At 42.6% G+C, this 144,179-nt stretch overlaps 4 protein-coding genes and 1 long non-coding RNA gene across 7 annotated transcripts; 2 read left to right on the top strand and 3 right to left on the bottom strand.

Annotated features, from left to right (window-relative positions):
- Positions 1-14,766: 14,766 nt before the first annotated feature.
- Positions 14,767-16,793, bottom strand: LOC117831318. The gene is made up of 3 exons (XR_004634971.1): positions 16,648-16,793; positions 15,261-15,331; positions 14,767-15,159 (listed from the first exon to the last, which is right to left on the bottom strand). It is a non-coding gene; the product is annotated as an uncharacterized LOC117831318 (long non-coding RNA).
- A 4,042-nt stretch (positions 16,794-20,835) lies between these two features.
- Positions 20,836-55,990, bottom strand: cwc27 (CWC27 spliceosome associated cyclophilin). The gene is made up of 14 exons (XM_034710377.1): positions 55,592-55,990; positions 55,193-55,289; positions 54,808-54,920; positions 54,443-54,586; positions 54,229-54,327; positions 54,039-54,142; positions 53,690-53,759; positions 50,677-50,756; positions 50,550-50,586; positions 50,292-50,461; positions 35,303-35,406; positions 25,851-25,960; positions 25,642-25,751; positions 20,836-21,363 (listed from the first exon to the last, which is right to left on the bottom strand). The coding sequence occupies exons 1-14, from the start codon at positions 55,631-55,633 to the stop codon at positions 21,201-21,203; spliced, it is 1,443 nt and encodes a 480-aa protein (XP_034566268.1). The 5' UTR covers positions 55,634-55,990; the 3' UTR covers positions 20,836-21,200.
- A 388-nt stretch (positions 55,991-56,378) lies between these two features.
- ppwd1 (peptidylprolyl isomerase domain and WD repeat containing 1) lies at positions 56,379-63,402 on the top strand. The gene is made up of 11 exons (XM_034710127.1): positions 56,379-56,561; positions 56,671-56,773; positions 57,097-57,200; positions 57,871-57,991; positions 58,699-59,146; positions 59,229-59,419; positions 61,677-61,869; positions 61,956-62,137; positions 62,228-62,309; positions 62,905-63,087; positions 63,177-63,402. Exons 1-11 carry the CDS (start codon positions 56,420-56,422, stop codon positions 63,318-63,320), a joined length of 1,893 nt encoding a protein of 630 aa, XP_034566018.1. The 5' UTR covers positions 56,379-56,419; the 3' UTR covers positions 63,321-63,402.
- Positions 63,403-64,981: 1,579 nt separating this feature from the next.
- trim23 (tripartite motif containing 23) lies at positions 64,982-79,331 on the bottom strand. 2 transcript variants are annotated; one of them, XM_034710151.1, is made up of 11 exons: positions 79,182-79,331; positions 77,521-77,683; positions 74,698-74,819; positions 74,328-74,606; positions 71,329-71,511; positions 71,029-71,244; positions 70,762-70,896; positions 70,548-70,677; positions 70,360-70,470; positions 68,638-68,762; positions 64,982-68,545 (listed from the first exon to the last, which is right to left on the bottom strand). In XM_034710151.1, exons 1-11 carry the CDS (start codon positions 79,275-79,277, stop codon positions 68,366-68,368), a joined length of 1,740 nt encoding a protein of 579 aa, XP_034566042.1. In that variant the 5' UTR covers positions 79,278-79,331; the 3' UTR covers positions 64,982-68,365. The 2 variants fall into 2 exon arrangements, with proteins under 2 accessions (XP_034566042.1, XP_034566043.1); XM_034710152.1 differs by lacking the exons at positions 74,698-74,819; positions 77,521-77,683; positions 79,182-79,331 and having other exon boundaries at positions 74,328-74,411; positions 74,483-74,590.
- A 1,405-nt stretch (positions 79,332-80,736) lies between these two features.
- Positions 80,737-88,360, top strand: mzt2b (mitotic spindle organizing protein 2B). 2 transcript variants are annotated; one of them, XM_034710426.1, is made up of 4 exons: positions 80,737-80,855; positions 81,078-81,266; positions 81,408-81,574; positions 87,856-88,360. In XM_034710426.1, exons 2-4 carry the CDS (start codon positions 81,091-81,093, stop codon positions 87,999-88,001), a joined length of 489 nt encoding a protein of 162 aa, XP_034566317.1. In that variant the 5' UTR covers positions 80,737-80,855; positions 81,078-81,090; the 3' UTR covers positions 88,002-88,360. The 2 variants fall into 2 exon arrangements, with proteins under 2 accessions (XP_034566317.1, XP_034566318.1); XM_034710427.1 differs by having other exon boundaries at positions 80,751-80,856; positions 81,089-81,266.
- The last annotated feature ends 55,819 nt before the right edge of the window (positions 88,361-144,179 follow it).

The raw sequence follows: 144,179 nt of genomic DNA on the forward strand, positions 1-144,179 counted from the left end.
CTGTCAACAACTGGTTAACTTGTAGAGCTCAGAAAATTTCAATTTAAGATTTCTTTAATATCATAAAGGGGGGCGTTCATGTGGTCTTCTCTTGTAAACATGAATCCATTTAAAGGCACCATTAGTCCATGTTTCAAACACACCATTAGAGTCCCTGTCAGGCTAGTTGTTTCCCTTGTGTCCAGTCTTTATGCTAAGCTAGGCTAACTGTCTAGTGGTATGTGGTGTTGATTTCCTCTTCTCATTCTCAGCAAGAAAGTGAATTTCAAAAATACATATTTCAAACCCTTCATGTTGCCAGACCAGGTTTACGTGCTCCAGTTAAAGTCTTCCCCCCTCGTCTTTCCTCTTATGATCTCTGTCCCTCACACACACAGACACACACACACACACACACACACACACACACACAGACACACACACACACACACCCTCATCAATGGTGCTTCCTCCTCCCTGTGTGACTTTACGTTGTATTTCCATGGAGAACTGTTTACCTCCTCTTTTCCTCCCGCCCCGCTCCGAGGGTCACGGCCTTCCCAGGCTTCTGGTGCTATGGAGTGGGTGCTTCCATTCATCCCTCTGCAGTGTGTTTAAAAGTGAGGCTGGATCCAAACATGATAAGATAATCTCCTCGTCAGTATCTCTGTTGGTTAAATGCTGGTCATGTTATTGTTTGTTTGTATCTGTTTATACCTCACACTGGGAAATGTCATTGTTAACCATGTATTGTTGTGGACACTCACCCGGTTGTTGCTCATCCCTCTACCCGAGGGACGTGAAAGGGAAACGAAACGTCTCCATCACTTCTCCCGGAGGTGCAGTCGGAGGCATCTGAGAGACAAACGAAGGAGTGTGCAAGAATCTCATCAAAGCTGTTAACAACTAATTTCTAATATTGCTGCTGCTACTTTTTTGTAGCCACCTTCAGTATGACAATGTGGAGCAAAGTTTTTACGGTTACCAAACCTTGAATGAGGCCGTCGGGGAGGGACAGTGGGTGCTGGGGAGCGTTTGAAAACCTTCAAAGCGCTCGGACTAACTGGTGTACTCGCTGTGGGAATCGGAGCCTCCAGAGAGAAGAAGTGAAATCAATCAAACTGGTACTCATTGCTGTGAACTCGGATGTTTGAATGTCACATTGCTTAAACCTGTACCTAAAGTGCGAGAGAGATGAAAAAGCATCATGTGATTATTTGCTTATATTTTATATTCAGTATTAATGTTGGTACACTGTTACTAATTTTTTTTTTTTCAAATGTAAATTATATGCTAATTTATTGCGTTGTCTCACTTGTACATTTATTTCACTGCATGCAAACTGAACTTTAGCATAGTGAAAAAAATGCAGTGATACAGCCCTTCACCAGCCCTTTTTTTAAAAAGTAGATACAATAAAAAGAGCAGCTTTTAAACAGATACATCATGCTGTGTCCATTCTTTCAAGATTTGTGATTCTGGAACAAGCGGCAAACTCCGGTCTCAAACGATGAAGCCAATGCGATGTGATATAAACTGCAATACATCGAAAATCCTCTTGAGGCTGGCTGCAGAAACACCGGAAACCACATAGACATGAATGGGAAAAAGACGATCTTTGCAGCATTAATAAACATGTTTACAGCCTGGTTCAAAAAACGGCTTGGCCCTACAACGCTAATCTCTCTAATGGCACACACTGTACGGGGGGTGAATTTTTTTCTAACGTGATGGTTAAGAAGATATTAAGATTATGAGTTTTGCCCAAATAAGGACATGACTGACGTGACTCCCGGTCGGGAACACACAGCCATTGGCTAAGAGACTCACTACGTCATACTCTGCCTAGTTGAGTTCCGCATTTCCAATATGGCTGCTGCCGTCGATTTGCTTCAAAACAGCTCTCAGGAACAGATGGGTCAATCAATCAATCAATCAATCTTTATTTGTATAGCGCCAAATCACAACAAACGTTATCTCAAGACGCTTTTACAAACATAGGAGGTCTAGACCACACTATGTCAAATTATGAACAGAGACCCAACACCAAGACAGGGTAAGACTCAGTCTGACCCCACCTTAATCCATCATGAGCATTGCACATCGCAGTATTTAGCTAGTTACAGTGGTGAGGAAAAACTTCCTTTTAACAGGCAGAAACCTCCAGCAGGACCAGACTCATGTTAGACAGCCATCATGCCTCGACTGAGTTGGGTCTGGAAAGACAGATAGAGGGGAGTAAAAGAGAGAGAAGTGATAGTGATGAGACGAGTCGTAGAAGCTGTTGCCGCTGGAGTCCAGCACGTCCGTATCAGCTGGAGTCCAGATCGTCCGCAGCAGGAGGACGTCTACGGCAGCTCAGAGGAATCTACGAGACAATGGAGCTCAGGGACTCCAGAAAGGTCTATGGTTAGTAACTTTAATGGGACAGGCAGAGTTAAAGTAAGTGATGAAGGGGTTGGGGGGAAGAAGGTGAGCTAGGATCCCAGTGTGTCATTGTGCCAGTTCCCCCGGCAGTCTAGGCCTATAGCAGCATGACAAAAGCTGGTCCAAGCCTGATCCAGCTTAACTATAAGCTTTATCAAAAAGGAAAGTTTTAAGTCTACTCTTAAAAGTAGAGAGGGTGTCTGCCTCCCGGACCCTGACTGGTAGATGATTCCAAAGGAGGGGGGCCTGATAACTGAAGGTTCTACCTCCCACACTACTTTTAGAGATTTTAGGTACAACTAGCAAGAGACTCACACTACGTCACACTCTGCCTAGTTGAGTTCTGCATTACCAATATGGCTGCTGCCGTCGCTTTGCTTCAAAACAGCTCTCAGGAACAGATGGGTGACGTCACGGATACTACGTCCATATTTTATACAGTCTATGTTCTGGAAGCTTAGAAATGTAGGAACTAAGCCCCTCCCACTAAATCAGGGCACCATGGAGGAGGGAGAGCGAGCTGCAAAGAGAAGTCACTTTTTATTTCACTACTTTAGTTTATTTAATTTTCCTTATTCTATCTTTTTCCTTTCTTTTCCTTTACTTTCTCTTTATTTATTTACCTCCTTATTTCTCTACTTCCTTATTTCTTTATGTATATATTTTGTTGCCTGGTCCACAGTATCCTGTAACCTCTTGAGTCCTCTGCCTCCCTCCTCCTCCTTCCACCACACATCAACAATGGACAGAAAAGGGTAAAAACACTCAAGAACAACCGTCCGTTACCAGAAGAGAAGTCACGTAAACATCATATGTTGCTGTGATTGGCTAGTTTCATGCTTGTTCTTTTTGCAGTTTTTTAAAAAGCGGCATGGGAGGATACTCAGACAGATCTATTCAAAGAAAAAAATTCAATAAGGAGGAGGCGTTTTTGCATTTATTGCACCTAAAGTCTCTAAAAGTAGTATGGGAGGTAGAGCCTTCAATTATCAGGCCCCTCTCCTTTGGAATCATCTACCAGTCAGAGTCCGGGAGGCAGACACCCTCTCTACTTTTAAGAGTAGGCTTCAAACTTTCCTTTTTGATAAAGCTTATAGTTAGAGCTGGATCAGGCTTGGAGCAGGTCTTAGTTATGCTGCTATAGGATCCTGTCTTTCCCTCTTTCTCCTCTCTCTTCCTGTCCCATTAAAGTTTCTAACCATAGACCTTTCTGGAGTCCCTGAGCTCCCTTGTCTCTTAGGTTCCTCCAGCTGCTACAACTCCTACTATCCGTCTCCCCACTATCATCTCTCTCTCTTCATCTCCCTCTATCCCTCTCTCCATCACAGTCTCAGCAGATGTGTGTCTAACATGAGTCTGGTCCTGCTGGAGGTTTCTGCCTGTTGAAGGAAGTTTGTCCTTGCCACTGTAACTTGCTAAATGCTGCAAAGTGCTCTGCTCATGGTGGATTAAGATGAGATCAGACTGAGTCCTGTCTGTAACATGGGACTGGATCTTATCCGGTCTTGGTGTTGGGTCTTTGTTAATAACAGAATATGGAGTACGGTCTAGATCTGCTCTGTTTTGAAAGAGTCTTCAGATAACATTTGTAGGGATTTGGCGCTATATAAAACTCCAGACTTTTCTCTAATGTGTTACTTTTGTTTGTCAGTAACGTTGGAATGCATCACGTTAGTATTTAATGGCAGTAATCTTGTAACATAAGTTATTTTTAATGCAACATATCGTGGGAGCGAGGATTGAGTTGACCCTGATCCTCCTTTATTCACAAGACCTGTGCCATCAGCTCCTCCAAAAGGAGTCCCACAGCCGTTCACCAGGCCTGAGAGAAAGATTCCTCCATCCTCCCGTTTTCCAGGAGGATCTGTGTTTTAGGTTCATTTTTTTCCACAGTTTGTCAAAACACATCAAAACACGTCTGCCCGACATTTGTAGTCATGTACACAGACATCCCTTTGAGAGGAGAAGCTCAACACACACACGGAGGATCAAATCAAAGAGTCGGTGCCAGGGTGGATGCTCCGTTCTCACAGGCTTTAGGAGATATATACTCTTGTCCTTTTCACTCCACTCTTGGAAAGCACCCACGGCATGAGAAAAGCTAATGGCATCACACCAGGATACCCGTTACCACCGCTGAAGACATCCATTCATTCGCTGCCTGAGTTTAGGGTGACCGATCGGAGAAGGAGGGCAACGTTTGTGAAAGCTTTTGTCCTTATCCACCTAACTCTCACACGCCAGCTGCATCATCATCATCCCAGAGTCAAACATAATAAACGTCAGCTATTCTAGGTTAGCGGCATCAAACGGCCGTCTGAGCTGTCCCAGGTTTGTTGCCATAGCTTTGGTATGGCACTCTCCTTCCTCTCATCCCGGCCTCAAGTGTCTGGATTCACTCTCTGGGAGCTGTGAGGTTTCCACTCTCCTTGGTAATTAATTCCAAATAAACAGTAACTAGCCCACTTGGCTGGGAAAGGCAGCAGTCTCCTTCTAATCCACGGTGTCCAATTACAGAGGGAGACAGATGGCCTGTTTGCTCTAATGTAACCAGTTTAGAATACCTGTAGGTCTGGCCCAGCTTCTGTCTCCCGTGTTGGCCCGTCTGCAGGACTCTGTGCTTACATTAGACCGAACCTGCAGAGCTGAGGGCGACCCGGAGCGGAGGAGGGAAGTGATAGAGTTCAGGAAGAGAGGGAGGAGAGAGTTTCTGCACATACAGGCCTGAGGAGGCGACGTGAGTACATGAAGGTGCTGTGAAGACCCAAACGCCTCACGTCACATCGACTTCAATTCATCTTTATTTATATATCACCAAACAGTGCCGGTCTAGACCGTACTCTAGATTGATCCAACATCAAGACCGGATAAGATCCAGTCCCATCTTACAGACTCAGGACTCAGTCTGATCTCATCTTAATCCACCATGAGCAGAGCACTTTGCAGCATTTAGCAAGTTACAGTGGCAAGGACAAACTTCCTTTAACAGGCAGAGATCCAGAGGAACCTATGTGTCACATTATGAGGTGATGACACACTGTATGTACAAGAGGTTAGCCTGATCCTGAATGTGAGTGCAGGCCGGCGGGGGGCAATGAGAGGCAGTTGTGCAAGCTGAATTCTCTGCACCTTGATCGCTGAGTCATGATAACAGTTGTGTGGAGCATGGGGAACAGAATCGTCCTCCTCTCCAGGATCCTGCACTTCAAATGGGATCCACTGACAGCGAGATGAGCCATTGTTGCTGCAGGAGGAAAACAAACGCCTGCTGAACAGCCATGAGGAATCAGGATCATGCTTAAAAAACATGTTGAAATTCTTCTGCATCCTAAATTCAAACTTCAAAGTTTCTTCAGACACATCGGAGTCTCTCAGGTGGTAACCATCCTCCTCCCTTCAGGGGTTCAACTCAGAGGACCTGTGGCATTACTCTCAGCTGTAGTCCTGCGCTCCAAACTTAAAAACAGAGCGTGTGTGTGTTTTCATTCTGCAGCTGGGAGGTGTGAGGATTAGCAAAGTGACAAACAACACAGCTCCCTGAGAGTTTATCCATCTTAATCAAAGTTGCTGTGGTACCGCGGCGTTGTTGATGAGTGCTCCGAGCGTTTCCGACACTCTTCCATCTGAAACAGCGCAGCAGGACAAACAGCTCCAGATGGTGTGAGTGGAGACAGTGCATGCACGGACCTGGGGGGTCTGACAGGCAGGAATGCCGGCCCTGGATGGGAAGGTCACGGCTCCGGCACCTGCTATCTACTGGGCTCTGTTTGGGCTCTGTACTGTTAAGCCCCGTTGCTCTTTCCCACAGCTGAGGCCCAGATTGAACCGCCACGGACAAGATCAAAGCCCTGAAGGGCACGGGCTGCACAGGAGAGGGCAACAGTCACCCCATCACAAAGACCAGGAGGATGTGTTTTTTCCTTCACACCTTCAAAGATGCGAAGAGAAATGCTTCAGCTGTGCACCGTGGCCTCCTTCAAAGCTGTTTTCTTTATGTGTCTGAAGCTCTGAACTTTTCCTATCGCCTGTGAACCAAACACACGTCAGAGCATTCAGACTCCAGACCCAAACTTTGTGCTTCTTAATAAGACAGCTTTCCTCATCATGCTCTCGTCAGCACCCGGTCAGAGAGAGACGCATGGACTGAATTTGAGTCCTCAAAGTCTCATCTGTAAAGACGAGTGCATGAAGACTCTCCTCTACAGACATGCACAATGATCAAGGTTATGGCTGTCACAATTTCAATATTTATGTAAAACCTGGAAAATGAAAGCTTAAGGAAAGGGTGGAGCAACATGCAACTATATCAGTTTTCAGCAGAGCCTCAGGAACACTTAAAAAGCCTCCACTCCAGGATCTCAGGCTGCACCCTGGAGGTCAGATATGTAGGATTCAACCTGTTAGGACAGGATCTGAATCTTGACAATGGCCTCTAAGACGCCACCCAAAAGATCAGGACGGTCTCATTTTGGGACAGAGGTTTTGGCAACCCTTAGAGAATGTCCACGTCTTCCATGGCGCCCTCTTGGCTCTATTTTTGGGGTTTCTTGCACCTCTGCTGTCCTGCGCTGGGTGAGTGTGTGCACAGTGAACTAAAGAAACTCTGATGCACTCTCTGACCTAAGGCCGTACTGGTGTTTGACCCTTCTGAGTGCAAAGGGTGGAATAGTTATGTCAGCTGTCCAGTGAAGAGGGTTTGTATCCTCCAGGGTCCAGGCTGAGAAGATCAAAAGAGTTCAGAGCCTGGAAACAGGTGCAGAGCTCATCCTCAGAGGGGACCAAACAAACACAATTATCAGTATCAGCACATGACTGTGTGACATCTACACTGTCACTCTAACTGGTTAACCATAACTCCTGTATCAAGGCGTTTAAACCATATCCTGTATAATAAATGGACGTAGTATCCGTGACGTCACCCGTCTGTTTCTGAAGAGCTGTTTTGAAGCCAATCGTCGGCGGGTGCCATATTGGAAATGCCGAACTCAACCTAACTTCTTTCAAGCTAGCGTGAGGTAAAGAGGCGGGCCTTTAGCCTTTTCGCTAACAGCTCCAGTGTTCCCGCCTGTCAATCAAGACAGCCACGCCCTTATTTGGGCAAAACTCGTAAGTTTAATATCTTCAGAAATAACGAGTTATTAATAGATTCCTCTCCCGTACAGTGAGTGCCGATAGAGAAATGAGCTCTTCAGACCTAAACTGTTTTTGAACCAGGCTGTAAACATGTTTATTTCTGCTGTATAGATCGTCTTCTTTGAATGGGTGTGTATGTGGTTTCCTGTGTTTCTGCAGCCAGCCTCTAGTGGACGCTCGAGGAACTGCGGTTTATAACACTTCTGCATGGGCTTCATATTTTGAGACTGGAGGTTGCCGCTTGGTTTAAAGTTTTTCATTTCAGCTCAAAATATTATCGGTCTCATGAAGTGCTAATGATTGGTATCGGTCGACCTCTGATATCTGAAGGTAATCGGCAGACGTTTGGAGAATATTCCCTTAAAGACAAAGACTTATGAAGACAGTTGAACATCTATCTCTCTGTCTAACATGAGTCTGGTCCTGCTGGAGGTTTCTGCCTGTTACAGGAAGTTTTTCCTCTCTGCTGTAACTAGCTAAATACTGCGAGGTGCAATGTTCATGGTGGATTAAGGTGGGGTCAGACTGAGTCTTACCCTGTCTTGGTGTTGGGTCTCTGTTCATAATTTGACATAGAGTGGTCTAGATCTGCTCTGTTTGTAAAAGCGTCTTGAGATAATGTCTGTTGTGATTTGATGCTATTCGAATAAAGATTGATTGATTGATTGATCTGGCGAGCTAATGGTCCAAATATTCATCTAATGAGCTACAGAAGAAGAAACCAGAGCTTCAATAAGAGCCGGTGTTGGATTAAACATCCTAGATGCAACATTTAGGAGGTCAAACTACTAAACACATAAGTTAGTGTTAGCCATAACAATGCTAGATGAGGGCGTATGATGGTTATGTGCTGGGTTTGCTGCCCCCTAGTGTCCACTTGTGTAATAATGAAGGTTTGAAGGAACTCGTTGACCGATCTGACGACCTCTCTCTCGTCCTACAAGAAGACGTGATAAAAACTGTTTCTTACACGAGTTTAAAGAAGAGTCCTCTGTCCTTTTTTGGCCGTGCTATTTTAATATCTGAAAGAAAAGGACGACTCCATCAATAAAGCTCGCCTCAAAACGGAACATTGTTCTCTTAAAGTACAACTGAGTGATGAATCTCAAGTCAATTAACAAAATTGCTTGCGAGCAGATCATTTTGTCTTTACAGCCACTTCTTCTTTGTAATGAGAGTGGCAAGAGATTACATTAAGGACAACTAATACACACTATAGAGCCGGATGACTTATCCGTCCATTAAACACATTGTTACCTCAGAACATAATTACACTTACAAGCTCCTAAAAGAATAGATCGTAAGAGGGTTCAGATTACAGCGCACCATCAAGACTGCTGTCACACGTTGGACGTGCCTCCTCTGGGTGTCCTCGGCGTGTTCGTGTTTTATACAGAGATTCACCTCTCTCTGTCAGGAGTGAAGGACATGTGAGCCATGAAACAGAGACAGAAGCAGCATTACAATGAACGCCTGCAGAGTAACGACCGTGAGCCTCGTAGCTTCCTGCGCTCTGACTGCAGCCCCCATTATCATTCGTCCTCATTAGCGTGCTGTCATTTATTAGTCGTAGGCACTCGGAGCAGGAGAGGCTGAATCACGATGTAATTCATTCCTGATGGATTTCATAATGTTCTCAGTAGATAGAGGATGTCCTTAAGTATGCCGTACGAGCTCCACCCGCCCAGATGATGACACGCACATACACACACACAATATCGTTCAGCCTCGTCCACGACCAAGAAGAGCTCTTGGCTTTCTTCCACTGGCCTAAGTGATTGGCTATTGATTCTTTATTCACTTAATCCATTTACCTGCTGGCTTTCCTGCTGACAGAGGATGGTGGAGGAACAAAGCTGCATCCTTTAAAGGTGACCCGGCTACCTGCTGAACCAGAACGGATAAGGAACCTGTAGAGGGGACGCCTCAGTTTGTTGAAACTCCTTTTAAAGTAAAGCTGGATTTCTAACATTTTCACACCCATTTCAAACTCAACATCTTCTATAAGGGCTTTTATTTTGAAGGTTTTTTGATCATGAGTCATCAAATTTCACAAAGTAACAGCTGATCAATCAATCAATTTTTACTAATATGGCGCCAAATCCCGACAAATGTTCTCCTCAGTCTCTTTCCAAACAGAGCAGGTCTAGACCGTACTCTATGTTCTATTATTAACAAAGACCCAACATCAAGACCGGATCAGATCCAGTCCCATCTTACAGACAGGACTCAGTCTGATTTCATCTTAATCCCCCATGAGCAGAGCACTTTGTTACAGTGGCAAGGACAAACTTCCTTTAACAGGCAGAAACCTCCAGCAGGACCAGACTCATGTTAGAGAGAGAGAGAGAGAGAGAGAGAGAGAGAGAGAGAGAGAGAGAGAGAGAGAGAGAGACAGCTGGAGTCTGGCACGTCCACAGCAGCAGAGATCCAGAGGAACCTACGAGACAAGGGAGCTCAGGGACTCCAGAAAGGTCTAAGAAAAGAAAAAAGAGAGGGAGACCAGAAGAAAGAAAAAGAGGAGAATAAATGGTGAAAGAATGACAGAAGGAAAGGACGGGATAAGAAAAGGAGAAATAAAGGATGAAGAAACATGGAGAGAACAAAGAAAGAAAGGAAGGAAGAAATGAAAAATGAATGAAAGAAAGAAGGAAGGAATGAAAGGATGAATAACAGACCCAAAAAATGAATCTACGGCAGAGATCCACAGGAACCTACGAGACAAGGGAGCTCAGGGACTCCAGAAAGGTCTATGGTTAGTAACTTTAATGGGACAGGAAGAGTTAGAGTGAGAGACAGGCAGAGAGAGGAGACGTAGTGTCAGTCTAGGCCTATAGCAGCATAACTAAGACCTGGTCCAAGCCTGATCCAGCTCTAACTATAAGCTTTATCAAAAAGGAAAGTTTGAATCCTACTCTTAAAAGTAGAGAGGGTGTCTGCCTCCCGGACCCTGACTGGTAGATGATTCCAAAGGAGAGGGGCCTGATAGCTGAAGGTTCTACCTCCCATACTACTTTTAGAGACTTTAGGTAATGATGGAGGAAGATACGTTCTTCTCTTTAGCAAGTTACAGTGGCAAGACAGAAACCTCCAGCAGGACCAGACTCATGTTAGACACACATCTGCTGAGACCGTGTTGGAGAGAGGGATAGAGGGAGATGAAGAGAGAGAGAGACTGAAGGCAGAGATATAGTACAACACTGGCCTGTTTTGTTATTTAACGCTGCATACTCTCTCATTTTGACCCTCTTGGTCTTTGTTATAGTCCTGGTCTCTGAGAAATAGCACTCATTCCTCCTGGTCTTGTCCAATAGCTGTGGTATTGTGAATTTCATGGGCAGGCCTCCCTTGGACCTCGTCTCTGGCAGGTTGTAGAGGAATGACTACGTTATTGTTACCCGAGGAAGCTCTCTGCATCACACAGGACTCCTGCTCTTCCTCTGACTGACACCTCTGCACCGGCATGTCATCCTCAAGGTGAGTCTGAGCAGCTCTGACTGTAATCCACAAACAGAGGAGCTCTGCCAGACAAAGACCACTTTGTGTTCCCCTGTTGTCTCTGTCTGTCTGAACAAGTTTTAAAGCTAATATCAGAAGCTCCTTAAAGTTGTTCAAAGAGAAATCTGATCAGTCACAGAAGCACATTTATCCACATGAAGCCAGATTCAGTTCAAATTAGGCGACAGATTAAATGATTTCGCAATACCTACAAGCCAACATGTCTGCATGCATATACATCGTAAATACATAATGAAGATATAAGTCTCCTGTCTGCACGGGGAGACACTGCCAGCTGGCTGAGACAGACCGTCCACAGCAAAAGCACGAGTTGTTCAGCCAAGAAGCTAAACCAAGTTGAACTTACTCCACAGAGTAGACACTGAGAGATGCTGCAGTGGGGGCAGAACGGTTTGATACTTTGGATCATGAACGCTGGATTCTTAATGCTTCACTTTTAACTGCAGTGACAGATTACAATCTCTGGGATCAGATAGAGTACATGCAGATAAAGGCAGAACTTGGAGGTAAGTGACAGGATGCTATACGTTCCTGTGAGAGGCAATGTTTGGTGTTGAGAGAGATCTGTTTTTTGTGTCTACGTTTCTATAGTCAATGTGTTAACTTCCACTGGATCCGCTCTATTGCGTTCCGGCTGCCTCTCTGATCCGGCAGGTCGGAGCTCTCCGGATCAGATACGCAAGCCTACTGTTGTTGCCGGATGCCGGAGCACGACGCATCAATCTCAACAGAGCAGATGAAGTGGGACAGGAAGTCAGGCACCAACCGTCATGATGAGCGGAGCCAGGCCTGGAGTCAACAGGTCAGAGGTTTTCAGAGGACCAGAAAGACAACATGGATGAGGAGAGGAGAAGAAGGAGGAAAACCTTGGTCACATGACCCCAGCTGAACGGCGGTCCTGCTTCGTGCTGCGTTCTAAAAATGCAACCGGTGTGGGTTGATGGACGGGAGACCACGAACCCAGACCATAGCGGATCTGATGGAAGTCTGATGAGGCGATAGCTGTGCCCCAATTCAGGGGTAGCATCCTTAGAAGAACCCAGCCTTTCTAGCCTAAACAAGACGGTCTGGTCTGCAGATTTCATGGTGATATTTTGTTAAAGTTTGGTAAATAATCGCTTGAAATATACTGAAAGTGCAGCTAATATGGACCTCTATAGACTTCTACCTCTAGTTAGAAACCTCTTGCAATATGTACCTTGGCATTTGAGTATTATTTTAGGATAGATTAAAAAAATCAGAACTGTATTTTATGACAAAAGTAGAGACAAAAGCCCAGCAGGCAGGGAGGACACCTTCTTCTCTGTCCTTGGATGTCTGCAAGGGACCATCCTAAACACCCCTGTGGCTGTCCAAAGCATCCTCGCTTTGACCTCCAAGACTCATCAAAACCATCCCAATGAATGCACGCCAACTTACCCAGCTTTCCTTTTCTGCACTTCCTGTCCATCACTCTGCAGGAGAAGAGGACACACGGCCACAAATCTCAGGCCCTTTCTGACACTCAACACTCAACCCTGTAAGGACAGAGTGAAATGCAAACATGAGTATGCTTCTGTGTGGTGAAGTTTAACAGAAGGGAGAGAGTAATCTGTGACACAAAAGAAGTGTTGAACTTCAAGAGAGGAGAGGGACTACCTCTACCTGGCTATATTTAGCCCCTCACCACAAGGGCAGAAGGAGATAGTGTTTGTAGAGTATCATGATAATGCTATTACCATCCCATCTCATCCCTGGATGTCACATGACCAGCGTCAAAGGGTGGGATTCCTGCATGGAGACACTGGGAAGCCTGGTGGTGCTACAGAGGAAGTACACCTTCTCTTTTTGCCCCCTGTGAATATAAAAAATGAATAATTAAGGAGCAAGTTATGTAAAAAGAGAACTTATAAGAGTCTATTTTATCTGTAGAGTTGAAGAGATGTGATGGTTTTTTACCTGACCTGCACCCAGAAGCACCCGGTGAGTCAGATCCCGGTCTCACCTGTTTTAGATTTGCAGCAGCTAAGCCCGAGCCAGGATCATAATGTAACATTAACTCACCTTCCTGTTCCAAATGAAAGTTTAAGCATAATTCCAGAAGTGCCGTTAAAAAGGTAGTGGGCTGACCAGATGCTGCTCCTGGTCTCACACGCGCTGCGGAGGATCGTTTACCCCCTTAACCCCCACCGTGAGGTAAAGTCTTCACTTTAAACTGTTTCTCTTCTTACGAGCTCTGACTGATTCAGAGGTGACCGGAGCACGAGACGGAGGGGACAGATGCTGCAGGTCGGCCTCAGCGTTAAAGGGATAGTTCAACATTTTGCTGCAAAGAGGAGCGGATGTAGACTTCATGACTTTGAAGAGGATTGACTGCATTTGGACTCATAAGATGGAGAGGAATCAGGACTTGCTATGTTCACCTGCAGACTCTGACTAGTCTAGGATCAGGATCAGGACTTAGTTCAATGTCGTCTACACAGAAAACAGCTGTGGCACTTACATTTTTTGCATTTGCACAAATAAAATGAGGGTTCAACACATTTAAACATGTGATTTTGGAAGTCTGCAGCCTCTCTGAGATCCTCTACTGTAGTCCAGATCTGATGAGTCTAGGTATAGAGGCTGATATAAGGGTTTTCTAAGACACTAACCTGAGAGAACTACATTTTTTAAAGCTGTAAATCATGCAATGCAACCACTGCATTTGGACTCATAAGAAGGAGAGGAATCAGGACTTGATATGTTCACCTGCAGACTCTGACTAGTCTAGGATTAGGATCAGGACTTAGTTCAATGTTGTCTACACAGAAAACAGCTGTGGCACTTACATTTTTTGCATTTGCACGAATAAAATGAGGGTTTTAAACATCCAAACGTGTGATTTTGAGAGTCTGCAGCCTCTCTGAGATCATCTACTGTAGTCCAGATCTGACGAGTCTACATATAGAGGCTGATATAAGGGTTCTCAAAGACACCAACCTGAGAGAACTACATTTTTTAAAGCTGTAAAGAATGCAATGCAACCACTGCATTTGGACTCATAAGAAGGAGAGGAATCAGGACTTGATATGTTCACCTGCAGACTCTGACTAGTCTGGGATCAGGATCAGGACTTAGTTCAATGTCGTCTACACAGAAAACAGCTGTGGCACTTCCTTTTTTTGCATTTGCACAAATAAAATGAGGGTTCAACACATTTAAACATGTGATTTTGAAAGTCTGCAGCCTCTCTGAGATCATCTACTGTAGTCCAGATCTGACGAGTCTAGGTACAGAGGCTGATATAAGGGTTCTCAAAGACACCAACCTGAGAGAACTACATTTTTTAAAGCTGTAAATCATGTAATGCAACCACTGCCTTTGGACTCATAAGATGGAGAGGAATCAGGACTTGATATGTTCACCTGCAGACTCTGACTAGTCTGGGATCAGGATCAGGACTTAGTTCAATGTCGTCTACACAGAAAACAGCTGTGACACTTACATTTTTTGCATTTGCATGAATAAAATGAGGGTTTAACACATTTAAACATGTGATTTTGAGAGTCTGCAGCCTCTCTGAGATCCTCTACTGTAGTCCAGATCTGATGAGTCTAGGTATAGAGGCTGATATAAGGGTTCTCAAAGACAACAACCTGAGAGAACTACATTTTTTAAAGCTGTAAATCATGTAATGCTACCACAAAGCCTTACTCCCTCTGATCTGCTAAAGGCTCAGAGACAAGAGGATGACTCAGCAGTTTATTCAGTTCCTTCTGTCTGCACTTTAATATCACTTTGATCTGTGTGTGTTATTTGTTCTGTTTATAATAATCACAAACAGCTGATGAATGTGTCTGGATTAAAGGATGAATAATGTGGTGGGAGAGGTTAATGCAGCAGCAGCAATGAATCACGACCCAATTACTCCCTAGTGCACCTTATTTCATCTCCACCGTGTTGTTGGAGTGAATGCAGAGGATGCAGGAAGTAAAATCAAGAGTCTTGGCACCCTGCAGGTGAGTGCTGAGTCGGACACTGTGTTCACTCTGCAGGTGGAAGTCCGTCTGCTTCGCTCAGCATAAAGGTGTAACTGAATCCACCTGTTCTCCGGTCGTGCACGAGCAGGTAGCAAGTTATCTGTAATGTGCATGCATGAACAGTGTCAGAGGTGAGAGGACTGAGAGCATTCTGGGAGCAGATGTTCAACCTCATGACATCAGGGCGGAAAAAACACCTACCTTGCATTTCCCACGTTTAAGCTGGTCCAGGTCTGTGTTGCTCCACATCTGGTGTGAGAGAGTTTGCATAACTGCATTTGAAATAATGAAGGATTTTTGGTTAAAAATAATAATTTCAAGCATGCTTTTAAACTTCCAGAGAATCTGTATGTGTATTTAAAAGTGTTCTGCTGCTTTTAAATTGTGTCCAAGATTCCTGTAATCATGAAAAACCTGCAAAAGTCATAGAATCTGATGATATTTGCTTTATGAAGACCTGTATCAATAATTATATATAGTATATAAACATAATACTGGTGTGTCAGCTGCACTGCTTCAATGAATGGATCAATGCAATACACTGTGTAATATCCCACCACTTAACATCCTTTATTCCCAGAGCTTTTGTACAAAGATAATTTCTAATTATTCTGCGCTTCTGTATATACTTTTTATTTTTTATTTATATTTATATCTTATTTTATTCCTTCTTCTATCAACACTTTGAATTTCTTACATACTGTTTATAAGAACTCTGTAATGACTGAATTTCTCTCCCCGGGATGATGTGATGATCACTGATGACATGGAGGAGGTAGAACTCATTGAGGTGGATGAGCAGTCGCAACAGAAAAGCTACAGCAGGGAAGCTTATGAGGAGGATGAAGAAAGTCCCAGAGGCGAAGTGCAATGTCAGACTCAGTAATTTTTAAAGCATTCTGGGATTTTTTATTGAGAAATAACTAATGATATTTCTGATTCTGATTCTGAGGGTTCATTTTATATCAAACAAAGCTCATCATAGATTTTAATGTATACACAGATGTTTTAGTGAATATATGTTCATTAAAATGTGTCCAAAACATAAATAAGTCATGGAAATGTATTTGCAAATGTGTATAAACCTTGTGTTTTAATGTTAAGTGAAGGTTAACAACACAAAGATCTGGGATCTTGCATCTGAGATGGCCCGCCACTTTAACCGTCATTATTTAATTGAATTTATCAGCAATAATCTTCACAATTAAAGCAACTATTCAGTTTATAATTTCAGACAGTAGTCAGAACAGCTCATCAAAGTTTCCCTGAGTCCAATGTGACGCCTTCAGACATCTTGTTTTTGAACTGTTGGTCTGATGAGACAATATTTAAGGATTAAAGGGTTCAAGGTTTTTTATTGTTGCATGAGGTGGAATGAAATTGAGTTTCTCAGGTCCCATTTAAAAGCCACAATATGAAGACACACACACAATAAAAAAAGACAAGCATTTAGACTGCATGAGCAGCATACATAAACAATAGTAAAAAGAATTGTGCGAATACGAGGAAAAATAGACTGATTAGTGGTTGTGAGAAGTGCAGACGAGTGTGCAAATGTGCGATGTATTGTATTGTTCTTATTACTCACCTTCTGTTGATCAGAAACAGAGATCAGCCGTACATTTCTACCTCTGAGAGCTGGACACACAACAATTAATGTGTTGTAAAATTATCTGAGCACAAGTTTTGTCTCCTAATAGAACATGCCCTGATTTAAACTGCCTCCAAAATCTAATTATAACAGCAGCAGCCTCAGCTGGGTTAACTCACTCTGCCTCGTTAACGAATGAAACCTGGAGTCTGTTTGACTCCGCTAATTAACTGAAGATCTTCCATCTTTAAGACTTTGTGCAACCCAAAATGAAAACTTATACTCTGATGCAAGGTGTAATGGTAATTTTGGTTCCTTTGCGTTCAACTGCTTGAGGCGTCCTATCTCCTGCTTTCTCACCAGGATACTGTGATGTCTAGACCTCTTAAACCTCCCGCCTGAATACACAACCCTGTCCTGGTGCAGATACCTGCAGCAGACGAAGGGTGTGAAGCATACATTTAGGCATATGTTTAGGTCTCCCTGTGCTCAGGGTCTTTCTTCATTCAGATCGCTCGTGTGCTGATTGACCTTTTCTTTGCAAAGAAAATGGCTCGCACTGCCTCAGGAAGGCAAAACACATCCTAAGAGATCCAACTCCTCCTGGACATGCACTCTTTGAGCCGCTACCCTCTGGCAGACGATTTAGGACATTAAAAGTAAAAACAAACAGACTAAAAAACTGTTTTTATTCAAGAGCCATTACTGCTCTCAACACTGCGTGAGTATGGGCTTTTTGAATGGTAACTTTTGTGCAATAATAAGAAACTGTGCAATAATAAGTCTCTGTGATTTGATTTGTATGTTGTGTGTGTATGACAGTGTTTTTTTACTCCAGTATTTATTACTTGTTATACCTTGTATTGTTGTTGTTTTTGTCACTTTTAAAGGTGACATATCACGCTCTTTTCATCAATATATATTGGTCTAAGAGGTCCCCAAAACATGTCTTTAAAGTTTATGCTCAAAAAAACACTTTGAAATCAAATTTTGGTCTGTCTGAAAAACCCTCTTCTTCAGTCCTCCTCAGAACAGTCTGTTTTCTCTCTGACCACGCCCCCTCAGGAAGTGGATGTGCCCTCGGCTCTCCAGCACGTTGATCTAATGTTTACATGTTGGCTGAATATACACGGCTGCTCAGAGATCACGTTACTTCAACCCTCTGAATCTGATCCAGAATCTGATCCTGACAGAGAGGCGCCTGCAGCAGGACCTTTCTGAACCATTGGTCACAGATTTAGTGTTTCTTGTTGTTTTATTTGTCAGTATGTCGACGTGTGTCTTGGTACACAGCTACAGCTACGACATGTAGCTATGCTAACTAGCGATAGCACTTATCCATGATAAATAAAAATCATCCACTAGATCTTCAAATCTGCAGACGTGGGGAGTAAAACCGACCTTTGTGTTTATTAAGACAGCCTACAACTAGCATGCCTCCCTCCTAAGCTCCTTGTTAGCACACATGTGTGCAGGGAATGAAAAACGGAGGAGGGATTCAGTATTATTTTATACAGTCTATGGGCTGAACAAGCTCCGAGCTCTGACTCCGTGACAGACCGGATATTGTTGTTACGTAACAAAAACACTGAAGTCTGAAACGGCTCGTTTCACACACATTTACAGAAAGGTGGAGAAATCAGAACAGGGGCAGAATGGATTTTTTTTCCTTCTGGGGGGTTTGTAGACATGTCAGGGAAACATATTTCAGGTAGAGAACCATTAAAAAGTCAATTTTGCATGATATGTCACCTTTAAATGGCACCTAATGAGGACTGCACCTTTCCAATTTCGTTGTACTTGTTGCAATGACAATAAAGGCATTCTATTAATAATAATAATAATACATTTTATTTAGAAGGGCCTTTCAAAACACTCAAGGTCGCTTTACAGACAGATTAAAACACAATAAATAAAACAACATGATAAAATCAATAAAAACAACAAGCAAAGTAACACCAAGTTAAAAATGAAGCAGTGGAAATGAAGCAGGGAATGCAGTTTGAAACAGATGGGTTTTGAGTTTTGATTTGAAGAGGGGTAGTGAGTCAGAGTTTCGGATGTCTGGTGGGAGTGAGTTCCAGAGTTGGGGAGCAGAGCGACTGAAAGCTCTGCTCCCCATGGTGCTGAGACGGGCAGGGGGCACAGAGAGGTGGAGGGAGGAGGAAGACCTGAGGGAGCGAGAGGGGGTGACGATGTGGAGGAGATCAGACAGATACGGGGGGGAGAGGTTGTGGACGGCCTTGAATGTGTAAAGGAGGATTTTTAAATTGATTCTGAGTTTGACCGGTAGCCAGTGGAGCTGCTGGAGGACGGGGGTGATGTGGTGAAAGGAGGGGGTTCTGGTGATGATGCGGGCTGCAGAGTTTTGGACCAGCTGAAGTTTATGGAGGGATTTGTGAGGGACACCGAAGAGGAGTGAATTACAATAATCAATACAGGAGGTGACGAGACTGTGGACCAGGTTAGCAGTGGTGTGAGGGGTGAGAGAGGGGGGGGGACGGTTGATGTTGCGGAGATGGAAATATGCAGACCGGGTTATGTTATTGATGTGAGAGTTGAAAGAAAGTGAGCTGTCGAGGATGGTCTATTCTATTCTAAATAAAACCTTGTCGGCCTGCAGAAGTCTCACTTTCATTCTTCACCAGTAGCAGGAAAAACTTCCACAACAAAGGATACGCTCTCCCAAACAGCACCGCCACCTTCAGCAGACAGAGGCCTCGTCCAGGCATCAACAGTGCTGATTCTACCTACCTTAACACTTGGCTCCTCATAGCAGGCACTTTGGATATTGATGGACAGTGAAAGCCAACATGTCAAAGTGTGTTTGTAAAGCTAGGTCTGCAGATAATGTCACCAGACACTGAACACCATGAGTTTGGTAAAGGTCATAGTTAAAGATTAAACAGGTGTCTCTTTTTTTTTTTTACTCTTGTCTGCATATATATTTCTGGTTTGTGTCATGTTTGTCACAAACTGTCAAATATTAATGCAATTTATTCTTGCAGCAAAAGAAAAGAAAGAAAAACCTTTTTCTTCTGTGCTTGTGACTGTGTGCATGTGACCATCACCATCCCTCTTAGAACTCTGGCCTATCTTTTATTGACAGCTAATATCATGTTCTGTAATAGAGGGCGTGCACACCTAGGTGGGCCAAAAAAAATAAAAAGAAAGTAAAAGAAAGATTACACAAAGATATACAAAGGGACAAAGAGAAGGAGAGAGAGACCTAACACACTTAGATGGAGAGGGACCATCTCACCATGACGCCAAAAAAACTCCGTGGGGTGATACTAATGATTAAGCAACCCTTAGTGTCCACAATCATTACTGAAGCTTGGGTCTCAGAGGGTTGCCGCCGTGCTGTGTTCTATTTGTGTAACAAGACCACCACTGGTGCAGATGAGACCACTTGGGTCAGATCAGCCGAGCGGTTCAGCCCGGCACCCGGGCCGCGAGAGCAGTCAGACCGAAGGACCCAACGCGCCACGGGAGACCCAGGCCAGGGGACAAGCCAAGGACCCAGACTGGAAGCAAACAGGTACCGCCGGAGCACCCAGGGCGACCCCCAGGTCACCCAGCAGGAGGAAAGGGGGGCGAGATCCCGCAGCCCCCCCAAGGAACACCCCCACAACACCGCCCCCACAGACCCCCAAGACAGAGCCAAAGGAGCCACCAGGGCCGAGGGGGCCCAGCACCAGGAGCAGACAGCCAGGCAGCCGGGCAGGACCAAGACCAGAGCCCGCCAACCGGTGCGCCGGAGCGGGGGATGGGCGGAGGCGGCAGGGCCAATCCCCCCCGCCCCCCCAGCCGGCCCGACCACTCCCCCCAGCCAAGCCCCCCACCCGCACCCCGCGACTGATGGAACAGGTGGCGGGGGCATGGAGGGACACCCCAATGGCTGCCGTAGTAACACCCCCCCCAGCTGTGCTCCACCCCACCCCCCAAAAAGGACCGCGAGGGAACCCCCGGGAAACCCGGCCCAGAGGGCGGCCGCAGACCAGGCCCCCGCAGGGGAGGGGACAGCAGGGGGGTGGAGGGTGACAGGGACACCAGCCACCCACCCAGCCCGATGGACCCCCAACGAGTAGGGCCGAGCCAAACACTAAGGCCCCGCCAAACCCAAACACCTAAACAGGTGTCTCTAATAAAGGTACGAACAGATCAGACTGCGTCACCACTGACTGCTTACAAATGCATTTTATTTTTCTGACAGAGTCTATCGCTCCCTGTGAAACATTTACAGAAGAATGGGATATAAAAGTTAACAGCATTACATGAAATCAAATCATGACCTCAATCATTACTGCGAGCAGAGTTTAAGACGTCCTGATGAGTAAGTCGGAGTCGTCTGGGCGCAGCTGTTAAAAGGAAAGCGTTTCCATCACAGATTACAGAGAGCGTATGGTCAGCATCAGCATCCAGATGTTCAGCACAGAGAGCGTTGGGTTTGAAGTGGTGGAAAGGAGGACATGCAGGGTGCTGCAGGACCAGTTTGTCTTTCACGTGTTACACGGCTTTGGCAGGACCCGACCTTTGACCCGGCGACCTCACCTCTTGGCCTTCTTCTCCTTCATGATCTTCTTGCTCTCCTCTCTCCTGCGTTTATTGACGGGGTTGCGTGGGTCGTAGATCTCGAAAGTGTCCTCGTCCTGCATGTTGGCATCCTTGACTTTTCTGGTTTGCTCATCAAACTGCAGAACATGGGCCATCCTAAATCAAGACAGAGAGAGGCGGAGAGAGTTCAAAGACGAGCGGCGAGGGGATCCACTAAATCACAGATCAGCTGGACTTCCACCAACAGGCTGGAACCTTTTAGTTTGAGCTGTTTGATCACAATATCAGAATTAAGAACCAGGGAGTACTTTTGTTTTAGAGGGAGTCCCTGGTACACATTCAGCAGTTCATCATGAAGATGATATTTGGCAACACAGTTAGAAAATCTTTAAACTTTATTGAGATAAAGAATCAAATCAGACAGACGATTAAAGTCAGAGGAGTTCAAAATCAAAAACGATGGAAACAAAATGTCAAAAGAAAAGTCATAAAAAATACTGATGTGATACTGATGCAGTTTGTCATGTGGACTGTGAAAGATGATAAAAAGTCAAATGTTTAAAGGTAAGAAAAATAGAGATGATGGGTTTATTAGCACAATTTGAATCTGAATTTTAATATCAGATGTGCCAAATTATTGCAATAAAGCCAATAAAGTGTGACAGCATAGCTATAAAAAATTAAGATAAAGATATTTGACACAAAGATTTAGTTTTTATGGAAGAGAAGTTTTTTAAAGCTCAATTTAGATGATGTGTCAGGTCAAACAGGGACTTTTTATTCCATTTTTTTTAACCTAAAGCCTATTTTTTATACAAATAATGCTAGCAGAAGTAATAATTACACTTTTATAAGATGTTTTGTTGTAATTTTATTGTAAGGATCATTTTCTTGTCGACTAGGAAGCAGCAGAAACAAGGTGTAACCTTTGACATAACCTCTATCAAGGGCCTGTGTCCACTCACAGCATTTCACGCTGGCAGCACCTGCTTGCTTTCCTTTTTCATCTTGAGTTATTTATCCATGTTTCCCCTTTATTAAATAGTCCAGCTGATGAGAGGAATGTAATGGGACAAAATGCAGCAAAGGGTTACTGCTTGGAGTTGAATCAGCGACAGCCTCTGTACACAGGGTGCAAGCTTTAACTGCTAAGCCAGCGCCCCAGCACCTATTTTCTATAACAAACCAATGCAGTTCAGTGTTTCAGCACGTAGCATCCCAAACACAAAATTTCCCTCAGTAGTAGCTGTTTCTGTCACTGCTCTCATGGCGGCACTTGTCAATGTCACTTCTCCCTCACCAACCAATCAAAATCAAGAAGGGGCGGGACTTCACACATCAACTTTTTTCAACAACAATGGTGGAGAAGAAACAAACCAGACTTGTTGGCTCAATGGTGCAATCACAGGACCTTGGCTAGGGATGTGCCCATTTAGTTCACCCTCCCTAGTTGGTTGAACTAATAATCGTTATTATTGTAGGCCTGAAAAGCCTGCGTCATATGTTGTGTTTAAACTGTAGCGCATTCACTTGCAACTAGCCGGGGCTGTAGCTCTTATTAATGGATACTACCATAATGCTTCAATGCTCTACAACCTGGATGCAATCAAGCACAGGTGAGACATAGCATCTTGAAGCGTAGCGTGGTTTAAGAGTGGCCAATCTGGTGGTCAAAGTCTCAACACACACATGCATAGGAGCTGAACTTTCACACACATTTATCAGAACCCGAAGCGAGCTTTGCATCCGATGAAGGTCAGTTTCATCCCTCCCGCTACCCAGAAGGATTTTCTGCATTCTGGTGTCCCATTTAGTCTGCTTCTTACTGTTATAATTAATGGTTTCTTTTACAATCCAGTGTTCACCACGAGGGTATCAATGAGAATAACATGAGCTCAAACTCAGCAGACACTAATGAAAAAGGTCTTTTCGTGCCAGCTTGTCATGCTTGATCTTCACCGTCCACAAAACACAGTTGTTTGCCAAACTGCTCCTTGAACTCTCCAGGAGGACTCAGGATGGTGGTGCTCACATGCTGCTCAGAGCTGCTACCAATATCTCAGTAATTAAAGCTCAGGAAGACTTCTTCCACACGTAGAGAATACCTCCTGTCTGATTCAGCGTCCATTTATCTTTAACCACGGACAACATGACTCCTAACTCTGACTGCTGGGAAATGTATGTTAAAAAGACAATCAACATAATATTAGAGGAAATGATGGGATAGACTGACACAATACTATATGACACAATACTATATGACACAACACCAAAAGATATGATACATTATGTGTGTAACGTTACAATTTGTCACAATATGATACGTTACAATACCATACAATACAATACGTTATGATATGTTGCATTACGATATGTTATGCTATGGCACAAAGTAATACGTTAGGATACGACTCGATTCATTACGATACCATACCGTACGTTAGGATGTGTTACAATGTTACAATATGATAAAGTACGATACATAACGATATGATACAATACTATATGATACTATACAAGAATATACGATACATTATGCGTTACGATACCTGGCGTTACAACATATTATGTAACGATCTATATGACATTTGGATATGTTAGGTCATGAAATAATACGTTATATGTTACGTTACGATGTTACATTACGATGTTACGTTATGACATGTTACGTTACGATATGTTACGTTACGATATGTTACGTTACGATATGTTACGTTACGATATGTTACGTTACAATATGTCAAGTTACGATATGTTACGTTACGATATGTTACGTTACGATATGTTACGTTACGATATGTTACGTTACAATATGTCAAGTTACGATATGTTACGTTACGATATGTTACGTTACGATATGTTACGTTACAATATGTCAAGTTACGATGTGTTACATTACGATGTGTTACATTACGATGTGTTACATTACGATGTGTTACGTAACGATATGTTACATTACGATGTATTACGTTATGATGTGTTACGTTATGATATGTTACATTACGATGTGTGACATTACGATGTGTTACGTTATGATATGTAAAATTACCATGTGTTACATTACGACGTGTGACATTACGATATGTAACGTTACAATATGTCAAGTTACGATCTGTTACATTACGATGTGTTACAATACGATGTGTGACATTATGATGTGTTACGTTATGATATGTTACATTACGATATGTAACGTTACAATATGTCAAGTTACGATCTGTTACATTACGATGCGTTACATTATGTGTTACATTACGATGTGTTACAATACGATGTGTGACATTATGATGTTACGTTATGATATGTTACATTACGATGTGTTATGTTATGTTACGATATGTTACGTTATGATATGTTACATTGCGATGTGTTATGTTACGATATGTAACGTAACGATATTTAACGTTACAATATTTAACGTTACAATATGTTACATTACGATGTTTTGTTACGTTAAGATATGTTACGTTATGATATGTTACATTACGATGTTACGTTACGATATGTAACGTAATGATATTTAACGATACGATATGTTACGTTACGATATGTTTCGTTACGATATGTTACGATATGTTGCATTAGGATGTTACATTACGATGTGTTACGTTAAGGTGTCACGTTACGATATGTTACGATACGATGTTACGATATGTTGCATTATGATGTTACATTATGATGTGTTACATTACGATGTGTTACGTTACGATGTTGCGTTATGATATGTTACGTTACAATATGTCAAGTTACGATATGTTACATTACGAGATGTTACATTACGATATGTTAATTTACGTTATGTTACGTTACGATGTCCTACATTACAATACGTCACAATATTTTACAATATGATACCATATGATGCGATACGATACATTAGGATTCGATACATTACCATGCCATACCAGAAGTTGAGATATGTTACGATATGCTATGTAATGTTACGTTTTGATACCGTGTGATACAAAACGATAAGTTCCGAAACATTATGTTACGATACATTACGTTCTGTCCTCTTACATCATAAAATGATACGTTACCATATCATATGTTACCCTATGGAGTGTTATACGATACAAAGGGTAAGAATACATTATGTCACAATGTGATAGGTTAAGATACAATAACATATGATGGGTTATGATACAATATATTACACTATGTTATAATGACATTAGTGCCACCTGGAGGAGTCCTAAGGTATTGACACAGTGAGTCAAATTGTAAGGTTAATCTTTTTAGACCAGTTTTGAATATAATATGTGATAATTGTAGCCGGAGTCAGGACAGACTTATATCGCTTAAATAAATGATCACTTATTGTTTAAAGCTTTGCCTTAAGAATCTGGTTAGAAAGTTAAAAAATAAGAAACCTGATGCGTCCCGCAACAAAAAACAGATGTATCAGGAATGAATGATAAAAGGTTCACTGACCATCCTTTGTCGTCATCCTCTGCCAGCTCCTCCTCCTCCTGCTCGTCCTGCGGGGCTTCAGTGATGGCTGACGACAGCTTGGACTTGAAATTATTGAGGAGCGCCAGAGTCTACCGAAAAACCACAGACATGATTAATACAGTTTAAAGTGTGAGCAGCAAAAATACTTATGATGGAGACATCGATTAGTGATTAATGAGATTCCTCACCTGTTCCTCTCTGCCTGATTTCTTCGTCTTCTTCTGCTTCCTCAGATCTTCGTACCTCTTCCGACCCTCCAGGTACTCAGCGACGGCCTCATTGGACGCCTTTTTCTCGACTGCAGATTAAAAGAGATTGAATGAAGTAGAGAAAAAACTACGTCTTTATATAAACCTTTTCAAAAGAATCAAAATTTCCAGGACAGTTTTTGTAATTGTGAAACTTTCCAGGAATTTCATGACCATGGGGACCTTGGCGTGTGTTTTTGGTGCAGTTTGTTTGTTTTTCTAGGATGATGGAAAAACTCCCGGCCAAATTTCTTGAAACTCTGTGGACAGGAGCAGCTGGGGCCAAAGTTTATTGAGTTTTGGAGCAGATATGGTCCCACTTATGATCAAGGCCTTGGCTGACTCCTGCGCCCCCTTTTCTATTTCTCTTCCTGTCTTTTTTTAAATCTCTTGTTTTGTCCGAAAAATAAGACATTCACGAAGACACAAAAATGCAACCTCCCACAGCTAAAATGCAGGAATAATAACCCGACTCAAAGACCGAAAACAAATTAGGACAAGTTAAAACTTTCCTGATGTTACAACAACATTAAGGGAGAAGAATTACCGCCCCTTCCCATGATGCTCTGGGGCATTTGACAGACAAAATAAACAGAACGTGATCAAAAAGAAAAGATAAAAGCGGGTGAAGCTTGTCAAGCCGTGACAGTTGCTGCCGTACATGATCAGAGAACATGATAATAAGAGAGGTGAAGAGATGAGGCAACTCAGGGCAGTCCTCTCATCTCACACTGACATGCTCTGCGTGAATCCATACTTCTGCCAACTCTCACTAAGATGTAGTGGAGGAGAGCCCCAACCTACTAACCTTTCACTTTATCTTTCTCAGAGATGACCTACATTCCGCCGGCTACCTTATACCCGAACCTTACGTAATTGATCGCTCCCGGGCGGGAAAGACCTCTTTAATCCTCCGCCACCAGCACATGTGCTCTTTGGTGAGAGTCGGCAAAAACAAAGAGTCTCAGAGTGATATAACTTAGCCATCAGTCATCGTTTAGAAATGTGTGTCATGCTCCTCAATGCTCATAACAAGATATTAATAAGACACACTTTTTGCAGTATTTTATGGTTTGAAATGCATGCACAGGAAACATATTTGTACTTTCTTTATTTTAATATATATATTTATCAGGCAGTGGATAAAGCTGGAATCAGGGAGAGTGAGCAGGGAGTGGCATGTGGTAAAAGGCCCGCAGGTTGGAATCAGACCTGGACCACCTGCTTTAGAACCGGCCCCTGTATATGGGGCATGTGATGTAACCACCGGGCCAAACCGGCGCCCTCTTTCTTCTGTCTTTGGCGTCTTACTGTGATGTAAGACTCCTGTTTTGAGAAATTAAAGCAGCAGATGATCATTGAACTAAAAGTAAATCACTGAAGTCAGTTTATTATAGTTACTGAAACTCCCAGCCTTCTTTGATCCAACTTTTTTTTATATTGTGTTTTTTTTTTTTGCTGTTTTCTGCTTCAAATCATCAAATCTGGCTGTTTTTGGACTGTTGGTCGTATAAAAATCACTCATAAAATCACAGAAACGTCTTTGTTTAACTCTTTGAAATGTGGATACATACACTGTTTGTGTAGTTTATTTATAAGGGACAATGCACATGACATAATACAACTTCTACAACTTGCAGAGTCAGTGACATCTTTTAAAACTCACTTTTATAGACGTGCTTTATGTGACTTCCCAGTTTTAACTGCTCTTCATTAGTTTTCATTATTTATTTTTATTTTTATTTATTTATTTAATTATTTTAATTTTCTTTATCTCCTTTTTAATTTATAATTTTAATGTTTTTAATCTATTTATTCTATTTTCTCTGACGTGACATTGTCTTCTTCTTTTTATTGTCCTTTAATACTTTTTTTAAAACCTCCTTAAGAATGATTTATTTTCCTAAAGTTTCATCAATTATTCTGTTTAAATTTGCTTTTATTCTTTTTAACATTTTGTGTTGAATTTTGTTATTTTGCATTATTAGAGTTTCTACACTCCTCTCCATCTGTTAAAGGTTTTGTTCTCTCATCCTCCTGCATCCTTCCATGCTTTTTTGGTCAAACCACTTTGTAAACAACTGTTTGTGAATGTGCTTTAAATATTAAATGTATTATTATATCATTATTATTATTATACCTGTTACAAAAAGCTGTAGTAGCTGATGTTTTGCAAGTATTGCTAGTTTCCACCTCCTGTCTGCAGTAAGACTTTTAGTGAATTATAAGTAAAAAGAAAGATGTTAAAAGTGCATATAATAAAATGCATTCTTAATTTTCCTGATGGCTCTGTGTTTTTGACTAAAGAGACATTTGAAATTTTGGGGATATTCACGTCACTTTTTTTTCACTGCTGCAGTAGTCACTGAAAAAGTCCCCTGAATGTAACTATGGGTGGAAGCAGCTTTAGAGGCTGTTTCCATCAAGATGCCTTTTTTCCCTGTGTAGTGTAGTCTAAAAGTGGAGTAAATCCAGTTTTCACACATGCATATGATTGATTTTGGCTTCTCTTTTTGACTCTAAGAAGAGGGGTGTGTCGTCCATACTTATATATAATAATTGATGTGAAGGTGCAGGTTTAAAGAGACCTACTTTAATAGTTTCATGGACACAAACAGTGTAAAACTGGACCCTACGGGACGCTGGTGCAACAAACAAGCAGGCATCATCTGCATGTGTCATCAGGAGCAAGCAGAGGCAGCTCCGTCAAAGTGCTGCTGGGAAACTTGGGGATGATTTTCCAGCATGTGGTCCTCCTCTGTCTGCAGTGTGTGTGAAGTTGGTGTCTACTGTAGTGATTGTGCTTCTGTAAATCTCCCTGCTCAGGCTGTGAAGTCACACGGCAGCAGACAGTGAGCACAGTCTGCTGGCTGCTGCTGGAGAGCTGGATTTTCCTCCACAAAATGTGACGTCACACACACTCAAACACACACACACACACACACACACACACACACACACACACACACACACACACACACACACACACACACACACACACACACGCCGCAGACCCCATAGTGGCCTCATCTTGCAGGCCGAGCTGTGCCACTCCTGGGTGGATGCGGTGACACGTTCAGGTGCACCAAATAAATGATGTAAGAAAGAAAACACGGACTGTCTGACACGGAGTCAGAGCTACTGTAAAGTTACGAGTTTATATGAATGTGTTTGAATTTATATTTCCCTTTATCACGAGCGGTGGAGTCTCAGGGGATTAAGTGTTGAGTTTGTGACCGAGTCTGCCTCATAAACATTAAATCACGGAGGAAATAAAACAACATGAAGCTGAGGAAAACATGTCAGAATGAGTTAACGCTCCGACACTCATCTGAAGTCATCCAGTCTGCGCTCGCTGCAGACCAAATGAGAAAAACACAGAAAATACAAGACTGAGTTTAAGGACTGGAAACATGGAGTCTGAAGGAACCAGGACTACAGTCACACCTACGCTCAACACGGAGGTGGATTTATGAAGAGACGCTTCTGCTGTGGGGGGAAACAAAAATAAAAAGAAGAAGTTGTAGAGTCCATTTGAAGACTAGACTAAGACTATTACACCGTGACTACTGCAGCGTCATCTTCAGCCTCCTGAGATCACCACCACAGCAGGTAGGCTTTGCACGAGAAAGAACGTGTGTGCACATTCGAGTCAGGTACATTTTGGGGTTAGATCTCCTGAAATTTTGCAGAGTGCATATCTGAAAACAGGTGAAGTGACACCTTAGGTCTTGTTTGTTCAATTAGTACAAAACTGAAACGCAGGAATGTTGAGTTTCAGTTTGACGTGAGGTAACTCCAGCAAAAACGTCTCGAATTGGAAAAGGCTGAATGTGTTTTTCCATCCAGCACACTCGCACAATTTCTGCAAGAAGTCTGGGTCAGCTGATGTGAAAGCACAGTGAGAGATTTCAGGAAATTCACCGTGTGAATTGAGCTTGAGTGCAGAGGAAAGACGTCTAAATCATGTGACAACGTGAACCTGGATGAGGGACTAGGGTGAATAAAGTCATATGATGGGGAAGAAGGAGACAAATCTGCATATGCATCCGTTTAGGTCTCTGCTGCTTCCATGTAGCTTTTGATTTCAAGTCCTGCAACCCAAGACTCGTCTTTCATCCCCCTCTTTTGACATGTAACACAGGACTTCCACCAGATCCGGCTCCGGTCCATCTCAACCCCCACCGGTTGCGTTTTTGGAACGCAGCATGGAGCAGGACAGCTGGAGTCATGTGACCGAGGTTTTCCCGCGGCAATCCCTGAATCAAGGATTCTCCTCCTCCTCCTCTCCTCATCCATGTTGTCTTTCTGGTCCTCTGAAAACCTCTGACCTGTTGACTCCAGGCCTGGCTCCGCTCATCATGACGTTGGTTTGTTGTTGTAGTTAAGTGAAATACGATCTGGTGATAACACAGAGTGTTTTATTCTGAAAATGAACCGGATGTTTGCATTTTGTTTTGGTGAAACCTGACTTCCTGTCCCGCTCCATCTGCTCTGTTGAGATTGATGCGTCGTGTTCCGGCATCCGGCAGAAATAGAAGTCGGAACGCAACAGTGAGGATCCAGTGGAAGTTAACACATTGACTAGAGAAGACACCTATCAGATCTGGTGCTGTGAGAGACGGACCAGACACAGATCTGGTGGAATTTGGCTGTTAATACGGAAGTGGAATATATCAATTCAAAGATCCACAAATCAATATCCTCTCAAACCCGTCCCTTTAAGGATGCACAAATCAATGCATCAGAGAACCAATGAATCTATACTTAAATTTAAAGACATGACTGGGTCTCATATGCATCGGATATCAGATCTGGAGGAGTCCGACCTGCCGGATCAGAGACGTAGCTGGAACGCAACAGTGAGGATCCAGTGGAAGTTAACACATTGACTAGAGAAGACACCTATCAGATCTGGTGCTGTGAGAGACGGACCAGACACAGATCTGGTGGAATTTGGCTGTTAATACGGAAGTGGAATATATCAATTCAAAGATCCAAAAATCAATATCCTCTCAAACCCTTCCCTTTAAGGATGCACCAATCGGGGCGCTGGTGGCCTAGCGGTCTAAGCGCCCCACATACAGAGGCCACAGTCCTCGTCGCAGGGGTCACCGGTTCGATTCCCGGTCAATCCACCATTTCCTGCATGTCTTCACCCTCTCTCTACTCCCCACATTTCCTGTCTCTCTTCAGCTGTCGTATCAAATAAAGGCAAAAAGGCCAAAAATATAACTTCAAAAAAAAAAAAAAAAAAAAGGATGCACCAATCAATACATCAGAGAACCAATAAATCTATACTTGGATTTAAAGACATGATTGGGTCTCATTTGCATCGGATATCAGATCTGGAGGAGTCCGACCTGCCGGATCAGAGACGTAGCTGCAACGCAACGGAGCAGATCCAGTGGAAGTTAACACATTGACTAGAATAGAAACCTATCAGATCCAGTGCTGGGACGGATCGGAGACGGACCTGACACGGATCTGGTGTAACTTGACCGTAAGACTTCAAGCTGTGAGGGACATCTGAACGAGCAACTTAGTAAAGTTCTGCTGGAAGGAAGGCTTCAGAGTGCGTCCACCTCAAGAACAAGACCACAACATGTTCCAGTTTAAGGTTTAGTCGTCTCTGATTAAAGAAAACTCTCACTTCTTCCCAATCTTCTGAGATTTCAGGGAAAGACATCTACGTGCCACACTTCTCACTTCATGCAGCGTGGACATGAAAACCTGCCCTGCTGCTGCAGGGCCAAACCTTTTTACTCTTGATTTATGACTCCAACAAGTGATCTCCCTCCCTCCTCTCCCCCCACAGTCACCTCTCCCGCTCTGCCTCCCGCTGCAGTCTGTGTCATGCTGGATGCTGACTGATGACGCCCTCAGGTCCTACACGAGGAGCCCACCTCACCCTCTCCAGCTGTTGTCACTAACTACCATCTTTGAGCGTGATGGCCTTTTCTAACTTACATTCCTCCCCTCTCCTGTCTCCTGTCACCCGGCCTCAGCAGAGCCACAAATCAAGGCGCTAATGTTGTAGCAACCGCGCGTTGTTGTGGACAGTGAACGCCTCTTTTATGGAATAAACGGCTCCTCTGCTCCGTTAAACAATCAGCGGCTGAGTGTGGAGGCATTACCGAGCGTCATCAATCACAAACGCATCAAGAATGATTTTGTCAGTTGAAGCTTCGAGGTCATCTTCAGCGATCCATCTTCGATTATGTAACGACGAAGACTTCTTTCAGAAGTGTCATGTCATAAATTACAGACTTTCTTAACAACTGTCAAACGGGGTATTGAGTGGACCAAAAACGGGTAAATCTTAGTCACAGGTACGTGAGATTTCTGGGAGATAAAACACAAGTTGATGGTTATCACATCATGAGCAGCCACATGGAAGACATCGCTTTAGCCTGGATTTATTGTGACAGGTATTTTATGCAAATTTACAAACACCTTTCAGGGTCTAGTTTCAATTTAAATCCAAAGAATGGAACCAAACAGAAACGCTGGTGTTGTTATCTAACACCAGTCTGGGGTTACGCTGCTTTTATTTGACCTCTGATAGTGCAGACATCTGCAACAAAATAGAGGCGAATGATGCAGTGTGGGATCTGTCTCAACCACTTGGAAACCAGACATGAAACCACAGTGAGAAGAAGACACTTTGAGCTACAGTACGTCTGGTCTGGTTCATTCTACCACACTTTAACAACTGAGGAATGGTATCACCAAAACTGGGAGCGCCAAATCCCAACAATCCTCAGACTGTTTCTAAACAGAGCAGGTCTAGACTGTACTCTATGTTCTATGACTAACAAAGACCCAACATCAAGACCGGATCAGATCCAGTCCCATCTTACAGACAGGACTCAGTCTGATCTCATCTTAATCCACCATGAGCAGAGCACTTTGCAGCATTTAGCAAGTTACAGTGGGAAGGACAAACTTCCTTTAACAGGCAGAAACCTCCAGCAGGACCAGACTCATGTTAGACACACATCTACTGAGACCCAGTTGGGATTGGAACGAGGGAACGAGGACAGATCTGGATTTGAGGACAGATTTCAGACCAAATCTGGAGGATCTAACACCAAAAACAGAGGCCACATTTCATGCTGAAGAGTTGTTTGATTTCAGCCTCTAAATTGTTAGTTTGTTTAAATTAGTAACTTTAATGGGACAGGAAGAGTTAAAGTGAGAGACAGGGAAAGACAGGATCCCAGTGTGTCAGTCTAAGCCTATAGCAGCATAACTAAGAACTGGTCCAAGCCTGATTCAGCTCTAACTATAAGCTTCATCAAAAAGGAAAGTTTGAAGCCTACTCTTAAAAGTAGAGAGGGTGTCTGCCTCCCGGACCCTGACTGGTAGATGATTCCAAAGGAGAGGGGCCTGATAGCTGAAGGCTCTACCTCCCATACTACTTTTAGAGACTTTAGGTACTGATGGAGGAAGATACGTTCCTCTCTTTAGCAAGTTACAGTGGCAAGGACAAACTTCCTTTAACAGGCAGAGACCTTAAGCAGGACGTGACTCATGTTAGACACACATCTGCTGAGACCCAGTTAGGGTTGGAACAAGGACAAATCTGGATTTGAGGACAGATTTCAGACCAAATCAAGAAGATCTAAAACCAAAGTCAAAGAGTTGTTTGATTTTAACCTCTTAATTGTTGTTTTTAATTTCTCTCTTTCTTTTAATTAGGATGATGGAATTTTCTTGCCTAATGTCTGGACTGTTCACACAAAACATTTCACATTTTGAAGATGCTGAGGCGCTAGTTTGGTTAAATCTTGTGCCCCGTGAACAGAGGTTGTAGTCCTTGAAGGATGGGGCTCAGACCTGCGACTCTACCTCATGTCATTCCCACTCTCTATCTCAGTTTCCTGCCCGATGCACGATCCTATCTCCTCCATGAAGGAATAAAAAAGCCCAAACAACAAAGAGACGCTCTTTCTTACTGTTATTTGACACTTAATGAACCAAACGCCTGACAAATGACCAACAATGAAAAACAACACTCACTCTCAGCTGTTACATAACAAGTAAAGATAACACTCCAACCTTCTTGATGTCCGCCCCCCCCGCTGAGCCTACGCTGACCACTTTGAGAAGTATGTGGGTGAAGTGAGACCAGAGGTTGACCTTCACAGAGGCCAGAGCAGACCCCCGCAGGATGATTTAAGCTTGTAGGGGATGACGGTGTCAATGTGAGACTTAATGTGTGCGTGCAGCTTCTCCAGGGGTGGGGGGACGGACGAGATAAAACGAGCCCTCGCCGCAGTGTTCTTCTGCAGGGTGAGCCGGGTTCTAAGATTTACAGCGTCTGAGCAGACATCCGTCTCCCCTGCAGCGGCCATTGGCCCATGACATCTAAGAATCTCATCTAATGGAATTAACTTTTGCTTCCAACACGGACACATAATGAGAAAAGAAACCTCCTGTCTGTGTGACGCTGAGACAGGAGGAGAAAACAAAAGGTCCCTGGCAGAGTTTGAATACTTTGAAAGATAATGGAGGAGTCACTCAGGTTAAACACTTGAGCTTATAGCTGGATCTATTAAGTGGAGGCTTCTTTCTGCTTGGTATGTTTATAGAAACAGCTTAACTCTATGCAGATATCACTAAGAGCAACAGATTCACTTAATCCTTTAGCACAATTAAGCGATTGTTTTAGGCTCCGGAATCTTGAATCAATCACAGTCTGGGTTTAAAAGCTGAGAGCGTCAGTGTTTGTGCAGACAACAACACAAAAGGCAATCATGGTCTTTATATTCTGGGTAAATATTGGCTGGTGGTAATCCCACAGTTCCACTGCAGGACCCCCGTGGGTGATTTTTATTTTCTTGCACAACAACATAATGCTAACCTCCGGCCTCAGAGGTTTCTGTAATCTTCAAAAAATGTGTTTCAGAATCAGCAAAAAAACATATCCAAAGATTGACGGCGTTATGACAGACTGCAGTGTGGTGAGGACCGGAGGAGATGTGGAGGCAGATTTATTTACTTTTTTTACAGACTCTCATCGGCCAAAAGCTGCAAAACCAGCAAACACAACAAGGTTTGATGTCCTTGCTCCACAATTTTCACCCACACAAATTTCTCTTAGCTCCAACACAAGTATGCAGAGCCTTTAGGGGGGCGGGGGGGAGAAATAAGCGTCTGCAACTAATTGTCAAAATCAGAGGGTTGCCTGTCCATTAGCAGAGAATGCAGCACGGATGGACCACCCTCTTCGAGACTTTGTTCACACTTAGAGCTCTGCGGTGAAAGAGTTCCTGTTAAGAGTCGTGTACAGTATATTATCAACCACCCATAAATCCACAGTGTAATGGGGAACAGTGATAAACATCCATCAGTAAAATGAAAGGGGATAAAATCTGCTCACATACCTTCCTTGACTTCTTCTACTGGAGGTTTTAAACTCTCCTCTTTCCTCTGTTTGATCGCCTGCAGGTCCTTCTTCAACTGCCGAGCCTCTTTACGCAATTCATCACTGAGAGGGAGACAGAAAAAATATTACACTTAATATATATAACATTTTAGAGAATAATACCAAGAGCAACAGGTTCAGGGATGAAAGTAGAAGTAAAGAGTTAAAGGAGACGATATGATTTCATGGTGCTCCAAAACAAACAACAACTGCTCTGAAACTCTTACTCTCATGGTTAATTATGTGAGTATAAACACCCCGTGCAAGTGTCAGGATGAAGAATGTACATTAAAAGCTTGTGTTACTCCAATAAACTTAATAGAGCCTCAGTCCAGTAATTGTTCCCTCCTCCAGGCTCCTGGAGAGCACCTGAAGACAGAATGTGTGGCTTGTTCTGAGTAATTTCAACTAAAGCAAGACTTTGTTTTACCCTGACAGTGGAGATCCAAAGTCTCTAATCCACAATCTCTAATCTGATCTCATCTTAATCCACCATGAGCAGAGCACTTTGCAGCATTTAGCAAGTTACAGTGGCAAGGACAAACTTCCTTTAACAGGCAGAAACCTCCAGCAGGACCAGACTCATGTTAGACACACATCTGCTGAGACCGTGTTGGAGAGAGGGATAGAGGGAGATGAAGAGAGAGAGAGAGATGATAGTGGGGAGACAGATAGTAGTAGTTGTAGCAGCTGGAGTCTGGCACGTCCACAGCAGCAGAGATCCAGAGGAACCTACGAGACAAGGGAGCTCAGGGACTCCAGAAAGGTCTAAGAAAAGAGAGAAGAGAGGGAGACCAGAAGAAAGAAAAAGAGGAGAAGAAATGGTGAAGGAAAGGATTGGATAAGAAAAGGAGACATAAAGGATGGAGAAACATCGACAGAACAAAGAGAGAAAGAAAGAAAGAAAGAAAGAAGGAATGAAAGAAAGAAGAAAAAAGAAAGAAGGGATGAAAGAGAGAAAGAAAGAAAGAAAGAAAGAAAGAAAGAAAGAAAGAAAGAAAGAAAGAAAGAAAGAAAGAAAGAAAGAAAGAAAGAAAGAAAGAAAGAAAGAAAGAAAGAAAGAAAGACCCAAAAAAGGAATCTACAGCAGAGATCCAGAGGAACCTACGGGACAAGGGAGCTCAGAGACTCCAGAAAGGTCTATGGTTAGTAACTTTAATGGGACAGGAAGAGTTAAAGTAAGAGACAGGCAGAGAGAGGAGAGAGAGGGAGAGACAGGATCCCAGTGTGTTAGTCTAAGCCTATAGCAGCATAACTAAGAGCTGGTCTAAGCCTGATCCAGCTCTAACTATAAGCTTTATCAAAAAGGAAAGTTTGAAGCCTACTCTTAAAAGTAGAGAGGGCGTCTGCCTCCCAGACCCTGACTGGTAGATGATTCCAAAGGAGAGGGGCCTGATAGATAAAGGCTCTACCTCCCATACTACTTTTAGAGACTCTAGGTATGGAGGAAGGTATGTATTTCTCTTTAGCAAGCTACAGCAGCAAGGCAGCTGGAGTCTGGCACTTCCACAGCAGTGACTCAGAGGAATCTACGAGACAAGGGAGCTCAGGGACGTCAGAGAGTTCTATGGTTAGTAACTTTAATGGGACAGGAGAGAGAGAGAGAGAGAGAGAGAGAGAGAGAGAGAGAGAGAGAGAGAGAGAGAGAGAGAGAGAGAGAGAGAGAGAGAGAGAGACAGGATATCCCAGTGTGTCAGTCTAAGCCTATAAGTTTAAAGTCATGGCAATAAAATTCAACAAAACTAGTCCCACAAATCCCCAAGTCACTGCAGAAGACCAACACCTCCAAGCTCAAGTTCCAAAATCTAAGCAAAGTCCAACAAGTCCCAAATCAGGATACCAAGTCCTAGGTTAAGTACCATGTAATTTAGAGTCAAGTACTAAGTCAAGCCCAACCAATTTAAATCAAGAGGAACAGGTCCCAACTCATCCCAAAGTTAACAGAACTAGTCCCACACCCCCCAAGTCACGGTACAAGACCAAAACCTTCAAGCTCAAGCTCCAAGTCAATACAGGTAAGTCTAAATTTAAGACTGACAGGTCCAACCTCAAGTCCAAATGATGTTCCCTGTACTTAATGTAATGACATCATCATATCATGTTCTTTTATGATTCTGTCAGATTGAAAGTCATCAGATTCATGTCTTTAGTTGAGCTCGAGTCTGTCTGACTTGAGTCCCGACCTTTAATAAGCATCAGCATGCTCTCTGGATGAACGCCACATGACATCATCACTAGCTGTGTGCAATAAATTACAGAAACAACCTGTGATACCTTAAACACACGTCTGTCAGGCTCTGTTAGTAACAGAAGTAATGAAAAACTTTATTCATCCTCTCCTCAAGTGGAACAACATTTCATATTACAGGCACTCTTCATGTCCAGCCACCCTTATAAAACTTTTAACTGGATGACAGGCAGGCCAAGGCACATCCTCGCTTCCTCGACTCAAGGTAGCGTCCCCTTTGGCAGGTGGCCTACAACCCATCTCATGCAAGGCTAAACGCTCGTCTGAACCCGGGCCAGCAATGCTCGTTATTGTTCCCTTTCATACGATTGAGTCTATTGCCAGTTTCAGAGCAGATATGTTATGTTAGGAAATGATAATATTTTTGTACTGCCTGACAGCTCTGTTTTTGTCCCATTCTACTGCAGAGCCACAAAGCACAGGTAAGCTGCTAGGTCTGGGCCCCTGGCCCAGAAACATGTGAGGCATCTCCAGACCAAACAATGGCTGCCTTTGTTTCTTACATCTGCTTCTCCTCTGCACTGACATACATTTCTATCCTCTTCTTTTGTGTTTATCTGGAGCTTTCACTCCTCTGTTTCTAAAGTTCCAGCTCTTATATTACCTTTGTTAAATTCTCTGACAAGATCCGAGGCTGAAGCCTTCAGGCGTTTTACAAATCCTCACTTTAAGTGCCTCTGTTAATATCAGGACCTGTGGCCCCTCTTGATGTCATGTCTCCTCCTTGTTAGCTTCCCTGCATCTCCTAAGGACACACATGAGGAATCAGTCAGACAGAGTTGTTGCTTCTCTGTTCTCAAAGGAAAAATGTTGCAGCTGAATCTCAGGCAGAGTTGCCAGCAGCAGCAGGGCTGGCTGGCAGAGTCAGAGTTGGCCTACGTGAAGAAGTCGCCTGCTCTGCTCAGTAAAGAAGCAATGACAACAAACCTTTTCTTCTGAGGCACACGTTTAATTTAAGGTCCGGTGATATCACTCGTTGAGTCAGGAAGCCTCACTGAGCTGATCTCTCTGTGAAACAACGCTCAGTCTCTTACCTTGAACTCAATCCAGCCTCTTCAGCAGCAGTTAGAGGTGAGTTTTCTTAGTCATATATTACACAGCGAGGAACTCTTTGGACTGAGTGATCATTTTCTACCTGCCATAACATGCCACCATTCAGAAAACAAGAGACGTATCCAAGGCAACAGCCAAACAATCAGCTCCACGGCGGCAGTGCCAATAAAGAGAAAGAGGCCAGAGAGGACAGGAAAAGCCCCAACAACACCTGTTCAGACACACCTTAGGGCTCAGCAAATTCCTCCCAGGACCCTCACATCACAACACTACAAATTATTTTGTTTTTACACACTTCAGGATAAAGTGTGGACCATATTTATGACTAGACTGAATAATTCACAGCTTGTTGAGAAATATTTGAGGAGTATATTTCAGGTTGTGATGGAAATCAGCAGCATGAGTAGGGATGCACAATATATATCAACTTACAAGAGTGTATTTTATCATTTGTTCTGTTGATACAATTTTATCCAATAGAAACAACCAATAAAAGCTGCTTTTATTTACGTATTAACAAGCCTACACATCCTGACACAGTAAGAGAAACTGCAACAAGCTAAGGAATGAGGAAAGATGGCGTCACCGGTGTGGATGTTTTTCACTTTTTTAGAGGAAAATAACAAGAATACAACTTGCAAATCATGTGCCGCAACTATTTTAAGGGGAGGAACGAAGTCCTTGAGTTTCATCACAACAAATCTCCTAAGTCACCTGAATAGTCGTCATCAAAACAAAGATGTATTGAAGGAATACAAAGCAGCAACAGCCTCAGCTAGCATAACAATCAAAAACCAGAGTGTCAATTCAAGAGGCGTTTGGGAACTGTAGAAATTTGAGAGACTTGATACAGATATCTATTCTAGCCAAGCAGCAACCTCTTGTCTTAATATATGAAGCCCATGTGGAAGTGCTAAAAACTGCAGTTCATGGAGCGTCCACTAGAGGCTGGCTGCAGAAACACCGGAAACCACATACACACCCATTCAAAGAAGACGATCTTTACAGCAGAAATAAACATGTTTACAGCCTGGTTCAAAAAATTGTTTAGGTCTGAAGAGCTAATTTTTCTATCAGCACACACTGTACGGGGGTGAATTTTTTTATATCTTGTTATTTACGAAGATACTACAATTACGAGTTTTGCCCAAATAAGGGCGTGGCTAACTAGATTGACAAGTGGGCACCCTGTAGCTGCATAAGGCCTGCCTCTTTACCTCACACTAGCTCAGAGGAAGTTAAGTTGTGTTCAGCATTTCCAATATGGCTCCCGCCGATGATTGGCTTCATAACAGGGCTTCAGGATGTCCAGATACTATGCCCATTTTTTATACAGTCTATGGTTTCAGCCTCAAATTGGTTGTGCCAGATATTTCCAAAGAGCTCAAATGATTAGTCAATAAAAGTATTAGCTGATAAAGGAGACACATGAAAAACCAAACTGACTTTAGGGCATCCAGTGTTTGATTTCTAACATATAAGATTCTACAGAAAACTGCCTTCTTTCTCAGTTTTTACAGGGACATAAATTCAAATGTCATCTGCATAACAATGGATCATACATGTGTGTGTGTTTATGGTGTGGTAAAAAGAACAACAGGGGACCAAAGATGGCGCCTTGGGGAACTCCACAGGTCGTCGGCTCCACAGTAGAGGACACATCACCACCAGTGAAAATAACTCAGTCTGAAAAGCAGTTTTTGAGCCAGTCTGAAGCAGCACTTCTGATGCCAATGATGGAGACATATCCATCAATCCCTCCATCCATCAATCTATCAACAGGATCACCGTGTACCAGCAGGAGAGGACATTCTGACGGTCATTTGAAAAACAGAAGGCCATGCAGAGAAAGAAATGTTGCCGTTTGTTGCCAGACAAACAGAACTAAATGGGTGAAGCTTTTTTGTGCTATTCCCTGTGGTCTGGGTCTACTTCGGGGTCTGCCAGCTACTGTCATTCTCTCAGAAAACTCAAAAACAGTGAAACCCAGAGAGCTGTGGATGATTAACTTTTCATAAAGAAAGCATATGAAGTGATTGGCAGCAGACCAAGAACTCTCTCATGATTCAGAACCTTGCATTTAATACTCCAGTGTCTGACAGGAGTCTGAGGCTGACACAGGAATTCAACAGCCTTAAAAATAGTACTGTGATGACTGTATGGTTCATCAAAAATTCAATCCGTTTCCAAAATGCACAAGCAGGCGTACTTGCCTTTTTTGGATTTCTCTGGATTCTCATTTTACAGCCGTAAAGTGACTTTAGGAAATGTAATTACCAGTGGAATCAAAATATTCAAAAGGTAAAATATCACCGCTGTGTGATTGAAAGTGAAAAGTCACACGTATATTCAAAAAGTTACATTTAATACCTTAGTCTTATTAAGTGTGAGTGCAAAACAAGGCTGCCGGCAGCAGCTCCTCCTGCTATGGTGGACTCACACCAGTCTAATGACTGAGCAAGTGATGTGGATGAATGTGCTAGAATAACAAGATGGCTGGGTGAACTCCCCTCAGGGGGCACTCCACGGTTTGGTCAAAAGCCAAGGAGAACTGTGAGCTGGAGTGGAGGAATCCAACCTCAACACAGGAATTTGCATGACTTAGCAGAGTGATCTAGCCAACACATTACCCACGCAGTGGACCAAGGTTCCTCTTTTAGGAGCGCTCAATCACTGACGGTATCCTTTGAAACTCTGTGATAGTTATGAAGGGGAAAGTTATGAATCCTGAGTGTTTTTTCTTGACATTTATATCAGTTAAATATCAGGTTGTGTTTTTTTCTTCTCTCCTGAAAGACAGAGAAAAAGTGCACACTGTCAGAAGTTGATGTTGATCTCAGTCCAACTGGAGTTCTGCTGTTTTTTTTTACCCCTTTCCAAAAAATCTTAACCCTCCTCGTCCGAGACATGCATCGCTGTCTGGAACTGTTTCCAGCCAGCAAGTGCCCCATATGGAGCAGGCATGCTACAGTGGGTCAGAGATGTGTAAACCTGGCAGTTCCAAAACATACACAGCGCGGCTGCCAAGAACTGGATTATCTCAAGCAGTTTTCTGCACAAAAGCAGAGCCGAATGCTTTCTTGATCTCTGCAACCTTTCCCTGCGAACGCGTTGGGTTATGACCGATGACAAGAGACAGGTGCAGCCAATTAATAGAGTGTGACGCAGCGTACGGGGGTAAGGCCACTGGGGCAGGATAATTAGTGTCTGATGTAGGTTACCCTGTCCATGAGGCTACACAGATGCTTTCTCCAGGTCTCGGGATGGGCGCCTTTAGTCGGTTAAATGATTAAATGTCATCGCCCTCACGAGTCAGCACCAGAACAACTAATCAGTCTAACAACACATTCAGCTTATTATCATCGTAGGCCTAATATGTCAGTCATATGTGCCTGTATTTAAGCTTCTGCCACTTAATAGGGCCTGTAACTCCAGTTAATTCTGCCATGATGCTCTAACGCTCTACCACCTGGATGTAAACATACACAGATGACAGATTACATCTTGTAGTGCTTGCATAAAACCGCTCAACATAAATCAAGTGTAACCAACACAGGCATGTGGACATTAACCCGTGAGGAGGACTGATTTTATGAGCTGTTTTGGACTGTTGTCTGAGCGTCTTCTTTACCTTTCTGTAGTCGATTGGTCGGAACTTTAATTTGAGTTAAGACAACTGGAAAATTAGTCCAATCTGGGGTTGCAAAAGTCTGGGAAGTTTCAAAGTTGGGAACTTTCCATGGGAATTTATGGGAATAAATGGGAATAAACTAGGAATTTACTAAATTGAAGGTTGGCTCTTAATAGAGAACTTAATTGTATTTGGGGAAAATATATTTGAGCATAATCCTGACTAAAACAACCAGATTTCATGCAAGTACATGAAACTCGGTCGAGGCATGATGGCTGTCTAACATGAGTCTGGTCCTGCTGGAGGTTTCTGCCTGTTAAAAGGAAGTTTTTCCTCACCACTGTAACTAGCTAAATACTGCGATGTGCAATGCTCATGATGGATTAAGGTGGGGTCAGACTGAGTCTTAGCCTGTCTTGGTGTTGGGTCTCTGTTCATAATTTGACATAGTGTGGTCTAGACCTCCTATGTTTGTAAAAGCATCTTGAGATAACGTTTGTTGTGATTTGGTGCTATACAAATAAAGATTGATTGATTGATTGATTGATTGATTGATTGAAACACAACCTCCAAGGCAGCATTATAGAGTAGTTAGTCTAATGACACACCGTAAAGGGACATCATGTGTGCGACGTGATAGCACCTTGATTTTAACGGCTCTGTTTAAGTCATTCCACCTGTATCATTAAAGCCCGATCCCACACACACTCTGCACTCTGAATATAAGTATGTGATAACAAGTGATAAAATATCAGGAAGTGCAGTTCTGTCATTATCTTCAGACGGCAGTAACTGGAAAGCGATTACCAGAGACAGCAGAGGGAGCCAGGCCCCGCTGGCAGACGCAGCTCACACTGTGTCCCACAGCCATATGGAAGCGTTTTGCTTCCCCAGTCATGCCCCGTCGGGTTTAACAAAAGTGGCGACTACCACATACACTGCTTTTGGGACTTCATTCAGTAGTGTCTTTTATGAAGCAACTCCCCCCTTAAAGAGGCCCACTTCAAACACAGCAACAGCAGACTTGATCAATAGTAGCATTAAAAGAAGCGTCAAACTGTGAGCTCCAGAGCTTCACAACAACATCAAACATCTCAGCAAACAGAGGCAAACTAAAGGATCTGCTTTGATGGATGTGACTCATGGTTCTAACCTCACAGGTACACTGAGAGCAGCAGTAATTGGTAAATTGCCCGTCAATGTGAACAAGTCCAAGCTTTCTGCAATCACGGAGTATCAGAGTGGATATCATGTGGCTGCAGTGAAGGATAGTTTCGCCCTGATGTAAAAGCTATTTCAGTTTCAGGGAGACTCCAGATTTCAAGGTACTCTGAGCAGCCTTGACTGGGAGGAAAAAAAACACAATAATGTTGTAAATTTTCCCCCAAATGAGGTCTGAGTGCTCCACAGAGAGCAGGACTCTCAGCAGACACATCCAATCCTTCACCTGGGAGGTTTGAAGCTTTATTCCAGTGTTTCAAATGTGAGGTTGACTTTCTCTGACATACTTCAGGATGTAAACGGAAAACTATGCATGAAGTGGGTCAGTGGTTCAGTTCAGCTGAGAGTGAGCATTAGAGGGTTAAACAGAATCCTTAAATGTGCTCGATCGAAGTTCTTCTGAATCCACATGGATTCATCAAACTGTTTGTGATGTTGTTTTATTTCCACTCTACTCTACTCTACTTGACTATAATGCACTCTACTCCACCCTTCTCCACTCTACTCCACTCCATCCTTCTCTCCTCCTCCTACTCTAATCCTCTCTACTCCACTCCACTCTATTCCAGTGTAGTCTATTTCACTCTAGTCAACTCCACCTTTCTCCACAGTACTCCACTCCACTAAACTCCACTCTACTCTTCTCCATCCTTCTCTACTCCACCCTTCTCAACTCCTCTCTTCTCCCCCCTTCGAACCATTCTCGACTCCCTTCCACTCTACTCCATCCCACTCTACTATACTGTACTCCACTCTACTCCACTCATTCTACTCTTCTCCACCTCTCTCAACTCCACTCTACTCCACTCTTCTCCCTTCCACTCTACTCTACTCCACTCCATCCTTCTTCACTCTACTCAACCCTTCTCTTCTCCCTTTCACTCTACTCTACCCTTTTCCACTCTGTTCGACCCTTCTCACATCCACTCTACTATACTCCACTCCACCCTTCCCCCCTCCCATCCACTCTACCCTACTCCACCCTCCCTCCTCCCTTCCACTCTACTCCACTCCACTCCATCCCACTCTACTCCACTCCACTCCATCCCACTCTACTCTACTCTACTCTTTACCAGCTTTCTCCATTCTACTCTACTCCACCTTCCTCCACTCTAGAACCCTCCACTCGACTCTACTCCATCCTTCTCCACTCTACCCTTCTCCACCCTACTACAACCTTATGAACCCTTCTCCACTCTACTCAACCCTTCTCCAATCTACAACACTCCACTCTACTCTACTCCACTCCTATTCTACTACTCTGAATACATCTCTTATTTCTCAGAAACACTCACACAGAGTTTATAAACATATTAGTCTGAATAAAGACGTTTCTTTCCCTTGAAAAACTTGGAAAAATATTGGGATCATCTTATATTTGGGGTCTACTCTTCTACATGCCAACATACGTTAAAGACTTTGCCGTGAGGTGCCTGATTTTCTTACTTTCACTCAAACGCCACACAGCACATTTAGGCTGCTGATCCACAGAGGAAACAGGAGTACCTCAAGTTCCCTCATCAGATGCACCAGGAAACACTTCTTCATTGATTTCAAAGAATGATAGGAAAAGGGTAAAAAGGTGACCCCCCTGTATTTAAACCTTATTGGACGGGTCAGCTGAAGGGAAACAGGAAACGTGGGGAAGAGAGTCGGGATGCACCAAACGGTCACAGCGGCAGCGAGCAAAGCAGCGAGGACTTTGTCTCTACATGAGGCTCTTTCTCTGCCGACTGAGCTAAACCAGCACCCCGTATAAACATGATGTTATCTCACTGCACAGCCTACCGAGCCTCTGTCGGTTAGTTTGTGTACGTTTGGTGTTTGAACTGGTTGATCCAGATCAAAATAACAGCTGTGAGACACAATAGCCGACCAAAAGGCAGCAGGAGAAGAGCAACTCTAGAGTTTTACAGGGTGGACATGACTGTTTGTCTTTTTACTACACGTCACATTTTAACCTACAGATCAAAACATCAAACTCAGTGTTTTCATCTCTCTGCCACTTAAAGCTCCAATGAGGAACTCTAAACATCTTTAGATGATCATTAAATATTAATCTGATGAGGATATTAAGACATTTTAATCAGTAACTAAACCAGGAAGCGTTCCCAAGGACTCCATCTGTGTTTCAACAGCTACCCACTGACACGTTCAGCTGGAGGTCGCCAGTTTACAGGGTCACTCTTCTGACTGTAACACCGGGTTCTTACGGAGACGCATTCACACTATCAGACTCAGAGAGGTTGAATGTTCAGGGGTTATTAAATCAATCGAATTAAATCAAGTGAGTGTGATCTTTTTATGGATGGCAGGTGAAATAAAAACACTGAAGGAACTCTACCAATCAGAAACATTCAGCATTGCAGGCCCCGCCCCCAAAGTTCCTGGATCTTTGGAGCGTACTCGATCAACTACCCAGGAACTAAATTTAGACCCTGGTTCCTGCTGTGAAAACACACGTACAGACTGTTTATTAAATTGGACACCATAAGTGTTCACCGACTGTGAAGCCCAAAAATGTAGAGCTCCCCCTGCTGGCTGTCTCTGGTACATGTCATAAGCCCCGCCTCCTTCATGCTAACTGATGGAACTTAAGTCAAACTGTTAAAATAAAAACAAATGAGGGATATTTTATGTTTTATTGATAAGTTTGATGCTTCTGAAAACATACTTTCATTGTAGAGCCTTTCCTGATTTTATATTCATTTTATTTTGTTTTATTTTAACCATATTAAGAAATATATTTAGATGAGTTTTATTCATTTAGAGTTCTTTCAGGGGAATTTTATGTCTTTTAAAATATGTTTTATTTCTTTATCCTGAATTGTGTGATTTTATGAACTGCCTGTTTTATTTTGCTGCCCATGTGAGGCACTTTGTTACTTGGTTTTTGAAAAGTAGTCTACAAATACAATTATTATTATTAAGTTTTGGTTAGCGAAATCAGTCCTGAGACTCTTCTAGTCAGCGCAACATGTCAGCGCTCATGGAGATGTCTATAACAGATAGACACTAAACTCTTTTAAACACATACACTACCAGTCAAAAGTTTGGAAACACCTTCTCATTCAAGGGTTTGTATTTATTTTAATTATTGTAAACACTGTAGATTAATACTGAAGACATCAAAACTATGGAAGAACATATATGGAATTATTTAATTCACAAAAAGTGTTAAACAAAGCAGAATATGTTTTATATTTTAGATTCTGTAAAGTAGCCCCCTTTTTCCTTCATGACAGCTTTGCACACTCTGGGTATTCTCTCAGTCCGCTTCATGAAGTGGTCTCCTGGAATGGTTTCTAATGAACATGAGCCTTGTCAAGAGTTCATTTGTAGAATGACTTGCCTTCTTAATGTGTTTGAGACCATCAGTTGTGTTGTTCAGAGGTAGGGTTAGTACACAATGAATAGCCCTATTTGACTACTGTTGTAATCCAGATTATGGCAAAACCAGATTATTTCCTAGTTTTGATGTCTTCAGTATTAATCTACAATGTTGGAACAATTAAAATACATGAAATGAGAAGGTGTGTCCAAACTTTTGACTGGTAGTGTACTACAAAAGGAGCACAGGGAAAAGAAAGCAGGCTGATTGCTGAGTGCTCACATTACTTTATCTCCAGCTACAAGCCCAAAATACACCAGATATCAGGCCCTGGTTTAAAAATACCAGATTTATTCTTGAAAAAACAAATGTCCCGCGTCAGTAAAGTCAATCAGACAGAAATGAAAACTGCTTTCAACATCCTCTCTCCTTTTTTCCCAGGTGACCAGACACCAGTTGGTGTTCCCTCCTTGCTCACAGAGCAGCTGAAAGCTCAGAGAAAAGCAACAGTGGGAGAGCAGAGCTCACCCTGCAACAATGCCCCCTTTGTCCTGGACTAACACTGTACCTACCGGCCTGCTCTTTGATGCCCTGCCAAGACAAACCACTGTGTTGGGTTACAGTTCTTGTAGCAAAACAATCTGCGCTTGTGTTTAATATACTACAGTCTGCCTGCATTGGGCTGGCTGTCAGTCAGGGCACACACACACACACACACACACACATACACACACATACACACACATAAAACAAACCGGGCGCCCTCTCTTTATCCCATTAGCACTAATGAGAGAGGGGTATGTTGATTATGTGTGTTGAGGGCTACCTGTTCAGAGATAACTAATAAGCATCAAAGAGAGATGAAAGATAAATCCCTCCCTGCTTTCTCCTCGGGGTCGTTTTCGTAGCGATGTGGTCTCACACACCACCACCTTCCACTCTCACCTTCACTTCACACACACTGTTGGCTCACACACACGCACTGTTTGGTTCTAGCACAGTAAGTAATTTGGTTGGAGTGCCAACATTCCTCTTTTATAATCGTAGGTCCACTGATGTTGGTCCAGAACGCTACAACTGGGATCTGTGAGTGTTTGTGTGTGAATGCAAATAAAAGCAGAGAGTGTGTGGAGACGGAGAGGAGGGTATATGGACGATATGACGAGCTGGAGCTGCGTTCAAGAGCATCGTGTTTATAACATCAGCCTCCAACAAGTTCTCACTTTAAAGGTGACATATCATGCAAAATGTTCTTTTTAATGGTTCTCTACCTGAAATATGTGTCCCTGTCTACAAACCCCCCGGGAATGAAAAAAATCCATTCTGCCCCTGTTCTGATTTCTCCACCTTTCTGTAAATGTGTGTGAAACCAGCCGTTTCAGACTTCTGTGTTTTTGTTACGTAACAACAATATCCGGTCTGTAACAGGAAGTCAGAGCTCGGAGCTTGTTCAGCCCATAGACTGTATAAAATAATACTGAATCCCCCCTCCGTTTTTCATTACCTGCACAAATGTGTGCTAACAAGGAGCTTAGGAGGGAGGCATGCTAGTTGTAGGCTGTCTTAATAAACACAAAGGTCGGTTTGACTCCCCACGTCTGCAGATTTGAAGATCTAGTGGATGATTTTTATTTATCATGGATAGGTGCTAGCGCTAGTTAGCATAGCCACATAGCTACATGTTCGTAGCTGTGTACCAAGACACACGTCGACATACTGACAAATAAAACAACAAGAAACACTAAATCTGTGACCAATCCTTCAGAAAGGTCCTGCTGCAGGCGCCTCTCCGTCAGGATCAGATTCTGGATCAGATTCAGAGGGTTGAAGTAACGTGATCTCTGAGCAGCCGTGTATATTCAGCCAACATGTAAACATTAGATCAACAGCTGGAGAGCCGAGGTCACGTCCACTTCCTGAGGGGGCGTGGTCAGAGAGAAAACAGAGTGTTCTGAGGAGGACTGAAGAAGAGGGTTTTTCAGGCAGACCAAAATCTGATTTCAAAGTGTTTATTTTGAGCATAAACTTTTAATACATGTTTTGGGGACCTCTTAGACCAATATATGTTGATGAAAAAAGCGGCTGTTGTAAGACAGCCTACAACTAGCATGCCTCCCTCCTAAGCTCCTTGTTAGCACACATGTGTGCAGGTAATGAAAAACGGGGAGGGATTCAGTATTATTTTATACAGTCTATGGGCTGAACAAGCTCTGAGCTCTGACTCCGTGACAGACCGGATATTGTTGTGACGTAACAAAAACACGGAAGTCTGAAACGGCTGGTTTCACACACATTTACAGAAAGGTGGAGAAATCAGAACAGGGGCAGAATGTATTTTTTTTTCATTCTCGGGGGGTTTGTAGACAGGGACACATATTTCAGGTAGAGAACCATTAAAAAGAACATTTTGCATGATATGTCACCTTTAAGATTTTCAACAGACAGTAAGTGGACATTAGGGGTAAACAAGCCTTATGGGCGCATTATGGGAAATGTAGGATCCAGTGTTGTTGAAATCAACTGCCAGGATATGAATGCCTCCTCTTTTTAATCATCCGCCTCTTCTGATCCCTCATTCATTCATTCATTCATTCATTCATTCATTCATTCATTTCACAAAGATGAATTGAGCATCACTCTGTAGGTTCATTAATGGCGCAAAACAGCAACACGATGCATTAACAGAAACCACATTCAGACACGTTCCTTGTAAAATACACAACCTCAGTTTTCATCAAGACAACAGATCAATGTTAGCGAGCTGTTTGTGCTGGACTGTCATGATACAGGTGTTTTGAATTACTTCAGAAACACATTCATTTCTGCATGCAGACTAATTTACTGATGCAGAGATGAGAGCATCCAAATACATCTTGCCTCCTTCTAATCTCTGCTAGAACTGCTTTTGTCGACACAACAGTTTAAGTTTGGATCTATTAAAAGCTGAATATGAATTAAAATAAACTGTAATAAGATGAGTTAACAGGGGATCTCTTAAACGTCAATCTTCAAGCAAAACTGCCAAACATGACTCTCTCTCAAATGTGAGAGTTCAGAGAGTTTCAGAGGAGTGAATCATCGGCCTGATAAAGAAAGGAAAGTGTGACTTTATTTAACTGATATCTGAGATTAAACTGACTTAGTGATTCATGTTTTAAACAAATAATGTCACAGTGATGTCAGGTTGATTACCTGATGTGTGTGTAAAAATGAAAGAGCCCAGCTCCTGCCTGTGTGGATCATCTTAAAGGGAGAGTTCCCTCACAAGTTCATTAAGTTTCCTCTGTGTAACACAGATCAACAGCGCCCCCACCAGGCTGTCACACTGCAGTACAAGTGGAATCACAACTACTCCTGAAGCCTCAAGACTCTGTATGTAACAAACCTTCAGTCTGTTGAACAATATTTATGTTTCTGTGTTTAAACCCGGCTCAAAGAGACGACGATGAAGCGTTCAGTCTCACCTCCGGCTGGGTTTCTTCCCTCTCTCCTCCTCAGAGGGATCCATCGCTGACCCTTTCTCTCTCTGCAGCTTCTTCCTGATGGCCTCCCTCATCCTCTCTTTCTTTTCAGGGTCTTCATCTGTATCACTGTCATCGTCATCAATATCATCACCGCTGACTTCATCATCAGACTGTAAGAACACAGGGAAATAAAAATTAAAGAATATCAACCGTTTAATGGAAAAGGATGAAACCTTCCCTCATCACAGTTCAGTTTACCTCCGCAGCGTCTCCTGGTGTTCCCTTCTTCTTTTTCCTTTGAGAGGAAGAAGAGACGTGGTCACAAACATGAACATGATTAAGTTTCTGTTGTGATAAATATAAACAAACTGGTGATTGTGCGTACTTATCGACAGCAGGGACAGAGCTCAGTCTGGGGTCGTCTTTCAGGAGGTCGTGGCTGCTTTTGCTTTTTCCCTTTAGTGTCTGAACAAACAAACAAACAAACAAACAAACAAACAAACAATGAGGAACTCTTTTCAACACCTCTATAACAGGGGTTCTCAAACTTTTTGGAGCCAGGGACCCCTTACAGGTGAGAAAATTGTCCAAGGACCCCCTCATGATTGTAACACAGATTAAGCACAGTAGTGATGTGTCATGATCAAAAGCTGCGGCTCTGAGAGTCGATGCTTTATAGTGAATCAGAAGAGCCGGCTCGCATCCAGAGAGAGCCGGCTCCCAGTTTGTTCCTTTCTCTGCTTAGCTCTCTCAGTGCTCAGCCCCAGCTCTGCTCACAGCAGAACTTTGTTTTGATTGGTCAGCATGGCGGCCATGCGGCCAATCACATGTGAGGATATAGGATACAGGTGATGGAGGGGAGGCTGTGTATCGTGGCTTCATCTGTTCCTCCTGAGAGGGTTAGGGTTAGGGTTCTTCTCAAAGACCGGGCAAACACTCACTGAGAGGAGAAACCGGATCAGCCCATCCAAGCTGAGGACATTAATAATGTTTGATCTAATTTGGTTCTGGTTCTGTTTGCTTGAGTTGGTTCTGGATCTGTTTGCTTGACTTGGTTCTGGTTCTGTTTGCTTGACTTGGTTCTGGTTCGGTTCTGGTTCGATTCTGGTTCTGTTTGCTTGAGTTTGGTTCTGGTTCTGGATCTGTTTGCTTGTGTTTGGTACGGTTCGGTTCTGGTCCGGTTCTGGTCCGGTTCTGGTCCGGTTCTGGTTCAGTTCTGGTCCGGTTCTGGTTCGGTTCTGGTTCGGTTCTGGTTCGGTTCTGGATCTGTTTGCTTGAGTTTGGTATGGTTTGGTTCCGGTTCTGGTCCGGTTCTGGTCCGGTTCTGGTTCGGTTCGGTTTTGGTTCGGTTCTGGTTCGGTTCTGGTTCGGTTCTGGTTCGGTTATGGCTCTGTTTGGATATGGTTCTGTTTGGTTCTGTTTGGTTCTGGTTCTGGTTCTGTTTGGTTAAATTTAGTTCTGGTTCTGTTTGATTCTGCTTGGTTCTGTTTGGTTAAATTTAGTTCTGGTTCTAACCCTAACCCTAATCCTAACCCTAACCCTAATCCTAACCCTAATCCTAACCCTAACCCTAACCCTAACCCTAATCCTAACCCTAACCCTAACCCAACCCTAACCCTAACCCTAACCCTAATCCTAACCCTAACCCTAACCCTAACCCTAACCCTAACCCTAATCCTAACCCTAACCCTAACCCTAACCCTAATCCTAACCCTAATCCTAACCCTAACCCTAACCCTAACCCTAATCCTAACCCTAACCCTAACCCAACCCTAACCCTAACCCTAACCCTAATCCTAACCCTAACCCTAACCCTAACCCTAATCCTAACCCTAACCCTAACCCTAACCCTAATCCTAACCCTAATCATAACCCTAACCCTAATCCTAACCCTAATCCTAACCCTAACCCCAACCCTAATCCTAACCCTAACCCTAACCCTAACCCTAACCCTAATCCTAATCCTAACCCTAATCCTAATCCTAACCCTAACCCTAACCCTAATCCTAACCCTAATCCTAACCCTAACCCTAACCCTAATCCTAACCCTAATCCTAACCCTAACCCTAATCCTAACCCTAATCCTAACCCTAACCCTAATCCTAACCCTAAACCTAACCCTAACCCTAACCCTAATCCTAACCCTAACCCTAACCCTAACCGTAACCCTAACCCTAACCCTAACCCTAATCCTAACCCTAACCCTAACCCTAATCCTAACCCTAACCCTAACCCTAATCCTAACCTTAACCCTAATCCTAACCCTAATCCTAACCCTAACCCTAATCCTAACCCTAATCCTAACCCTAACCCTAACCCTAATCCTAATCCTAACCTTAACCCTAATCCTAACCCTAATCCTAATCCTAACCCTAACCCTAACCCTAATCCTAACCCTAACCCTAACCCTAACCCTAATCCTAACCCTAATCCTAACCCTAACCCCAACCCTAATCCTAACCCTAACCCTAACCCTAATCCTAACCCTAACCCTAACCCTAATCCTAACCCTAATCCTAACCCTAACCCTAACCCTAACCCTAATCCTAACCCTAATCCTAACCCTAACCCTAATCCTAACCCTAACCCTAACCCTAATCCTAATCCTAACCCTAACCCTAACCCTAATCCTAACCCTAACCCTAACCCGAACCCTAATCCTAACCCTAATCCTAACCCTAACCCTAACCCTAACCGTAACCCTAACCCTAACCCTAACCCTAACCCTAATCCTAACCCTAACCCTAACCCTAATCCTAACCCTAATCCTAACCCTAACCCTAACCCTAACCGTAACCGTAACCCTAACCCTAATCCTAACCCTAACCCTAATCCTAACCCTAATCCTAACCCTAACCCTAACCCTAACCGTAACCGTAACCCTAACCCTAACCCTAACCCTAATCCTAACCCTAATCCTAACCCTAACCCTAACCCTAATCCTAACCCTAACCCTAATCCTAACCGTAACCCTAACCCTAACCCTAACCCTAATCCTAACCCTAATCCTAACCCTAACCCTAACCCTAATCCTAACCCTAACCCTAATCCTAACCCTAACCCTAATCCTAACCCTAACCCTAACCCTAATCCTAACCTTAACCCTAACCCTAACCCTAACCCTAATCCTAACCCTAACCCTAACCCTAACCCTAACCCTAATCCTAACCCTAATCCTAACCCTAACCCTAACCCTAACCCTAACCCTAGGGTCCCTAGACCAGCTAAAACAACCAGATGTTGTTGCTGATGCACACGTGTAAAACAGAGGTGATGATTTGCTGATTACTTCTTCTTTTTCTTCTGTTTCTGATGTTTTCTATATTGATATGTATTATGACAGTGTGTTTCCTGGCAGTCAGCAGCACACAGACTGGAGTCCTGTTATATTTGAGTACCTGGCTGACTTGAGTCGCCACCTCCTCCTCTTCTTCAGCTTCCTCTCCAAACGACAGCAGACTGAAGTTCCTACAAAAACCATCACAACAATCACAATGAAGCGTCAACAAAAACATTCTCAGCTCACACATTTAGGGATTTATCAGATAAATATAGAAACATGATGACACTGGAAATAGAGATGGAAAAAAAGAAGAATGTGCAGCCACAAACATGAAGAAGACGACTTTAGGATATAATTAGTGAATAGTGATTAGTGAAGTCAAATGGATACAGAAAATGATTTGAAGGCTGGACCAACATCTGACAGTGTTATGATCTGAAAGAAGGAGCACTATGATGACTCACTTTGTGGCTTTGGACTGTGACTTCTTTCCCTCCTCTTTGTCTTTGTCCTTCTTGGATTTCTTGACTTCTCGTGGTACGATGTCATCAAAAGGAGAATGAAGCACCTTAAAGAAACAAAACACAGTTAGGATTTACTCCACAGGAACCACAGACTCAGGAAAGTGAAACACAGTAGAAGAAGAAAGGATACCTCAGCTGTTTTAATCTTGTGGGGATTCAGAGGTCGTTCATCGCCGTCACATTCAACGTCTGCTAATCGGAGCATGTTATAAACCGTGTCTCCTGTCACCTGTTTCAGAAGAACATGCAGAAACACTTTGAGTTTAATTCATGATAAAAACATCAGGATGAAATGTGTCTGTGCACGCTGCAGACTTTTCATACAGACAGGTCTTTAGATGTACCTTTGCAAATATGGTGTGTTTATTGTTGAGCTCGTCTGCTCGACCCAGGGTGAAGAAAAACTGACTGCCGTTATCGTGTGGTCCGGCGTTCGCCATCGCAACCAAACCTCTCCGGTTGAAGCGCAGTCTGGAGTGAAACTCATCCTGATGGAGAAATAAAAGACACAAGAGGAGAGTTTTTAGAAGATCAGCTTTGGAGACATGTGGAATAAATTGTGTGCAAACTTCATCCTCATGTTTGAATCTGGCAGCTGATGCTGCTGTTCAGGTTTTCATATGTTTGGACCAGACACAAAGATATTAATAAATCAATGATTGCACAATACGATACATCTCTTATGTACTTAGTTGAGACACATTCTGACCTTGAATGGTCGCCCGTAGATGGACTCTCCACCTGTGCCTGTTCCGGTGGGATCTCCGCCCTGAACGATGAACTCAGACACCACCCGGTGGAACATGGTGCCATCATAGTAACCTGGAGGATGAAGAAATACTAGATTATATGACACTTTATGACTCTTTGCTTGATTACCAGTAATCTAGTAACAATTTGCATGTAGTTTTCAAGGGCATAGCTGTGTTGTTTGGTTGTCCTTACAAGAAAAATGAATCTGCAAATCTCCACACTCATGCACAATCACTCCTTCACCCTTCTTGGACTGTGACGAATATGACTGATATTTTGCAGGGATATATGTGGAGATTCTGCACAAACATTTATTCTTTTAACTGGTTGTGAATGTTTACCTTCCATGCACAGCTGCACAAAGTTCCTGCATGCTTTGGGAGCTTCTTTGGACCACAACTCAATATCAATGTCACCTCCTGAAGTTTTCAGCAGGACCTGAGAGATCATAAAGATTTAAAAGCAGTTTAAGAACATCTTGAATGTGCAAAATGTGAAAAAAAGGCTTTACACTGTGCACCACATTACATTAGACACAGAATATGTCAGCTGCAGGACAAGATATGCAGGTTAGTAGCTCCAGTAATCACAACAGAAATGACACTTTTTAAACAGTTGTCACATTCAAGTGCAAGGTATCACATTGCAGCATTTTAAAGCAGTTCAGCAACTCTTCCTGAGTGATTATCTCTTTAAAAATCAAAGTATATGAAGTTAAAAAAGCAGAAACTAGCACTCACCTTCCCATTTGTCGGCGGCTCCTGGATGTAAATATTACTCATTCTGCAGCTGAGGTTGTGTTTACCGTTTCAGAAAGAATATGTAGTTTTAACTTTATCAATTTAGCACCTAATGGTATGAAACAGTGTTTAATTTCTTCTAAATAAGCTAGCTAAATAAGGAAAATCAATACAGTATTCTGTCTACGACCATCTTGGCCATACATGTGAGCTTTTTGTTTACGTCCAAGTGCGTGGGGGAGTTTTTCATAAAATACATTAATTATATTATATTATTCAAGTGTTAACAGTCAAATTAGTTAATCAGATTATTAGTTACTACTGTAAGTATCATTTATTAACTTTAAATATAAACCAGTAAATGTGTTGGTGATGGAACAAGCCAAAACAACATTTAGGACTCCCCTAATTTGAGCTGGATTTGGTTTGACCCAAGTGTTTCAAGCTATTCGGTCCGCAGAAACAAATTATGGCAACGAAAAATGTAAACGAAAAATACTTGAAATAAAAATATGTGGGCATTAAAAATAATACTTTTAAGCATTCAGGTATACATATGAGTCAAGATTAATCGAACAAAAATAATAAATTCAAGCTGCTAAGTTTATAACGTTTAAATTGTCTTTTTTGTCACGAGGCGTGGAACTCTCTTCAAATGCATTTTAAAAATACAAAAACCTAAATAATATTTTTTATTATGAAAAATAAGTAATAATATAAAGTTGTTATTTTAAAATTAATTTGAAACAAAAAAAAAATTCAACAGACCTCCCCTCCGAATACCGGAAGTACCGTTATTCAGAACGGACCAGAAGAAGAACTGCAGCAATGGCGGAGTCTGAAAGTAATGTGGAACTTAAACGAAAAGCTGAAGATGTTCCAGAAGCTGAAGCCGGGAATGGAGAGGGAGAAGAGGAGGAGTGGGTCGGCCCCATGCCCAGCGAGGCCACACAGTCCAAGAAACGGAAAGGTTAGTTTCTCTTTAATAGTGTGAAAGCTGGGAGTTCTGATGAATCAATGCTAACCATGCTAACCAAACTCCCGCTAACTCCTGCATGTGTTTGTTTTGGATTCCTCAGTTCTGGAGTTTGAACGTGTTTACCTGGATAACCTGCCTTCAGCTGCCATGTATGAACGGAGCTACATGCACAGAGACGTGATCACACAGATAGTCTGCTCCAAGTAAGTTACAGTTATGTTGACAGTGTGTTTGAACTGACTTTAGTGTACATTACAAACTGATAAACATCAACATAAACAATCCTGGGATGATTCATGTATATCCTGGCATTATTTATTCCACATTAACCTGCTTAAAATGTCCAGAAAGTATAATAATAGTCCAACAAACCTCTGCCTGAAACATTCAAATACTGACTTCTGAATTACACAAGGCCACCTGATGATCAAGGTTTAGTTTTGATGTATTAGGCAATGACCTGCTCCTCTTTTTGCTGAGTGTTTTTCCTCATGAAAGTAAATATAAACTGTATTTATGTTTCCAGGACAGACTTCATCATCACAGCCAGCCAGGACGGCCACATCAAGTTCTGGAAGAAGAAAGAGGAGGAGGGGATCGAGTTCGTCAAACACTTTAGAAGTCATCTCGGTGTGTGTTTACTTTCTCCTTATCAATGTCATTTTTAATTTATCTGTTGATCACATTTAGAAATTACCACAGGACATTCCACAAGCTCAAGATGACACCCGGATGTAAAGATATTCAATCAATCAATCTTTAATTGTATCGCGCCAAATCACAACAAACGTTATCTGAAGACGCTTTGACAAACAGGAGGTCTAGACCGTACTCTCTGTTAAATTATTAACAAAGATCCAACATCAAGACAGGATAAGACTCAGTCTGACCCCACCTTAATCCACCGTGAGCATTGCACCTCGCAGTATTTAGCTAGTTACAGTGGCGAGGAAAAACTTCCTTTAACAGGCAGAAACCTCCAGCAGGACCAGACTCATGTTAGACACACATCTGCTGAGACCGAGTTGGGTCTGGAAAGAGGGATAGAGGATGAAGAGAGAGAGCGATGATAGTGATGTTGTTTCCTGTTATTGGAAGAAAGAATTCGGAGAGTTTTTACACAAAGCTGAACACACATATTTTTAAAATTTGTATTAAATGTTTGATTTGGTATCAATAAGTAGCTGCTAATCAATTCATGCATCAGAAAAGATGAGCTCTCTGTCTTCTCTGTTTTATTTCACTGCTTCATATTCTTGTCTAAGCTGATAGATACTGATGATGCTGACTGTCTCTGCAGGTGTGATCGAGAGCATTGCTGTCAGTGCTGAAGGTGCTCTCCTCTGCTCTGTTGGTGACGATCAGGCCATGAAAGTATTTGATGTAGTCAACTTTGACATGATCAACATGCTGAAGCTGGGGTGAGTCTGAGTGTTAAACTCATACATGTACACGTCTGCAGGGTTCCCACGCGTCCTGGAAAAACTGGAAAACAGTTGACCAGTTTTCCAGTCCTGGAAAACACCTGAAAAATGGGAGAAAAAGTAAAATGTCCTGGATAATTATTCCAACATGACTGTGTGTGATCTGACATGGTTAAAAAAACACATCCCCATTCAACATTTGTGGCCTTTTTTGTCATTCAGATCTATTTAGGTCATTAATGCCCTGATCCTCTGATCATTATTATTATTATTTATTTATTTCACTAAGGCAGCTTCCAGAGTCCTTTGTTGGCTCTTTTGTTTTTTCTTAGCTAATTTTATATTTTTTGAGAAAAGAGAAAAGCTGAGATGAGAGTTGCCCATCATTGTTACTTGGTTGCACTAATAAAGTGAAGTGCTGTACATCTGTGTTTGCATTATTCTATAATCAATTTGCCATCATTTTTAATCATGTAAGAGATGATTTCATGGATAGCCACAGACTACATGTCTTCAATGTAGACTTCCACTGAGAGGAACATATTAGACTATTTAGGAACTAAATTGGGAACTAAATTTAGACTGTCATACCAGCTTGATCATCACTGGAAATGTCCTTGAAATGTCCTGGAAAATGATCTCTGGAAAAGAGTGGGAACCCTGTGTCTGTTTTATTGATGCAATGTTGTCCATCTTCTCTGCAGCTTTCATCCAGGTCAGAGCGAGTGGATCTACAACCCAGGCGACGCCATCTCCACAGTGGCCTGTTCAGAAAAATCCACGGGGAAGATCTTCGTCTACGATGGAAGAGGAAGCAACCAGCCGCTCCACATCTTCACCAAGATGCACTCCTCCCCGCTCTCCCAAATCCGCCTCAATCCCAAATTCCGAGTCATCGTCTCTGCGGACAAAGCGGGGATGTTGGAGTACTGGACCGGCCTCCCTAATGAGTTCAAATTCCCCAAATACGTGAGCTGGGAATACAAAACAGACACAGACCTTTATGAATTTGCAAAACACAAAACCTATCCCACCAGTCTGGCGTTTTCTCCCGACGGGAAGAAGATGGCCACCATCGCGTCGGACAGGAAGGTCCGGATCTTCCGCTTCCTCACGGGGAAGCTGATGAGAGTGTTTGATGAGTCGTTAACTGTGAGTAAGCACACGTGGTTCAGTCTGGATCTTTACTGATGCTGCACACGCAGGTGTTCATATTTCCTCTTCTACCCTTCAGATGTTCACAGAGCTGCAGCAGATGAGGCAGCAGCTGCCTGACATGGAGTTCGGGAGACGGATGGCGGTGGAGAGAGAGCTGGAGAAGGTGGACGGGATCCGACTCACCAATATCATCTTTGATGAGACCGGACACTTTGTGCTGTACGGCACCATGCTGGGCATCAAGGTCATCAACGTGGAGACGAACAGGTACGTGAGGAGGAAGCTGAGGAGAGGAACTGGATCAGAGTTTACCCTGAGTGTTATCAAGTTATCAGAATCAGAAATACCTTCAGTCATTACAGTTGCTCTATACACAATAAGATATACAAACACAATGATAAGCTATGTAGAAAATAAATACATAGATGAAGTCCCCGGAGATCAGGAAGAGGGCCCTCTGGTGGTCTGTCTGGAGATCAGGAAGAGGGCACTCTGGTGGTCTGTCTGGAGATCAGGAAGAGGGCCCTCTGGTGGTCTGTCTGGAGATCAGGAAGAGGGCACTCTGGTGGTCTGTGTGGGGATCAGGAAGAGGGCCCTCTGATGGTCTGTCTGGAGATCAGGAAGAGGGCCCTCTGATGGTCTGTCTGGAGGTCAGGAAGAGGGCACTCTGGTGGTCTGTCTGGAGATCAAGAAGAGGGCACTCTGGTGGTCTGTCTGGGGATCAGGAAGAGGGCCCTCTGGTGGTCTGTCTGGAGATCAGGAAGAGGGCCCTCTGGTGGTCTGTCTGGGGATCAGGAAGAGGGCACTCTGGTGGTCTGTCTGGGGATCAGGAAGAGGGCACTCTGGTGGTCTGTGTGGGGATCAGGAAGACGGCACTCTGGTGGTCTGTCTCGGGATCAGGAAGAGGGCACTCTGGTGGTCTGTCTGGGGATCAGGAAGAGGGCACTCTGGTGGTCTGTCTGGGGATCAGGAAGAGGGCCCTCTGGTGGTCTGTGTGGGGATCAGGAAGAGGGCAGTCTGGTGGTCTGTCTGGGAATCAGGAAGAGGGCACTCTGGTGGTCTGTCTGGAGATCAGGAAGAGGGCACTCTGGTGGTCTGTCTGGAGATCAGGAAGAGGGCACTCTGGTGGTCTGCCTGGAGATCAAGAAGAGGGCACTCTGGTGGTCTGTCTGGGGATCAGGAAGAGGGCACTCTGGTGGTCTGTCTGGAGATCAGGAAGAGGGCACTCTGGTGGTCTGTCTGGAGATCAAGAAGAGGGCACTCTGGTGGTCTGTCTGGGGATCAGGAAGAGGGCACTCTGGTGGTCTGTCTGGAGATCAGGAAGAGGGCACTCTGGTGGTCTGTCTGGAGATCAAGAAGAGGGCACTCTGGTGGTCTGTCTGGGGATCAGGAAGAGGGCACTCTGGTGGTCTGTCTGGAGATCAGGAAGAGGGCACTCTGGTGGTCTGTCTGGGGATCAGGAAGAGGGCACTCTGGTGGTCTGTCTGGGGATCAGGAAGAGGGCACTCTGGTGGTCTGTCTGGGGATCAGGAAGAGGGCACTCCGGTGGTCTGTCTGGAGATCAGGAAGAGGGCCCTCTGGTGGTCTGTCTGGAGATCAGGAAGAGGGCACTCTGGTGGTCTGTCTGGAGTCTGGCTATGGCAGCGTTGAGAACGTTGGACGCCGTAGTCAGGCTGGCAGAGGGGGGATGTAAACAGCTACCAGTCTGACATGTGAGATCTCCCTGTGCAGATAATATGGTCGGAGGCCCACAGCGCTCTCGCTGCTATCCCGGTCTGCCCGGACAGTCTGGAAGCCGTCAATGGAGACGTTGTGGTCGGGAATATCCTGATGCAGCCACGTTTCCGTGAAGCACACCATGCTACATTCCTGAAACTCCACCTGACTCCTGGCTAGTCCTGTTAGCTCGTCCATCTTATTATCCAGAGATCTCAAATTGCCGATGATGAGAGAGGAGAGACACGGCTTCTATCTCCTCTCCATAAACCTCCGTCTCCTTATACCAGCTCTCCTCCCTCGTAGCTCTCTGCCTCCTCTGCCTCTGTGCGTCCTAAATCTCCAGAGTTCTGCAGGAACATCCAGCGGTTTGAGCCGTCCGGCTTCAGATCAACCAGCTGAGCATGATTAAAAACAAAAACAAAGCGGGGTTGCAAAAGTAATGCGAGTAAAAGTTAAAGTTGGTGATTTCATCGTGGAAAAAAAGTCCACGACTCTCACCGACGGAAGGCCACAAGAGGTCACAACTTCAACAAACTGTCAGAGAAAAATCAGACAGCGTTTGATGAAGGAAGAGAAGAAAAATCAGAATGAAGAGGAGTGACTGTAACAGTCTACATGCACGGTTGGCGCATGTGCACCTAAAGTTATCACACATAAAGAGCATGATGATAAAGATAGTTGATGTTTGTCACGGGCAGGGCATCCACAGAAAACCACCAAGCTTTACAAACATTACAAACTGTCGAGAAGAAGTTTTCATATTTCCAGAATTTTAAAGCAAATACTTCCTGATTCCGTTCCCCAGGTGTGTTCGTATCCTCGGCAAGTTGGAGAACATCCGTGTGGTGAAGCTGAGTCTGTTTCAGGGAGTCGCTAAGGCCATGCAGGTGGCGGCGCCTACAGTAGAGATGAAGGCCTCGGACAACCCTGCCTTAGAGAACTTGGAGCCGGACCCCACCATATTCTGCACCGCCTTCAAGAAGAACCGCTTCTACATGGTGAGATCCTGTTCATCATGTTGCATCAACCTGTTCCACCATCAATCTTGAGTTTGACTTTAATTCTTTACTGTTCCTGACTCCAGTTCTCAAAGAGAGAACCAGAGGACACGAAGAGCGCGGACTCGGACAGAGACATCTTCAACGAGAAACCCTCGAAGGAAGAAGTGATGGCCGCCACGCAGGCTGAGGGACCCAAGAGAGTGTCTGACAGCGCCATCATCCACACCACCATGGGAGACATCCACATCAAGCTGTTCCCCGTAGAGTGAGTCACACAGGGTTTACTCAGAAGGAGTCTCCTGTACGCTTCACAAGACGTGAACTGACATTTTCAAACTGTGCTCTGTCGTTCTAGGTGTCCCAAAACTGTGGAGAACTTCTGCGTCCACAGCAGGAACGGATACTACAACGGACACATCTTCCACAGAGTCATCAAGGTATTCTTTCTTACCTGATTTATGAGACAGATCAAAGAATCCAGGTATTTAACAAGCTCTCTGGGTGGATCTACCGGCATTGCCCTCTGAGTGGAGCCATTTCCATCTGTTTCCTTATTGCTGGTTGGAGCAAATTACTGGAACAGATCTTAAACTTTCTAGAACTTAAAGCTGCTGTGAGGAACTTTTGTTTTGTATCGATTCTGGCGCCCCCCTTGTGGACAAAGTGATACCTCTTATCTCTTGTCCTGTACATGCAAAAGTAGTGTTTTCAACAAAAGCCTCATCCTGTTGTCTTCAACAGTCAACTTTATCAGGCAATGTGATTCTTTTCCATGTCTCTGAAGCGAGATGTCCATCATCTGGTCTGACACCTACCCCCTCAGGGCGGTTTCAGGCATTAAAAATGACAACAGAGAAGGTGTCAGTGTTGCTGCTGATGGTCTTGTTTGCTATTGAAGGTCATAAAGAGGCATCAGTATCATTTTCAGACTGTTTCTCAGCCAGTTCAAAACTCCTCACAGGGCCTTTAAGTCGACCCGCAGTAAATCAAAGGAAGTCCCAGGTTTAATTCTTTGGTGTTTCTTGTGTGCAGGGTTTTATGATCCAGACCGGAGACCCCACAGGAACAGGGATGGGAGGTGAAAGCATCTGGGGAGGAGAGTTTGAGGACGAGTTCCACGCCACGCTGAGACATGACCGCCCGTACACACTCAGTATGGCAAACGGAGGCCCGGGAACCAATGGATCCCAGTTTTTCATCACTGTAGTACCGACTGTAAGTAGTTCAGGATCGTAGAATCCCCTCTCTTCTTAAAACCAGACATATTTGGATTGTAATCATGCATTCTCTTCCTTTGTCTTCAGCCCTGGCTGGATAACAAGCACACCGTGTTTGGAAGGTGTGCGAAGGGCATGGAGGCCGTCCAGAGGATCTCAAACGTCAAAGTGAACCCCAAAACAGACAAACCGTACGAAGACATCAGCATCATCAACATCACCATCAAGTGATCGTCCTTTTTATCGTGCCCTGTACAGCAATGTGTCTTTTTTTACCAGAATATGTTATTAAAGAATGATGAGTGAGACCAGAGCAAGAGTTCTTCATCAATCAGAAAACAGAAACAAAAACTGACTTGTTTATAACTGTGAACATGTGATTTAAAAGCATGAAAGTAAACAGCACAGGCCTGGTATGAATACATAAGCTACTAGTTATGTTTAAGTGTTGATTATCCTCAGCTCTATCTGTTTGGTACCTGTCAAGAAGGAGTTTCATAAAGTCAGATATCCACCCAGCACAGGAAGTATCTAATAAGTGAGGGTCAGATATTTATTCTCTCCTTGCAATCTTTTTATTTTGTATTTTTTAAGCACATTAGCACAGTTGTATTTTTTTAGACAATCTGTAACTATTAAAAATACACTGATCAGCTCTAACATAACCACCTACAGGGGAACTGAATAACATGAATAAAAAGGCAACGTAAGCATGTGAGCGACTTTGACTAGAGCCACCCTATGATGGTTCAGTGACTAGGTCAGAGAGTCTCCAAACCTCAGATTTTGTGAGGTCTTCCCAGTCTGCAGTGGTCTGTATCCACCAAAAGAGGTTCAGGGAGGGTTTGTAGGTTCACTGAATGACAAAAGTCTACAGAGAAGATTCACCCTGTCTGATATCAGCAGGTTGAGATCATACTGTGAAATAGGGCAAGTGGAAAAATATTAAATATATATTCTACAGAAGAGGATTAGGGAAGATTAAAGATTTTTTCTAAAGGTATGGTAAACAAAAAAAAGAAATGTAATATATAACTTAAGAAATGTCTGCCTTAAATGTCAGAATTTTTAGTTTTTTTGAGTTTTAAAAAATGCAATAAAATGTTTGAGTATTTTTTATTAGATTAATGTCAGAATTCTGATTTTAATCTCAGAATTTAAAAAATATTCAAAACATTTCTTTTGCTTGCTTGCCAAATACACTTTTTAGTGCCTAATCCTCCTCCGTACAATTCTGACTTTTTTTCTTAGAATAATAAAAAAGTTTGAATTCTTATTAATCTCAGAGTACAAAAAAAATTATGTCAGAATTGTTTTAGTTGTATTAAAAATAATGTTTAAGTTATCCAACCTCCATTTTTTTTAAATCTCCAGTGGCCTTAATCCTCCTTTAGTACAGGGGATCCCAATTGGGGGGTCTTGAGATGTCTTCCTGAATGTTTTTTTTAATGATCTAAAATTAGTACATTTTACCCATTATAGTAAAAATATCAACAAAAATAGTAACTAACCTTGAAATAAAACCTTGAAAATAGAAAATGTGATGAGTTTTCTGCCTTTCTTTGTTGCCAGATGACTCCTAAGTTTAGAGTTAGTGAACAGTTAATTATCTAAAGCATCAGTAGCGGTAGAAACACAGACACATGCTCATAAAGGTAGGGTCATTTTCTGCAGACCAGCTAAATGAAAACACATTAAATCACTGTGAGGGACAGTGGGGGTCAGAAGTCTTTGGCACCTATATTTTGGGGGTCGCTGGTTGAAAAGTTTGGGAACCCTTGCTTTAGTAGAACACCATCTAACATCCTCATGAAGGATTTTTCTATCTTGGGTTAACTTTACAAGATGGAATGACATTAAACTCAAAGAAAAAACTCCCTCAATAAGACAAATACGTTCAGTTAGTTTTATTTTATAGCATCACATTATGAATAATTTACAAAAGCCATCATCATCATCATCATCATCATCATCATCAAGTCGACTAGTAACAAAGGTTTGAACTCGCTTTGTGCTTCAATGTTTCAAAAGAACGAATGGAAATGTTTCACAAACGATGTGGAAAGGCTTTTTTTCACACGTGCTTCTTTTTAACTTTTATACATAGATACAAATAGTTAACATTACATAGCAATGAATAAAGATGAAATCAAAAGTCAAACGACGGTTCCTTAATAATTACAAGACGAGTGTGTCAGTGTTAGGTTTAATATTTCACTACGTTTCACATTATTACTGAAGGCTGTAGATTTCAGGGTGCACAGTCTCACGCACACCGCACACACACAGGACCTAGTAGATGTTTAAATAGTTTCACAAGACGACTTTGATCTGCGGTGAGATTAATACTCGGACTACTAAGAAAACAGCAGGTTAATTTGCTTCCAATAAAAACTCGTAGTGAGGCAGCAAACAAGTGCATTCCACAAATCCTGCGTGCGACAAACTCCACAAAACGGAGGCAGAATCGGTGCATAAAAAGACTGAAGTTCTCCCCGCAGCCTCGTATCAAAGTCCACGCTCATAAATAAGTTCAGTAAACGCTTCTGTGACAGAAAACACTACATTCAAAAACCAAAACAAACTAGACTGGTGCGCCATTTCAAGACCAGCTGTGGCATTAAATAGGATCATATTATACACAATAATAAAAAACACACACACAGAACTTAAAGACGACACTGAACAGCTATTGCTTACATTAGATGTCAAGGCAGAGTCCGGACATTACAGCGTCAGATTGAAGCCACAGAAATCAATCAAAGAGAGCATTTCTATCCGTCTGACTTACCTGCAGGGTCACTGAAGCGAGCATGAAGAGTAGATATTCACTGTGTTCTCTGGGTCTACAGGATTAAATGTACGTATATGACGCTATGATGACCGTTAAATCTACTCAGTTAGGGTTACAGGGAGCGTTTCAACGCGTCTTGACCTACGTTAGCGAAGAAGAAGAAGAAGAAGAAGAAGAAGGAGTCAGAAAACGAGGAGGACAGGAAAGAAAGCGACGTGTTAGAGAGTCAGCTGCCGAAAGACGTGAAGCAGGATGAGAGCGGAGGGGGTGTTAAACCTGAACCTTCTGGAGAAGTGTTCTGACATCTGATTGGCTGTTTGGATTAAATTCAAGAACAGGCTGTAATGAGAGTCAGTGTAATCTGGTTCACTTAGAGGGCTTGTTTCAGATTATTCTCCAACATCATCAAAAGAGGAGACGCCTTCAGAGAGGGGAGATCCTGCATGACATGGGAGCTTCTGCAGCCACTGCCTCCACTGGTTTGTTGTTTTCCTGTTATGCATTTTGCACATAACTGACCCTGAACCAAGCAGCAACATCCGGTCTAAAATGCATAAGTGTTAAAAACTGCAGTTCATCGAGTGTCCACCAGAGGGCTGGCTCCAGAAGTACCAGAGACCACATACACACCCATTCAAAAAAGTCGATCTTTACAGCAGAAATAAACATGTTTACAGCCTGGTTCAAAAAACAAGTGTAGTCTGGATAGCTCATTTCTTGATCGGCACACACTGTACGGGGGGTGAATTTTTTCATAACACCGTAACTTCAAAGATATTGAGATTACGAGTCTTCCAATGAGAGGCACAGCTGACTAGCTGTTGGCGAGGAGGCTCAAAGCCCGCCTCGTTATGTCACTCTAGCTCAATAGAAGTTATGTTGAGTTCAACATTTCCAATATGGCTGCCACCGCCGATTGGCCTCAAAACAGCGCTTCAGAAACAGACCGCCGTCTATGGTCGTGAGCCTTGTATTGAATGGAGGGAAAAGGAGGGATGTGCTGGCTCTCGCTGCCCATCTGTCTCAGGCTTTGGGGAACACGATGTGGTCGGCATCTAAACTTACCAGTAGAGGGCGCGTTGGGGTGTTTCTCCTCACAGGAGCTTTAAATCCTTATGTTTGTTGGAATATCTTGAAATAAGATTAATAGTTTGACTTGTCCGGTGGAGTGTAGTGAGATATTTGATTAAGAACTGGACAAATAAGCTCAGTAAGTTGGGTTTTTCTTTTTGCACTGCAAGTACAGAATCTAACTTAAACAATCCTGACACCAGTTTTGATCACTTCCTGTTTCAATGCTATTTTTGTTTTCGTCAAAACAGCTATTAACGTCATAATCGCTCAACAGCAGCAATATGGCTGCCTTCAACGATTAGCTTCAAAACAGCTCTTCAGAAACAAAAGGGTGACGTCACGGATACTACCTCCGTTATTTATACAGTCTATGATCTGAACCAAGCATCTAGAGAAACTAACTCAAATATATTAAAGTAAGGAACAGCAGGAGGAAGCAGAGGATCAGCAACTCCCATTCTGTGCAAGTTAGGCAGACTGTTTTTGTCACTGGAGTCCAGAAACGGTGTAACATTGGTGTCACAGTGTGATTGCACATCGGAGTACAGGGGTTGCAGAAGCTCAGGAGGCTCAGACGTGCATGCACACTGGGGTCTAAGCGCGAGCCCCATATACAGAGGCCATAGCCTTTGTTGCAAAGATTGCAGGTTCGCTTCCAGCCTTGACCATTTAATGCATGTCCTCCCACACTCTCCACATGTCCTGTCTCTCTTCAACTGTCCAATCAAATAAAGGGAAAAATGCACCAAAAAATGTAACTTTAAGACATGCATTAACACTGCGTCACCTTCTTCCCCCTAGTTCTGCCTCTGTTACTACCTCAGATGAAGGAACGACTTCATCCAGCGATCACACCTCCTGCATCCTTGTAATGGCAGCATGTGAGTGCCGAAAGAGAGCCACATAATCACTCTTATCACCAGGCCTCTACCTCTTGTCAGGGCCCTGCTCACCCTGTCCGGATTCTAATGTGCCCTAAATGTGTAGGGATCACTTTTGTTGTGTTTTTGGACACTTGATCCTGAAATAAGAACTCTGAGTGGACAAACTTTGATTACACTGAAACCATTACAGCCTGATCTGCAGCTCCTGACTGAAGCAGCTGGAGCGATTCCAAATCTTTTGTACCTTTCAGTCTTTAAGATTCAAAATGTGTCAAAAAAAGGATGAAATAAAAGGTGTCAGTTTGGAAACACCTCTAATTGCCCGTTATCTTGTGTGATGTTGTGTTTTGGCCGCCGAGGTTGGGTCTGCTCCGTCTTCAGATTCAGTAAAGCGAGAGATTGTATTTACATCTTTGTTTTCTTTGATGCGGTGCTGCACAAAGAAGGAAAGATGAGGAGAGAGGGCTTACAGCCTTTACAGTTTATGTTTGGGTTCAGTCGCTGAGGGGAGAGTCAGGAGACGTTTAGGCCACGTCCAGGACGCCGGCGGCCACCAGCTGTCTGGAGAGCCAATCCAGCCCCTCGTGGAGACCCATCCCACTGCGGGCGTCGCAGCCCTGAATGTGCCAGCTCCTCCCACAGCACAGCTTGTGTAGGCTCAGCAGCTCCGTCATCTCCTCCACAGAGACGGCTCCGGGGACATCCTGCAAACACGCAGACTGATGATCTACTCCGCCCCAGAAAGGACTTCAGATTAAGGAGAATTCAGAGACACTTAAGGGGTTAAATCTGGTACCTGTTTGTTCGCAAAGATGAGCAACAAAGCGTCTCTCAGCTCCTTCTCTGTCAGTAGTTTGGCGAGCTCGCTGTGGGACTCCATCAGTCGGTCTCTGTGGCAGCTGTCGATGACGAACACCACCGCTGCACACAGAAACAAAGAGTCAAGAGCTGCTTTAGTCTCTGCAACTTAAACTTAGAAAACATCCTAAAAAAAAAGGTAAAGGTTCTCAAATAATCCACGTCCCTTTGATGGTGAGTTTCCCTTGACTCCTTGAAGCTAACACATCTTGGTTTATTGGAGTTATAGCCTCTTTTATTCATCCGTGTTACACTAACCAAGACACACAAATCTTCCTCAGCATCAATCAATCAATCAATCAATCAATCAATCAATCAATCAATCAATCAACCAATCAATCAATCAATCAATCAATCAACCAACCAATCAATCAACCAACCAACCAACCAATCAACCAACCAACCAATCAATCAACCAACCAATCAATCAACCAACCAATCAACCAATCAATCAATCAATCAATCAACCAACCAATCAATCAATCAATCAAGAATGGAGTTGGGAGGGATGTGGAAGAGCAGATTTAAACCACACTTGCATGCAGATATCTGTTTTTCAACTTCAACTAGAGATAAAAGTTGTTAAATGACAGCTAATAGGATCCAGGATTGCAGTCCGGTGGATTAGGCTCCACCTCTTTTGCTTTCTACCGACTAAGGACTGTTCTTTTCTGTGCAACCAAAATCCCAGAAACACAAGTGGTCAATACCTCAGGACCTGGACCAGATCAAGAGTCAAGAATAATAGAAACAGTGTCCTGAGATCGACACAGATGACTCCTGATCAGGAGTTGTTTATTTTTCTTGCTCATCTTTTTCTGTTAAAGCCTCACCTGATTGGTCAAGACATGGTGGCGTCTTGACCAATCACGTGTCTACATTGAGCAGAACAGGGAGGGGAGGGGTTACAGACACACACAGCACAGTGAGCACACCAACAGGAAGAATAAAGCCAGTTAAGGGAACCTACTGTTAATGAAGGTGTTTAAACGCTTATGAATAATATACATACAATCAGAGATTGGACCTTTTTGTCTAATTGAGATGGGTCTTGTTTTTGTGCTTTATAATTCAGGAAAAATCTGAGGAGTCACTGAGGAGCCAAAAGAGCCGTCTCTCTAAAAAGAGCTGGAATTCCCATCCCAACAGATAACAGGGATTAAATGTAACTTTTAGAGGACCGAAGTTTGAGACACAAGAAGTTGATTTCAGTCAAATAACTTTTGCCTGAAGTCACAGCGTCTACATCAGCTTCTTCGTCCCTAAGCGGCCATGTTTACATTGTTGTGTAACTAATATGTTGACATAATTAACATACATATTAAAAGACTGATTTCATGTCTGTTTGAACACAGCTGCTATTGTGTTTGTCTTCTGTTACATAAGAGAGCTCAGCTGCACTCAGACCGGACCAGAAGCTCCAGTCTGATCAGGATCAGATCGACAGGGTTTCGCAGCCCTCCAGGCGTTTAGTGCAGACTGACACAGCAGATACATCTGATACTCAGACAACAGCAGGGAAATGTGCTGTGCTCACAGAGAGGGGGAGAAACGGGCTGTGATGTTCTCTGCAAGGGGAGATTTATAGTCCAGGACAGCGTGTTCTGAGTCAAGAGGATTTGAATACTTTTGCATGAGTCAGTCTGAGCGTCAGACTCACCTTGAGTGTTCAGGTAGTAGTGTTTCCAGAGAGGCCTCAGCTTATGTTTGCCGCCCACATCCCAGATGGTGAATTTCAAGTTCTTGTATTCGACCGTCTCCACGTTGAAACCTTTAAAGAGAGGAAACAGGTGAATAAAGGAGACGTTCGTGTTCTGAGGGAGCTGAATGTCCTGATCCAGTACGTACCGATGGTCGGGATCGGCTGCATGAACTCGTCTTGTTTCAGCTTGAAGAGGATGGTGGTCTTCCCGGCTCCATCCAGCCCCAGAGTGACGACACGGATCTCCATCTTTGGACCGATGTGGACTCGATTGTCCTAAAGGAAACATGAAACCATATTTTCTCCTGATCTGATGCAGAGTGAAGCTTTACAGCAGCTCTGAGAGGGAGCGGTGCGTACCTTAGTGAAGGTGACGGGGATGCCGGCGTCCAGCTGAATGTGATCCGCCAGCTCTGTGAACTGATGCTGCTGCTTCTGAAGAGTCTCCAGCAGACAGTTGATCTCCTGCTTGGCGAGGACGACTCTGCAGTCATCCTGCAACGACAGAAAAGTGATCCCTCCTCTTGATAACTGATAAATGATCATTAAACTTGCACAGTAGAGGTCTTGATGAAGCCGTCACACCCTCAGGAGGAGTAAGTTAATCAGATGCTTCATGTCTCGTACCTGTTGAAGCGTCTTCTCGCAGTGCAGGCAGGCCGTGGACACCTGAGACAGCAGGATGGTCATGTCCTCCTGCTGCTGCCTGAGCCAGATCAGCCTCTCCCTCACGTGAGCATCCACCACGCTCAGCGCCATCTCCTCCTGCCGACACAGAGTCTCGTGGAGGTCTGCGAAGTACGCACGGACACAGGAGCGAGCGCTCTCTGCCGTGCCAGGGACCTGATGAGAGACACGGTGAATAAAAACTCACGAAGGAAGAAAGAAGAGAAGTCGTTGTTTGAGAGGAGAAAGGTGAGATCTTACATGCTCAGTGTGTGCCATGCCGACTCCGTCCTCCACTATCTGCTCTCCGCCCTCGATCTGCTGCACGATGCCCACCAGCTTCCTGGAGTACTCGGACACCTCGTCTGTGAAGGTGCGGATGCAGTGCGCCATGTCCAAGATGGACGCACGGATCTGATTGGCTTCGGTCTCCAGAACAGCATGCTGGGAGGAGAGAGAAGAGAAGATCTTAATCATGATATAACTTAATTAAAGCTGATCTTTTAAATTTGACACACGTCAGAGAAAAGCTGCTCCTGTAGAGTCCTTAGACCAGCTGCTGGGAGACAAGCTGTGACTCCTCTGAACCTGATCCCTGTAGGCAAATTCACCCAACCAAAGTACGCTCACTCAAAGTGCCAGTTACAGGAATTTTGAAGTGTCTGAACTTGAAACAGCCGCCGACATCGCCCTGAAAAGTCACCACAGACCGCTGACAAAGACATCTCAGTGTACCGGAGCCGTTAAGTGAGTTATTGTGTTGTGTCTGATCTCATCTCATGATTTAAAACAACAGAAACTCTCAGCCTCAGAACAGCAGAGTGTGTGTCCTTGGAGTCTGGCTGCTTTGAAGACAGTCTCAGATCCTTCATCTTAAAAAAGGAAACTTCCTCTTCATTAGAGGATCCTTCTGTAACGTCGTCAAACACTCTGAATTACAATCTGAGCGTGTCAGTTATAAAAACAGGAGCTTTCAGTGGGCGTACTTTGATCCTTGTGCGACCTTTCAGAGAGTTTCATGCACGGTTAAGTCGAGCTCCACTTAAAGCTTGATTAGGGAATTAATTGGACTACTGTACTCGTCTCAACACGAGGTGAGAACGCCTTTCAGCATGTTACTATCAGACTAACAACGTCACAAACTAACACAAGATGAGCTTTACAGATCGGAGTACGACAGTCTGTCTTGTTTCTTCTTCTTCTTCTTCTTCTGGAGGAGGATTTTACATGGAGCCATTGCCACCAGAGCTTTTCTTTTTATCTGTAATTGATCCCACTGTATTAAATGTGTGTTCCTTCTGTGGCCTGTCTGAGAGCGCCTTTCATATTTTTACCGAGTGCAATAGACTCACTGGTTTTTAAAGGTGACATATCACGCTTTTTTCATCAACATATATTGGTCTAAGAGGTCCCCAAAACATGTTTTTAAAGTTTATGCTCAAAAAAACACTTTGAAATCAGATTCTGGTCTGCCTGAAAAGCCCTCTTCTTCAGTCCTCCTCAGAACACTCTGTTTTCCCTCTGACCACGCCCCCTCAGGAAGTGGATGTGCCTCGGCTCTCCAGCACATTGATCTAATGTTTACATGTTGGCTGAATATACACGGCTGCTCAGAGATCGCGTTACTTCAACCCTCTGAATCTGATCCAGAATCTGATCCTGACGGAGAGGCGCCTGCAGCAGGACCTTTCTGAAGGATTGGTCACAGATTTAGTGTTTCTTGTTGTTTTATTTGTCAGTATGTAGACGTGTGTCTTGGTACACAGCTACGAACATGTAGCTATGTGGCTATGCTAACTAGCGCTAGCACTTATCCATGACAAATAAAAATCATCCACTAGATCTTCAAATCTGCAGACGTGGGGAGTAAAACTGACCTATGTGTTTATTAAGACAGCCTACAACTAGCATGCCTCCCTCCTAAGCTCCTTGTTAGCACACATGTGTGCAGGTAATGAAAAACAGAGGAGGGATTCAGTATTATTTTATACAGTCTATGGGCTGAACAAGCTCCGAGCTCTGACTCCGTGACAGACCGGATATTGTTGTTACGTAACAAAAACACTGAAGTCTGAAACGGCTCGTTTCACACACATTTACAGAAAGGTGGAGAAATCAGAACAGGGGCAGAATGGATTCTTTTCATTCTCAGGGGGTTTGTAGACAGGGACACATATTTCAGGTAGAGAACCATTAAAAAGTCCATTTTGCATGATATGTCACCTGTAAAACTTTTTAAGTGGTGTTTCTAACCTTTTTGGTTTTGCTGTGGTTTCAGATACAGCAAAACATGTGAAGCCAAAGTGCCAAATTTTAATCTTTTTAATTGGAGAAGCAAAAATGGCGATCCATCTGACCCAGAGAGACAGGCTGCAGGTGGGGCCCAAGCTGGACGTGGTGGCCCTGTGGAAGCTGAACATTAAGGCCAGACTGAGGATGGAGTTCTGCTTCCACAGGGCCAAAGAGAACATGGGGGACTTCCTGCAGCTGTGGGGGGTTGATAATATTCTTTGTGAGGTGTCTGACCAAGAGGAACTGACTGCATTGATTGAATTTACTTGTTTGTCAGTAAGATTCTGTGTTAATATAGAAAGTTTGCCTGTTTCATTGTATTAGGTAAATAAAGGATTTTCTAAAATCTTCTTCTTAAGAGATTTCGTTTACTACCCGGCTCCCTTCTACGCTTATATACGCCCGGGTCTAAGCCCAGCATGCAAACTGCACAGCATGCACACAACGCCCCAATCTGGGTCTGATAGAGGTGGATCAATGCAGCAGGAAATCCATCCTCCACTGCATCATCCAGTTATATAAGTCTGACTTTGAGAAATTGAACTAAGTGTGATTCAGTCAGACTAACATGTTGACATGTGTTTTAAAAGTCCTGTTTTAGTCAGACTAACATAATAAATATATTCTAAAATGTTGTGTAAACATGTTGAGTAAAACTGTTTCACTGCTGCAGACTGAACCGACCTCCTGGAGCAACTTCAAAAACTCTTTGTGGGGTGCTGGTGGCCTAGTGGTCTAAGCGCCCCATGTATAGAGGCTATAATCCTCGTCGCAGAGGTCGCCGGCTCCACTCCCAGCCAGTTGACCATTTCCTGCATGTCTGTCCCCGCTCTCTACTCCCCACATTCCCTGTCTCTCTTCAGCTGTCCTGTCAATAAAGGTAAAAAAAGCCCAAAAATGTACCAAAAAAAACCCCAAACTTTGGAAACATCCTCAGCCTTGCAGCACTCGGGTTCTCGTGTTCCTACCTTGTGTCCTTGGTGCTTGCCGTACTCCTTGCACACGCAGCACATGAGAGGCCCGGACTGGCACGGCTCCTCCAGGCACACGAACTCAATGGCGTGGACCTGGTGCTGCAGGCAGAGGGTCTTCTCGTGAGGCTTGTCGGCCAGCGGCACCCGGCGGTGTTTGGCCAGCGTGCGGGTGGAGTGGGTGAGCTGGGAGCACTCGGCGCACAGGTGGGTGGCGCACACGGTGCAGTACATGGAGGCGGTGTGGCTCTCGTCCTCATCACAGCGGATTATACACTGATGGAGGAGAGGAGAAGAGAGAGGCGGTGAGTGAAAGGAAGTGAAGGAATACATCAGATCATAAAGAAGAACATCAGTGTCCTCTTACTTCTCCCATCCCCTTCAGGGCGTCCTCCGCCATCCCGGACTGGTTCGACGCTCCATTCTGGAGCCGCTCCAGGAGCTCCAGCAGGGCAAAGTTTTTCTTCAGACCCCAAACGCCAGAATCACCTACACATTGTTGGAATAAATGAACACTTCAGAACAAAAAGACGTCAAAAGAAGAGCTCCACCCTCATGAACTAAGATCTGAAGCAGCACTGAAGTAACAAAGTCTGGACAGTAACAGCTCCTACAGCGATCAGCAGCACAGAGAGTTACTGCTGGATGAATAAACCTTCAGCTGCACCACACATGTTCACATCAGAGCTCAAACAGTGTGAGCTTTTTAAGGAGGATTATCAATACAGCAGACATTGCTGTGAAATATTAAGATGGAGTGAAAAAGCATGTTACCACCTGAGCTGTGGGTTGATTATCTAATGATGTGACCGTGCAAAGACACTCAGAAGTCTGCCTCCTCAAAAAAATGAATCCATTAGAGATCATGTTAAACTTTTAGATCCTCAAAGTTACATCTACTGTCTGCCTCATGTGCTGCAGACAGTGCTGAGAGTGTTATAAACTAGCATGTTTGAGCACGCTCTGCAGGACAAACCACATGATGGCACAATTTCCAAACCAGTCTAAGTCAGAGTTACAGATATATTTGTCATACGCCCACGTCTGCAAACAAACAGATCTTTAATGCTCCAATGCATGAACTGGAAATCTGTTTAAAGGTTTCAAAACTTCCCTTTAAGTTTATATTAACACCTCCACGTTAAAGATGGAGAGAGACACTCAGATAAAACAAGAGGAAAAGGCTGAACTTGGATCAAATTAAATCTGAATATTGCTTTTACTTGTGCAAAACAAGATAGCAGATTGCAAAATAGTATGCATACTAACTCACTGCAACACATCAGACTCATGCCTCAGAATAAGACAGGATTAGAGAAGATTTGCTGACTACACCAAGGGAAATGCATTTGTTATAAGACATGTAAAAAAAAGCAATAAAGTGATGGAAAAAATGTAGAAAGGAAGCAGAATGAAACCTAGCTTTAGATCCTCCTGCATAACAAACAACCTTTATGTTTCATACAGGGGCTTTGAATCAGTTAAAGTCTGGAGGTCATGATTTCAGACATGACTCGAGTTTCTGGCGGGAATTCAGAGGAGGAAAAACCTGAAGGAGCCGGCGGCATGGTGGTGTGATCTGTGATGTGTGAAGTGTGATGTGTGAAGTGTGAGGTCTGGTTTGATGTCTTGCTGGTCTGACCTGATAATCCAGACTTTTACAGGTAGACACAGACATGCATCACTACTTTAAGGCTGCTATCAGAAAAAAGGCCCAGCAGAGGATGTAGTTCCTGCGTCAGCTCAGGAAGTTCAACCTGCCCCCAGGAGCTGCTGATCATGTTCTACACCTCCATCATCCAGTCTGTTCTGTGTACCTCCATCACTGTCTGGTTTGGCTCTGCAACCAAACTAGACAAACACAGACTGCAGCGGACTATAAGGACTGCAGAGAAAATCATCGGTGTCGACCTGCCCCCCATCCAGGACTTGTACCGGTCCCGGGCCAGGAAACGGGCAGGTAGCATCACCGCTGACCCCTCACACCCTGGACACAAATTCTTTAAACTCCTCCCCTCCGGCAGGCGCTACAGATCACTGTGCGCCAAAACAACCCGCCATAAGAACAGTTTCTTCCCCCAGGCTGTCACTCTGATGAACACTAAACCATAACAGTGTCATACCTGTTGGATCAATACTCTCTGTAAATATACAATGCAAAAATTCTCCAAGCAGAATTCCATATTTCTATTTTTTGTATTATTTAACTTCTATTTGTTTAATGTAAAAACTACCTCTGCTACTCACCACTGCACTTTTATCATATTATTTTAGCCTGTACATATTAGTCATGCCTATTTGTTGTTTCTTTGTATTTATAGCTGATGTTATTGTTATTATATTTTTTATTTTATTTTTTATTGTAGTTCTTATTCTTATTCCTATTCTTATACCTTGTACAAAGAGAGCACAGTTTACTAAAGTCAAATTCCTTGTGTGCTCAAGCATACTTGGCGAATAAAGCTGCTTCTGATTCTGATTCTATACCTTTGTCTCTGGTATAGGTTGTTTGATACTCCTGGTTTTTACTCAGGCTGCAAAATAAGGCACAAACACTGCAACAAACGCATCACAAAAATCTTAATTGATCGCAATACATAGATATTTATGTTGTGTTATCTTCTTCTGTGTGTACATTTGACCTGTTCGATGGATACCTGGGTGTTGTGACCATGCTCTGATGCAGTAAAATTAAACTTTAGCCAGCTGGAGGCTCACCTCAGATTAATCAGCGATCGTTTAGTTATGAAAACAAGTGCTTTTTGGATTCAGGAGAAACATGCTGCAAATAAAAACAGCGTGTTATCTTAGCTGAAGTGCACTCCTTGATATTTGTCTAATCACCACACTTCCTCTTGATATCACTGCAATGAACAAAGTCTCTGCACACTGGACTTTATTTCCATATCATGCATGCCTGGACTCAGATTTGCAGTGAAACGACTGAACTAAGAGAGGTAAACATAAGAGATAAAGTTTGTTTGTGTTGGCAGAAATTGCAAAAGTTTAATGTCTTGTATTTTTAAATCGCAGTATCAGTTTTATCCCTAATCCTGCAGCCCTAGTTCTTCCAGATTTCTCCAAAGCAACCAGATTTGAGACTGCATCAGGAGGAACGATGCCTAAAAATAGTGCTTTGAATAGTTATTTAGTCGTGTTACTGTATAAACAGATAACCCCCATGACTCACCCAGCTCAGTGACCTGTCTGTCGAAGGGGCAGCGGACCGCTCTGCCGTGCAGGGGCAACCTGGTTAGACAGTCGTGACACACCGTGTGACCGCACAGCAGGAGGCGAGGGACTTTGTCACCCTGGAGAGAGAAGACGTCCTCGCACACACCGCACTCCAGCACCTGGAATCAAACACAGGACGTTAATATGTGGATGTAAACCTGCATGTGTGTGTGAGTGCTGCAGAGAGAGAGAGAGAGAGAGAGAGAGAGAGAGAGAGAGAGAGAGAGAGAGAGAGAGAGAGAGAGAGAGAGAGCTGATGTTTACTTTACCCTCCTACTCAGATTTAAAGATTCAGCTGGAGTCTGTGTGTTTATAAAGAAACACATACATAGATCATACAGAACATACATCCCATCCTTGTCGTTCTCACACATGCTTTAGGGGGCGGCAGTAGCTCAGTCCATAGGGACTTGGGAACCGAAGGGTTGCCGGTTCGAGTCCCAGTATGGACGAAGTTTGGCAAGTGGACTGGTGGCTGGAGAGGTGCTGGTTCACTTGCCTGGGCACTGCCGAGAACCCCCAACTGCTCTGGGTGCGCTGGTTGACAGCAGCATCCTCACTCTGACATCTCTCCCTTCACTGCATGTGTGTGCATTGTATGTATATACCAAAAAAACTGTGTGTGTAGCAGGTCCAAAAATAGCATGAGTGAAAAAATTTAATTTCCCCCCTAGGGATTAATAAAGTACCTTTCTTTCGTCTTTCTTTCTTATAGTGTGTGTCTCATCACTTTATTTACATCTAGTTTCCCTTTTGAGAAGGTTAATACATCTTTTCAAGCCCTGTTTGATTCTGAGGCATGAGTCTAATGTGATGCAGTTTGCATGCATAGTGTTTTGCACAAGTAAAAGTGATATCCTGATTTATTTGTATCCATGTTTTATCTGAGTGTCCTTCTCTGACTTTGTGGATCTTGCACTCGGAGGTGTTAACACAAACTTAAAGGGCAGTTTTAAAGGGTGACACTTGTGTATTTGCCCCTTTCAACTACCCCAGATCATGTAGAAACTAAAACTAGCATCAGAACTAATAAATCAGAGCTAAAACTCAGCATTTGCATAAAAGAAAACACAAACAAAAAACTCATAAGTGTTATAATCTGAGTCTGAGTTGCAGTCACCTTGGCACACAACATTTCTGCAGATTTGTACCTATTGTACTTACATAAATCCTTTGTTAAAATCCCTCACAGCTAAATAAAGAGCAGGTTGTAACTTGCATGCAAACTGTGCACCGACTTTCTCAATCATGTGAGCTCTGGTATCACGCAGAGCAGCTGCAGCCTGCTTCCATGGCCCCACATCTCCTGCAGACGCCGACTAGCCCTGTTAGCACACTGCAGGCACTGTCTGACATCAGTGATGCTTTTAAATACATATAGGTTGTTTTTTCCTCAGGATCTTCTCCTGATATAACTTGTGCATGCATTTAAATAAGAATGTCGACAGGACTGTCTGTCTGGCATCCACTGCCAACGCCAACGCAGCAGCATTCCCTAAAATCAGGAGCCACGGAAGCTAACTAGCCTGCTGTCGACCCTCCTTTCAGACTAACCCCATAAAAACCAAACACCTGAGAATAACATCCAGTGAAGAGTTTCAATGACAACATCACAACCTTCACTGTGCTCCCACTGGCTCCTCTCCCGTGTCGGATACATGGCTCCATCGTCGCTACGGAGCCCTGCTTGTTTATTCCTGCAGCAGCGGCCATTCTGAACCACACGAAGAGTACAGAGCAGGAGCGAGAGGACAATCCCAACAGGACTTCCGGTTTGGCTCTTAGCGCATCATTAGCATAAAAAACTCCTCTTTCGTCCTTTTATGTTGATTTTCTTCATGAAAACAATAATTATAATGAAGAAGTCAATTTTCTTGAGCCAATTTGTCTTCCCTGATACGATTCTGATATGTGTAACAACACTTTTTATACTTTTAAGTATCACATGAGATATCACAGAGCGTGAGGAACACTGTCATGCCACTAACGCATGCGCACTGCTCAGGAGTAAGGTTTCTATTATAGCCAACTCAGAATGTGTTTTATTGGCCAGGTCAAGGTACTCAAACATGTTGTTTGACTCCGGTTTAACATTACTTTCCACGTAAAACACACTAAATATTGGACATCAATATTAAAAAAAATTGTATTGACTAAAACTAATATGTACAATAGTGATGTGATGAGGGGTGCAGACAATGCTGAAATAAACATTATTTAAAAATGTGTTAGAATAGAATAGAATGTAATTTATTCATCCCCCAAGGGGGAAATTCAGGTGTCTGGCAGATACAATGATAAAAATCACATAAAACAAGTAATTCAGGTGTCTGTCAGCTCATCTCTCATTGGTTAGAGAGTTATGAAGCCTAATGGCTGCAGGGATGAAGGATTTTCTGTATCTCTCAGTCCTGCAATGCAAAGAGATGAGCCGTCCACTGTCGCTGTTTCTCTGGTCCTCAAAGAAGTTGTAAAGTGGATGATCTGTGTAATTTAGAATGGCCTCTAGCTTCTTCTGTGTTATTATGTATCAGTTGGGTTGATTTAACCATAGGGATGATATTTTACAGTATTTACATTAAAATTGCGTGCATTAGTACATGTTAGATATGGGAATGATATGCACAGCTACATAATTAAGATGAAAACGAATAATGAAACAGTTTGAAAAATAAAATAGGTCCCAAAAACACACTTTACCATTTGTAAAGAAGCAAAATTAGAAATATATTAGAAAATCTTCATGAAAAGACAGATGGATGAATAGATGTGTATACTAGATAGTAAAACATTTTTAAGTATATAAACATGCAGATTTTTAACTAGATTTGTGGGAATTATATCTTGCAAGCAAAACTAGTATTTATAAAGTATTGTCAAGCATTACTGTGTTACTACTTTTCTGGCTTGAGTTGATCTTTTTCCCACCTCTCTTGTTGCCAACTGTAGTTGCTTAGAATGTCAAGATTTTACATAAATATTATCATATTTCATGGCTCAAGCATTAAAAGTTGCAATTCGAGTATTTTTTGTGTTTCCATGGTCTTTATATGTTTTGTTCATCTTTTAAATTCTTCTTTTAAATGCCTAATTCTAAGATGAAACCTGTTTGTGGAAAAAAAACAGGCACAAAGTTTGTTTAGAGACAGATTTTCTACAAGAAATGACATTAGCATTGACCACTAGTCCCACAGGACTACACGGTTTGTCGCATAGTGATGACGTAGTGTGGCGCGACAGGAACTGTTGTGGTTAGCTACACTCGAGCGTTAGCCTCTAGCTAAGTTAACGGTTGGTATTTCTCGTCTTTTTTCACTAAATTGATTTATTTTACACTAAATTCGAACATGTAGTTCATTTTTTAACCATTAAATATAGTAGAGGGAGACACAAGTCAAATACTTTAACTCCAGGCTGGTTGCTAGCTCGCTTTTGAAGCATTTAGCATCCTTATTTTAATATCCTGTATTTAACTGTCTCTTCCCCCCCCTCCTGAAAACCTCCTCTAACAGGACCCCCTTTAGAGATGTCTCAGCAGCCCCCTCAGACGGTCCCCTCAGCCCCGGACTCCCCTGCTCTGGTGGTCACCAGTAACGTGCAGAAATATGCCATCAAGAAGAAGAAAGTCCTGAGTGCTGAAGAGATGGAGCTGTTTGAGCTGACCCAGGCTGCAGGGATCACTGTGGACCAAGAGGTCTTCAAGTAAGTGTCATGCAATCAGTTAGAAATCAGTCTGTAGTAGCATGATATGATAAAACATCACAAGTCCTCAGCACAGTATTTGAGTGATGGACAGAGGAAGACCCTAATCTCACATTCTCCCACTGCCCCCTTGTCTTCCAGGATCATTGTGGATCTGTTGAAGATGAACGTGGCTCCTCAAGCAGTGTTTCAGACCCTGAAGGCGATGTGTGCAGGGCAGAGGGTTGCAGAGAGCTGTGGGGGCACAGAGTCTTCTTCAAATGCATCCCACACGACCAGCATTACAACAGCACCCACAGAGGCCAGAGGTCAGTGTCTGTCTGCAGGGGGACACAGATTAGTGTTACAGGTGTTCATATAGAAATAAGGGAGAGCATGAAGGTGAAGGGAATGTTATCATGGGTGGCATTGATGTTAAAAAAGGTGTCCCAGGTAGACACAGCAGCAGGACACTGAGTATTACACACCACACCTGGACTCTTGAACTGAAACATATCTGCAGCAGTGTGACAGTTTCAATTACAAATACAGTTCAAGGAATGAAATATGTCAAATTAGTTGAAGCATGTAAACACAGCAGCCCCTATAAATCTCCTAAAGTGGTGGGAGCCGGTGTGATATCTTTTCGTGGGCCCCTGGGGAAAACATTAATAGAAGAAGCAGCTATAAGATGAGATTCTAATGTTGGATTGAGGCAAAAACAGCTGAAGAACACCTCAGAAAAATGCTTTACACAAGTATTATACCTGACTGTATAAAAGTGTTTTGTATGGTGAATAAATAACACATTTCCTGTCCCCAGTGAAGATGAAAAGCAGCTGTAATCAGTCACAGATATACCTCTTCTGGCTAACGTTGCTATTCCTGTGAGAACAGGTTCAAAAGTGATTCATAGATATTGAATAGACGTCTGTTAAATCCAGATTTAGCAAGATTCATCACACATTCTCACACATCAACGGTGGTTTTCAGGTAACATTTTTAACTTATATTAAGGGTAAAATAATCGTATTACAGTGCATCACAGTCACAAAAGTACATAATTGATAGAACAGAGCTGGATTTGCAAAACTAGACTACATGACTGAGCTGTGAAGCCAAAAGACCTTCAATAAAGGTGCTGACATATTGTGCTGGTGCAGCCGAGGCATGTCACACCCTTTCTGTTAACCAAAACATGTATTTAACTTGCAGATAAGATGCAAAGCTCCCTCAGGTGGGTCCTATAGAAAGTTCAATGACCCTTTTGCTAGTGTTTGTAACGTTTCCTCTCACCGTTCCTCCTGTAGTCTGATAATCAGGTACAGAACGCTGCATGATCCTCATTGGTTAACAGAGCTGTCAATCAATCATCTAAAGTTCTGAGGGAAATGAACACTTGCACATAAATCTGTATTTTAAATGTGTAGTTTAACCCATGTTCTATTTGTTGACATGAAGGAGGCGGGGTTTTTGATGTATCCTGCAGCCAGCCAGCAGGGGGAGCTCTAAATCTTTTGGCTTCACAGTCAGTGAACACTCTTATTTTAAAGCCATAAAAGGCTGCATTTATGAGTTTTTTTGAAAAAGAAAACCTGTTGAATTGAGGTGATTGCTTTGACAGGATTTAAACTTCCCCTGGAATTTGCATTTGGGGAAATGCGGTCACAGTAATCATCCCCAGCCTCTGATTTCACCTTGTTTTTAACCAAACTTTCACGCTGAAGTCCCGATCAGTGCTCACCGTGTTATTCTGTCAGTAATGTAACCTGTAGGTCTCTGAAATGATCACTTAACCCCTCACACCTTCATGTGAACGCTCCTTTAAACCCCTCCTGCCGGTTGTGTCTACAAACTTTGGATCAAAGATTTAAGGATGGCAAAAAAAATGTTGAAAAGGTAGAGATAATTTAATAATTGGGCTATTGAAGATGTGTGTCTCGCATGTTTGGAACAAGGTTTGTGCTTGAGAGTGTGTGTGTGAGTGTGTGTGAACTCTTACAAAGTGAAAGTATAAAGAACTCAAGGTCTTTGGAGCCCTGACTCCCAGCGTTTTATGCAATAAGTGCCGAAAATGCCACAAAATTTGAGACTTTCTGACAGATGCTGTCTTTCAACCCGCTCGTATTATTCTTCTCTTTTCAAACATGTAAAAAAAACCATCACATTCTTCCTCTCAAGTCGAGGTTCTTCTTCTGCACTCTGCCCCACCACCTCCCTGCACACTTCACCTCATAGTATGGCTCCTCTGAATGGAGTTGAACTGAAGACCAAGGATACAGTAGCTAACGCTGACCTTCACTTTGTGCATGTCACGCTGCTTTCTAATCTCTCCTCTATGCTCCTTAAATTTGATCTTCTCTGCGCTTCTTTGTCTCCTGAAGAAGAGGACTCTTTGGTCTCTGGAAAGAGCCCTAAGCTCTCTGCAGCTCCCCCCGCAGCGTCTGGCTCCAGAGCCACACGGGTCAACACTAAGATTGTGGTCTACGGCCCTCAAGACTCTAGTCCTGCTCACGCTCAAGGTCCCCTTTGCTGCACCGTGTCCCAGAATCCATCCGTCTGTCTGTCTGCCTGCCTCTCTTGTAGTCTCAGTGTTTGTCTGTTTACTGTAAGGACCAGGGATGTGTCAGAACTACATGCTTTGCATTCCTCATCTCACAATAGTTGCAAAGTAGGAACTGTGTGTGTATTTATGCATGTGTGTGTGAGCATGCATGTGTGTGTGTGTGTCAAGTAGAAAGATGGATGTGGACACTTTGTCTGCACAGTGTTACTTTAGAAGAGGGTTTAAGTGTCTGAAAGTTAGGGTTGGAATGATAAGGAGCACAATGCTTCATGAGTTAAGAGGGATAAATATAATAAAAGAAGAAAGGCAAGGCAGCTTTATTTGTAAAGCACATTTCATACATGAGGGCTACTCAATGTGCATTACATTAAAACATTACAAGCATTGGAAACATTCAGACAAGCATAAAAGAGCACAACTAAAATGACAAATATAATAAAACATAGAAAAGAAAATAATAAAATTAAAATTTGCATTTAAAGTGAGTTAAAATAAGCTAAGATAGGAAGGCAGTGGTAAATAAAAAGGTCTTAGTCTTTGATTTAAAAGAGGTGAGAGTTGGAGCGGGCCTGCAGCTTTCAGGGAGTTTGTTCCAGATATAAGAGATAAGATAAAATGTTCCTTTATTCGTCCCACAAGGGGGACATTTAAAGTGTCACAGCAGCGAAGTAGATAGTAAACAAGAGCCTATAAATAGTAATTATTAAAAAAGTTATTAGCAATTAAAATTAAAGAAGTAAAATAAGCATCTCTTACAAGTCAAGTCAAACTTTATTTATATAGCACATTTTAAAACAACACCCATTGACCAAAGTGCTGTACTAGCTTAAAAACACAATCAATAAAAACAAATAGTTAAAAATAATAATAATAATAATTTAAAAGAGTAGCTATTTAAAAAACACAAGAAATAGTACAAGACAAAAAAAGCCACAATAAATAAAAGCAAGATAAAATGTTGGATGTATCGCTCAACAGGTTAGATTTACAAATATTTACAAAACCAGTGAGGCAGTGAAAAATGTGCACAGACTTGAAGCATAGGTTAAAAACAATGTACAGAACAGAGAAGATGGGTAGAAAAAAAGTATTGCACATGTAAGAAGAGAGGGATGAGTAATTATTGCGTGTAAATAAATAGATGGAGTAGAAGTCTGACCACTGCAGGAAGAAAAGACGTGAAGAAGTCAGATATGTGGTGCATAATGACTAAACGCTGCTTCACCATGTTTTGTTCTGACTCTCGGGACTGAAAGCAGACCAGTACCTGATGACCTCAGAGGTCCAGATGGTTCATACAGTAGCAGCAGATCAGCTCTCAGTGGTTTATAAACCATCAGCAGGATTTTAAAGTCTCTGACAGACAGGAAGCCAGTGTAGGGATCTAACTGGAGTGATGTGGTCTCCTTGTTAGGACTCGAGCAGCAGCATTCTGTATGAGCTGCAGTCGTCTGATGGACTTCTTAGGGAGTCCTGTAAAGACCCCGTTACAGTAGTCTAGTCTGCTAAAGATAAATGCATGGATGAGTTTTTCTGCATCCTGCTGAGACATGAGTCCTTTAATCCTTGATATATTCTTAAGGGTTGCAAAATACGGGGAATTTTCAAAGTTGGAAGCTTTCCATGGGAATAAACGGGAATAAACCAGGAATTTACTATGAATTGAAGGTTGGCTCTTAATAGGGAGCTTAAATATAGTTGGGGAAAATATCCATCCATATCTTCTTCCGCTTATCCGGGTCCGGGGCGTGGGGGAAAATATGTTTTAGCATAATCCTGACTAAAACAACCAGATTTCATGCAAGTACAGTTGAATATCTGTGCTATTCCTCCATCACATGCACATAGCACACTGCTTACTGCACTACCCCCTACACACACTGTGCATTCCTCCATCACATGCACAGGTGATTTTTATTTTGGATGGATGTCTGCTTATAACAAAACAAATATTTATGCTTGGATATGAAACCTTTCCATTAAATTACCCGCAATTCCCAGTTAATTCCCATAAATTTCCAATTTGGAAAATTTCCAAAATTCCCAGCTTAACTTCCTATGGAAATCTACCAGAAATTTTCCACCCCTTTGCAACCCTAATATTCTTAAGGTGATAGCAGGCTGACTTTGTAATTGTCTTAATGCGGCTGCTGAAATTAAGGTCTGAGTCTAAGACTACACCAAGGTTTCTGGCTTGGTTTGAACATTTCATCTGTGCAGATTGGAGCAGAGCAGTGACCTTTAACCTTTCTTCCTTTGCTCCGAAAACAATCATTTCAGTTTTTCTTTGTTTAACTGAAGAAAACTCTGGAAAGATGTGTATTTGCTTTGATTTCATTCCTAAAGTAATTTTTCGGGCATCAAAGTTCAGTTTTTTTGTCTTCAAGCAGAGAGCATAGACATCAAAACTGTTTGCTACTACAGAAATATTAAAATGAAATGTGAGAGTAACAGATTGATCTTCATTAAAAGCAGGAACACATTTCTAAAGTAGGATTTTTACTCAAATCTCTGTGAAAATGAAATTAAAACAGGACTGTAGGAGCAGATCACCTGAGAGTGTGTGTTAATGTGAACAAATCAAAGCTTCTACTTCTTGTGTAGGATCAGTTTAACATCCTCGCCTTGAGTCCTATGGAAATCTACCAGAAATTTTCAACCCCTTTGCAACCCTAATATTCTTAAGGTGATAGCAGGCTGACTTTGTAATTGTCTTAATGTGGCTGCTGAAATTAAGTTCTGAGTCTAAGACTGCACCAAGGTTTCTGGCTTGGTTTGAACATTTCATCTGTGCAGATTGAAGCAGAGCAGTGACCTTTAACCTTTCTTGCTTTGCTCCAAAAACAACCATTTCAGTTTTTCTTTGTTTAACTGAAGAAAACTCTGGAAAGATGTGTTTATATTTGCTTTGATTTCATTCCTAAAGTAATTTTTCAGGCATCAAAGTTCAGTTTTTTCATCTTCAAACAGAGAACACAGACATCAAAACTGTTCGCTACTACAGAAATATTAAAATAAAATGTGAGAGTAACAGATTGGTCTTCATTAAAAGCAGGAACACATTTCTAAAGTAGGATTTTTACTCAAATCTCTGTGAAAATGAAATTAAAACAGGACTGTAGGAGCAGATCACCCGAGAGTGTTTTAATGTGAACAAATCAAAGCTTCTACTTCTTGTGTAGGATCAGTTTAACATCCTCGCCTTGAGTCCTATGGAAATCTACCAGAAATTTTCAACCCCTTTGCAACCCTAATATTCTTAAGGTGATAGCAGGCTGACTTTGTAATTGTCTTAATGTGGTTGCTGAAATTAAGTTCTGAGTCTAAGACTACACCAAGGTTTCTGGCTTGGTTTGAACATTTCATCTGTGCAGATTGAAGCAGAGCGGTGACCTTTAACCTTTCTTCCTTTGCTCCAAAAACAATCATTTCAGTTTTTCTTTGTTTAACTGAAGAAAACTCTGGAAAGATGTGTTTATATTTGCTTTGATTTCATTCCCAAAAGTAATTTTTCAGGCATCAAAGTTGAGTTTTTTCATCTTCAAACAGAGAACACAGACATCAAAACTGTTCGCTACGACAGAAATATTAAAATAAAATGTGAGAGTAACAGATTGGTCTTCATTAAAAGCAGGAACACATTTTTAAAGCAGGAGTTTCAATAAATCTCTGTGAGAATAAAACGAAAACAGGACTGTAGGAGCAAATCACCTGAGAGTGTTTTAATGTGAACAAATCAAAGCTTCTACTTCTTGTGTAGGATCAGTTTAACATCCTCGCCTTGAGTCCATTCAGACTCAGAGCGATCATAGTTCATGGGAGCTTAAAGCACTTGCATCACTGAATTAGAATAACAAGAAGACAGGAAATGGAACCATCTTTTCTTATCTTTGTATCCTCATCTCGTCCTCGACATCGCTCCTTTTTTCCATCTCCATGCAAGTGCCTCATTGTCTGGAGTACGTTCAGCCCCCGGTCACGGTCACTCTCAGTGTTCCGTCCGCACCTTGACGCGTTCTTGTTTTTCTGGCTTTGTGTCGGCAGTGCGCAGTAAAGCCGGAGCGAGCCACAGCGAGAAGAGCAGAGAGGCTTCCAGTCAGCGGGTGCAGCGGCAGCCCAGCGCCACCAGGGGGCAGAAGACTAAAAGCTCAGGCAGCAGTAGTTCCTCCTCTCAGATAAACTCCACATAAAGTCAATGGGACTGTTTGTACATATGTTTTTGTTTACATCTAACTTATGTGTGGATTTTTTTAAGAGGTTGTTTACCTCGAATACAGAAGGAACATTTCCTCACTCTTAGAGGTGTTTTGTTTCTTTTTGTCTACGTTTCATACTGAGGAGCTTAAAAAGAGACAATCCTTGTAAAGTCATCACAGAACAATAAAGAACCTCCTGTAAGCCTCTTCATGTCCTGACAAGTGTTACTGAAACCATCTGTCTTGTCAGTGTGTAACATAAACAACAAATACTTAGTTTTTTTTTTTACTTGAATGTGAAAATGTCTGTTTAAAGTGCAACTTTTTATCAAATAAACTCAATATACCCGTTATCTTTGACTGTTTTTTTATTCCATGATTATTGTCAGGAACACTGCAGAAATCTCAAATCTTACCAAGCGGCGATATTGAATGTTTCTAGTTATTTTTGATGTCTGAAATTGCTGCAGCAGGTTTGGTATCAGGCAGAGTGATGGACCTGTAATGGTAAAATTGGTTCCTTTGTGGTCAACTGCCCGAGACGCCCCATCTCTTGACCCCTCATCAAGACACTAGGTCCCATTGTGTTTTAAATTGTGACGTCTTGACCCTGAAACCTCCTTGATGAATACACAATCCCATCCTGGTGCAGATACCTACAACAGAAAGGTGTGAAAGGGTGTGAAACACACCTTAGGGGGCGGTCCTCAGGTATAAATGTTCAAGCTTTCCCCATGTTCGAGGTCTTTCTTCATTCCAACCGCTCGGGTGTTGACTGACCTTTTTCTTGCAAAGAAAATAAAACCTTGTCGGCCGACAGAAGTCTCTATTTCATTATTCACCAGTAACGGGAAGTAACGGCAAGAACTTCCACAACAGACCGCAGACGACCAAAACAACATTTTTCTCATTTCTGAAGATTCTCATTGAGTGTTATATTTAACTGTTTTTTAAAGCTACACCACAGGACAAAATCATAGACTGTTTTAAACATAGCCGTAGTTTCTGAAGAGACGTTATGAAGCACAAATAGTAAGTATGATTTATTTATAGAGCACCTCTCAAGAACAGAGGTCACAAGGTGCTTTCCAACAAACAACACAAGAAAAACGTTAAAAGGCGAAACAGAGATTGCAATTAAATCCAAAAACATGACATAAAAACAGACAGATTAAACAAAGGCAAGTCTAAAGAGGTCTTCAACTGCTTTTTAAACCTGTCAACAGAGTCCACAGTCCTCAGTTCCAGAGGGAGGCTGTTCCAGAGTTTAGGACCAACAACCAGTCTCCTTTAGTTTTTAACCTGGACCTCAGAGTCCTTCTTGAGTTGAGTTTAAGGCTTCAGCAGCTCCCTGACCATCGAGAACTATGTACACAACAAGAACTTTAAACTGGATTCTACATTTAACTGGAAGCCAGTGCAAAGATATGAGGATTGGAGTGACATGAGATGTTTTAGATGATTTGGTCGACGGTGGTTTTTATGAGCATGTTTAATCCTCTTGTAAAAATGAAATGGGCATTTTAAGATGGGACCTAATGGGGTCACCTTTGCTTTTGGACCCAGCACCAAGGGGCCACTCGAGGAACTGCAGTTTTGCACACTTCCACATTAGAGAAATTAGATTCACTTCTTTGTCCACAGGGGGCGCCAAAGTTTGCACAAGCTTCCTCACAGGAGCTCTAAGATGAAATAAGTACTACAGTAGACTGGAGCCTGACCATCGAGAACTATGTACACAACAAGAACTTTAAACTGGAGTCTACATTTAACTGGAAGCCAGTGCAAAGATGTGAGGATTGGAGTGACATGAGACCTTTTAGATGATTTGGTCGACGGTGGTTTTTATGAGCATGTTTAATCCTGTTGTAAAAATGAAATGGGCATTTTAAGATGGGACCTAATGGGGTCACCTTTGCTTTTGGACCCAGCACCAAGTGGCCACTCGAGGAACTGCAGTTTTACACACTTCCACATTAAAACCTGCTGCTTGAATGAAATCAGCACAGAAATAAGATTCACTTCTTTGTCCACAGGGGGCGCCAAAGGATGCACAAACTTCCTCACAGGAGCTCTAAGATGAAATAAATACTACATCATGTTTGAAGAAACATATCAAGCATGGCGGCCATTTTTACTCATGACAGTCAATATAACCTCCCATCAGCAACGTTAAGTTTGGTGTATGATTTGGTGGAAATCTATGCAAGCCCTAAAAGGACATGGTTAAATACTTTTTGTTTTCTCAGTTTTCTTGAGATAACAAGTTAAAATTTCAGTTGTTTTCTGTCTTCTCTTATCATTCTCATTACCTCGAGAAAACAATGCTGGTTATGTGACAACTGGGTTGATTTTCAGATCGCCAGAAAATCCTCTTGTTATCACGAGATAGTGGGGCTTGTTTTCTCAAGATGACAGGATAAATGATCCTGTCATCACGAGAGAAATAAGTTGAGATCTCAAGAAAACAACTGAAATGAACTTGTTATCTTGAGGAAACTGAGAAAATAAAAAGTATTGAACCATGTCCTTTAAGGGCTTCCGTACATGTGTGAAGAGATTCATCCCTCTTGTTTTAGAAGCGTCTGTACTTTGTTAGAGTTTGACATCCTGAGCTCCTGCTCCCACACACCTGAAGCACAGACTTCTGGTTGAGCTCAGACTCCCCACCTTCAGCTGATGAATGTACCGACATCCTCCTTCTGGAGTCAAACTGTGCTCACACATCATTCTGCAGAGTGAACACCAAACATCAGAGGAAGCAACACAACACAACACACGTAGCTGCTGCTGCATGAAACTCACTGGAACCTTTTGAATGTGAGGCACCGAGAGGTCAGGGATATCTGTATTGTGGAACTTGTCTTTCTGAAAGAAGTAAAAGTTTGTCATTCTGGCGTTTTATGAAAACATTACTCGAGCTTTCACACTCCATACAACACAAAGTCTTCTTTCAAGACTGTACAACAGCAAGAGGAAAGAAAGCTGCCTTTTCTCCAGTCTGTACTGGTGGCAGCAGTTACCTTCGTGGGTCTGCGTGGCTGATGTCTGTTTCTTGTTGCGTGGCGTTTGAATGAGTCGAGCTGTGTCGTCTTTCTCTTGTTGAATCTTTGATAAAGCAGGAGGAACCTTGAAGAACACAGGTTGCTGTGTTGAGATACAACACAGAATGAAAGCATCTAACTCAAGAATCCTCACTTTTATTGTACTGTTCTGGTCTGATGGAGTTCTTCTCTAACTTATCACTGCAAAAACCCAAAACTAAGCAAGTGTTTCTGTAAACAAATCTCATCAGACTTAATCTAAGCCACATTTTCTTTGCACATACAGACTCAAAATTCTAATTTTAGGTCTGGAGTCCAGATCTTCTTATACTGGCACAAACTGGAGTTATTTATTAAAATGATTCTAATTGTTTTTATTGGTTGTTTGTTTTCTGATATGCCTTTTACATGGAATCTAGAGCACTTTTAAAGTAGTCTGCTTTCCCCCCTATAGGTGCATTTTGACCAAGAGTTCCGGGGGAACTAAAAGGTTCCTGTGCCCCCATTGTTGTCTGCATTTCAACCACGGGCTGAAGTCCTGGGTAGATTGTGCAAATTGTGCAAAAAGTTAATGCACTACATCACCAGACCAGTAGAGGGCAGTAAAACAAAGACGAATGCCATTCATCACAGATGACACCATAGAAGCAGACGGACAGGCAGGTATCATTATGAGCAACACAACAGTTAGCCTGTTAGCATGAAGAGACTCAGCTGGCGCTGTTTTAGATGGTGCTATATTTCATCACAGATGGATTCACTGAATCAACACGTGAGAGGAGATAAGCGTGAGTAGCAAAGACGTTTCAACACGGCTTTAAAATCCTTTTGAACTCAAAAAGCCGTGGCAGAGATCGGCAGGTGTTTTGGTTTAAACAGCGACCCTGTTAACTGGAGACTTTCAGCCGGATGCATCCCTCATATTCGTTTTTTGAAAAAACATTTTTGAAAAAAGTCTTGAAATTTTTTTTTTTTGAAATTCTTTTTTGAAAAAAAGTTTTGAAAAAAAGTTTTGAAAAAAAGTTTTGATTTTTTTTTTTGAAAAAAAAAAAAAAAAAAATTTTTGAAAAAAAATAATTTGATAAATATTTGACCAAAAATTAAGACAAAAAAAATTTGACAAAAAAGTTGACCCAAAGCCTGTCGAAAAAATAAATTTTCCTGAAATTTGAAATTGTGCTCCAAAATTAGATAAACATGAAAAAAGTGAAAATTGTGCGCCTGCGGTTAAAAACATGTAAAAAGCAATGAATGAATCAACACGTGAGAGGAGATAAGCGCGAGTAGCAAAGACGTTTCAACACGGCTTTAAAATCCTTTTGAACTCAAAAAGCCGTGGCAGAGATCGGCCGGTGTTTTGGTTTAAACAGCGACCCTGTTAACTGGAGACTCTCAGCCGGATGCATCCCTCATAAACGTGTTTAGACGATCATTAAATATCTGATGAGGATATTTTGAAATCTTAATAAAAACTAAACTAGTTTGCATTCCCAGGAACTCCCTCTGTGTTTCAACAGCTGTGTAAACTCCACAAACACTGACACGTTCAGCTGAAGGTCTCCAGTTTACAGGGTCACTTTTATAACCGCAACACCAGGAGGAGAGACGCATTCACGGTGGGCTGAGAGAAGACTACTGTTACAAGCTGCTAAATCAAGAGAATCACAGCTTCTTCTTTTGAAAAGTACACACACATACAAAAAAGATAGAACAAATAAAAACTAATGAAAGAAAGAGAAATCAAGTGAATCACAGATGGAAAAAACAATGACTGTGAATGGTTTTTGGAAAAATTTGAAAAAAAAAAATTGAAAAAAAAAAAATTGAAAAAATAAAAATTTGACAAAAGAAAATTTGAAAAAAAAAATTGACCAAAAAAATTTGAATTTTTTTTTTTTGACAAAAACATTTTTATTTAAAAAAATTTTTGATTTTTTTTTTTTTGAAAAATTAAAAATTTGAAAAAAAAAAAAAAAATTTTTTTTTGGCACAAACGAAATGAAAAAAAAAAATTGGCAAAAAAGTTGACCCGGAGAATCACAGCTTCTTCTTTTGAAAAGTACACACACATACAAACAAGATAGAACAAATAAAAACTAATGAAAGAAAGAGAAATCAAGGGAATCACAGATGTGTGTGAGGTTTTTGTGGACGGGGGGCGGAATAAAAACACTGCAGATAATCTACCAATCAGACACGTTCAGCATTGCAGGCCCTGCCCCCTGAAAGTCCCGGGACCTTTGAAAAGTACTACCCCCTACCCCTTACCTACAGGTACAAATACAGTAACCTGAACCTGAAACTTGGAAATTACTTACTTTGAGATCTTACATGCCAAAAATGAGGTCTGAATTCCTTGAAATTAATAAAAATAATTTTTCCAATGGGGCGAGAAATCTTAACTTATCAAGTTTCTTGATTCTAGAATTAGGTCTTAATTCTAGAAAGTTCAGAAGTAGATTTTTCTTACCCCAGTGGCAGAATTTTTAAGCACTTCAGGTCTGATTTTTGATGTCTAATATCTAAGAAAAATAAAATTTTCTAGATCTGTTACATAAATGTGGCTTATATGAAGTCAGATAAGGTGTTTTTGTACCAGAACACTTGCTTAGTTTGAGTTTTTGTAGTGTAGGTCCAATAATCATACTTAGTAAACGTGTGCTCCTGCTTTTGTTGTTGTGAGTCGCTCCTCGTCTGTCACAAGGTGGCAGTAGAAGCACACAGCAGTCCCACCCAGGAGGCCCATTTTTCAGCCTCTTTTCTGTGTGTATCTGCATATTATCATGAATGAAAGTGAGTCTGGAATAAATGCATATTTGAAACAAAGCATGCACTCATTCAGAAACCCTCCTATGGTATACCTGCAGGGAGGAGAAGAGAGCGGGGCTGTGTGTGAGGCGGGCTGCAGGGCTTTATGTAGCTGCAGGTCTTTTATGTGGCCGTTTGTCCTGTTTATGTGCTCCTGCCTCTCCTCTCTCCTCTCCTCTCTCCTCTCTGCGCTCTGCATTGATGGCAGCGTGCCTGTAATTGATGGCACCTTATTGCTGTGGTGTAGCAGGTTTAATGGGGCTTGACAGAGCAAGGGAAAGCAGCATGCAACCAGGGGAGGGAACTTAACCCTTTCACACACTCTCCATACGTCGTCCTCGCCCTGTTTTCCCTCCCCCTGCAGGGCATGCAAACACAAACGAGAATACAAACAGGCCGTCTATGATTAGCTCCAGTCCTACTGTTATCAGTGGTCATGCTAATGGCGGCTTGGTTCATGATCAAGGAAAGCTCAGACACCCCTCTGACTCCACTTCCCAAAATAAACACTCGCCAGCTGTTAGTGCTCGCTGCTGTTTTGCTTGGAGGGAACCTAAATGTGTTTGACAAAGCTAAACAGCTGGGAATTTATTCCTTCAAAACTTGCAGCCAGACTGCACTTCCTGATGTGACCTTCAGGGGCCACTGTGGGTCCAAGCTGCAAACTCCCACGTTGGCTTTTTCCATAGGCATCCACTCCTCCTGCGTTTTTTGGATGTGTTTATTTTGTTATGAGGGAATTTCATAGCAAGCGCAGACTCCTCCATTAAAAAGGCGGTGTTATCCTTCACTCATGTGGATGTGTGTGTGCGCATGTACACACTACACGCACCATTAATCAATAGAGACGATGAAATGATGCCATTGTGTGTGAGGCAAGGCACGGCGCGTTGAATAATGAGCGAGTCAAAGCTGTTGGCAAATCATTAATGCAAGGTGTGGGTCTAAACCAAGTTCTCACACTCTCTCCCTACAAGCTGTTCCCAGGTGACAAAAAACTGGGGAGAGACACTATTTTAGGAGCCGATATCACACCTCTCTTTCTCTTTTTTTTTAAAAACCCCCATCACTTCTATTCCCTGCTGAATGTGTGTCTCTGTGAGAGCACTCGGGTGGAGGAATATCATCCTGTTTTCTTTCTTTCTCTCTCTCGGGTATTATCCTCTCCTCTGAACTCTCGGTCCACATTTCTCTCTAAATTTATAGGCCACTTTCCCTCACTTGTTGTCCTCCCTCCTCTAACCTCTCTCCCTCTCCATCATCACACCCTCCCTCCCTCCTCCTCACCTCTCCTCCCCCTGCCATCACCCTCCTTGCCAGGGCTGGCTGCAGATTGGCTATTTCCTGCACGCGCTCAGTAGAGCCCTTATCAGAGGTAGAGTGCTGATTGTTGGTCTGTCTCTCAGGCTGACTGACAGTTGGGGCTGCGCTGCTGAAATGCCTGATTTGGTCAATGTTTGTCTGTGGGGCCTTATCTCCACACCTTATATTAACTGCCTTGACAGTATGTGCAGGCAGTCTCTCTCCATCTTGTTGCTCCCCCTCCTCCTCCACCTCCTCCTCCCCCCTCCCTCCATCCTCTGTCTCTATCTCCATTCACTCTCTGTACTCTCTGCTACGCTCCACAGTCTTTCAACCAGCAGCTAAACACTCCTCCTCCTCCTCGTCCTCCTCCTCCTCCTCCATCAGTCTTCCTCTTGTATCTGGATCAGCATCTTCAACACGTAAACATCAATTCATTTCTTATTTCTTCTTTCGTTCACAAACAGAAATACGGCTTAATTTCTGCAGGGTCAGTTAACCACCTCCCTCCTAAAAAAAGACAACATCTTCATTTCGCTGCTGGACGTTTAACGCCACACAAATACAACCTGTTTTTATTTTTATTTTTGAGGACCCATCTCTGAGATTTTCTGCTTCCACTTCAGTAAAAACACATTCTTGTTTGTCAAAGCGTTTCACCCGAAGCTATTGTTTCCAGAAACAATGCCCGGGTTACTCTGGATACTCCACAGAGGAGCAAATATTTAAAACTGGAACTACATCCCGCTGAAGAAATCATCCCAAGATTTTCTTTGTATCATTCAGAATAAAAAATATTTATTTTTCAAGGTTTAACAGCGTCTGCTCCACCAGGGCAAGCATTTCAGAGACTAAGGCCACAAGTCCTCCTCTGAGAAATGTGCAAAAATATTTTAATTAATAAGATGTGTGATTATTCTACATGTTAAAAGCTGTCTAAACTCCTGTTTTCTGCAGGCTTTATTCAATACTGGAAGCTACAGTATCTGCTCTGTGACCCGGTCCCCAGAGAGCGTCTTGAAATGGGTAAAAAGAGTTTCAGATATGCTGCAGGAGGGCCTGGGTTTGAGGGAGCTTGTAATAATAATAATAATAATAATAATAATACATTTTATTTATAACGCACTTTTCATTTCCAGAAATCTCATAGTGCTACAGGCACACAGTAAAAACAAACTTTTAAAAGCAGAACTTAAAATCAGTTAAAAGCCTCTTTAAAGAGGAAGGTCTTTAAATGTTTTTTAAAAGCATCCACAGTCTGTGGGGTTCTGAGGTGGCTGGGCAGGGAATTCCACAGACGTGGTGCAGCAGCACAAAAGGCCCGATCTCCCATGGTCCGGAGCTTGGTTCTGGGAGGGTGGAGGAGGTTCTGATGTGGAGTGCGTGAGTTCCGGGTTGGGGTTTGCTGGGTGAGGAGTTCTTTTAGGTAGAGTGGGGCATTTCCATAGATGCACTGATGGGTGATGAGTGCGATTTTGTAGTTGATTCTTGCGGTGACGGGAAGCCAGTGAAGTGTGCGGAGTACTGGGGTGATGTGTTGGTGTTTTCTGACTCTGAGTAGGATCCTGGCTGCGGTGTTCTGAATTAGTTGGAGTTTGTGGAGATTTTTGATGGGGGTCCCGATGAGGAGGGCATTGCAGTAATCGAGCCTGGAGGAGATGAAGGCGTGGCTTGTCTCTTTAAATGTTTCTAAAAGATGACTGAAAGCTCTTGAGGAAGATGCATCAGCTTGTAGATGCTTTGACTGATGAATTTTATTCTGAAATTCATGATATGTGGTCATCTTTTAGAATTCTGTGTTGTTTGTCTGTAACTTTGTTGAAACATGCTGCTGCTGATCTTGGCCAGGACACACTTGTAAAATAAATTCTTGATCTCAATGTGGTTTTCCTGGTTAAATAAAATTAAATAAATTAAATAAATAAAACAGGCCTTTAAGGGAACTTGTCCAGGAGTCATCAACTCAATGCAGCTGCTCAGATCCTAAACCACCTTTCATAATAAAACCACTTCCTCGTTCTACGTTCAGCCGTGCATCGTCCTTCTAAAATTGCAGACGCTGTCAGAGAGATTGCAAAAGAAAGCAGAGGAAGCATGGGTGAATTCCCCGAGAAAATTAAGGCCAAACAGACACAACCTTATAAAGAGCTTCTTCCTGAACCTGAAAGAAGCTGCAGGTAACCCCACCTTGAAGGCCGATTGGACCAATCAATGAAATCCATTGTACAAACTGTCATATTTGTGAAGACTACAATTTGAGCTGTTTGAGCTGTAACCTTCCACCTGTGTAATCCAAATCCAGTTTCCAGATGAGGGCTGCACCAACCTTTACACCTGCTCCCATGTGATCCTTGTCTTTCTTATATTTTTAGGAGGGTGTGAGTCAAAATCTGTGTTACAAAGATGGATATTTATAACATGCTGCAAACATTTCAGCAGGCGCTCCCACAAACTCTGAGTGATATCCTGAAAGTTGTGAAGGGAAAAAATGATGCAACAAATGTGGAAATCATGTCTGATTCATGATCTGATGTCTTAAATAATCAGAGGTAGTTCCTCCTCTTCCAAACTACATGTTGCTGGTCTTTCTCTGAGGTGATGTAATACTTGCACAAACGTCGTCATCTCCTCACACAAACCAGGACTCCATAAAGTTTATTTACCTCAAAGTATATCACCATTTTCTGTAAACACATGACTTGAGATGAAATGAGAGAGAGACACTGTTAGAAGTGGCGTCCCTAGAATGGTCCACGTCGTTTTGATGCTTCCTGAAACGCCATCTTCTGAGTAACATAATGCAACACCGTAAAACACCTCTCTCTGCTTTTCACTGATACTGGTATATCAAACACGCAGCTGACTTTTCAGAAGTCAAAAAATGTATTTTCCAACTCAACTCTCATATTTTGTATGCTCTCCATGTTTGCATCAAGCGGCAACCTCTGGCCTTAAAATATGAAGCCCATGTGGAAGTGTTACAAACTACAGTTCCTTGAGCGTCCACTAGAGGCTGGCTGCAGAAACACAGGAAACCACATACACACCCATTCAAAGAGACGATCTTTGAGGGGAGAATTTATTTATAACTCAGTGTTTTTGAAGATATTAATCTTACGAGTTTTGCCCAAATAAGGGCATAACTGACTTGATTGACAGGTGAGGACACTGTAGCTGTTAGCGAGGAGGCTAAAAGCCCGCCTCTTTACCTCACACTAGCTGGGACAAAGTTATGTTGAGTTCAGCATTTCCAATATGGCTGCCGCCGCCGATTAGCTTCCAAACAGCGCTTCAGAAACAGATGGGTGACGTCACGGATACTACATCAGGATTTAACACAAACTATGGTTTGCATGTTTGTTAAGGCCACGAAAAAATTACCAAGCAGTTCAACTTGGAGCTGAAGTCAGGGATACTCACTTTGACCTTTATTTGACCCTTCTCAAGTTGAAGGTTTTCTCTTACAGTCCATGCTTAACGAATCCTTTCCATGTCAGTCGTCCGAGTGTTTCCTTTTCAACGGTATAAGAAGACTTTGCATCCTGAAAGGCCAGCCTGTAGTCAACTGGTCCAGTCGTAATCAAATCTTGAGTTAATCCCTCATCTGTCTGTCTCTTGGTGCCTCAAGTGATCATCAGAAAAGAAACCTCTCAGAGGAATATGAAATATGAGGCTGATACCAAACTAACAAGATTGTGTAAGAGCATTAAAAGTTGCTCACTCCTCTGTAATCAGAGAAACATTTACCTGCTGTGAGCTTAATGTATGTAACTCTACTGAAGCGTGTTGATCCTTCCACACTGAGATCCAGGAAGTAAACCCTCTACCTGCTTTTACCGAGTCCCTGTATTGACAGACACTGACGAGGTAAACACGGCCTCTTAAGCGTTCCTTATTTATTCACTTTATTAGTGAGAAGCTGTTCATTCCGTCTGTTAATAGCAGCTGTGGGAACGAATAGAGTTCACACTCACTTGGACCCCTATTGTGTGGCAGGCTGTCAGGTTACACACTCGGCACAGTCGCACACACACACACACACGCGTACAAACACTGATACACAAAAAGTGTGACTTTGTGCACAGCTGCCTGCGAGTTGTGTCTCAGATTAATTGTTTAGCGACGCTCACAGTATTACTGTAGAAAGGTGCCTCTAAGCTGTGTCAACAGTCTACACTTGCTTTTATAAACATGTAAGGTGTGACACAGCTGTTTAACTCGATGACGCTACTTCAACGCTGACTTTTGTTTGAGCAGTCAGTCTTTTTTTTTTTTGCATCTCAATGAATATTCAACTTCTACAATTTAAAGGCACAGTGAGGAACTTTAAGTTTGGGGTCATTTTGGCACCAGAAGCAGCACTTCCTGTCTCTCGCGATCCTTACTCATAAATGTGTTTGATATACTGTGACAAAGAAATCAACCAATCTTTATTTGTACAGCACCAAATCCCAACAAGCGTTATCTGAAGACGCTTTTACAAACAGAGCAGGTCTAGACCACTCCATGTCAAATTATGAACAGAGACCCAACTTCAAGACAGGGTAAGACTCAGTCTGACCCCACCTTAATCCACCATGAGCATCGCACCTCGCAGTATTTAGCTAGTTACAGCGGTGAGGACAAACTTCCTTTAACAGGCAGAAACCTCCAGCAGGACCAGACTCATGTTAGACACACATCTGCTGAGACCGAGTTGGGTCTGGAAAGAAGGATAGAGGAGAATAAGAGAGAGAGGTGATAGTGCTGAGACGAGTAGTAGTAGTTGTATCAGCTGGAATCTGGAACGTCCACAGCAGGAGGACGTCTACGGCAGCTCAGAGGACCCTACGAGACAAGGGAGCTCAGGGACTCCAGGAAGGTCTATGGTTAGTAACTTTAATGGGACAGGGAGAGTTAAAGTAAGTGATGAGGGGGTTAGGGGGAAGGGGGTGAGCTAGGATCCCAGTGTGTCAGTGTGCCAGTTCCCCCGGCAGTCTAGGCCTATAGCAGCATGACAAAAGCTGGTCCAAGCCTGATCCAGCTCTAACTATAAGCTTTATCAAAAAGGAAAGTTTGAAGCCTACTCTAAAAGTAGAAGTAGCGCCTCTTCTTGCTTCCATTTTTATAGATATAAAAAAATAGAAGATTATTCTTCACCATGCATGATTTTTTAAAATAGTTAGAACTGAATTTCAAGAAGGAAGTCGACGTTTGCTGAGATCAAAACAAGGTAATAACAATAATAATACAAAATATTACATTATAACTACATAAAGGGAATATAAATAAATACAATATTTTAAAAAAGTAAGTAAAAAATGAATAAAATAATAATAATACATTTTAAATTATAACTACATAAAGTAAAAAAAATTGAATATTTCAGAAAAAGAAGCAAAAATAATAAAAATAATAATAACAATACATTTTAAATTATAACTACATAAAGTTGAAATAAATAAATAAAAACAATATTTTAAAAAAAGAAGTAAAACAATAATAATAACAATACATTTTGAATTATAACAACATAAAGTCAAAATAGATACATAATACAATATTTAAAAAAAAGAAGTAAAAAAAATAAAAATAATAATAATACATTTTAAATTATAACTACATAAAGTAAAAATAAATAAATAATTTAAAAAGGGAAATAAATAATAATAATACTATTTAACAATAGATAATACATATTATATTATAACTACATAAAGTAATAATATATAAAAATAAAATAATAAAAATGGGATAATTAAGTACAGAAATATAACACACATGTCTTCTAGCAGCTTTTCAAACTAGTTGGATATATATCATGTAATCTGTACATCCTAAAAATAGAGCCTTATGTCATCAGAATCTTTAACCCTGTAAAGATGTTTATGACTTTACTCCCCGCTTCATGAAGTCTATTTGCAGCATATTGTGACTCCATAAAGAATAAGTGTGCAAGCTGCTGAAAGAAGAGGGAGAGGTAACAATCACTTTGCTGTGAATTATGAGCTGCTAATTGTGGACTAAAGAATAAACAAGGAAGAAAAGACGAGTTTAATCATTTCCCAATTAAGACGCTTCCAAAGGTGTTCTGTGTGCATGTGTACGTTACTGCGCTCCAAATTCCCTTTAATTAAAGCAGAGCCAGAGGTTGCTATAGTCTATCTTTGTCTCACTTGTGTTTCATGAATTTTCTATTCCGCCTGTTTCGACTGTGAAGATTTTAATTGCCTTTAATTATGCGGTTTTAATTAATACATCTTCGCTTTGCAGTTTCGGAACTTTCCAACCTGCTGAGATCGAGTTGTTTTCTTGCTTCTTCTTTTGTCGTACTTTTGTTTGCTTGTGGGATTCAATGGAACAAACAGCTATTAAAAGGTATTGTATGATAAGTTTTTAATATATTACCTTTTTTTTTATTGTTTGATCTGAGAAAGGTTTACTCATTGTTCTTTAACCTTGTGTCTGTGTTTGTGTGTTAGTCCTTTTATACATTGTCTCCCTGCGTGCACAGCTGCAGCAGTCGCACAGGACAGCTTTCCCTCGAGGTATCAGTCATGTCTTCATGTCATGTCACATCACTACCTTGACTCCAGTGTTTTGCATGTGTAAAGGTAGATTACGTACATTTCTTGCCCCATGCTTCCTGTGCGTGCATGTCGTCCATGCACCCCAACACTCTGCTGTGCTGCCTGCCCATTGTGTTGCCTCCAAACACACTGGTTTGTTGGAATAATGCCAACAACTACCCCCCATTGTACCCGGCTCTGAAAAGAATAAAGAGCGCTCTCTCAGACACATTCACCTGTCTGTCAGAGCACACGGCAGAGGCCCATACGATTACCCTATAACATGATGAATATTTACATACACCGCTGATCCCGTTAAGGTTAACGCCGTTTTCATTCGGCTCCTTTTGTGCCTCACTGATCTGAATGTGTCCACGCCGTTGCACCTGAATTTAGAAGTTTGCAATTAATTTGAGGCTTGACAGTTTATTAATGAGAGCTGGAGCATCCTGGTGTTCTAGAATAAAGGCAGAGGTATGAAGAATAGGGGCTGCAGTTTTGGAAGTTTTGATGTTGGCGCTTCCCTTTGATTTCTACATTTTTTGAGTGCCATGGATGGAGGTGATAGGAATTCATCTTTTCTGTTGAACATTTAAAATTCCTGATAAGGACAACAATTTTTCTAAGTTTTTAGAGAATTCAATCCAAACATTTCAGGTAAAACTTTGAGCCAGAAACCTAAACCCTCTGAGACAGTTATTGATCTCAGACCACAGGACACTTTCCCTGTGTTCCCACTTTTATTCTTTTCCATGTTAGCACAGTGTGCACTGCAGCTGCTGTATGAAGTATGTACTTTATGAGCAGCGTGCATACAGTCAGGACATACCTCTTCAAACATTGTGGTTGCAGTTTCTGCTTTTGAAATTGGGGGAAATGCTCCTTTAAAGAATTTTTACCTGGTTTGGTTCATTCAACCTCTTTGTTGAATCTATATCAAGCATGTCTGTATGAACATCAACATACAGAATCTGGACTCTGGAAAAGAAGGGAAGAAGTGTTCAAGCTTGTTTTCCAGGTAGTATTGACGAATCCAGTGCCATAAGTGGTGAAAATGGAGTGGCAATACTCCTTTAATTCACCTGTTGGTGGCAATTAGAATTACATTCTGTGCCAAAAGATCCAGGTACACCAAGAGGTTAAATTCAGGAGTAGTGATACTGGACACTGGAGTGTACAGATCCACTAAAAGCACAGGATAAATCACATAGCAGCAGTCTTTGGTGTATGCAGGAAAAGCATCTGTATGGAGAGCAAAAGCAGGCGGAGCATGGCCCACAATAACAACAACCCAGCTCCCAATGTCATCTCACGACAGTTTTTCCATCTTAATCAACAGATGTCTGCATATAAGTTTAATGTTCTTCCAGATTCAAACTCTCAACTTGGTGTGCTGGTGGCCTAGTGGTCTAAGCGTCCCATGTATAGAGGCTATAATCCTCCTTGCAGAGGTCGCCGGTTAGATTCCCGGACGGTCGACCATTCACTGCATGTCTTCCCCCACTCTCTACTCCCCACATTTCCTGTCTCTCTTCAGCTGTTCTATCAAATAAAGGCAAAAATGCCCAAAAATGTATCTTAAAAAAAAAAAAAGACTCTCAACTTGACTCGACACAAATCTTTTTGACACAGTGACACAAACCAAACGTTAACTTTGACTGAATATAAGATTTAATATCTACCTGAAATGCATCAGAAATGATCGATCTGATGTCCGTTCAACAAACAAGCATTTTAAAGTTGTTTTCTTCTCCCCTTGGGGACACATCTGACAAATCCTGCGTTTTTACCTTTCACAGATCTGCATCTTTTTGTTGTTTCGACCAGCTTAAGACCTGTTATTTGCAAGAAAATCACAAGAAAATCTGTCTCCTTTTTTGCACTCATACTGCTGAGAAAAGCCAGAGTAAATGCTACTGTGTTATTTACTATTTTACAGTGAAACTGAGACCTACAAGGAACAGATTAATTGAAGCTACTCATGAGGATGTAACCACAAAATGACAGCGTTTTTGCTGCAGATGTAACTTTAGCACAGAGATTAAAGTCTTGGATGGAAGTTGTTTAATGCTAACCACTAGCTACACATGGACTACGCCTGGTTTATTGTGTTGACTCTACATTGTAGCTGCACTATTGGTTGCGCTCCATACTTGTGCGTTGGAGTGTTTGGGTCACTCTGTAATACTACGTACCGTACCTTTCCATGTACACAAATAAAATCATGCCCAGGACATATTGGGTATTTACATTCAGCCATGTATTTTAGCCAGTTCGGCTTACAGAATTTCACTATGATAACAGTGTAGAGAATATAGTAAAATGTCAAATGAAATAAATAAATAAACTCAAAAGAAACAAAACATTCCAACTTCTGTAGCTATGAACTAGGGTTTCTTTTCCACAATTGACATCTCAGATAAAATCTGACCTAGTTGGTTTTATGTACTCCATCCAGTTTTCCCAAATTATTTTAAATTTATCCGCCTCCAGTCTCAAAGAAAAGGTTAATTTTTCCATCACATATATATTGTGTATTACCTCCACCCAGTCCTCAACCTTGGGTGCTTCATTCGTCCTCCATTTTCAAGTAATTGCTTTTTTGCTTGCAATCAGCATTATTCTATAAATATATCTATCCCCAAATCTTGTAAAATTGTTGTCCAATTTCCCCAAGTATAATACCTCAAATGTATGTGGAAGGTTTACCTTCAGTATTTTATCCATACACTTCTTAAGCTCCTGCCAGTAGCTACCAATGGAGGGACAACCCCAGAACACGTGGAAATAGTCGGCTTTATCAACTCCACATAATCTCTAACACTTTGTGTCATGATACTTTGTTTGCGCTGGTGTTCTAAAGAATCTTGTGATGCTCTTCCACCCGTGTTCTCTCCATGATAGGGAGCAAGTTGTTCTCCACTGCTGTTCATTTATCTCTTCCCATTCATCCCCTGATATGACAAGGTTTGCCTCCCTCTCCCACCTATTTTTTATATATAAAGTGTCATTTCCCTTTATATTAAATAGATATTTCATATATAACTTTTATGATTCCTAAGTCTCAGTATGTAGGAGCCACTGGCCCTGAAGTATTCAGACAACATCAAATGTGGCCCTCTTTGAAAAAAGTTTGGACACCACTGGTCTATGGTGTAGATACAGAATACTTGCAGGAAATATGATGCTAGAGGACCAATCAGAAGGCTTAGAGCAAATTTTGAGGGGTGCATGTGAGGCAGGCTTCTGTGACCGGTCTACGGTCGACCCAGGAGTTTGATTCAGGCTTTGTGGAGAAGTGTCTACCTGCTCCCAGTGATGGTAGACGATGATTGCTAATGAGTTCAGAGATTAGCTGGAAGTTAGTTGGAGGCAGATTTTCCAATATGGTGACCACCATCTTTGCGCTTCATGACGCTTCTTTAGAAATTGTGTTTTAGGGTGCATGCATGAGTATGAGGGGAGCTAGATGATTGCGTAAGACGTGCAGAATATCGTGCAGCTCAGATTAATATGATGATACTGAACATGTTAAAAATGTAGCTTTTCCAGACTTCCTCTAGAAATGAAAACCCAGATATCTCTCCTCCTCCTTCTTCGTCCCCTCAGCTCTCACGCTGCTCCTTTCCTCTCTCCTCGTCTTCCTCTGACTTTATTTTTCACAAACCTCCTTCCCTCCTGTCTCATGCAGCCCGCTAGCAGCCCTCATATTCTGTCTCACTCCCTCTATCTCTGCCCCCCCCTCTCCCTCCCTCCCTCCCTCCTCTCTCTATACACTACCCCCCTCCTCCCTCCTCTCCCCTCCTCACCCTCCCACTCCCTCTCTCCCTCTCGCTTTTCCCCTGGCAGGCTGGTGATTGACACTTACAAATTACCCGGCGGCAGTGGCATTGTGTGTGACCCCTCTCTCTCATCTCCAGCCCGCCGCCGTTTTGTCATCTAATTACTGTGAATCCCCGGCCTGCTCCCCACTGCTGCATTTTTAATATGCCTCCCTACCCCCTCCCCTCCTCCTCCTCTCTCTCCTTCTCTCTCTTCCTCTCTCTCTCTCACACACACACACACACACAATCCCCCTCTCCTCCATTCACCTGCAGCCTACTTTACCTGCTTCTCTGTCCAATACTTGGAGTGCAACCATCGTCTCTGTATCCCTTCCTGTGCACCCCTCCGAGTGTTTTCTCTCCACCGCCTCCATTATCACAACATCACCTCTCCTGCCTCCTCTCCCCGCTCTCCTCCTCTCTGTGGAGTGTCACTCCATCCCACACACACGCAGCGGTCCGTGTCAGCGTCTCTGTTTGCGTTTCAGTTTTTCAGGAGTATCATTAAAGTGTTTGGTAAACATGTTGTTCTGTTTACATGATCAATACGTGCTAATGAATTCTTCCAAAGCTGCCACGTGACAACAGGTTCTGATATTCTACCTTCCTGCCCGGCGTGTTTAAGACTGATCTTCTTTCACTGAGTTATTGTAAATGTTTCCTACTTTAAATATCCAAAGAGGCAGATTTATTTTTGGAAGACATTTATTTATTGGGATAAACCCCTCGAGATGTACCATCTCGTTTTAGAGGGGGTCCCAGACAGACAATCACAAATAGAAAACAGTGCAATACAAAATATACAACAAAACATGAATCCTTCAGAAGAGAAGAAACAAACAAAGCAAACAAACAAAAACACACAAAAAAAACACGAACAGTCAGACAATAGACCAACAACAACAACAACAACAACAACAAAACAAAACAGGGGTTGGTACAACCTTAAACAAGGTACAATCGACAAGGGAAGAATAGAATACAATTCAATAAACTAAACTAAAGGAGCATTGGTGAAACAAACAAAGAAAAAATTGTAACAATAATCGTCATAAAAAATAAATGAAGAAAAAATAAAAGAGAATAAAAAATAAATAAAGGAAATAGAGGAACAGTGAGAGCTTTGCTGAAAACATAGACAGTTTGGATCATGCAAAATGGACTTTTTAATGGTTTTCTACCTGAAATATGTGTCCCTGTCTACAAACCCCCCGAGAATGAAAAAAATCCATTCTGCCCCTGTTCTGATTTCTCCACCTTTCTGTAAATGTGTGTGAAACGAGCCGTTTCAGACTTCAGTGTTTTTGTCACGTCACAACAATATCCGGTCTGTAACAGGAAGTCAGAGCTCAGAGCTTGTTCAGCCCATAGACTGTATAAAATACAACTCAACCCCTCCTCCGTTTTTCATTACCTGCACACATGTGTGCTAACAAGGAGCTTAGGAGGGAGGCATGCTAGTTGTAGGCTGTCTTAATAAACACAAAGGTCGGTTTTACTCCCCACGTCTGCAGATTTGAAGATCTAGTGGATGATTTTTATTTATCATGGATAAGTGCTAGCGCTAGTTAGCATAGCCACATAACTACATGTCGTAGCTGTAGCTGTGTACAAAGACACACGACTACATACTGACAAATAAAACAACAAGAAACACAGAATCTGTGACCAATGGTTCAGAAAGGTCCCGCTGCCTTTCTGGCAGAGGTCGGTTTTACTCCCCACGTCTGCAGATTTGAAGATCTAGTGGATGATTTTTATTTGTCATGGAAAAGTGCTAGCGCTAATTAGCATAGCCACATAGCTACATGTTGGTAGCTGTGTACCAAGACACACGTCGACATGCTGACAAATAAAACAACAAGAAACACTAAATCTGTGACCAATGGTTCAGAAAGGTCCTGCTGCAGGCGCCTCTCCGTCAGGATCAGATTCTGGATCAGATTCAGAGGGTTGAAGTAACGCGGGTCTGTGAGCAGCCGTGTATATTCAGCCAACATGTAAACATTAGATCAACGTGCTGGACAGCCGAGGCACATCCACTTCCTGAGGGGGCGTGGTCAGAGAGAAAACAGACTGTTCTGAGGAGGACTGAAGAAGAGGATTTTTCAGGCAGACCAAAATCTGATTTCAAAGTGTTTTTTTGAGCATAAACTTTAAAGACATGTTTTGGGGACCTCTTAGACCAATATATGTTGATGAAAAAAGCGTGATATGTCACCTTTAAATAGAAGTCTTCTGTTATTTTGAAACAAAAACAATCCTCATATTATTCCATAAGACTATCATTGTGAATTCTTACTACAACACAAACAGAGCCTTACTCTCTAAAACCAGAATAGAAGATGACTACATGACCGTGCAACAAATCACAACCTTGGCTCCAACTCTGCAAACTCTCCAAAAGAAGCAGAAGATCAGAAGAACTTTAACCTTAGTTGTGTTTCAATAAATTAGAGGAGATCAATGTGATCTGTGAGACAAACACTGACCCTGACACGATTTCACACAGATTCATTTCATTTAATTTATCTTATTCATAAAGAGACCATGTCCAAAATTAAACATATTTTACCATCTGATGCATTGTACCAGAGTTAGCTTAAAGCTACTGACTTTAATGAATATAAAGCATTGTATATTTGAAACACTACCAACGCAGCCAAGGATATCAAAATGCCAGCTCTGATTTTGTCCTCCCAAAAATGAATTTATGAACTACAAAACAACCACAAGCCCAAACCTAAGACTTTTATTTTGAAAGGTTATTATCCCTTTGTCTTGTTTAAGCCCACAAATATCATGGCTGTCCATGTTTTCTCTGTTGAAACCACTCACAGGACCCTTTAGATAAGTTAGACAAATGTGAAAAACGCAGAAAATCAAACTTGTTATGAAAAAAACAATGACGGACGAAGGTTTTGGAGTCAGTCAGGCGAGATAAACAGACTCTGCGTGCGAAGGCCTTCACCCTACTCCCTGCTTTAGCACAAAATATACAAGAAGACGAACCCTCAATCCAACACTTAATTTCTAAACAGTGTATGAGAGCAATATTTAATTCTGCAGACAAAGCAAACCTCAGCAGAGACACAACATCAGAAGCAAAGTAACAGGGAGATGTTTATGGAGGACGAAGCAACTGAGGCCTACAGATTTTGATTTATATAAATGCTGTGTGCAAACATTCTCCTTTTTCAACCTCAAATCTTTCCATTCATCCAGTTTGTCCTGACCGTTAGATACCCAGAGTGTTTCCTGCTGCATCCTCACATTGACTCATCCTGACTCTTGCAGGACTTTTAGGAGGCAGGCAGGAAAAATTGCAGCTTAAGTTGGGGTTAAAATTCTGTCTGTTTGTGTTCACACATGCAGCCCAATCCAAAAAATTCTGGAAGTTTTCAGGAGTTTTGTGCATGAGTGAATTCAGATCCACAGTGTATTTGCACACAATTAAAAAAAAGGAGTACTGTAATTAGAAAACAAAACTAAAGAGGACTAATTAATTTAAATCAAGAGTCATTTGATTAATGAAACAAAACAAAACCCTTACTTTAAGGACTATTCTTCTTCTGCAAAACAAACACTTTCAACAACTTTAAAAACTGATTTTGATTACATGTTCGTAAACAAACCAACCTGCTCACAAACAAGACCTCTAGACTTAATCCAAAGGGTCCATTAGGTAGACCAGCAAGTGCCGTATTCGGTAACCCCCCCTTTCAATTAAATGTTGTAAAAGAAAGTAAAGACAGTTTGATACGTCTGCAAAATAAATGTTGCAAAAAAAGATAAAATAATGGATCAGAAAGACAAAACTGATCCAGACAAGGCTTGAACCTGCAGGCCTAAAGCAACAAACTCTAAGTTGCAAGGTATGATCTCTATCAGACCAGCTAATTGGCTTCTTCATCTTTGCAGCTTGGAAATGGAGGCATTAGCAGGTGAGCTAATCAGTAACATCTTAATAAGTAGAGAGTTAGAAAGTAAAAAAAAAAAAAAGGCAGCGACAAATAAATGTCTGCAAGAAAAAGAATATAGCCGGACTAGAAGAGAAGAACAGGCCAAGATGGGACTTGAACCCAGGACTAGAGGTGCAAACTGATGGTAACAAGCTTCATGGTTTCGAGGTGAGCTAAACTAAGTGCAGGTATTTTCTCACATCTAAACCTTATATACAGTTTCTACTTTCTGTCACTGTGTGTGTGTGCTCCTGTGTGTGTTATCCATGGCTCAGCTGCCCACAGCCAGACTGAGCTCCCCCGCCGATCCCCATCTTCCAGCTAGAAGTCAGCAGAGCATGGCAGACTGCTGCTACAGCACAGCTCCAGAGGAAGGAGAGAGGGAAGAAGAAGAGGGGAAGGACAGAGTGATCTGAAGGAGGTATAAACAAACAATAAGAGAGGAACAGGATTCAATTTGAGTGTTTATTCTGTCTTTGGCTGCTTAATTCTGCGGCGAGAAAGTTTAATTCTGCATACAGATGACGGCATAATGCCTCGGAGGGGAACAGACGTGCAGGCTGCCAGGCCAGGTCGGGCCAGGCAGGGGCAGACCGGCCCCTCCACCTTCTGATGTAGCTCCAGGGCGTGGTAGGATTTAGCATGGCCTCATTACCTTGTCATGAGTTTGGAGAAATATGGGCCTCCTGAGAGAGGCTCAGGGACGTGGACTGATGGAAAGAGAAAAGGAACAGGAGCTGACAGCGGAGAGAACACATACACACAAGAAAAGGAGGGAGGAGGTGGGATGAATGAGAAAAAAAAAGGAGGGAGGAAAAAAAGAGAGGTGAGAGAAGGAGGGTAATTGAGAGAGAAAGGGAGAAGAGATGTTGGCAGAGCCGGTGAAACAGAGAGAATACAGGGAGGGCTGGAGTATGGCGGGGAGTGGCGAAACTAATGGTCCTGCCTGAAGAGATAGCAGTCAATCAATCATGTTTAAACAAAAGCAGCAGGCCCAGGAGAATATTTAAGAAGTGCTTATTTAATTAAAAGTCCCTTTGCTCATATTTATGGGCCATCCTTCCTTCAAATATTAACCTTCCAGGTCCTGAGAGGCCTGGGACGACTCAGTCTGCTCTGTGGGCTGCTGGACGACCAGGACGGGCTGCAGAGTGGAGCACAGGAGGTACAGGATGTGTGCCGTTCACAGCGACGCCTACGAGTGAGCCAATCTAAACTTTCCTCATCCAACCTCCCTCCCCGAGCATGAGCATCAATTACTTTGAAGTGGTGTGTTCAGGAGATGACGGTAAGGAGGGGAAGTCAAGGAGGCTGAACAAACCTGCTAACGAAGGATGGAGTGTCCAGGATTTCCAAAAAGGATGTCAAACTTTGATTCATCAGACCTCAAGACAGTTTTCCACTTCACCTCAGTCCATCTTAAATGGGCTCAGGTCCAAAGAAATCACATGCAGTGACTTCCACTACAGAGTCATGTCTGTTTTTAATGCAGTGACTTCCACTACAGAGTCACGTCTGTTTTTAATGCAGAGACTTCCACTACAGAGTCATGTCTGTTTTTAATGCAGTGACTTCCACTACAGAGTCACGTCTGTTTTTAATGCAGTGACTTCCACTACAGAGTCATGTCTGTGTTTAATGCAGTGACTTCCACTACAGAGTCATGTCTGTGTTTAATGCAGTGACTTCCACTACAGAGTCATGTCTGTTTTTAATGCAGTGACTTCCACTACAGAGTCATGTCTGTTTTTAATGCAGTGACTTCCACTACAGAGTCATGTCTGTTTTTTAATGCAGTGACTTCCACTACAGAGTCATGTCTGTTTTTAATGCAGTGACTTCCACTACAGAGTCATGTCTGTGTTTAATGCAGAGTTCCACTACAGAGTCATATCTGTTTAATGCAGTGACTTCCACTACAGAGTCATGTCTGTGTTTAATGCAGTGACTTCCACTACAGAGTCACGTCTGTTTTTAATGCAGTGACTTCCACTACAGAGTCATGTCTGTTTAATGCAGTGACTTCCACTACAGAGTCATGTCTTTGTTTAATGCAGTGACTTCCACTACAGAGTCATGTGTGTTTTTAATGCAGTGACTTCCACTACAGAGTCATGTCTGTTTAATGCAGTGACTTCCACTACAGAGTCATGTCTGTTTTTAATGCAGTGACTTCCACTACAGAGTCATGTCTGTTTTTAATGCAGTGACTTCCACTACAGAGTCATGTGTTTTTAATGCAGTGACTTCCACTACAGAGTCATGTCTGTTTAATGCAGTGACTTCCACTACAGAGTCATGTCTGTGTTTAATGCAGTGACTTCCACTACAGAGTCATGTCTGTGTTTAATGCAGTGACTTCCACTACAGAGTCATGTCTGTTTTTAATGCAGTGACTTCCACTACAGAGTCATGTCTGTGTTTAATGCAGTGACTTCCACTACAGAGTCATGTCTGTTTATAATGCAGTGACTTCCACTACAGAGTCATGTCTGTTTTTAATGCAGTGACTTCCACTACAGAGTCATGTCTGTGTTTAATGCAGTGACTTCCACTACAGAGTCATGTCTGTGTTTAATGCAGTGACTTCCACTACAGAGTCATGTCTGTTTTTAATGCAGTGACTTCCACTACAGAGTCATGTCTGTGTTTAATGCAGTGACTTCCACTACAGAGTCATGTCTGTTTAATGCAGTGACTTCCACTACAGAGTCATGTCTGTTTATAATGCAGTGACTTCCACTACAGAGTCATGTCTGTTTTTAATGCAGTGACTTCCACTACAGAGTCATGTCTGTGTTTAATGCAGTGACTTCCACTACAGAGTCATGTCTGTGTTTAATGCAGTGACTTCCACTACAGAGTCATGTCTGTGTTTAATGCAGTGACTTCCACTACAGAGTCATGTCTGTGTTTAATGCAGTGACTTCCACTACAGAGTCATGTCTGTTTTTAATGCAGTGACTTCCACTACAGAGTCATGTCTGTGTTTAATGCAGAGTTCCACTACAGAGTCATGTCTGTTTAATGCAGTGACTTCCACTACAGAGTCATGTCTGTTTTTAATGCAGTGACTTCCACTACAGAGTCATGTCTGTGTTTAATGCAGTGACTTCCACTACAGAGTCATGTGTGTTTATAATGCAGTGACTTCCACTACAGAGTCATGTCTGTTTATAATGCAGTGACTTCCACTACAGAGTCATGTGTGTTTTTAATGCAGTGACTTCCACTACAGAGTCATGTCTGTTTAATGCAGTGACTTCCACTACAGAGTCATGTCTGTTTTTAATGCAGTGACTTCCACTACAGAGTCATGTCTGTGTTTAATGCAGTGACTTCCACTACAGAGTCATGTGTGTTTATAATGCAGTGACTTCCACTACAGAGTCATGTCTGTTTATAATGCAGTGACTTCCACTACAGAGTCATGTCTGTGTTTAATGCAGTGACTTCCACTACAGAGTCATGTCTGTTTATAATGCAGTGACTTCCACTACAGAGTCATGTCTGTGTTTAATGCAGTGACTTCCACTACAGAGTCATGTCTGTTTTTAATGCAGTGACTTCCACTACAGAGTCATGTCTGTTTTTAATGCAGTGACTTCCACTACAGAGTCATGTCTGTTTTTAATGCAGTGACTTCCACTACAGAGTCATGTCTCTAACTTCAACTAACCCTCCTCCTTTTTTCTTTTAAGTGTTTTTTAACCTTACACAACTTTTTCTAAGTTTTTTAACTTTTTTGAAACTGAAATTTTTCATAAAGCAATAACATTTCTCATTTTCAAGTTTTGATTAGTTTCCTTTGCTCTGTTTTTGTTTGAATGTGAAGTTTTAGTGATTTTCAAACCATCAAAATCTGCTTTAATCAACATTTTACACAGCGTTTTTGGTACTTTGAGTTATGTTATAAGAGCAAACATATTTAGCCCCTGACCTTCCTTTCTGGTTTTACAGGAAATGGCTGATACATATGACGAAACACACGAATACTCACTTCATTGCGAAGGTGTAAATGAACATTACATCCTTAATCCTTCACAGATACTACATGTGACATGCACAGTGTTGTATCCGTCGTCTCTTTCACGTTCTCACCTGTGGCTCCTCCTTTGGTTCACACATCCAGGTGCTCGCCCTCCTCCTGCAAGCCTCCGTCTTCCCTCCTTCAGCTGATGTTTGGAGCTGCCATCATCAGGGCGGAGGGACGGGATCCTTTCACTCTGTGTTCTCACACATTCACACTCATCTTCAGACTGCGGGGACTATCAACACTTCACAGTGTTCTCAGTTTCTAATGAGAATGAGATCACAGGTAATGTTCACTTAAGACCTTCAAAAACACTCCACTTCACATAACTGTTTTATGAACCGGTGCTCACTTTGTGGAAGCACCGCACTATGTTCAAGCACCCACCGGGGGAGAGTGTGTTCATTACGTTTGGTGATACTTAAACATAATGCCTGCATTACTTTGGCTCATACCTACATTTTAAGCATTTTTCTGCCTTGCACCTGTTTGATGCACTTTTCACTCTGAAATGTTAAACATTTTATCTACAGAGAGAAACTGAGCACAGAAATAGGTATAGTTTTTCTCTCTTCTAATATGTGTATTCAGTATAAGAGAGGCAAATATGTGAAAGTGCAGAGGGAGATGATGTTCTTGTTTTTTACTTTGCACAGCTATAATCGTTTGGAATCATTGAAACAAGGATTGAAACAAGTTTAGTTCTTCACTCTGCAGTTCTCCTCAGGTATCTGTTCAGACTTTCAGCTCATTGTTTTGGTTTGAGGCTCATAACTTCAAGTCAAGAGGAACTTCTCAATGAAAACATTCAGATCAATTGCTCTACCTGCAGAGGTAGATATGACTACTGCCAGGCACAACTGTATGATTTTATGAATGTTGCAGTGGAAACTGAACTCACTGCATGAGTGAAGTGTGTACGATGACAGAGCTTTGACAGTTCTCCTTTTAACACTCCCATATATAGAAGTAGAAGTCAGAGGATACTACTTCAATAATAATCATGAAGTAAATCCTCACCTTTCTGATGTGTTGACACAAACTGGAAATGTAGAAGCTTCTTAAAAGAAGAATTTATGGAAGAGCTGATGTGAATTTCATGCAGCATGTCACCATGTTGCTGTCAGATGCTGTCTGCCATCTTTTGCAGGTGCAATCAGGAAAGAAAGTCCTGAAGTTTGATGTAAGAGTGTACAATTGGATGACCAAAATATCTGTCATGCCAGAAATTCATCAGATGAATGTGATTGGCTCTCGGCCCTCCTGCACACTGCACGTTCCATGATTCAAAATAAGTCCTGTGACTCAAAAATCAGGTCAGAATCAGCCTCATGTTGCCCGGCTTAACCCCCTGATTCCTCTGCACTAATACACACTGCAATCTGTCTGCTTTTATTGCATCCAATGGCGTCTGTAGCACCCCAGTAGAAGAAGAATTTTGGACGCCTGGCCCTCAAATGTAGCTGTTTTGGCTGTTTATTGGATGTGATTTGTTTTACTTTGTTGGGCTGTAACCCTCAGATACAGTTGAGAGTTAAAAGTGAATGAAGAGAATCACAACATGTGTGGCTGTATTGCAAAAACATATTCATCAATTATTACTTCTTATCCATGCAATCGAATATTTTGGAGTCTGTACCTGGTGTTTTATTTTGAAATTGACTGGGAGCTCTATTCCAGTCTCCTGTGCTGTTCAGCATGACGTGGGCCTCTGTCAAAAACAGACTTGTGTCATACTTTTAGCGAGGCGTGCAGTGACATCAAAGTGTTCCTGATCTGAGAGGAGCAGGGTTTCACTCCCAGTGTATTATTGGAGTGACATTAAATTGAATCTTGAAGTAAAAGGCACACAGACAAAGTAATGGTATAGCTGGTAAACACAGAGAAGCATTTAGCAGCTAGCAGGGCAAAACTTTTGTCTCAGGAGCTGGTGGAGACCAAAAACAAAGCTAAAAGAGTGAAAACTGAGCTCCAAGTCTTCAGAAATCTGGTCCTGTTGCTGATTATAATAAATAAAGAGAGGTGAGCGACTGTTGGCCTCCTCTTTAGATGACTTTGTTCTAACAGAATCTAACAGAGTGATGTTTCCTTCACAGTGGACCAACATTTCACAGCTGGAGTTTTCTCGCTGCGTGCCGCTTCACGAGTGTTTGGATTTGGATGTGAGCAGCAGCTGCTGGGAGGTCATGAGACGCGTGGGATACATGGAAGTACCTGAAGGTATCCTCCTCATCCTTTCTATCCTCTCCTTCTTCTCTGTCTTTAGGCTTCATACTCATCTTCCTCTTGCTCTTTTTGTGTTGTTCTTCTTTTCCTCCATCTTCTTTGTTTTGTTCTTGTTCTTCTCCTCTTCCACGTCTTTTTTCTTCATCTTCATTTTCTTTATACTCATCTTTTCTTCTCTTGTTTTTCTCCTTCTCCTTCTGTAATTTACTCGTCTTTGACTTCTGCCTTTTTTTCCTCTTCTTCTTTTTCCCCTTCATCTCCTCTTTATCGTCCTTGTCTTTCTTCATCCTCTGCCTCTTCTTTTTTCCTTATCTTCATTTTCTTTATACTCATCTTTTTTCTTTCCCCCCATCTTTTCTTTCCTCTTGTTTTTCTTCTTCTCATAGTTCTGTAATTTACCCTTCTTTGACTTCTGCCTTTTTTCCTCTTCTTCTTTTTCTCTTTCATCTCCTCTTTATCTTCCTTGTCTTTCTTCGTCCTCTGCCTCTTGTACTTATCTCTTTCTTCTGCCCCATCTTCTCTTTCTTCTTCTTCCTCTTATCTTATTTCTTCTTCTACTCCTCCTTTGTCGCTTTTTTTTGATCATCTTTTATTTCTTTGTGTGTGTCCTCTTTTTCTCTCTGCCTTATTCATCTTCATCCTCAACTTGTCACCCTTCTCTTTCAATTCCTTATTCTCTGCATGTCTTCTCTTGTTCCTCTTCTTGTTCACTCTGGCTTTCTTCTTCTTCTTCTTCTTCTTCTTCTTCTTCTTCTTCTTCTTCTTCTTCTCTACAATCTCAGAATAACTCAGTTTTTAGAAGAACAAATGTTTAATGGCGTACCACCTTCGTTTGAAGATCCCTAAACACACTTGCAAGAAAAGAACAGGAGCTTTAAAAGAGTGAAAACCTAAAACCTTCTCTTCGATGTTGCCATTTGGTTTCTTGGTTAAATGATCACAGTTGCAAACTCCATTTCCGTCTATGTGTAGTTTGCATGGCGTTAAAGAAAGAGAGGGGGAATCTAAGAGGATGATGTTACAAAGATGCATGTAGAGGTTAAAATGCAAAGAGAAAAGGAGACTGAGCACTGACAGGTAAAGAGAGAGAGAGAGTAAAGAGCAGACGTTTCAGTATGTGTGTGTGTTTGTGTTGAAGTGAGAGACGGACAGACATGAAACAGACAGAGGAAAAAGAGAGAGAGGGAAAGCACTGCAGGATAGCGTGAAGACAATAATGCAAACTGACACATTAGAAATGAGATGCCGGTTACCTTGGAAACAGGCCCTGGGCTAGGGGCTACCGGGATGGGGTGAGGACGGGTGAGGGTGAGCGAGCGCGGGTGAGAAGAGTGCCGAGATGGCAAGTAAATGATGTTTGATTAGAAGCATTTGAAACGGAGCAGAGAGAGGCGCGTGTCGCAGGAGGACGTGTGAAGACGTGAAGACTCTGAACGGGCTCTGATGTTCACCTGGTGGAGCTCGACGGCTCCTCTCAGGTCACAGAGAAACAAACAACCTGTGCTTTAATGTGTTACAACGAACACATGAGAATTACAGCAACAAAGTAAACATGCTAATGCTTTATTTTGCTTCCCCTGCCTCCTTTTTCAAACATCAGGATCTGACTATAGACTGTAGAAATAATGGACGTAGTATCCGTGACGTCACCCATCTATTTCTGAGCGCTGTTTTGAAGCCAATCATCACTCAGCCTAACTTAGTGTGAGGTAAAGAGGCGGGGTTTAAGCCTCCTAGCTAACAGCTACAGGATGCCCGCCTGTCAATCAAGTCAGCCATGCCCTTATTTGGACAAACTTGTAAGTTTAATATCTTCAAAAACAAAGAGTTATAATAAAATTCACCCCCGTACAGTGTGTGCTGATAGAGAAATGAGCTATTCAGATCTGTTTTTGAACCAGATTGTAAACATGTTTATTTCTGCTGTAAAGATCGTCTTCTTTGAATGGGTGTGGATATGGTTTCCTGTGTTTCTGCAGCCAGCCTCTAGTGGACGCTCGATGAACTGCAGTTTTTAGCACTTCCACACAGGCTTCATATTTTAAAACTGGAGGCTACTGCCTGATTTTTGTTAACAAAAACCAACAATGCAACTAAATATGTGCAGATCAAAGTCAGCAAAGACATAAGAGGTAACACTTTGTCCACAGGGGGCGCCAAAATCAACACAGGATGAAAGTTACTCACAGGAGCTTTAAATAAAACAACACAGCACCCGAACAGAACTGCAGCGGGACATGCATGACTGCTTATAATGCAAACTTACAAAGGAACAAGTTTTTAACTACTCCAGCTGTGTGCAGCAGCATTAACCAGCATGTCAAAGCAGCTTAATGCTGTTAAATTAACGTGGTTTTACATAGACATAGGGATGAAATTTGATATGACCTGCACTCAGCTGGTAAATCCTGACACATTAGCAGCCATTAAACCAATTAATGGCACAGTATTGAATGATTTCAGGGATTGTAGCACAGGCTATACCTTTAAAACAATCTGTATTTGTCACATCCTCCATCTGAAACACCACAAACACCCTTAAATCTTTCTCAGTTTGATAACTTTACAGATGTTCATGTAATTCCACTTCACTTGTTTGCTTTCTTTAAAGACTTTAAGCTGACACTGAATGAGGTTATGTGGTGTTTGAATCATGCATCCATGACCCACTTTTTATGTCTTTGTAATAAAACATTCAGCGGTGTGTCTGGTGGTGTCAGTCAGCTTTAAAGACAGGTAGCGTTCACCTTTCAGTGGTTATAGTTTTGGCTTTTGCCGCCGATAAAGTCCCGCTCTGACTTTTCAACTTCCATGAAAACACCAATTAATATTAAAAAGACTGAATCCCTCACTGTTTCCTGATCTCTGCCTCTTCACCGGGCTTTCTTTAAAGATGTAAATCTATTCACAGGATTTTTGTTGGAGTGTTTGGATAAGCTCCCCTCAAACTTTTATTTGCTCAGAGGTAATCTTTTGGTCGGTGGTCCTGACTCTTCTCACGGCGGCTTCATGTGTCATGAACCTGCTGCTGTTTGGTGCCAGAGATACATTCGTGTCTCTAAGAACTCACATTTCACTTCATTGAAACTCCTTGGTCAACTTTAAGTCCTGATTTTGCCTGAAGGCAGCAAACACGGCAGAGAAAAGAGACAGAAGATTTCCCGTTAGCTCAGTTCCTGTTTGAGAAAACGAAATGTACTCGCTGCTGATTTCAGTCGGCTTGAGTTGCATAAAGATTGAGACTGCAGCATCACTGTGGTGCTTCAAAAGCAGCCCATAGTGTCTGAATTAAAAACATCTGGAGTCAAACTACAGATCACATGAGCAGCATGGTGTGGATGTATGAAATCTAACATAATTGCATCACAGGTGGAATGAATCTGCTCCGGTCTGACACCTACCCCCTTGTGGTGGTTCCAGGCATAGACATATAAAGAGTAGACGCCGCTTCAACCGCTACTACCTGTTGGCGCTGGGGCCGCCATCTTGGTCCCGTCACCCGCTCCACTCAGTGCAATCTGTTTGGCAGGCGCAATTAAGTGTCAGCGCATTTAATAAATCAGAACTCACTGAATACTAAACTGATTTTCATGCAGGGTTTTTTTTTTCTGCAAACGTCATACATGTAGGTATGACACAGGACACATGGTTCAAACGTCATACATGTAGGTATGATACAGGACACATGGTTCAAATGTCATACATGTAGGTATGATACAGGACACATGGTTCAAACGTCATACATGTAGGTATGATACAGGACACATGGTTCAAACGTCATACATGTAGGTATGATACAGGACACATGGTTCAAACGTCATACATGTAGGTATGATACAGGACACATGGTTCAAACGACATACATGTAGGTATGATACAGGACACATGGTTCAAACGTCATACATGTAGGTATGATACAGGACACATGGTTCAAACGTCATACATGTAGGTATGATACAGGACACATGGTTCAAACGTCATACATGTAGGTCTGATACAGGACACATGGTTCAAACATCATACATGTAGGTATGATACAGGACTCATGGTTCAAATGTCATACATGTAGGTCTGATACAGGACACATGGTTCAAACGTCATACATGTAGGTATGATACAGGACTCATGGTTCAAATGTCATACATGTAGGTCTGATACAGGACACATGGTTCAAACATCATACATGTAGGTCTGATACAGGACACATGGTTCGGCATATTTTAAATATTCATAGTGGGCTTAACAGTAATAGAATATTCTGATATGTCATATATGTGATCATGTATGATGGGTATTTTGCCTCACAGTGCTCTGGCATCTTGAAGTCTCTGCTGCTTCAGTTTACATTTACAGGTAGGATCATGGGTAGGATGACCGGACCAAAATGGCAGCCAATGCGGCGCCTACTCTTTATATGTCTACGGTTCCAGGTGTTACACATTACAGTATAGAAGCTGTCAGGTTAGTTGCTGATGGAGTTGTTTCTCTTTAGCATCCATTTCAATCTATTAAACAACCAGTTAAAAACTCCTCACTGGAGCTTTAATGTAGCACCAACACTGATGCACAGCCTGCACCAACAGTTGTGTTAAATACGTCCCAGCAGGTAGCAGGTATGCTGCTCTGTAAAATAAGTAAGCAGTGTGTGAACATTTTGCATGATTGCACTGTTACACTCTCAGTAATTATGCAGCAGTCCAGGAGGGGGACATCATTACACACCTGGTCCTTTTACAGCGCTGATAGCATGTTAGCATTGTGTTGTTTACTTCACAATAAAGGCTTTAACAACAGGGGAACAAAAGACGGACAACACAAAAGGCTGACATACAGCTGGATGACAAGTTTGCAATGCATTACTGAATTTAAATCAACTTGTTTTGGGATTTCCATCAGGAGAAAATGCAGATTGAAGGTGACTGCACTCATTTTTTGTAGTGCACATATAACACCGATGGATCTAATCTTCATTAGCTCTATTTGAAACCTTTAAAATCACAATCAAAGAGCAGTTAAGGAGACCGACAGTAGCTTCAATTAAAACCTGCAAATACAGCACTAAAGAAATAAATTAAAAGCACACCAAGAAATACCAGAATCTAAATTTATAACATCACATTTAGCATAAATTTAAAAGTAAATATTATCCTAATCATGTGTACAAAGTTTGTAATGAATTGTGTGTTGCCACAAGCACACAGCACCCCCCCAACACACACACACATACACACACTGTAGCACACACATGCACACAAACACATGGACACACACGCACACACGCACGCAGGCAGCAGAATTGAATGCGATAGGGAAGTGAAAAATGATTAACCCGGGGTCAGCTCTCAGCCTCAATCTCGGCAGCGCTCAAAGAACATCCTCGCCTGATTTACACTCGTCATGTTCCACAGCACACATTTGCATATATTTATTAAATTCACCACGCGTTGGAGAATAAAATATAACAGGGTGGAGGGGGAAGGAGTGGAGGAGGGGGAGCGAGGGAGGGAGGGAGGGGGTTATTTAAAGGAGGCGTGTTTCTGATAGATTTGCCTTTCATTCATATTCATTTTCTCTCTGGCTCTCTGTGTTTTGTTCATTAGCATGGAGGTCAGTGAAGGCATCAGATGGGACTGCTTAACGCTTTGGGGAAAACATTGCTATTGGTCAGCCTATTGAGTTGACCTTGTTATCATTGTGACAGGCTGTTTTATTTATCAGTTAGTTAGATAAGCCAGCGTGCAGGATGGTGATAGTCCACCACATGAAAATGAGCCATGATAGTGAATCTTCAGTGACAAAACACAACGCAGCGGGTGTTTTCACACGTGCTCACTAAACTCTGTTATCTTGTATACGCCAAAAACAAACAGAAAAGAAGATGTGAGTTTCATTTGAAGGTGCTGTGAGGAGCTTTTAACAGATTTTGCTCACTCAGTGTTGGTGAGGACCAAGTAAGATGATATTGCTAGAATGGTGAGTGAGGCCTTCTTCAATTCCAATGTGCAGAAAGGTGGGTGCTTGCAAGACGTGTGTGTGGTCTGAATCAAACAATGAAGCAGAAATCAAACATTTGTCTTAGTTAGCTTGCTGCTCTCTGATAAATAGACGTTCATACAATCACAGCAAAGAGAATTGAGGGTAAGAACTTATCAGTTGTGAGTGTACCAACCAAGCAGCAACCTCCGGTCTAAAAATATGACGCCAATGTGGAAGTGCTAAAACTGCAGTTCATCAAGTGTCCACTTGAGGCTGGCTCTGGAAGTACCGGAAACCACATACACACCAATTCAAAGAAGACGATCTTTACAGCAGAAATGAACATGTTTACAGCCTGGTACAAAAGACGAGTGTAGTCTGGATAGCTCATTTCTGGATCGGCACACACTGTACGGGGGGTGAATTTTATTCTAATGCAGCAATTTCTAAGATATTAAGATTATGATTTTTCCAATGAGAGGCACAGCTGACTTGACTGACAGGCGGGAACACTGTAGCTGCTGGCGAGGAGGCTCAAACCCCGCCTCTTTACATCACACTCGCTCGACAGAAGTTACGTTGAGTTCAACATTTCCAATATGGCTGCTGCCGCCGATTGGCCTCAAAATAGAGCTTCAGAAACAGATGGGCGACGCCATGGATACTACGTCCATTCTTTATACAGTCTGTGAAGCCCACAGCCCTATATTGCCACATTCTGCTGCTGATTGAATTTGAAATTACTTTTTCATTCATTCATTCATTTACTATAAAGGGCTTCCAAAAAATCTTGTGGGAGGATAGGGCTTAAATTGAAGGGAAATGTAGGAACACAAGACCTCATTTTGAGGTAGTGGCTTCCCAGCCAATCAGTAGCGTAGTGGCTTCCCAGCCAATCAGGCCGACGTAGCGGGGCCTCCACTCGACCAATCAGGACAGAGGGTTGGGGAGTAGCTCTGATTGGTCCGTGATAACGGGAATGAGGGGAATAATAACATTGCTTGATACAAAGACTTTGGAAAACACAGAGATTTCGCCATAACCTCAAATTACTTCACTTACAGATGAGTGCAGATGGGTATTATGACCTTTCCTCCAAACCCAGCAGAAAAAAAGTCCATTTTTTTACACCATTCCTACCAACAGCAGCTTTAAGCTAGATTTTGTCTGAATTTATGGCAAGTTTTAAAATAAATATGATCTCTAAGGGTCTATAAAGAGGTAACATGTCTAGCTAAAGTTCAAACATCATCAACACTTCATCACATACACCACACACTGGAACACTGGTGTGTAAAATGTCATTGCTAGCATCAGTATGTGAATATTCTGAGCTTAAATGGCAAACAAAAGAAGGATTAAATACTATAAATAAAATAAATGCTAGCATGATAACATCTTTGTGATGGTTTTTAGTCTGCTTATGCTAAGCTAAAACCATGACAAAGATGTGTACAGTGAACATAGTTAACATTGAGCAATTCAAACACAACAATTACTCTGTTATTGTCTTTGTATATGTTATTAAATGATTAATATTATTTCATATCAGCATTGTTTTTATAGGAGTCCTAGTGTGTTGTGGTGTAGATACACACAGCTCCTCACTCTTGTTTTTTGTTGTTGTTGTTAATGGATAAGCAGTTAGCTTAAATGGTTAAAATTAAAAACACAATGAGTTATCGCGCTGATAAACAGGCTAATTGAGTTAAAATTAGGTTTTCCAGGCTTGTTAAAAACACTCCAACACGAGATGATAATGACAGAGTAGAGAAAGGTTTACTCTACACCCACTGCCTCCACAAACACAGTAATTAGTTCAAGTTCTCCCTTTTCATCACAATTTGAAGATTTCCGTTGTGTTCACTTCTGACTTACACGGCTAACACTCATAAAAACACGCTGATTAATCCGACTAATCTCCCAGAGTTCACTGGAAAAGTTGAAAACCATCTTTAAACCCACACCCCCTCATGCTCTCTATCCCATCCCCCCTCCCTCCCTCCATCCCTCCCTCTCACACCAGCTGATGTGAGCAGCCATGGCAGGTGAGATCAATAGGGCTGAAACCTGTCCAGAGCTTTAATCCATCTGTGGTGAGCTGGGAGAAGAGACAGGGCAAGGAAGCCATCAGTCACACGCAGACCTCAGCCCCTCGCCACCTCCGCCTGCTAAATGGACATCTGGAGGAAAATGTCAATCAGTAAAAGTAGCTTTTCTACGGCCAGATGTGTCTTTGTGTTGAGACGCTTAGTCTAACTGGAGGGTAATGTCGCTTCTCTGTGACCAAACTGAATTTACCTGCAAAAACTAAAACATACATTTGACAACATTGCAATGACCCCTGTAGTCTATCTAAGCCTGGCACACACTAAAAGGTTTTTAGAATCTAAGCTGATTTTAAAAATGTAAGAGAGCCCACAGATTCTCTAAACCGGCAACCAGAGTCCTGACCCATAGGAAAATAAATTTAGAGAGGAGATCTCAAAAGTGTTTCATTTCTGTCTCCTAGACAACAATGAGATCTGTTTGAAAGCAAAATGAGACTATAGCTTTATGTGCCCTGTTTCTCATTCTTGCCTCCAGAAAAAAAGTTGTAAAAAGTCTCAGCTTAGTCTTAGTCTTAGTCAGACTCAGTTTTTGTGTCTCAAGTTGAGCTCAGATGGAGCAAAGAAAGAGCCTGAGCTCATCTTTTCAGGAACATTTATAGTGCCCTGCAAAATTAAGATTTCAATGTAATTGTCCACAAACTTACAATTCTCATGAAAACATTTGAACCACTTCAAGATCAGATATTTAGATGTCAAATAATCTCTTCTTTGACTTCACAGTCTGGTCATTCCTTTACAAGTCTGTTTGGAGCAAAACAACTTCACAAAGATTTAGTGGATTTGAGAGAAATTGCAAAAGATAGAGATTTCATATCTCCAGGTATGACAGACCATTTATTTAAAATATGGGCCGCAAAAGAGCCGACCAGATTTATCCAGATTATTACAATTAAAGGGGTGGATTCTTTTGGGAGCTGGTGGCCTAGCGGTCTAAGCGCCCCACATACAGAGGCTACAGTCCTCGTCACAGGGGTCGCCGGTTCGATTCCCGGCTGGTTGACCATTTCCTGCATGTTTTCCCCCGCTCACTACTCCCCACATTTCCTGTCTCTAATCAGCTGTCCTGTCAAATAAAGGAAAAAAGGCCAAAAATATATTTTAAAAAAAGAAGACAATTAGCCATTAATGAGATCTCTCATTTAAGTCTCAAATAAGACTCATGTCATGGTCTCAACTATTCCTCCTAGTGAATTTTTTTTGGAGAAACTAATGAGAACAATTTGAAACTTGAATGAGGCTGAAGTGAGAATCTCAATTTTGTCTCCAGATACTTAGAAGAGAAAGCCTTCAGCAGTAAAATTTTCCTCTGGGGACTCTCAAAACTGAAAATGTCATAAAATCAAACATGACTTTTAGAGTAAACAAACATGGCTGACTTCAGAAGCTAACCAATGCTAGTTGCTTAGCTTTCCCGTACATTCATTAAGGTAGCAATTTCTGTTCAACTCCTCTCCTTGTCAGTTTTGTTTTTTGTTTTTAAGATATATTTTTCAGGCTTTGACACACTTGGAAAGAGAGAGGAGGAAAGTGCTAGTGGAAGGGGGGGAATGACATGCAGAAAAAGAGCCTGCAACCTTTCTTTATTTCTTTATTTATTAGCATCCCCATTAGCTTCCACATCGTGGTTGCTAGTCTTCCTGGGGTCCACCGAACAAAACAAAAACAAGAAAAACAATTATTTAAAATTACACATTATCCATAAAACAAAGATGCAATAGCAGCCAATTATAAAAATCAAGAATGAAAATGAAGAATAAACTAAGTATTTTGCAGATTATCAGTTCCTTAAGAGAAACCTTCGTCTCCTCCTTCTTCTCGCCTCAGAGACGTAAGATTTTCAGACGCATCTCTCGACTTACATTTTCTTTTTCAGTCTCTGTCTCTCCAACATGAATGGATACAAAACCTTTGCTCATATTTCCTGTTGTCATGCTGTTTGTGTGCAAGCATCAGCATCTTCTTTACATGCATGGAAACATGCAAGGTGAATGTTGTCCCGAGCATGAGTGAAAGAATGTAGAGGAATAAAGGACAATAGTGTTTTTATTTATACTAATATGCACTGACATCCCACAGACGAAGACACAAGACATTCTCTTACATCAGTTCATGTCAGTAACTGGAAATAAACAATCTTTGCTTCTTAATTAATCATCCAAATGTGAATATATAAAGTGGATACTGGTTGTGTTTTGTATGCTGAGGGCAGCGAGGCCTTGCACACCTCTGTATCTCTCCTCTCTCTGTGACAGTCGCCGGTGTCTGCAGCCCCTCCCTCTGCATGCTGACACACACCTGCTCTCTCTCTCTCCCTCTCCGTCTCATCTCCTGAGCAACAAGCCTCGGCTGCGTCGCCTGCTCCGTTGTCATCTCCGGTCAAAGGGGACGTGTTGTTTGACTCAAGCTGACGGGCTTGAACATTTCAGCTGGGTTGAAATCCGGTCGCCGTACATTATCCTCGCTCGCTTCTTCATTTTCCACTTGACACCTTTCTTAAAAGTTATTCATGAATTCCCTCACACTCCCTCTATTCTCTCTTCTTCTGTCTTTCCTGCACAGCTGATTTCTTTCTTCTCAGAGAAGTTGTCTCAGAAAGTGAAGACTTTAATTTGTGTTTCGTTTCTTGCACCGACGTGAAGATTAAGAAGGCAATCATTCTGTTCCCGTACTGTTGGAAACATCTCTGCAGGCGAACCGTCCAATCGAACAGAATAAAAGTTGAGGTGTCATGAGGAGACGCAGGACAGCATAGTTACTGTCTTTGCAGTGACAAATAAAATCCTGCAACAAAAAGATAATTCAACAAAAACGCTCTTCATCTTCTCCTGGCAGGATGTTTCAGTTGCTGTATTCATATTTGAAACTCTGCAGGCTTCACACAACAATAAGTTCCCTCTGTGGAAAAATCTCTGCAGGTTCCCCAAACTGATGCAACATCACAGACCTGAATATAACAGACTCTGACTCACACATGTATTATATTTGATAAGAGGTGTGTTCTTCTTAATCTCGCCCGGTGTCCAAGTGAGATGAAGGTGTGCCAAGACAGCCGGGCGACTAAATGAACAAAAGAAGGTTTGGCAAAATCCCTGAGCTGTTGGCGACCGGCTGCATGTTTGGGTTCATGAAATCAGTGCTCTTGGCGTCACATGTGGACACAGAGCAGCGACTTAACCCATCTATGGAGCAGAGGAGGTGAGGACTTAACAGCAAGTACCGACAGATGATGACTTTGAGATGGATAGGTAGGTGGGTAACCAGTAGTGGGCCAGGGATGTGTGCCTGAAAAAACAAGGGATGCCAGAAGTCCGTGTTTTGCCTTAATGCCAAAGTCAGATTACAGGATTCAAGAACAGTTAGAGCCTGATCCGAGTGTCGTAGGGTGTCGAGACCAAGCGGCAACCTCCAGTCTTAAAATATGAAGCCTATGCAGTTCATGGAGCGTCCACTAGAGGCTGGCTGCAGAAACACAGGAAACCACATACACACCAATTCAAAGAAGACGATCTTTACAGCAGAAATAAACATGTTTACAGCCTGGTACAAAAAACAGTTTTGGTCTGAATAGCTCATTTCTCTATCGGCACCATAGACTGCATAAATTATGGACGTAGTATCCGTGACGTCACCCATCTGTTTCTGGAGAGCTGTTTTGAGGTCAATCTATAGCGGCAGCCATATTGGAAATGCTGAACTCAACATAACTGCTGTCGAGCTAGTGTGACGTAAAGAGGCGGAGTTTGAGCCTCCTAGCCAACAGCTACAGTGTTGTGCAAGTTTCCAGTGGAGTTGTTAGCAAAAGAAGTGTGACATGCAGCTAAACTGCAGAGCCTCTGTAGTTATCCTCCATCATGCTCCACCGGGCAATATTGCACAGACCGGCCAGCGCTGATGACGTAGGAGACACACAAGGCTGTTGTAAACACAGAAAAGCATAGAACTGAGATGAATAGATCTGCCATATGGATCAGCACTATATATCGGCACCTTGTCACCGATATCCGATCTAGCTTTTTGAGTCCGATCTAGCTGATATCCGATACCAGGATCGGATCGGTGCATCCCTAGCAGTAACATTAAGATGTGTGTGACTACTCTTTGCACATGCATGATAAAATAGTGGGCTTTGTAATGTTGTAGCTCGTAAAAAAAACACATGATTTTCCCGTTCTGGCTAACTTCACTGTCTACAACGCTCTTTAAAGCATCACTCACCAAGAAACACAGACCCAACATGTTACATAACACAGCCGGGTAATAACCTGAAGCTTCTGTTGATAACTCAGCGTCTGTTACCAACCTCAGGAGTGATGAAGGACAGAGACATCTTCAGCTAAAACCATAGACTGTATAAATAATGGATGTAGTATCCGTGACGTCACCCATCTGTTTCTGGAGAGCTGTTTTGAGGCCAATCGGCCATATTGGAAATGCTGAACTCAACATAACTGCTGTCGAGCGATTGTGACGTAAAGAGGCGGGCTTTGAGCCTCCTAGCACAGTGTTCCCTCCTGTCAATCAAGTCAGCTGTTCCTCTCATTGGAAGACTCGTGATCTCAATATCTCCGAAATTGCCGTGTTATGAAAAAATTCACCCCCCGTACAGTGTGTGCCGATGGAGAAATGAGCTATCCAGACTACACTTGTATTTTGTACCAGGATGTAAACATGTTTATTTCTGCTGTAAAGATCGGTTGTTTTGAATGGGTGTGTATGTGGTTTCCGGTGTTTCTGTAGCCAGCCTCTAGTGGACACTAGACGAACTGCAGTTTTTAGAACTCCTGCATTGGACTCATATTTTTAGACTGGAGGTTGCCGCTTGATCGGCACACCATACAGGGGGTGAATTTATTATAACTGTATTTATGAAGATATTAAACGTACCAGTTTTGCCCAAATAAGGGCATGGCTGATTTGATTGACAGGTGGGCACACTGTAGCTGTCAGTGTCAAGGCTAAAGGCCCGCCTCTTTACCTCACACTAGCTCGGACAGAGTTATGTTGAGTTCAGCATTTCCAATATGGCACCAACCAACGATCACCTTCAAAACTGGCTTCAGGAATAGATGGGTGACGTCACGGATACTACGTCCATTATTTATACAGTCTATGGTCTTTATGTCTTCTACTATGTGCTCCTACACGTCAGGGAGGTTGACCAATGAGAGCAGAGAGCACTCTGAACAAGCAGAAGTCTTGTACAATGAAAAGGAAGAATGATGAAGTCAGTGCAATGAGAGAGAGGAAAGTTTGTCAAGCTCTGGCAGCAACACTTCACCTTTATGATGTGTTGTAGAGAGATCACTGTGACAAAAGAGAAGAAGAGAATTAGGCCAACTTTCCCCCTCCTGCTGATGATCATAGTACAAATGATGTCAAATGAAATCCTACACTTCTACCCTCAGAAACATGTCGACTATTGGATCAACGAGGAATCATCTTCCCTTGACAGGATGTTTATGGACTGTATGTGAAATTCTACTCGCTTCACAGGACAGTTAATAATCTCTCCAGATTACATTAACGTACATCTGCACATATTTCTATCCTCCCTTTATGAGCAGAACAAATCCACCAAACAGAAACAAAACAAACAAACAAATAAATAAATAACAAAACCTAAACATTGGACAAACTCCACGGCTCGTGTGGCGAGCAGCCAGGCTGCCTGCCTCCCTGAAGGCGCCGTCTGATACGTAACATAACAATTGGCAAGAGGGATGTGAATCTCTTCTCCTCTCTCTGTCTCTCTCCCTCTCACACACTCACACACACACCTCTCACACACACCTCTCACACACAGAGAGGGGTAGTGATGGCAGAGGACCAGCAGTCTGTGCCAGTGGGCGTTGTGGGACCGCTGGGCATGCTGGGACCAGCCTCGGGAGTTGAGCCTCGCTGAACTACAGCTGCAACCAACCCCGGCCACCGCCAGAGAGAGAGAGAGAGAGAGAGAGAGAGAGAGAGAGAGAGAGAGAGAGAGAGAGAGAGAGAGATGCTCTGACACACTGCTACAGATACAAAGACTCTACAACACACACACACACACACACACACACACACATACACAACGGCGTCTGTCTCGTCCCGTGATATGTGTCTCAGCTGTGCCAGCTTCGCCGTCCCCCCCCTCAGGCCTGGACCTCCCGCGTATGCCACCCCTCTCCACTCCTCCTCCTCCTCCCTGCCGGTAGCCTTTGTGGGCTAATTAGCGGTGAAATTGGTGAATTGCAGGCTCGGGCACACACACACACACACACACACCCACACATACACCCCCTCACACACACATACAGTGGTTGAATTGCAGGCTCAGGCACAGCAGTGCAGACACTTCAGCATAGCCAAGCGCCACTTCAGCCCCTGAAAAGCCTCTGAAATGGGGCACACAACACAAAGACAGGAGTGGAGAGGAGAAGAAAGGACAGAGGGAGGAGAAGGAGAGAAAGACGGGATGAGGAGATGAAGGAATATATTTCAGCACGCTCTCAGTAACAAGTCGTCGAATACAGCAGCTTGTTCAGAGCTTCAAAATATCACCATATGGGCTTCCTCTCTGGAGTCACGGCCCTCTCTTATTAACGTGGCTTTAAGTCAGATCAGGGAGAGGGAGCCACACATGGGACTCAAGATCAGGAGGCACATGGGAAACAAGTTTGTGCCTCAACCTGAAGGCAGTGTTGCAGCCGAGTCACCAAAATTTCAAGGCTGAGTCTTGACTCAGATTGTTCCTGCAGACTAAGTCAACACATTGAACTCATCCTCATGTTCCTCTAAGCATCTTTCCTCCATTGCTCTGTGGACAGGGCCACTTTGCAGCCCCATGTTAAAACAAGTGTTCCCTTTTTCTCTGCAGTTTGAGCTTCAGGAGCTCTTCTGTTGGATCAGACCGGTCTTCACTCCCTATGTGCATCAGTAAGCCTTTGCCACCCATCCAGGTTTTCCTTCCTTGGATCATTTCTGGTAGGTGCTGACCCCTGCAGGACCTTCCACAGTTGTGACTCACTTTCTTATGCTGCCAACACATCAACTTCTGGGACATCATTATTATATCTTAGTCACTAGATGGGTTCACATGACCACTTGTTGCTATTCCCTTTAAAATCTTTCAGACTGTAAATTCTGAGTCTTCTGTATACATGTATGTCTATGTGGATCTGGTGTTTACATGCTTGAGGCACCCTTACGGCCAAATTCCACTAGATCCACGTCCAGACTGTCTCTGATTTGTCTCAGCTCCAGATCTGATAGGTTTCTATTCTACTCAATGTGTTAACTTCCACTGGATCCACTCCGTTGCGTTCCTACTGCATCTCTGATCCAGCCGGTCGGAGCCCTCCAGATCAGATACACAAGACTTCTATTTTTCCGGGATGCCGAACCACAACACATCAATCTCTACAGAGCAGATGGAGCGGGACAGGAAGTCAGGTTTCACCAAAACAAAATGAAAACATCCGGTTAATTTTCAGAATAAAACACTCTGTGTTATCACCAGATTGTATTTCACTTAACTACAACAACAAACCAAAGTCATGATGAGCGGAGCCAGGCCTGGAGTCAACAGGTCAGAGGTTTTCAGAGGACCAGAAAGACAACATGGATGAGGAGAGGAGGAGGAGGAGAATCCTTGTTTCAGTGATTACCATGGGAAAACCTCGGTCACATGACTCCAGGTGTCCGGTGGTCCTGCTCCATGCTACTGTTTTATGGATGCAACGAATGTGTAAAAACTGGAAGAGAACAAACTCAATATACTTTAAGGTTTTGTTTGCATTTGTAGATCACATCCAGGTTTCAGTCTTTATTCCACTCAGCTGGAAACTCCTCACAGGAGCTTTGACAACAGTTTCAAAAACATCTTAAACCATCAACATGTTTCTTTTTATGATCTCTAAAAAATCCTTTTAATGAGATGATCAATAAAACAATGCACAAGTTAAGAAGTAATGCCACAAATTGTCCAAAGTACAGACCAAAGCAGCGATTACAGGAGGAAACTCGCTCATGGGGAGCTGCTTTTGCCTTGTGTGATGATTTTGAGGGTTCCTTGTTCACGCTGCACTGATATCTGAAGAACTCATTGCTCACTGTAGGAAGGAAAAGCAGCAGGACTTAAAAATGGAGGTTCATGAAGAGTTACAGTACAAAGTCTTCAATGAGCTGACTGTGGAGGATGAAAAATAAGAAATCTTTTAATGTTAATTTGTTTTCCTCTCTGATTTTTGCCCGTGGAGAAAATCTCACAAATACAGCGCCGTTTCAGTCCGCCTGTCATCCGCACACTTTTCTTATTTCATGCTCAGCCGGGAGGCCATGTTGTCTCTGTGACAGTCGATCATAACATCTGTGGGATCAAACTCTTCTTTCTCTTCTTATTCTGTGTGTTTAAAAAGTGACTCTTTCATTCTTTCATTCTCTTCACTTTGCTTTCTTTTTTCTCCTCCGGTATCTGCAGACTCCTTTCCCAGCCTCCCTTATTTCCTCATCAGATTCCCTCCCTCCATAATTACCACTTATTAATCTTAAATGAGAGCCCTAACACGTTGCATGGTTTTAATACAGCCTGTTAATATGGGAGGTAATTTATGGGGTGTGTGCGGGGATGGAGGGATGATGGAATGAGCGTCGTCCATCACAGAAATCATTAGAGACTGAAGCCTCTCTTTCACTCTCGCTCTCTTGAAGACAGAGACGCTCAGTGACTCCTCAACGCGGCACACAGGTGAGCGTCGACTCACCTCGAATTAATGCTAAACCTATACGAAAAGACAGACAATTCAACTCTCTTACTACTACCTCAGTAAACACTGAGTTTAATGTGTGGCCTAAACCTTCAAAATAAAAGAATAGACTTCCTGAGAGTCAGATAAATACGTGTTGTTTGCTTTGATTTTTTTAATTAGTGAGAAATCATTGAGTTTCAAGTTGTGTAGCTGTCCTTGATGTCATTCTACAATTTTTTTTTGGTAACATAAACACATAAAGCATAAAAATACAGGTGCATCTCATCATATTAGGAAAAAAAACAGTCAATATTTTCCATTAGGTATTTAAGAAAGTGACATTTTAATATATTCTACACTCATTATACATCAAATAAAATGTTTCAAACCTTTTTTTTATTTCATTTAATTTTTTTAATTGTATTTATGGCCTACAGCTCAAAAGACAAAAAGGAAATCTGCCTTAATCCTTATTTAAAGAGTTTAAATATTGTATATCTTTCAATCTAGTTCAGTACAAACAACCACCATCATGAGGGAGACTTCTGACTTGACAGTAGTCCAGAAGACGTTCGTTTACGCCCTATACAAAGACGGTGAGCCACAGAAGGTCATTTCTGTAAAGGCTGAGTTCTGTATCAAAGCATATTAATGAAAAGTTGACTGGAAGTAGAAAAGCGTGCACAAGCAACAGGGACGACCACAGCCTTGAAAACGTAATGTCAAGAAAAGTCGATTCAAGGACTTTGGAGGAGCTTCACAAGGAAAAGTGCTAGATTCCTCTGAGCTGCCGTAGACGTCCTCCTGCTGCGGACCATCTGGACTCCAGCTGATACGGACGTGCTGGACTCCAGCGGCAACAGCTTCTACTACTCATCTCATCACTATCACTTCTCTCTCTTACTCCCCTCTATCTGTCTTTCCAGACCCATCTCGGTCGAGGCATGATGGCTGTCTAACATGAGTCTGGTTCTGCTGGAGGTTTCTGCCTGTTAAAGGAAGTTTTTCCTCACCACTGTAACTAGGTGGGGTCAGACTGAGTCTTACCCTGTCTTGGTGTTGGGTCTCTGTTCATAATTTGACATAGAGTGGTCTAGACCTCCTATGTTTGTAAAAGCGTCTTGAGATAACGTTTGTTGTGATTTGGCGCTATACAAATAAAGATTGATTGATTGATTGATTGACAAGGAGTGGACTGAGGCTGGTGTGTTAGATTCCTAATATCAAGACACTCCTGAACCAGAGACATCAGAAGAGTTTCACCTGGGCTAAGGAGAAAAACAAGTCATTCAAAGTCTTCTTTTAGGATGGAAGTTAGCATTTCATTTGCAAATCAAGGTCCTAGAGTCTGGAGGACGAGTGGAGAGGCACAGAATCGAAGGTGTCTGTGTTTGGGGTGCCTTGTCATCTTCTGGTGTTGGTCCACTGTGTTTCATCAAGTCCAAACTTAACCCAGCGTCTACCAGAAGACTTGAACGATTTCATACTTAATCTGCTGACTTTATGGAGACGCTGGTTTCTTTTCCCTGCAGGACTGTGCACCTGCCGACAACGCCAAAACTTCTACCAAGTGGTTTTCTGACCATGATGGGACCAGAGCTGGGCACACGTCTGTTAGTCTTTGATTATCGGCAATACCTTTTTAAAATTAACTTTTAATGTGGAGGTTAATTTGAAAAGGAAATGATCCAAACCTTTAATTTCTGTTGGATCCAGTTGCATGACAAAACAAAAGACAGACAGCATCCACGCTGAGGTGGGGGAGTCGGTCTTGGCCTCTTGTTAGCCAAAGTGGTAAGAAGAAGAGCCATTTGGGAGCAGAGAGACGGTTCTTATTAAGCCAAATATGCTGGATCATGAAGAAGAGCTTGAATTCCCATCACTAGGAGCCTCAATGGTGAGGTTGTTTACCTTAGAACGAAGAAGGATCCAAACCATTCTCCTACACAATAAGATGGATCGCAAACAACTTCAGCAGAGCATACCGCCTTCGTAGATTTGAAGTGATCCATGGATCTTTATGGTTATGATGTGTTTGGATTTAATCCTTTGCTAGACTTGGATCATGGGGAACCTTTCCGTTGAATCAGGAAGGTTAATTAACATCCATTAACTTTGAATACATGAGAGTTTACCTTTGTGAATCAGAAAAAGATCAGCTTTCTGTGCCTCACGTTGAAGTATATCAAACAAACCACCTTCAGAGCGTTCAGCCTTCAGCACTCTGATCTCATTGTGCCTGAATAAAAGAAGCAGAGCAGTGTTGTCTGCTGAACTGTCCTCCTCATCCTTCTTTGGCCCTGCCGTCCCCCGGGGACACATTAGTCTCTTAATGCTTTGTCATCAGCACAGGTTAATGGACCTCACAGTAGTCTGTTAAAAAACACTCCTGATCAATACACAGTGTGTGCAGAAACGGATATCGTCCAAAAATAGACCTACTGGACTTTCAAACTGTGATGAGTTGTCAATTTTTAGTGACAAAGGGGGAGAAATAATTACAGAGGGTGAGAGCTGGAAACACTGAGAGACTTGTGTGACACCGGATCAGGAACTAAGACCAACAGAAAGAAAATATCATGTGCAGATTTATGGACATGGATGCACATTTCCTTTATCGAGTGAGTCTGCATGAATCTAAATTTGTGTATCATATAATTTCTTTCCAGCAACACAGACGTCTTTAGAGAGGCCTGAGAATAACATCCAGGAAGCATGAGATGAAGTTAGAGACAAAAAGACCAGTTATATTTCCTGGTAGTTCCCTTTAGGTGCCCACAGACTGTACAGAAGAGGGTTCAGCCACATACAGTAGATGTCACCAAGCCACTCCTCTCTGCTGACAAACTGCAGTTCCTTAGGTGGCCACTAGAGGCCGGCTACAAAGGTGAGTAGATCCTTATAGAGCATCGTATTAAAACATCAATCTTTAAAAAGCAGACTTGTTTACAGCCTGGTACAAAATATTTTGGTTTCTTTAATTCAAACATTTTTTAATGACGTCTTTTTGAGGGTTGATTTTTCGCAGCAGTTTTTTTCTTAAAGCTGGCCCCAAGTGGCCACTAAAGGAACTGCATCTTCAGTCGTGACCTGTTTTGAAAGGGAAACACATAGTGGTCTCTTGCATACCTGTAGTGCTGCTGTAGAACAACAACCTGGTTTATTTGCATATAGGTGTACACTTTTTTAAGTGTTTCAAGATCTGATGGTTTATGTCATGCAAAAGAGACGATTTAAAACAAACACAGTGATCAGTTATCATTTTGACAGTCAACAAAAGCTTGATAGCAAATGCCGTGCTCGCAGACAGTGTGTTGTTACTGTAGTTTGGTCTTCAACTTAGTCCTTTTTTTACCTCTTTTGGTCGAGATCTGCAGGAAAATATAGGCGAGCCTTCTGCTCTCTAGATTTACGTTGCGTGAGATGGGTGTGACCCATCACGACCCATGTTGGACGTCTGATTCATTGGGAGCATGCCAATGTTCCCACATTTCCTTTTTCATAAATTTGCATTCGATTTTAGTAGCAATGGACTACAGATGGAATGTAGCTTTCAGCTAAATCTGGTTTACCCATCTCTTATCTCTCATCACACATTGAGCTGTGGGACCATAGGGCTGTGGGAACATAGAGCTGTGGGAACATAGGGCTGTGGGAACATAGGGCTGTGGGAACATAGGGCTGTGGGAACATAGGGATGTGGGAACATAGGGCTGTGGGACCATAGGGCTGTGGGACCATAGGGCTGTGGGAACATAGGGCTGTGGGACCATAGGGCTGTGGGACCATAGGGCTGTGGGAACATAGGGCTGTGGGAACATAGGGCTGTGGGACCATAGGGCTGTGGGAACATAGGGCTGTGGGACCATAGGACTGTGGAACCATAGGGCTGTGGGAACATAGGACTGTGGGACCATAGGGCTGTGGGACCATAGGGCTGTGGGACCATTGGGCTGTGGGAACATAGGACTGTGGGACCATAGGGCTGTGGGAACATAGGGCTGTGGGAACATAGGACTGTGGGACCATAGGGCTGTGGGACCATAGGGCTGTGGGACCATAGGGCTGTGGGACCATTGGGCTGTGGGAACATAGGACTGTGGGACCATAGGGCTGTGGGAACATAGGGCTGTGGGAACATAGGACTGTGGGACCATAGGGCTGTGGGACCATAGGGCTGTGGGACCATAGGGCTGTGGGACCATAGGGCTGTGGGAACATAGGGCTGTGGAACCATAGGGCTGTGGGACCATAGGGCTGTGGAACCATAGGGCTGTGGGAACATAGAACTGTGGGGCCATTGGGCTGTGGGAACATAGGGCTGTGGGACCATTGGACTGTGGGAACATAGGGATGACCTGGATTAGTTAACATGCACACTAAAATATATTCAAGCAGCAATCATGCAGACAACATACATCCTGTGTTGAGCCCACATGAGGTGCAGCCCACCTGCTGGTCACTTGTTGCCGTGTCTTTCAAATCAAGCAGAATAGTGTATTATTGTTTTCCTTTAATGCATAATTCAACCTCTGCCTCACTGTGTACCCAGCATGCCTTGCTTTCTAGAGTGCCATCGTATAGGTAAAATATTGTAATATCATATAATACTCTCTGCATTGTATACTGGTATACTGGTCACACTGGTGTGGGGATGCAGCTTATTTCTTAGAGGTAATAAAGGTCCGTCTCATTCTCAAAATTTAAGGTAATTTATAGAAAGATTTGAGTCATAAATAAAAAGACTGTGGACATTTATAATGATGAATAAAAAGGAGCAAACAGGCCAAAGCAGATCTGGATGTTCTGAATCTTTGTTACGTTTTAGCATCATTAAATGTTTTGACCCTGGTGTTCAGGGTTAATCTGTGTTGTTTATCTCCAGTGAGAGACACAAGGTGATGCACGGTGGGGGAATCTTTACTGAGTGCTAGTTAGCACTTCTAGCAAAGTCAGGCTCATCAAGCCAAGCAAGGTTGGAGGGGGACAATCAACACAGTCCAAACAGAGAGTAAACAAGCTAACACTTAAAGCAAAAAATAAAACACATGGACGACCACTTTCACACACACACACACATTCACACACACCTTCCAGCCCTCCTTCACATCATTATTTCTCTCTCCCTCTTCATCTCCATCTCCAGCAGAGTGAGTCCCTGGTCTGGCTCCGAGTGTCTGGCACCTTTTCGCCTAAATCTGGCTCCAGGAGAGGAGGGAAGAAAGAAATAAAGGAAGGGAAGAAGGAGCGAGGAGGGAGTAAGACGATGTGTTAACACCCTTTTCAACACCAGAGCCCCCTCTCACACACAAACCGAGCAGAGCGAGCCGGCTAATTGTAAAGTGTGTGCGCTCGCATGTGTGTGTGTGTGTGTGTGTGTGCTTTGATAATAGTCTGCAGTGTTTCTTTGTAGTCTTCGATACTTCTTACCTTGAAGCTGCTAGTCACAAACACCACGTTGGAGATCCTTCTCTGCACTTTTCAGCTCTTATTTCTCCTCTTAGTGTTTCCACGTTTCTAAAAATGAGCTTTCGTTTCTCTGATTCTCTGATTCTCTGATTCTTCCAGCTTTCCACTTCCATGTTTCTTCCTTTGTCTTTGTTTCCTTCCTCTCTTTTGTTTCTGCTGGTATTCTGCTCTTTCACCTCTATCCAATATACTCAGACAATCTCTTTATTTCTCATTAGTGCGTTTTGACAGTTAATGAGAGGACTGGCGTGTGTGTGTGTGTGTGTGTGTGTGTTTGCGTGTAAGCTCCGTCTGAGAGAGAGTGAAGGAGGTAGGGGGAGAGAGAGAGATAGCGGACGGAGGAAGGGGGGTGAAATTCATGTTGATAAATCATGTGGTCAGTAGCACAGGCCTATGTTTATCTCCTGCTGTCAGTGGAGTATGGGGCCTGAGATACCGCTCACACACACACACACACACACACATGCACACACATCAACAAGGACGACAGAGGACTGTTGGTACCTGAGATTTCTTGCTTTCCCTTCCTCCCTCCCTCGCCTCCTTCCCTCCTCCATCAGGGGGGGATGTGGAGGCCAGATAGAGCCAGCTTTCCCCCGTCTTCCTCGTGCTCGGTCCGATCCCCCTGAATCCCATCACTCAGCTGTTTGAGCTGATTACTGCTTGACTAATAGACGCCGAACGTCAAACTAACCGCTCTTCCTCCCGGGTTAAGAACATTACTAATCAAATATAAAGTCTGCAAAGAGAATCATTAATTCATGCACAGACTCTGAATGTGCTCCGTGTTTTGAAGTGTGTCGTAATCCCATGCTGAAAAACAACACACCCTGCATGCTTTATGAAAATGTATAAGCTTGTAATCTAAAATTGGATGGAAACGTGATAGTAGCTGCAGGCAGTCGCAGGTGTTCAGGATTTTGTTTCTGTGATTGTGTTGCATCAAACAAAGGTCACTCCGCTCTGCATACTGAACACACTGTTACTGTATTCATGGAGGAGTTATGTTTCTCAATGAGGAGTAGGAATTATTTTACATTGTTTCAATCCTTAAGAAAAGAATCACTTAAAAAAATCATGACGCCTTTGAATCCCTGAAGTTCAGATGCACATTTCTCTTGTCACAGGAAAATGTGTTAATTCTTATCTAATGCAAATCGACTGACACCTTTGTGAATAAAATATCCATTTAGTGACACTTCTTGATTCAACTTACTTATACATCTCTTGCAGGATCAGGTTTATACTTCCTCCTTTACCTCTATATTTGCATTTGTAAATTGTAAAAAAAAAAAGGCAAAAATGTCCTTAGATATGTTGGATTTCCTCAAACAGGTGTTTTCATTCTGCAGCTATGTCAATCAACTTAATGCATGAACTACAAAAACAGCAGAAGCTGGTTTCTTTTAAATGCTTTCTTCCAAAGAAACTTCAAACTGCCTGCTAGTTTGTGCAATTAATCTGCACATGCATCATCAGCTGCCGAGCAGACACGGATCTCACTATTCTTTGCCATGAGTGAATAAATTTGCAGTTTTAATTTTAACTTTATTTCAGAATCAGCTGCCAGATCAATGAAGCAGAAGCTGGATTCACACACGCACAAAACTCCTGAAAACTTCCTGTAACTTAAAGGTGACATATCATGCAAAATGGACTTTTTAATGGTTCTCTACCTGAAATATGTGTCCCTGTCTACAAACCCCCCGAGAATGAAAAAAATCCATTCTGCCCCTGTTCTGATTTCTCCACCTTTCTGTAAATGTGTGTGAAACGAGCCGTTTCAGACTTCCGTGTTTTTGTTACGTAACAACAATATCCGGTCTGTCACAGAGTCAGAGCTCGGAGCTTGTTCAGCCCATAGACTGTATAAAATAATACTGAATCCCTCCCCCGTTTTTCATTCCCTGCACACACGTGTGCTAACAAGGAGCTTAGGAGGGAGGCATGCTAGTTGTAGGCTGTCTTCATAAACACAAAGGTCGGTTTTACTCCCCACGTCTGCAGATTTGAAGATCTAGTGGATGATTTTTATTTGTCATGGAAAAGTGCTAGCACTAGTTAGCATAGCTACATAGCTACATGTCGTAGCTTAAGCTGTAGCTGTGTACCAAGACACACGTCGACATACTGACAAATAAAACAAGAAACACTAAATCTGTGACCAATCCTTCAGAAAGGTCCCGCTGCCTTTCTGGCAGAGGTCGGTTTTACTCCCCACGTCTGCAGATTTGAAGATCTAGTGGATGATTTTTATTTATCATGGATAAGTGCTAGCGCTAGTTAGCATAGCCACATAGCTACATGTTTGTAGCTTTGTACCAAGACACACGTCGACATACTGATAAATAAAACAACAAGAAACACAAAATCTGTGACCAATCCTTCAGAAAGGTCCTGCTACAGGCGCCTCTCCGTCAGGATCAGATTCAGAGGGTTGAAGTAACGTGATCTCTGAGCAGCCGTGTATATTCAGCCAACATGTAAACATTAGATCAACGTGCCGGAGAGCCGAGGCACATCCACTTCCTGAGGGGGCGTGGTCAGAGAGAAAACAGAGTGCTCTGAGGAGGGCTGAAGAAGAGGGTTTTTCAGGCAGACCAAAATCTGATTTCAAAGTGTTTTTTTGAGCATAAACTTTAAAGACATGTTTTGGGGACCTCTTAGACCAATATATGTTGATGAAAAAAGCGTGATATGTCACCTTTAAGTTCCCTGCATAAAATATCTGCATGAAGTGAAGGCGAGCCAATGTGAGGATGCAGCAGGAGAATGTACAGAGAGTGAGCAGACTGGGATGATGACAGTTATATCATGCGACTGGTGCAAACCAGGAAGAGCAACTTGTAACAGGATGAATAAAAACATCTGAAGCTGAAGGAGAATAATTTTCAATATGAGAACAGCAAAGTCGTACGTTTGCACAAAGTATTGAAGTATAAATGACAAAACCATCATCACAGATTAGGCCTCGGTTGCTTCATTTGTCATTTCCCCATCCCAGTACACCAACACCTTTTCAAATTTCCAGATTTTTTTTTAGAAGTGCATACAAAAAAAGAGGCTGCAGGAAAAAAACAAAGATCATCAGCTTAGACAGAAAATGTTGCAGTTGGAGTGAGTTTGAATAAACCTGCAAGATTAAGAGGGATTTTTTTCAGACTGGTAAAATATTGCTCCACAAATGTGCGGTGATTCTCAAGAGGGACGCAGCGCTAACCCTATCCAACATTGATGGTATAAATAACAAATGCAGCCTCCATGACATCCACTGGCTTCCTGACTGTGAATGAAGCCTTGAGTTTGGTATCTGGATGCTGCTGTGTTGTTTTCAGGAGCCAGAAGTGACCACTTTTGAAGGAGATGGTGGAGCTCCATCTGATTCTCTCAGTGACCCTGCCTCTAAACCTTCAGGCTTCATATGACCAACATGAATGAGTCATTACCAGTGTTGGAGAAGTTACTGAAGATACTATTTTTTCCTGTATAATTCAGAAAAACAGAGGGAATTTTTTTGCTTCAGTGAATGCAACATGCTTTCTTTGCGATCTATTGAAGATTGGCTCACTTTTGAAACCAGCCTCTAGTGGACGCTTGAGGAAGTGCAGCTTTTGGAACTCCTGCTCTATCTTTATTTTGGAACTCAGGAGGCTGCAAAAGCGACTTTATCTCGTTTGTGACCTGCATGCTAGTTTTAGATTATAGAGGCTAGAGTTTGCACAGGAAGGCAGGTGGGAAGAACATATTAATTACTGTTTTAAAAATGTTTAAATATATAACTTAATAATGATTCAAAATAAAAGACTTCCCTTGTATTAATATCTAAGAAAACACACCTGATACGATGTTAACAGAGCGCTGTTAGGTCTGCCGTCTACAGTACGATATGGACGACCTGTGCTGCACATGATTATACTTTGTTACAGTGATAAACATGATGTTACACACCCATGTGCTCCAGCATGTAACGGCCTCAGCACATTATGCAGAGTGTGTGCATTTACATATGTGTGTGTGTGATGACACATGACCAAGGGTGTGTGCTCTCACACTCGTGTTTGACAGTTGGGAGTGTCACCGTGACATTGTGGCCTCTGTTAAAAAGGCATGAGCTGCAATGCATGTGTGTGCATATGCTTGTGTGTGTGTGCGTGCATGTGCGTGTGTGTGTGTGTGCTGCAACAGGCCGGTGGGAAGGGAGACAGATTGCGTTTTAACAGCCATCGCTGTCATCTCCAACAGCTGTCCTCTTCCCATTCTCTATTCAGAGGGGCTGTGTTTGCATTGTCTCCCTCATGACCTCCCTTCAAAGACCCACCGAGGGGAGCGAGAGAGAGAGGGAGAGAGAGAGGGAGGGGAGGAGAGAGAGAAGAAGAGAAGAGGGGAGGGAGGGTGAGGGAGAGAAGTGAGACAGATCATTGGACAGTGGAGGAGAAAATAGCAAAAAATGCAAATGGAGGCAGAAAAAAGTGATGTGAGGAGCGGAGAGGAGCGAACGCAGAGACAGAGGGAACATTAGATGCCCCAGAACTGTCTCCCATCTCTGCTGCCATCTCTCTCAATTTCTTCTTCTCCTCCCCTCTGCTCTAAATGTACTGTATGCTCCCTTTCCTCTCCCTCCCTTCTTATTACAGCTCCACCGCCTTCACCTCCCACCTCCCACCACCCTTCACCCCTTCCTCCCGTCTTGTATCTCTCCTCCCGCTCTGCTTCTTCCTCTACCACCTCTCCATCACCCCCCTCCTCCTCCTCCTCCTCCTCCTCCGCTGCCTCCTCCCCTCCACCACCGCTGCCCCGTCTCTCTCCCATGTTGTCTCTTATCAGGTAGAGGAGAGATAAGGCCGCTATCTCTCCGTGCCAGGGCTTTGACATGACGCTTTAATGCATAATAAGTTCACTCATCTTTTAATCAATGCGGCCAAATGATGAATTTCTGAAGGGTTAACAGTCGTTCATTGGCAGCTTTTCCTGCTAAAAACACACAGATAAGGTCTGCCCTGAATCAGACAGGAGGGTGTTGGATTTTTCGCGCAGACAAATATGCAAATCAGATGTTCGCTCGCTGGCTGTCATATTCTGAGCAGACCTCAGGAGCATTGTCTCTGTCTCAGCATTTCTCAACACATCCTCTGACATTTTTCTATTTGCTGCTCGGCATGAAATCTCTGGTGGAGAAGTTCTTGTGATACTGTTGACAGATCTGAATATATTCTCAGTTTAATGTTGAAGATGAAAATCAGGGATCTTTGAACAAAACGTGCTCGGCTGCTGCTTCGTTGTTTTTCAGTATTTGTGCATCATAATAAAACATCTTTAAAACACACTATTTAAAAAGCAGTCTAGTAGAAACACTCAGAGCTTCCCAGAATAAATAATCCTGACTGGACTTGATCATTAACCCTTCAGCAGAGCAGCCAAATCAAACACAGATACAATCACAGGCATCATGATGAGATCAGACCGAGAGGAGTTTAAAGACAAACTGAAATTAAAGGTGAATCTGTAAATGATGTGTAACCTCAATAGATGTATTCACAAAAACATACTGGATTAGAAAATCTGTGTTTAAGCCACAAGGTCTGATAAAACGACTCGTATTCTACAGTTGTGTACTTGTAGCTGTCAAACTCGGGAAATGTAAATAAAGGTTGTTTTTTGCAGCATGTTGTAACCACTCACTACATATTAATATAGACAACACGCCTCCATGCTCCTCCCATTGTGGAGAGTGAAGCCAAAATACAACCTCCACGCTTGGGTTAGCAACCTGACGTCACATCCTTTACACCAGGCATGTCCAAAGTACGGCCCGGGGGCCAATCACGGCCCAAGGTCCATTTATTTATGGCCCCAAGCTTCCATCTTAAAATGTGTTATTAATATCAAATAAATTAATCACATTCTGAATCATCTGTACATTTGCAGTTTCTTTCAAGCAAAAAAACAAAACTGAAGTCAATTCAGAAACGTCTCAAAAAGCTTCATATGGACTACCTGTTTAAAGCCAAAGCTCTGGGAATTCTGCAAGACGGCAATAAAGAAGAAACACGAGAACTCTTAAAGGCACTATGAGGAGTTTTTAACTGGCTGAGAAACAGACTGAAACTGATACTGATGCCTCTTTATGACACAGAAAAGCAAAC

This window comes from Notolabrus celidotus, chromosome 19 (genome assembly GCF_009762535.1).
Source record: "Notolabrus celidotus isolate fNotCel1 chromosome 19, fNotCel1.pri, whole genome shotgun sequence".
Taxonomy (NCBI): domain Eukaryota; kingdom Metazoa; phylum Chordata; class Actinopteri; order Labriformes; family Labridae; genus Notolabrus; species Notolabrus celidotus.

Coding starts and splice junctions, on each gene's coding strand:
- ppwd1 (XM_034710127.1), top strand. CDS start 56,420: ATGGCGGAGTCTGAAAGTAATGTGGAACTTAAACGAAAAGCTGAAGAT. Junction 57,992..58,698: donor ATCAACATGCTGAAGCTGGG/GTGAGTCTGAGT, acceptor TCTTCTCTGCAG/CTTTCATCCAGGTCAGAGCG. Junction 59,420..61,676: donor ATCAACGTGGAGACGAACAG/GTACGTGAGGAG, acceptor TCCGTTCCCCAG/GTGTGTTCGTATCCTCGGCA.
- cwc27 (XM_034710377.1), bottom strand. CDS start 55,633: ATGAGTAATATTTACATCCAGGAGCCGCCGACAAATGGGAAG. Junction 54,143..54,228: donor ACAAGATTAAAACAGCTGAG/GTATCCTTTCTT, acceptor TGTTTCTTTAAG/GTGCTTCATTCTCCTTTTGA. Junction 21,364..25,641: donor GAGGATGACGACAAAGGATG/GTCAGTGAACCT, acceptor GTCTTGATTTAG/GATGGCCCATGTTCTGCAGT.
- trim23 (XM_034710151.1), bottom strand. CDS start 79,277: ATGGCCGCTGCTGCAGGAATAAACAAGCAGGGCTCCGTAGCGACGATG. Junction 74,607..74,697: donor CCCTGAAGGGGATGGGAGAA/GTAAGAGGACAC, acceptor CTCCTCCATCAG/TGTATAATCCGCTGTGATGA. Junction 71,245..71,328: donor GCATGGCACACACTGAGCAT/GTAAGATCTCAC, acceptor GTCTCTCATCAG/GTCCCTGGCACGGCAGAGAG.
- mzt2b (XM_034710426.1), top strand. CDS start 81,091: ATGTCTCAGCAGCCCCCTCAGACGGTCCCCTCAGCCCCGGACTCCCCT. Junction 81,267..81,407: donor GTGGACCAAGAGGTCTTCAA/GTAAGTGTCATG, acceptor CTTGTCTTCCAG/GATCATTGTGGATCTGTTGA. Junction 81,575..87,855: donor AGCACCCACAGAGGCCAGAG/GTCAGTGTCTGT, acceptor TTGTGTCGGCAG/TGCGCAGTAAAGCCGGAGCG.